This window comes from Geotrypetes seraphini, chromosome 1 (assembly GCF_902459505.1).
Source record: "Geotrypetes seraphini chromosome 1, aGeoSer1.1, whole genome shotgun sequence".
NCBI lineage: Eukaryota > Metazoa > Chordata > Amphibia > Gymnophiona > Dermophiidae > Geotrypetes > Geotrypetes seraphini.
The window spans coordinates 287,947,792-288,091,970 of NC_047084.1; the positions used below are offsets into that span (position 1 = coordinate 287,947,792).

The 144,179-nt window shown below is 41.5% G+C and overlaps 1 protein-coding gene across 3 annotated transcripts; it reads left to right on the top strand.

Annotated features, from left to right (window-relative positions):
* The first annotated feature begins 46,847 nt into the window (after positions 1–46,847).
* SPEF1 (sperm flagellar 1) lies at positions 46,848–109,286 on the top strand. 3 transcript variants are annotated; one of them, XM_033953225.1, is made up of 8 exons: positions 46,848–46,908; positions 47,060–47,223; positions 56,639–56,750; positions 64,879–65,035; positions 84,054–84,096; positions 100,175–100,247; positions 104,621–104,729; positions 108,022–109,286. In XM_033953225.1, the coding sequence occupies exons 2-8, from the start codon at positions 47,115–47,117 to the stop codon at positions 108,127–108,129; spliced, it is 711 nt and encodes a 236-aa protein (XP_033809116.1). In that variant the 5' UTR covers positions 46,848–46,908; positions 47,060–47,114; the 3' UTR covers positions 108,130–109,286. The 3 variants fall into 3 exon arrangements, with proteins under 3 accessions (XP_033809116.1, XP_033809128.1, XP_033809123.1); XM_033953237.1 differs by having other exon boundaries at positions 104,626–104,729; XM_033953232.1 differs by lacking the exon at positions 46,848–46,908 and having other exon boundaries at positions 46,915–47,223.
* Positions 109,287–144,179: the final 34,893 nt, after the last annotated feature.

Consider the following 144,179-nt stretch of genomic DNA (forward strand, 5'->3'; position numbering starts at 1 on the left):
ACAGCCGCAGCAGGATCGCGAAGTCAGCGTCAGCGATCCCTGCTGCTTCCTGCGCCACGGTCCCGCCCCTCCTCTGACGTCAGAGGAGGGGCGGGATCGCGTCGTAGGAAGCAGCGCAGGGATGCTGACGCTGACTTCGCGATCCTGCTGCGGCTGTTCATAGGTGGTGCGGGGAGGCCAGGGGGGCGAGCGGTCCTTCGGGGGTGGCGGGGGACTGAACGGCAAGGCCGGGAACACCCCCTTAGGGCTGGTACCCGGGGCGGCCCGCCCCCCCCCCCCCCCCCCCTAGGTACGCCACTGGCGAGCATAATTCATTCCAGAAGCATGCTCGTAATCCAAAGCGTTCGTATATCAAAGCAAATTTCCCCATAGGAAATAATGGAAACTCGGACGATTCGTTCCACATCCCAAAAACTTTAATAGAAAATACAGTATTGTATGTACTTGTATTGCAAGATCTCACTCATTTCGAACAGTTACTACCCTGCGGGTGAATTGGGTGTGATGTTTTTATTATGTTCAGCTGCACTCAGCATGAGATGTGCCTATGTTGTGCACGCTTGAACTGCGGGTGCATGAATTACATTCAGACGCGATCATTGATACGACGCGCATATATTGTGCATATTTGACGTGACACACGTCTATGTGCTCGTACTGCAAGATAACGCTCGTTTATCGTGTTAAAATTTAAGAAAATGTTTTGCTTGTCTTGCAAAACACTTGTAAACCACGTTATTCGCTATTCAAGGTTTGACTGTAGTTTGCCTTCATAGAATATGCCTCTGTGCCTTTCCTTTACTCTCCTCATTGACACACCTCTACCTCTACTGGCTCACCTTTATTTCAAGCTTATTCATACATTCTAAGTAATCTAATAAATTCATTAGACCTCCTTTTACTAAAACCCATGCTGGCTCTTTTCTATTCATCCTGAAGATTGTGCTTTCATTTTATCTACCTGGCCTTTGCTACAGGTTCAATAACCTCCTTCCTGTAATTCCTGTGATAAGAGCACGTTTATCTAGGCCAAGGAGGTTGGGTAATATTAACAAATAAATCCACAGTAGGATTCAAAATATACATTAGCAACTTTTTAAGTAGCTGCCTGATAGACTGGAAATCGTGCAAAAGGGATCTCTGTCTAAAATTATGTATGTTCTTTTTAATATTGAATAAAATAGTTTTAAATAAACTGATCCTATGAATATTATAGGTCACAGCTCTTCCTGGAGAAATAAATAGCTGAGCTGAGGTTATTAGCATGATTACCCCATCCCCCGTGTCTCAAAGTAACAGTCTGTGTGTGGTATTCCTTTCAGTCTGAATTTTTCTAGGTCACTGTGGGAAGGACTTCATTCTTTAACTTCAAGAAAGAAAAGGTCTAATCTATTTCCTTCATTCAGAAGAGAAAGCATGTCCTTTGGATAAATTAGGAGCTGCCTTGATAGTCATTTGCATTTTAAACCCTGGAGCTGTTGTGAAAAATAGCCAGGCAGATGGGATAAAGGCTACTGGGAAGATAAAGCTGGAGAAGTAGAGCAGTATTGTCGTCTGCTTGAAGTGAGAATAAAAAATTTAGTCTGTAGTTACATTGCCTTGCATTGAAGAAAAATATTATACACATACACATCACTTATTATACAGTAATTGTTATTGCTTCTAGGTAACATTGTTCTCTGCACTGGAAATGGAAGTCAAAATGGAAAAAGCAGGAAAAGAAAGGATAACAGAAGGAAAATGGAGGGGTAGAGAATGTGACTTAGAAAGATATGTTAAGTGCCAAGAAACAGATTATAGGCAGATGGACTTAAGTGGGAGAGATGGTAGATGTAAATGAAAGAGAAGGGAAGGGAAGAGACAGAAGAGGCTGTCGAGAAATAGAAGTAGATGGGATTAAAAGGACATAGAAAGGAGGAAGCATGCTGGCAAAGGGTCAGGGAGAAGAGAAGGAATGGAGTTTGTTGGCAAGAAAGGATAAAGGGAATTTTAAGACAAAGAAAAGATGAAAGAGATAAAACAGGCAATGAAGAAAAGATGAGAAGGAAGAAATAAGGGGCTCTTTTACTAAGCTGCATTAGATACTAATGTGTGCCTAATGCAGTTTAAAATGGCATACCAAAGGATGCACTCAGGTATCTTGAGGTACGTGCCAAATGCATGCCCTAAGGTGCCTGAGCCATTCAGGACCTTGAGCCCTTCCCAGTGCATCCCAGGATTCACCAGGAAAGGGAACGCCCATCATTTTGAAGAGATGGGCCTGCTGGCAAGACAGAGTGGGCATCCCTCCTGCTGGTCTTCATTAGAAGGTACAAGGGGAGTGTTAAGGGGGAGCGTTGGAGGGGATCCAGGCAACGGCGGCCAAGGCAGGAGGTCGTAGGCATCTCTCATGAAGATCTTGAAATTTTTTTTTACAGGGGCTTGGGAGTACAGGATCAGTGGAAGCTTGGTGGGAGGCATTGGGGGGAAGGCTCAGTGGTAGGGGGGATGGGGACACATAGCCGAGGGATTCATGGGAAGGAAGGTTTTTTTTTGTTTGTTTGTTTGTTTTTTAAAATCTTGACTAGATCCTTGTTGGTTAACTTAATTGTTTTAATTGACTTTAATTGGCATGGTAATTGACCGCATCATTTAAAACTGATTAAAAATTCGTTAAGAAAAGTAGGCACCGGAAGGCGTCTACATTACAGCAGGATGCATCAATCAATGCATAAATCTTTACCATCAAATCTTGACACTTTAGAAAAAGCTGTGTATGAGCAGCAGCTACAGTATGGTGGATGATGTGCTCTGGACATCCCATAAAATACACACATGCATTTTACTTTGACCCTGTCTCTTAATTGAATTATTCATACCCATCTTAATACTGGCATTGTCTACAGAAAACCCAACACAGTATTCTCATGGTATCTCATTTAATTTCATTCTTTCTTCAGCTTTAGAAAATATTTCCTTTGCAGTGTCTGAGTGAATGGCTGTAGTAAGACACATGTCAAGTAATATTGTTGTTACAAGTTGTCTCTGGATATCAAAGATCCTGACTGTAAGTGGATTCATTTTTCTAAGCCTGTGTCATTAGACCTATAAACAAAAAAAGAAAAAGCATCAGTCTTCATATGCTGTACAAGGCTGTCTCTGAAATAAGGAACACCATTCAGCAGATGAATAATATTGAGAAATCTGTCATTAAAAATATCTTTCAATAGAGGGCTTCCATGTCTCCGTTGCAGCATCTATAGTAAAAGTGCATGCAACAAGAAATCACCTGATGGAGGCACATGTTGAAATGAGACCACATCAGATAGTTCATCAACAAAGTGATTTTCACCATTCTGGTATACCTTTATGTTTTCTGCTTGGATCTGTCATCTTCAACTACTTCACTATAAGTGCCAATTGTGTAAATAAATTTATAGAAAATACTGCCATTCACACAGGTAAGTGTTCACTTACCCAAATAAAAGGCAGCATTGTACCTAATCACCGTTCTATAATTACACATTCAAATGGCATAGAAAGAAGGAGTGGCCTAGTGGTTAGAGCTACAGCCGCAGCACCCTAGGTTGTGGGTTCAAGTCCCCCGCTGCTCCTTGTAACCCTGGGCAAGTCACTCAGTCCTCCATTGTACATTGTGAGCCCAATGGGAAAGATAGGGACAAATGACTGAGGGCTGGATTCTCAAAAATTCACGTTAAAAACCGATGGGCTGCTGTCACAGCCATTATTGTAGTGATTTAAAAAAAGCAAGTCATTCTCCCAAAAAACGCTCATGCAAATCAGAATGGCAGAGAGAAGCGAAGATTTGCTAAATTCGTATGGGCTCATCACTGGTGATAATGATGGGCACATGCGCAGAATAAAGGCAAAAAAACAAAACAAACAAAACAACAACAACGAATTGAGCCATACACTGAACTTCAGTGTGAAGTCAAGCAATCACACAACCACCAGCCTCTCCTCCCAAGCAGCAGGAGTGATGCCCACTCTCTCCCTCCACCCAGCATCCCCACCCCAACAGCGGGAGATATGCTCATTCTCTCCCGGTGCCTAGCAATGCCCCACTTCCCCCTGGAGTGGGAGAGATGCCCACTCCCTCCCACCTCAAAGCAATGCCCCCTGACACCCCCCACCCAGCAGCAGGAGAGATGTCCACTCCTGCCACCCAGACACCCCCCCCCCAGTACCTTCAATGACTCACAGCCCCCTTTCCCTGCTTACGATGGCTGGCAGGAGGAATTCCTACTCCCTCTGGCCAGCAGGCCCGTGTCTCAAAAATTGCGGGCCTTGCACCTAAGACTCTGATTGACCCAAGTTGTTTAAGGCCTCTCCTATGACCTCTGCTACTGTATGTGTGTGTGTGTGTGTGGGGGGGAGTGTTGTTTGGTGGTGTGAAGGAGTGGACATCTCTCCTGCTGCGAGGGGGTGGGGGTAGCAGTGTCAGGTGATTTATGTGATGTGGCAGGAGAGAGTGCGCATCTCTTCTGCTGATCTTTGGGGTTGTTTTGGGTTTTTTTGTTTTTAATTTGCATGGGGGGGGGGGGGGGTCTGAGCTGTCAAACCTTACTTTCCTGTCTGTGCCTGAACCAATCGGAGCTCAGGAACTGATCAGAAAGTAAAGCAACGACAACTCAGATCTGTCGGTAAATTTTGACCGCAAATGTGGCACAATGAGGTTAGAGAACCACTCGCCAATTATAGAGAATTGCTCGGAGTGCTCATTTTAATACTAATGACCTCGTTGTACTACATTTGCATGGCAGTATCAGAAACTGCTAGAAAACTCGGAAAAGTCCTTGGGAAGCCGTTTTGATAATCTGCCGCTAAAATGCATTCACACTAAACCTGCTGGAACCAGTTTAGTGGGCATGTTAAAGGCAGATTTTAGTTTTGAGAATCTGCCCCTGAGTACCTGAATGTAAACAGCTTACATAATTAATAGGCAGTATATAAAAAACATAAATAAATAAATGTAATTGTTAGAGGGGTGTTCACAGGGGAGGAGCATAAGCAGGGCTGACATTTATGCAGGTAATTTATAGAATGCTGTAAGTTGTGTGCATTCCTGTTACATTTAAGCACAAACATTTACATGAGCCATAGACCCATCATAAATTTTGTGCATAGATTTAGGAATGCTGCTGCCAGGTGTACACTAGTCACTGGTATTCTGTAAGTACACTTGAGCATCCAAGTGTCCTTATTTTTATTTATTTAAAAATGTATTACTCATAACCATCCAACAATTCTGAGTGAGTTACAATCCAAAATACATAATTAAAACAATGTCACAAACTATGAAAAGACACAAAAACATATCATTTCATAAACTATAAAAACAATAATATTCTTCATAACTCAGTCATTTACTAAAACAAACATACACAGCACAATAAAAAAGGATAGACTCACAACTACATTATTTGGCCACCTAAATAAAGGCATTCTGCTACATAATTGCCTCTTTGGAGTTAATACAGAGGAAAGCAACCAAAATTGTAAGTGGTCTCCATCAAAAGACATATGAGAAGAGACTGGAGGTCTTAAATATGTCTACTCAAGAGGAGAAGAGGGATAGAGGAGATATGATTGAGGGCCAGATGCTCTAATATCACCAGTAAAATCTGATGGACTGCTGTTGCGGCCAAAATTTAATGATTTCAAAAAGCCGAGTCATTCTCAAAGAACCACGCATGCAAATGAGGTTCAAAGAGGGTCGCAAAATTTGCATGAGATGAGTTACTGGTGATAGCGATTGGCACATGTGCAGAATAGTCCACAGAAAGAGGTGTAAATGTGCAGTTAAAGCTATGCCATAGGCACACATATCTTGGGTGTGCCTTATTGGAGCACAATATATGCTCCAATAAGGCACACCCACATGCAGCTTCTGTGTCAATAATAGGCATGCCAGTGCTATTGGATAGAGGGGAAAGGAAGGGAGAGGAGGTGCAAACATCGGCTTTCAACAAGCGCACATATAACACGCCTTTAGTACACGTACCAAAGACGTGTGCTTTTGAGATTTTTTATCCCCGAAACTATTATACAACTGTACTACTATAATTTCTGTGAATGGTGGGTTTAAAATTTTTTTTTATCATGAGCCACAGCCAGAAACACACGCCTGAGATGCGCTTTTCACAGTACTGTCACCTCCAGACCAGCTGGTAATTTTTGGTCATCAATACCTGGCGCCACAGAGAATCACCTGGTGATGATGGAGAATCACTTGGCATGCTCATTTAAATATTAATGGGTCCATTTTACTACCATTTTAATATTTATGACCTCGTTGTAAAACATTTGCATGGCAGAATCAGAGTCTGCTAGGAATCTCTTAAAAGACCACCGTCAGCCGTTCTGATAATCACGCGGTAAAATACCGCCATGCTAAACCGGCTGCAGCCAGTTTAGTTACCATCATTACAGGCACGGTAAGTTTTGAGAATCCGGCCCCAAGTCTTTTAAATACTTGAATGTGTTAAAGAAAAAAAATGTTTTGCACAAATGAGGAGAAACTCTAGAACATGATACAAGGCTACAAAAAGGTAGAAAGCAACATCAGGAAACACTTCTTCATTGAAAGACGGGTGAATGACTGGAATGTCCTCTCAGAGGAGGTAGAGGCAAGAATGATGCTGGAATTCACCAAGGAGTCGGATAAACACAGCAAATTCCCAAAGGGCAAGAGAATGGAAACCAAGAATGATATGCCTCAACTCAAAACAATTTTGAAATGACTGTTGTGCTTACTGTAAGAAACCATGTGTGCCTAGGATTTGATAGGTGCTGCTAGCAGAGGGTCTAGAGGGGGGTTGGGGTGGGATTGGAGGGATGGGTGGGGAGGGGGATGGGTGGGTTAGGGGGGCAGATGGGTGGATTCAGGGATATGATGTTCTGCTTGGCTTTGGGATGGTTGTACTGGCTGTGTGCCTTTGGGTTATGGTGGTTGGGTTGGTATCAGAGCTGGGTCATCTTTGATTTGCTGTTAGTGCTGGGGCATTCTGTGAGGGGGTGGGGGAAGGGGTTGGTAGTTTCCAGGGCCTATCAGAGTCCAGATCTTTTCTTATTCTTTGTTTGGGGGGGGGGGGTTAATGGCTTGGGGAGTGGTTGATGATGTAAAACTGTTGATGATACATATATTGCCATGTTTGGATGTTCTTTGCTCTCTGAATCTTTTGCGGGGTTGGTGCATTTCATTCTTGTTTCGTTTGTATTTTGGAATTTCATCAATAAAAATAGTTTGTACATAACCAGTACTGTGCAGAAGGAACAGCCCATAAAAGACAAATGCGTGGGGAAAGTAACCTGAACTGTGTGGCAGGTACTGCCTTGGCAACCTACTAGGCAGAATGGATATACCATATTGGTTGCTTTTAACTCTTTAATCCCCACTCGCTTGTAAAGCACCCATGCCTAAGAAACTCCCTAACCCCCTAATTGTCCTGTTTGTATGTTTGATTAGAAAAATCAGGGATCTCAAAGTCCCTCCTTGAGGGCCGCAATCCAGTCGGGTTTTCAGGATTTCCCCAATGAATATGCATGAGATCTATGTGCATGCACTGCTTTCAATGAATATTCATTGGGGAAATCCTGAAAACCCGACTGGATTGCGGCCCTCAAGGAGGGACTTTGAGATACCTGGATTAGATTGTAAGCTCTACTGAGCAAGGACCATCTCTTGAATGTTTTAATGTACAGCCCTGCATACATCTAGCAGCCCGATAGAAATGATAAGTAATAGTAGTAGAAGTAATATTGATCTTAATTTTTTTCATCAGCCACTATGTTACTAAACAAGATGAGGGAAGGAGACAGAGGTAATTGAAGTTCAAACACAGAGCTCCAACACCTGGAGACCTGCGAGATCACATCTCCTCTCACGGTTCACACCACAGACTGAATCATGTCTCATTCCTGCTGAAACCTAGGTAGCCTATTTGAACAAGCAACTGATTTTTATTTTTGTAGGTAATATATAGAAATAAAACAAAAAAAAACAAAGGAAATAAGGTAATATCTTTAATTATGCAGGCTAATTTGAACCTGTATCTATTTTGACCTCTTTATATTTTTTGGTGTGAATCAGTTCATTAGTTATATGCTATATATGTGTTCCTTCAGTCAATTTTTCTTTTTAAAAAATTTACACCCCTCCCCCTTTTTTTACAAAACAGTAGCGCGGTTTTTAGTGCCGGCCATGGCAGTAACAGCTCCGATGCTCATAGAATTCCTATGAACACTGGAGCTGTTTCTGCTGTAGCCTATGCTAAAAACTGTGCTACAGTTTTGTAAAAGAGAGGGTTATTTATAGAAAATTAAATAATTAAACAATCAAGAAAATTCCTGTACAGAAAAGCTCAACCCATGCATATGTTACAATACAATTAATCAAGTCAAAGATAAATGAAACATTGTGGGCTCCTTTTATCAAGCTGCGGTAGGCGGTTAACGCGCGGAATACCGCGCGTTCAACCGCCTGCCGTGCTAGTCGCTAACGCCTCCATTGACGAGGCGTTAGTTTTTTGGGGGTTAGCGAGTGATGAAATGTCTGACGCGCTAACCCCCGTAGCGCACCTTGATAAAAGGAGCCCTGTGAGTTTAAGCTAAAATTCACTATGTAGAAGAGGGTGGATCAGAAAATTACATAAGAAAAATTATCTTAAATTAAACGGGCTAACCTACCCAATCAATGTCTCCACTAAAATCCTTGGCGTCATCCTGGATCGATGCTTGACTTTTGAAGAACATACCAATGCTCAGGTTAAAAAATGCTTCTGCACCCTCTGGAAACTCCGCACCATTAAACACCATTTCGACTTCCTCTCCTTCAGATTGCTGGTCCAGTCTCTAATCTTAAGTACCTTAGACTACTGCAATATCATATACCTAGGATCCTTCAAGAAAACCATCAAACGCCTGAGAATCATCCAGAATACTGCCGTCCGCCTCATTTACGGCCTCAAAAAATCAGAACATGTAAGTACTTTCTACAGAAAACTTTACTGGTTGCCAATGGAGGCAAGGATCATCTTCAAGTTCGCCTGCCTTTGCTTTAAAACCCTAACAGGTTCATCCCCGATCTACCTGTCGCACTAGTTTGAATTTCCAGGCACCACCTGCACACGTAGCGCCTACCTATTTGCCTTCCCCTCCTTGAAAGGCTGTGTCTATAAGAGATTCCTTGACAGAACACTGTCATTCCAAGCTGGCAAATGGAATAAATGTTTCATCATCCTCATTTCAAGTGCACCCTCCTACCAAGCCTTCAGGAAATCTATTAAAACCTACCTCTTTGATAAATTTCTCAACCCCCCCCCCCCCCCCCAAACCTTGCTTATCACTGATATTACCTGCTGTACCTCTGACATATTTCCGGACTTTTCCTAACCTCCCTTGGGTCACCAATTCAGTTTGAAATCTGTTACCAATGTACCTGATTATACTTTCTGTAACATCGCTGTATATGTACAGTCTCTTCCTCTGTAAACCGCTCTGAACTGCTTGTGGTATTGCGGTATCCAAAAATAAAGTTATTATTATTATTATTATTAATAATAATAATCAAAGGGATTATAATAAAAGGTCAGTGAAGTCCTTCTAATTAACCCCCTCCTTTGCAAAGCTGCACTAGCATTTATAGCGCCAGCCACCACGGTTACAGCTCTGATGCTCATAGAATTCCTTTGAGCGTCTGAGCTGTTACCTCAGTGGCTGGAGCTAAAAATGCTAGCACAGTTTTGTAAAGGAAGAGGGTAAATCTCATGTAGTACCTTCAACAACAGGAGACAAAGGAGGAGGAGGAATCAAAGACTTTATTGCCACCCAAAAATTAGGCCAGGATTCACTAACCTGCCAGATCAGGCCCGATCCAGGACCGATCCTGGCAGGTCCAACCAATTCAGAAACCAAAAATATGCAGATGGGGCGATTGGAGGAATGCCCCATCTGCCTGCATGGATCGCGATATGCGATCCGCATGCATGCGCAGACCGTAGGAGCAGCAATCTTTTTTTTTTTTATAAACTTTTTTGTATTTTGGGCGGCAGGACTTCGGGGAGACTGAACCAAATGCCGTCACCTCCACTGACCCCCAATCTGCTTGGCTCCCAGAAAGCTGGACCCGCTCTTGCCAGCTGCCGCCCTCACTAATAATAAAAAGATAAATGGAGCCCGTGGTTTTAACCCGCTTAGAGCCTGCGGGTTAAAACCACGGGCTTGCACTGTGGGGAAGGGTGGGAGAGTCCAGGCAGGCAGGAAATCAAGGCAGTTCGGGGCAGGCAGCAGTTTGGGCAGGCAGGAGAAGAGTATCGGAAAGACGAGCAGCAGGAGATAAGAAGCAGGGCAGCATTCGGGGCGAGCAGGCAGGAGAGATTGCAGGGCAGAAAGCAGGGCTTCCTGTCGGAAAGACGTTTTTGACTGGTCCCCAGCAGTCGCTTCTTCAGGTGATCGGCCAGCCCAGTCGGATCGGAAATTTGGTGTAGTGAATTGGGTCGCTGTCCAATTTGCATGCGTTTCACCTCATTTGCATGCACGGATTCAAAGCGGATCGCAGGAGAGGTAAGTGAATCAGGCTGGATGGAAATTTGATAGTAAAGGGGTCGCAAACCGATCGGTACACGATCGGTTTGCTTTGTGAATCTAACCCTTAGTTAGATATAAAGGATCAAAAAACATGTGACGTACAGATTTGTACTTCACAATACATTTACAAGGAAATAATAATTTTTTTTTTAAACCCCAATGCTCCTAACTGTAATACTCCAGGTTTTAACAAAATAAATTTTCTCCTCTTTTTTTGCATCTCTCTTGAGACATCAGGAAAAACGTTTATTTTTAAATCAAAAGCTTCTTATCACGATGATGAAAGAACATTCTCAACAACCACTCTGTTTCAGAGATTAAAGCAAAAGTTACCACCGTTGTAACTGGTGTTACATTTCTTTGATCTGAATGCTCCAATATATTAGAAACATCCTAAGCATCCATTTCTTTTTTTTTTTTTTTTTTTTTTTTTTAATTTTTATTTATCATTTTATATATAGATACATATACATTGCTTGTATAAGAAAATAAAGAGAGAACTTCCACATATTTTTTAAAGGAAAAATATATCTGGATACTGTCCATTTCATAATTAAACAAAATTTCGCTCTTAAATTAGTCCACATCCATTTCAACTAAAGTTTCCACTTGTGGCTCTTCCTCTTTTTTTATCCTTTTTTTTTTTATTAAGCTGGGATATAATAAGCCTTTACAATGGGTGGAACCTAGACATTACCAAAGAGACTCAAAAACGGAGAAAGCAGTTCTTGTTATTAAAACCAGGAGTAATTTCAGTGGGAGGAAAGTTTTTTCTTAGATTTCCCTGTAAATGTATTGTTCTTTATGGTTTAGATAAATATGTTTTCTTTGATCCAATGCACCTAACAAATTTTGTGGCTTTGAAACGTCTTGAGAAAGAAGGAACAACTGACTCATGATTAGAATACTCCCTCCGACTTCAGCCACTTTTGTCTTATTTGTTAATGGTTATTTTTTCCTTTTCTTAATTGGTAATGTCACTCTTTGAAAGTCTTGGATCCAATAATTGGGGACTAAAGATTGCTTAAGTGTAAGAGATTATGCCATATGTCTTCTTATTATTTATGTTCATGACTACAATCTTACTGTACAAGATATAATGTTTGATAATTTTTTTGTAAAATGATAAATAATAAATATTAAAAAAAAAAACAATGGGTGGAACAAGTTCAGGAGCAACCGCTAATATTTCCATTACATATTTTCTGAACATTTCTCGTGGTATAAACCATCACTTGTATAGGAAAATTCTCAGTCAATTTTCGTATCTGCTGAGAAAATTCCCACAAAGGAACTTATGAAATCTAGTGCAAAGTCCTTTGGCAGTCGCATGGAATGCAGCATTTGACAGCCTTTCCTCTCTGCTGACAAGAAGGTGGAGTGGAAGGGCTTGGGACGCCATAAGGAAGGTGGAGCGGGGAGGAGGGTGAACAATGACTTGTAAATGAAAGACAGGTTAACAAGGGCTCCGGGTTCACTTTAATGGTCACACTGGAAGACTTGCCATATAGATTAGTCTAATTAGTTAAAACAGCGTGTGAACCTGTGAAGGTTCACAAGAAACCCTTTGCAGACGGACTGGGAAGGAGGTGCTTTGTTATAGAGCTTTCCTTCACTTTAAAGAGCCTGTTCAAAAGGAAGATAATGAAAAACATTACAATAGCTATGTCATTTATGCAAAATCAAGTCAAGTCACCCCAGCAGATATGTCCTCCAAAAGGCGAATACCAACCAAATAGCAACTGTCCGAAAAGGGAATATTTGGTGATAATTTGGGCAATGTTGACCATGTAATACCACTTTTTACAGAACGACACTGGTTACTGATAGAAAACAGAATAAAATTCAAGCTATGCTGTGGAGCATTTAAAACAATATACAGTGATGTCCCTAATAGTTTCCCCAGATTTACTGAACTATTAGGTAGATCTGCAGACCAACGTAACTCTAACAACCTGAACCTATCATTTCCAACTCTGAAAGATATAAAATACAAGAAATCTCCCAGCAAATCATTCTTCTACCAAATAGCAAAAGTGTGGAACTCACTTCCCATCAAAATTCGTTTACTGTTTTGCAAACATCTAAAAACATGGCTTTTTAAGAAATCCCTACCAGGGGTCCAAAGAGACATGGAGGGGCATAATGAAAACAAACGTCTGTCCATTTTGGGTCTAAGGTGCTAGTCTCCCAAAGTCGGCAGTGGCCAAAGTCCATTCTTAAAAAATAAGTCCCAAAATTTTGAAAATCATATACTTCTACGTCAGCCGTTTGATCATCCAGACCGCTAGTACGTCTATCTTTATACTACATTTTTCTCCAAAAAATCGTCCAAGTCCCAAATGCCTAAAACAAGACCTTTTTGATATGGGATGGGCCACCCAGACATGGCAACAGAATAGTGGACCACCTTAAAGGGCACTGCTGTGAACTTCACAAAAAGGGTGCCACGTAAACATCTCACCACAACTCCCTTGAAGGTCATGGTGAGCCCCCCCCCCAAAAAAAAAACCTACTATACCCACCTGTCTGCAACCCCAATAGACCTTATGGTTGCAGGTGCCACCTATATGGCAGTACAGTAGGGTTTTGGTGGACTCACATTTTCCACCATGAATGCAATGGTTAGAGTGGCTTATAGGCCTGGGTCCTCCTCTGTATGGTTCACTAGCCCACCCCCTAGACTACTTAAGTCACCTCTGTGCAGCTGTACTAGGCTTTCCTATGCCAGGTTCTGATGTGCTAGAGGCATGTATGTTTTTTATTCCGATTTTTATGGTGGGGAGGTAGTAATCAATGGGGGAGTGTGTGGGGGTCTGTACTTTGTGTCTGCAGTGGTTATCTTGTCACTTTGGATACCTTCTGGGCACTTATACCTGCATTTAGATCACCTAAGTCACAACGTAAAAGTTCCATCCAGGCAGTATCGTCAAACTTTCGATTATCCCTGCAGTATGACTAAGTCTAGGTCGGCCTTCATCCCACCCACATCTCGCCCTAAAGACTCCTTCAAAAATGCCCCATTCAGCTCTGGGCACACAGCAGGATTCAGAAACCTAAAAAGTCTCTGGATACGTCTAAAACTCCATTTTGATTATTGGCACTTGGACCTGTCTTTTTGATCGTCCAAGTACCTATTTGGGCGGGCTGTTTCGATTATGAACCCCTTAGACCAGTGTTCTTCAACCACCGGTCCATGGACCAGTGCCGGTCCACAGAAATTCCCTGCCGGTCCACAGGGCCAGCATGTGCATCAGGCCCCAAACAGTGTTCTTCAACCGCCGGTCCACAGTGCGGTCAATGCGGCGTTATCTTCGAGCCAGCTCCCTCTTCCTAACTGAATCAGTGCACAAAGTCATGGGCAGTGGCTCCTACAGGCATCCTGCAACTGAAACGGAAGCCTTTTCTCTGACGTTGCAACGTCCAGGCTTCCAGATGAGGCACGGGACGTGCAAGGTGCAATTAATACTATTATGGGGTGGGGTCTGGGGTGGAGATTGGGTAGAGATGGGTGGGGTCTGGCCCATGACTTAGCCCAGTGTTCTTCAACCGCCGGTCCACAGAATAATTATTTTATTTTTGCCGGTCCATAGGTGTAAAAAGGTTGAAAAACACTGCCTTAGACTAATAACGCTATGTAACACAATTTTGTTCTTGGGCAGTAATAGGGGCGCAAATGCACTAATAATGATCATTAAGACCACGTGCGTCGTTGTGGGTTGATTTTTTTGTCCAATTTCCAAACGGTGATTGATGCTCACATGACTTCCCATGCAAATGAGTTGCTCAGAGGTCTGCTGTAATACTACCCCACCAGTCATTGGAAAACCAACTCTGACACATGCACAGAGCTGGTAGAGGAATCCCAAATAGCCGAGTTCCAAGGGAAGTCCCGAAGCATCCTCCTGCCGCTCAACTGTTCAGGGCAGGAAGCCCTTTTTAATTTTTTTTTTTTTTAATGGGCACAGATGTGCGTGTATTACCCACACAAAATGTCTGTCCCCATCAAAAAAAAGTTTTGCTAGCCCCCCATGATGGCAGCCACCCACCCGACGATGCTCACCTCCTGAGGATGGCCCCAAACTTTAAAAATAATCAGGAGGGAAGCCCACACCCAGTCACCCAGACTTCTCCCCCCCTCCCCACACAAACACTTTTAAATTACAGAATGGCTGGAGGGATTCCCATTTCCTCCTGCCACAGGGTGGCCCCCCTGCCAAACTGACCCCCGATGCTACGACCCCCACTTATGCCATGACCTTCATATGTCAGTACCCTACTCCCCAACCCCTGACCTGTCAATAACACACAGTTAATGACAGGTACAGAACTATCTTTTTTCGGGTCATTTAAACTAATCACTATTTTTGAGCATAGGGAAGCGATGTTAGGGCATCGATTGGTGGACTGTTTTTAATATTAATGACCTCATTTTGACTGGTTTAACAACGATCAAAAGATGGTCAGAGAGTTTTGTGCATCCGGGCCTAAGATATCCAAAAAAACAGCATAAATCAGCACTTGGATGTCCTAATCACCAGGACGTCCAAGTGCCAATTTTCAAAACCGTCTTTCTAGACATCTTGCAAGCTATCCTACCCACTGTATATCCAAGAGTAAAGGGAACATGTTAAGAGGCATGCTGTGGGTGAGCTTTGGGTGGGCTTAGACTTGGATGTCTTGTAGCAATAATCAAACCTTTCCCAGGACTTCCTGAAAGGAACTTAGACATTCTGAGCTAGAAGAGTGATGGCATCGTGGTAGGGGAGATGAGGCATCTCTCCTGCCGCGATGATTAGGTTGCCGGGCCGCTGAACTGATGGTGCCAATGGCCATCAGCTCAGCGGCCTGTTTTTCGGCACTTAGACCTGGTTTTATTTCGTCTAAGTGAAAAAGGTCTAAGTGCCGACTAAACTGTATTGGTTATACCTGTTGTTTAGGTCGGCCCACCTCCCGCCCACTGCCCGCCCTTTCCCCTCCTCTAAACACACCTCTTTTCTCTCTGTGCGTTTAGAGGCAGGGGAAAGGCCTAAGCTGTTTTTAGATATGTCAGGCTTTTTGATCGTCCAAGTAGCCACTTAGGACACTTTTTAGACGTTTTTTTTTTTTTTTATTATTACCCCCTTATTACCCAGGAACAAAAAAACAAAGCAAAAATTGTTACATAGTGTAATACAAGTCACCCGAAACAAAGATAATGTTAATGATCAGCTGCTATTTATGAAACCTCAGATTGTATGTCTAATTTGTTAAAATTTGATAACTTTATATTGCATGTATAATTCTTTGAAACATATTTAACTCTATACAAAATTCTATGTAACAATATGTTGCCTATAACCCACCTAGAACTCTAATTAATGAGGATTTGGCAGGATATAAGATTGCACATGACATAACATTCAGAGAGATATTTATCTGCACAAGAGGCAGCAGCTGCCTATGCGCACCATTCATGAACTTTGCACCATATGTTATCCTGCCCATACTTAGTGATTTCCCTCTCTTCCTACATATTTATCTTTTATGGGTCTGCCTAAAGCTTTGTGTCCTGCTCAGGACAGCACTAAGGGCTAGATTCACTAAAAGTCCACAAATCGCTCCGATTTGTGTCCTATCCATTTCCGAGTCATTCTGGCCGATCGATTCAGTAAAGTTTGTCCATGCAAATGATCAAATCGTAAACTCGCCCCAATTCGCACACACATCTCGCTGTAACATCGATCGATGCGCATGCGAACTGTATCCTTGTTGGTTTTGAAGTACATAACGCATGCGCTAGCTCTTTAGGACTTCACTGCGTAGAAATAGGGTGGGGCTTAATTGCGGGCTTCGAATGCACCTACTGCAAAGCATTGTTGTCATAAAAAATGCAATATAAGAACTGTAGTTTTTACCAATCTCTCCTCGGCATGCTCATGTTCCAAACGAAGCAAAAAGCGTAGCTGACGAGCGCCGTCCATTTCTCTCAGGAAAAGAACTGTTAAGTTGCTAAAAGGCACAATAGTTAACAGCAGTTGAATGCGCTGGGATCACGCGCTGTATATACAGCCTACAAATCCCAGGAGACTGTGCGGCTCTTTCTGCCATGAAGCACGAAGCAACCAAAGGCGACCCCGTGATGTCAGATGCACGCGACAATCTAGCTGGAAGGAAGGGGGGGAGGGATAGCTGGCCCTTGAAAGTTATTTTTGATTTTTGATTGTTTAAAAAATTTGGCATTGATATATGAAATGTACAATGCGCAAGGAGAGCACGGTATTAATTCGTGATTTTCTCACCATGCGCATTACAAATCCGAAATTCACTCCCGCGCTTGCTATGCGCATTCCAAAAAAATCAAAAAAATATTTCTAATGCTTATGAACATGAAAGTTTACATATATTTAAAGTTTAGATATATTTTGGATTTTTTGCGGGGTAGATATATATTTTAAATGGGGTTCGTAACATGCACGCAGCAGTTGCTAGGCAGGAATAGTCAGCGAGGATGTAAAGCGACTGGTCCTCAGCCGTCGAAACTTTTTGGATCGGAAAGGCAAGTCGGTTTAGACGAAATGGTTTCATGAATCAATGCCTTAAGAAATTTACATGCCTTTTTACTCATTTCCATGCGCAGATCAGATCGGGTGCGGATGGGGTCTGGAGGAAGGTTAGTGAATCGAGCCGGAAAGTGAGTCGGAAAGTGAGCGCAAACCAATTGGTACACGATCGGTTTGCTTAGCGAATCTAGCTCTATGTCCAGAACACCTTTGATTTATCCAAATAGCTCATTGCTCCCTGTGACCCTGGACAAGTCACTTAATTCCCTCATGAGCCCGCCAGGACATATAGGGAAATAAGATAAATTACCTGAATGCAAACCACTTAGGATATAAGTGGTATATAAATTATATCCAATATCACTCAAATCAATACCCTATATGGAACCAGACACCTACTCTGCAACACTAAAAGGCCTTAATCAAACACATCAGTCATTCACACAACATCACATAGAAAAGCAGGAAGAAGAAAAAGAAAAAAGAAGTGGAGAAAAAGCCTCAGTTCTGCTTCACCTGGCAAAAAACTCCACTTCTTAAAGATAACCACTCCTGCATGTGAACAAAAAATAGAAGAAAGCACTGTAATAGCCTGCAGAGTGATGTCAAACAGCACACCGGGGCACACAGCTCCAAATCGTGATATTGTGGGTAAGTGAGCTTTTTAGCACTACGGTCCTAGATATTGCATAGGAGGCAGACAAAAAAAAGATAAAACTAATGCCGTCCAGGTACTTCTCAGTCCCATGAAAGGAAACATTAGTTTGCTTCTCCTACATTTTTAGTTTTCCTATTATTTTATACTGTATTTACTTAAAAGATAAACTCTTGGAAAGGGAATAAACAGTGAAACCAATTACAAAGTAAATAGAGGAGGATAATTTGAATTGATCTTTTGCTGTGTATATAAAAAAAGAAGAAGTCACAATCTTTCTTTTTTTTATATGCACAGCAAAAGATCAATTCAAATTATTCTCTGTTTACTTTGGAATTGGTTTCAATGCTATTTCATCATTTCTCATATACATAAAAGGCCAGATTCTAGATATGGTGTGCAAAAATTCAGTGCGGAAAAAAAAACATACTGTAGGGTCCTTTTACTAAGGTGCGCTAATGATTTAGTGCGTGCTAACCGATTTAGCACACGCTAAATATTAGCATGCACTAAATGCTAAGGCGCCCATTATTTTCTATGGGCACCTTAGCATTTAGCGCGTGCTAAATCGGTTAACGCGCCTTACTAAAAGGACCCCTGAGCACTAGTCCATAAACCGGGGCCAACTAAAATTTATCCGTGACTATTTATAGTTTATAGCTTATTATTTGTAGTTTATTATTTATATTCTGCCATTAAACAAGGCGATTACAATCAAATATACACAATTAAAAAAATAACAATTATGCCAATTAAAACCTAGTATACATGCCCGGATCGGATATAGGAACCCTTATGGCTCACCCAAGCTCTTCCCATGGCCATACCTCCATTTCAGTTCAGCACATTAGAATTTATGCATACCACTTTATAGAATACGCTTTGTGGCCGGGCGCTAGGCGGGTTGTAAGCCCAGCCTAGGGTCAACTCGATACATGCATTAGACCGAACGGATAAAAAAGGTTGGTAGAGAGGAGAGTAAAGCACAGGCATGTGGGATCGCTTAGGGAGAGGAAGAGATAGAGAATGCTGCAGATGGGCAGACTAGATGGGCCATTTGGTCTTTATCTGCCATCATGTTTCTACGGTATGTTTCAACCCTTTTTTTAATGGTCTATAGGTGCATTTCTAGAAACTGTGAACCCTGGGTTATGTGAGGATCTCAGAGCCTCTAAACCACACTAGGGAGCAGAGGCAAACAGGAACCCAGTTGGTGGATGAGTGGTTGCCTGTCTTGAAGTACATAGGTGCAGACAGAGTCTGAGCAGCACTGGGACCAAGCCATGTAATCAGAAAGTCTATTTTCTGTAAAGCCTATACAATGACAATTATAAAATTGTCTACAATTCTTTTGTCAGTGAAGTCTTTTATTTTAGTGTATCTTGATTAAGACACCCCACCACGAGTGTTGGTGTCTTGATTCTTTATATCTATGTTTCTAGCTGTTGTGCTCAACATTCCTTCCTTTGTCTTAGATAAAGGGGACCACATGTCTATGTTGTTAAGCAATCTCGTTCAAGGGTATTGTTATTGTATCTAACAACATTATTTCTCCTGCATTGGTTACTCATTTGATGTGTTCTGGCCTCTTTTGTGTCTTCCAGTGCCTTTCTACTGATATTGAGGTTGGGCTGGGATGGTTTAGATAAGCTGGAGTGAGCTTTGATGGAGAATCCACTAGATGCACAGTACCGGGCAGAGCTCTGGGTTTCTGGCCCAGAAATATCTAAGAAAAAGAATAATTTAAATTAAATCATAGGGAGTGTATGTTTGGGCAGATTAGATGGACCATTCGGGTCTTTATCTGCTGTCATTTACTATGTTACTATTCAAGTTGCTAGAAATGCTAGAAATATCTAGTGTTCCTTTATCCTCTTTGAATTTTGGGATATTTCAACCTTATTTTTGTTATTATTTTGGATTGCTTTATTTTGAAATTGTTAGACAGATTGCATGCTGTAGTTAAGCTTGGCCTGGTATAAATGGTTGCACCTATAGTAAATTTAGGTGCACCAAAGCTAGTATTCTATAATAGAATCCAGGTGCCCAGATGCCTTTATAGAACAGGTTCTTCCTGCACAGCATTTGGGCAATTAAACAGAGGTACTTTATATATCTATATATATAATTGCCCTCTACATGATTATCTAACATGCTTATATGAGGGGGTGCTGAAAAGTTCTCAGCCACCCAACCAACTTCCTAAATTCTGAGCATTATTTTGCCACTGTACCTGAAAAGAGTGTTATCTTATTTCATTAAGGGCCAATATGCAGAAACGACAATCTGTATTTGACATTGTTTCAGATCATTGATTGACGAATTCAGAAAACAAAAAAAAACAACCCAACTTGTCCGCAGTGAAATGGTGCAAACAAGAAGCAAGGACTGCAGAGCTGACGTTCTTGATGCAGAATTTATTATATCACACAACAATGCAGCTGTTTATGCAATCAACAGTATCTACGGTGACTTGAAATGTACAGACCCAGCATGGACCATGTTTCAGCTTAACCATCTTCCTCATGGGTCCTAAGGATGGAGGTTGTACTAAGGCAAAATATGGATGTTAGCAGGGTTGAGGATAAAACTTTAGAAGAACGTATTTTGGAAGAGCATATTTGCCAAGATGAAGCTGCTCTGACAGTACGCAGCTCTGCAAATCATTGATTGAACCAAATCCACATCATTCTCTTTTTTATTAGGCTGAGCACTTTACAGCACCCCCTCACATACTATCTTATTCACAGGAACATTATTTTACATTGGTTAAATTATAATGCATTACTTTGGCTGCTGGTTTATCCAACTTGACAATCAAATCAAACTCCTAGGCGTTATTATTGATGAAGATCTTAACTTTCATCACCAAATCAGCAATGCCACTTAGAAATGCTTTTACAAACTAAGACTCACCCGTTCTATCCTTTCCTTACTAGATCCCTCCTCCATCAACACCCTGATTCACTCCTTTGTTATCTCCAACATTGACTACTGGAATACCTTGTATCAAGGTATTACATAAAAGGAAGTTCGCCAGCTTCAACTATTACAAAACACCGCAGTCAAACTCATCTACAAAGCTAAAAAATTTGACCATGTGACCTCCCTCTTGCTCAAAGATCACCGGCTACCCATTTTTCATCGCATCACTTACAAAACACTTCTGTTAACATTTAAAACCAAGCAGTCCAATTCACCCGCGTTTATCAACAAACTTCTCATCCCATATGCCCCTTCCCGGAATCTGCATTCCACTACTCAAAATCTATTTTCTGTCTCCTCTATTCTTGAACTATTTCTCGATTCTACCCGCAAAACCATTTTCTCAGTCGCCGCCCCCACATTATGGAACGCCCTCAAGTCAGATCTTAGACATGAAACATCTCTTGAAAAATTCAAATGTAAACTAAAAACATTCCTTTTTTTTTTTTTTTTTTGTAAAATCTTTATTAATTTTCAAAACTAATACAAAGTGCCATGAACTATACAAACATTAATAAACAACATAAGCACTTAAATTCCATCAATAACATTACAGAAGAAAAATATCCTTCCCCTTCCGTCCAACAAACAAAAAAACCCAAAAAGATATCCCCCCACCCACCCATCCCGTCCTGTATATGTATAAAAATAAACAGAAAATAAAAAAAAAAACAATTATGTCGAATTAACAAAGGATGTCAATGGGCCCCATACCAATTTAAATACTTTCCTTTTTAAAACATTCCTTTTTAAAGACTCCTACTCACTCTGATTTCATTCTCTTAGATCCCTAACAGCTTCTACACAGTCGGCAGTACCAACCTGAAATGCTTCTTTTGAAGCGACCCTACCCTCTGTTGCTTCCCTCCCTTTTAAGATTTTATTTTCTCATTGTATTTAAGCTCTTACCTTTTCCCATTTTCCCTTTTTGTTCCAGTAAGTCTATTTGTTCTGTCGTCCCCTCCACTTTTTACTTTTAAGTTTTTTGTTTCATTTTAACAATATTTTGATAATTGTAAACTGTTTAGGTATGCTTTTGATAAACGGTATATTAAAGATTAAATAAACTTGGAAACTTGGAGTTCTGCATAAAAATGACTGGACTCTTGCTGGGCCTCATGACCTCTGTTTTTGGTTAGGTTGTGGGGGTCCTTTCTTTCTCCCTCTCTTTCTTCAGCAAGTGAAGGCAAATGTAAGGTAAGACACACACCTTACCCTTCTCAAAAGTCTACCTGCTGTACATGATGTGCTGAAACTGTGCTACTTTTTTGTCTTCTAGAGTTTTGCTAGTACCTGCCAGTCTTACTGGTTCTGCATCAGACACCCAATGGCAATTGGAGATGCTAGTAAGTGATGTCATACTAGTGGTGTTCACGCTGCAGGCACATGCCAAAGATACACACAACAGGAACAAGTTGTGAGCTCCTTGGGGTGATTCCAGGGTGATGATTCTTTATATTTCCCCTGAAGTTTTTCTGATATTAGGTTTTTGCTCCTTTATTCCTCTTTGTCATGTCTTTATAATGTTTTTACTATGTCCACCCACTCCTTCTCCCTCTCAGCCCTGATCTAGAAGCTTAGTTACCTTACCCTGTCCCCTTCCCTTCAGCCCCTTCCTCCTTCACTCATCGATCCTCACCCATGAGCCTATTTGCCCTTGGTTAGCTTTCTTCATTAATTTTGAATTATAGATCTCTTCGTACTAAATTCCTATTCATGATATTATTTCTTACTTTGCCTCACAGAGACTTGACTCCAGGAGGGTAAAGACACCATGCTTTCTCAATGTTTTCTGTGTCACAACTCAGCATATTCTGTGCATAGACCCTTCAACAAATGGGGTGGTGGTATGGCCATTTTGGCTCTGTCCTCCATTCCAGTCTCCCCAGTTTCTTTGGACAACTCCCCATTTTTCCTGAAGCCTTCTTGCTCTCTGTAGGCTTACCCTTGTTCTACATGTTCTGTTACTCTATCTTTCCCGATCCTCTACTGTTTCTTTTCAGGATCTTTATTTTCACTATCTGATATCTTCATCCTTTGTCCCAACCTACATATTCTAGGGGATTTTAAAACATTCATTTCAACAATCTAATCCACTTATTTGAAAGATGCCTCTCCTCACCCTATCCTTAAGAAGCAATCTCTTGGACTTTTTCCTTGTCTAAATTATTGACCAGTCTCAAGCCTTCCCTTTTCATCTAAGTACTGGAAAGAATTGCTTTCAATCAACTGTCTCTACATTCTCCATCCCACACAATTAGGATTTTGATTAGGCCATTCCATAGACACTGTGATTAGAGAATGACATGGGGACCGTTTACCACGGTAAACCGTGGTCACTGCAGTAATGGGGACATTTGCAACTGGTTTACTGCAGGAATGGGGCAAGACCTTTCAACGCCCTGTGGAAGCAGTGAAAAGTCTTGCTCCTGTGGTAAAAAAATTGTGCCTGTGTCAGACTCGGCATCTCCTCCCCAGCTCCTCTTGTGTCTAGTTTACCTTCAGGAGCCAGCCATGCCACAATGAAGACAGAAGGAACACAAAACCAAAGCCTGAGACCAATGTGATTTGAAGAATAAAATTACCAGACAACAAAAGTAGAAAAAAAAAATTATTTTATATTTTGTGATTAGAATATTTCAGATTTGAAATATGTATCCTGCTAGAGCTGGTATTAGATATAACTGGGAACCGCAAAGGCCAGGCTGTGCTTCTTTAGCTTCCTGTTGGCTTAGGGCTCTCTCTCTGACCAGGGGGCAGTTGCTCTAGTTGCTCTCCCCTAACACTATTCCTGCCATGTGTGACTGAAGTATTCTGTTAGCTTGATTTTTCTATGTAGCATTCTGTAGTAATTTGGTTTGTTCAGTTTTTACAATAGTGGAGGGGATATTTGTGAAAGGGAAGGGAGACATGGGTTTTGTTGATCCTTGCTCTGTATTATTTGTGTTTATAAAATGACAATTGTACAGAATATTGTCTCTTTTTATACTTTAATAAAATAAGTTCAGTATAAAATCATAACTATTCGAGGCTTGTGTGGGTGGGATCTGACAGTTTGCAGGGCGGGGACGGGGACTGAGCTCACAGGGACGGGGCAGGGACGGGGACTGAGCTCGCAGGGACGGAGCAGGGATGGGGACGAGCTCACGGGGACGGGGCAGGAACGGTGATAAATTTTTTTCCCGTGTCATTCTCCATCTGTGATTGCCTTCCTGCTGAATGACTCCTGTTATGCTTTTTACTGTGGTGTTCACCTTCTGCTCATTTCTTTGGACCTCATCACAGCCTTCAGTCTGGTCAGTCACCCCCTACTTTATCCATGCATTATATTCCATATTCACTAGGATCACTCATCAGAAGAACTAATCCAATTGTTGTCAAAGCTCTACTTCACATCAACAAATCACAGATGATCCTCCCCTCATCCAAAGGCACCAAGTACAAATACATATTCAATACGTTATTTACTTATGCCACCATCAAAACATGGAACAACCTGCCACAAGACATTAGAAAAGAAACCTGCTACCTAAGGTTCAGGAGGAAATGAAAACCATTTCTGAATGAATTATGTTCAGACAGATCTAGTAGCAGCAGCTTCAGATCCTCATAACAAATTATGTAGAACTGTTTCCATTCATTAGCTTTAGCATTATCTCATAGCATTCTGCAAATGGTATTCTTTAAGCATGCTTTTTAACCAGCTCTGTAGAATCATCTGCGTTTTTATTTAATTGCTTAATTGAATGTCTATTGTCTTCTGATTACTTTTGTTCTTTGTAAGCTCCCTGTGATCTGCATGTGTTCTTAACTTAGTAAATTGCCTTTATCCTTTTCAGGCATAGAGCGATCCACAACTCTGTCCTTTTTCCTGTTGTGTTTTCCAGGGTTTGGTTCTCTCTCCTTTACTGTTTAACAGCTGTTTGCTCAGCTCTCTTGTATTTCTTATTAGAGAATCCATGATTAAATTCTGTATTTATGCAGATGACATTCTCCTTGTCTCTACACAGAATCTTTATTCCTCAAGTTTGGCTACCCTGAAATTATGTTTAGATTGAATTGATAATTGGCTTTCCTCTAATTGTCTCATTCCCAACCATAAAAAGATGATGGGTCTCTTGGTGATAGGTCATCCTCTGTTTCCCAATGCAACTCCCACCCTTCAGAGTTCAACTGTTTGTTTAGTGGAATCCTTAAAATATCTAGGAATCCATTTTGATACCCAACTCTCTTTTAGCACTCAGTTTTTCTCGGTTTCTATGCAGGTTTCCTATCTACTGTTCTAAAAAAGATTCAGACTGTTCATAGCCTTTCACAAGTTTAACATTATGATTGCATAACTCTGCTTTTGAAATACTTCCGCTGATTTCCAATTAAATACTACATCCAGCATAAGATACTTACCATGACCTATAAAATCTTGCATCAAAGGTCTCCCTCTCACCTTGCCTATCTCGACCTCCCATATACTCTGATCCTATGAGGAACACTGCCTCACTATTCCACCACTTTTTTGTTCTAGACTAGAATCTACAGGTCACTCGGCCTTATTCTATCTTGTCCCTTTCCTTTGGAACTCCCTGCCATGTGACATCATTATTCTACCCTAGCTTTAGAGTCCATGTTAAAGCCTATCTTTTTCCCCGAGCCTTTCCTGAAGGGACATAGGCATGATTCTGGTCGCTATTTCAGCAGCTCTTCCATCCCTGTCTTTCCTTGGGTCCCTTCTTTTCTATCATTCACTTTCTCTTCCACTTTGAAGTTCTTTGCCTTTTCTTCCATTGTTTTTGTATACTGCTTTGATTCTCACTCTGAAAGGTGGTATATTAAACCTACAATAAACATAAAGCATAGAATTTATGAATATTCAGTACACCATCCTCATATTGCACAAAATAAGACACATTCTCTTTCTATTAGAAATTAATGTTATGTTAATGAAAATGTTCTCACCTTGATAGGGAGATAGGCCGAAGGTGCTGAGTCATGCCAGGTCTCTGACTTGGGACCCCTTTTGAACTACATCACGTGAGATTATTGTTTGGGGAGGCCACTGCAAGCAATATTGTACGGTGTTGGCATGTCCTCTTTTGCCATCTCTGCGTTGGCCCTTTATCTTTCCTTAGCTTTAAATATGTAAAGGTCAGGCACATGCAGAATGAAAAAGGTAGGTCGTAGGGGCCATGAGATTTCTAGGGGGTGGTGATGGTGATGACTAGGGAGCTCACTAGTAACTGATTTTGAGTAACAGGAATTATTAGGGGCTCCTTATAGTCACCACTTGGAGGGAGTACTGAACTGTGTGAATATTGCTTGCCTAGCTTGACTCAGTGGACCTCATCCTGAAAACAGCATTGTGCAGTACATTGTAATTATCTTAATGAAACTGTGGTACTGTAACAGTGTTTGTGTGTACTGTGTGGTTGGTGGGTGGGAAAGGGAGCTCTACTGCTGCCAGGGTTACAGTTCTCTGTTCTAGAAGTGAACAAAAGAGAACAAAGAAGAACAGCTGCCCAACTGAGGCCAACAGCTGCTGTTACTCTTAATAATCAGGATTTTGTCTGCCTCTCACTGGCTTCTGTGCTTTGCTTTGACATAAACTAAGCTTATAGGCAACAGGTGGAAATCCTCAGAGACCACAAAGGCATTGCATCTGTCACCATGAAAATGGTTCTTCATTTGGAAATAGTATTCTCTTCTTGTCAAAAGTCATGGATATAAATGGCCTGATCTAGAAAGCTGTTAAAAAAAAAAAATTCTGCAAATTAGAAAATTCATTCATAAATCCAGCATAGAACTGGATATAAGGGTTAACTCCTTGGCTAGGATGCCAAGTTTACATTGCAAGTTCAAGAATCTTACTTCCTGAGCTGGCTGAGGCTGGGGTGCTATAGAGGTAGCCTTCTCAAGTTTGCTGGGTGAATATATGTGGTTCTGAGGGCAGGATTTTCAAAAACCCGCGTTAAAAAGCGACGGTCTGCTACCGCAGCCATTTTTATATCGAATCTAAAAACTCGAGACATTCTTAAAAAATCATGCATGCAAATAAGATCGGCGGACAGCATGTGCCCATTGCTGATGGGCATATACACAGAAAAACGCCGTAAAAATAACTACTCTCCTGCTACACTAATGGATGAATGTAAGGGAGAGGAGGGGAGAAGCAACGTCGACTTTTTTCAATCATGCATAAAACATGCCTTTCTCTCCAAAAATCTACTATAATTCAGGTAAATCTTGTAATTTGTTTATAATGTAAAATTTAATGAAGACCCACAACCAGAAACACACAAGACAATACATACACGTGTTCAAGAAGAAACGGATTTTAACATGCATGCATGAAACATGCATGTCTCTCCCAAAAACTCAAAAGAAGCGTGATTTTACTATACTCCACTAAAAATATGTAGATACACATTTTTTTTCATTAGCCACACTCAAAACACAAGTGCTGGCACTGTAACGGCACCCCCGGACCAGTTGCTGCATTTTGTTGCCAAAAGCCGACGCCGGTCTTTGAAAATGCCTCAGCAATTTTTAATAATTCACCGTAGGGCTCATTTCAATGTTAAAAAGCACATTTGCAAGCCATTGTCGGAGACTGCTAGAAACCTCGCTAAAGACAGAGATAATCCGTTTTGATAATCTGCCGCTAAAATGCATGCAGGCTAAACCGCAGGAAAAGAGTTTAGCGACGGTGTTAAAGTTTTGAGAATCTTGCCTTCAGAGGAATAAGGGGGAAACCTGCTGTTAAATTAAATAATATGATGGGCTGTGATTCCTGGTCATCCAAAGTAGGAAAGCTGCTGAACTGATGGCAGCCCACTGAATACTGGTATAGGCAGGTAGTCAGATGGCTTGGTTAGACACCTACTTTTTATAAATAAAATAGGTGCATTTTTGCCACCTTAAACTAGGTGCCCAGTTATTAAATTACCTTCCACAAGTTTCTGTCCTGGTGGCAGGACATAACATGCACTGTAAACCCCATATATCAGGGTCTGAAATAACAAAGGATCACATGTCATATACTAAGGGTTGGACCCAGGAGGAAGGGGAGTATTTATCCTTTTTCTATTTTCTATTATACTATTGATCATATATAACACAGATTCACTTATTTTGGACCAAATATCAGCATTATCCCCCTAATTCTATAAACACGCGTGTCCAAATTTATATTTACGCACACATTTGCACATGCAATTTATGGCATAGGGTCAGAGGTGTGTGCCACACTCTTAGATATAGTGTGGTAGAAGATAGCATGAATTATAATACATTACATAAGAACATAAGAATAGCCTTACTGGGTCAGACCAAAGGTCCATCAAGCCCAGTAGCCCGTTCTCACAGTAGCCATTCCAGGTCACTAGTACTTGGCCAACACAAAGAGTAGCAACATTCCATGCTACCAATCCAGGGCAAGCAGTGGCTTCCCCCATGTCTTTCTCAATAACAGACTATGGACTTTTCCTCCAGGAAATTGTCCAAACCCTTCTTGTCTGACAGAGATGGCAAAAACATAGTTACCAAAACATGGTAAAGCATAGCATGGTGAACATAGTACGGCAAACATAGTATTACAAAGCATGGTTAACATAGTATGGCACGACTTGGCAGAAATATGGTAAGGCAAGCGTGCATGTCACAAGATAACATGAAAGACGTGGAGTGGCAAACATTGTGTGGCCAACATGGTATGAAAGATTGTAGCATGGCAGACAAAGTAAGGCAAAACAAAGTATGGAAACAAAAACAAAAACTGTGGATAGAGATGTTCTGGAGATAATTTATTAAACACTGACATATAAAACCATGAAAATTCAATTAAAAAAGTACAATGCTGAAGTAGCAAAAAAATGCTAAGAAGCCTTCTTAGCATTTTTTTTGCTACTTCAGCTTGTCTGCGGTGTTCTTTGCTCACATATTTAAAGACAATAGACTGTTTTCAGTCCAATTCTTTATATGTGAGGTTGCTAACCATTGGATCCCTGAGGAACGCGTGTTCGCCGAAACACGGACCATGTAGGGTCCGGTTGGATTTTTATCACAGTATTTTTTATCATTGCACTTTTTAATTGAATTTTCATGGCTTTATATGTCAGTGTTTAATAAATTATCTCCAGAACATCTGTATCCACAGTTTTTGTTTTCATCAGTGGATTGTTTTCACTGTGGATCATTGGGTCTCCCATTTTTCTTTGTTGTGCAAAACAAAGTATGGTAAATATGGAATATAGTAGGACAAAGATGGTGAACAGTATGACACAGTGTGGAAAAACATTTTATGAGAAAACATGGCATGGTCATAGGACGAAGCACATGGCGTTTGAAACTTGGGTTTAGGGAATTTGGATTAGCGCACTATCATAGAGGATGAGGGGAAGAGGTGAGGTTTTATGGCCTTCCTGAAGATCAGTAGTATTGCATTGCAAACAAAGCATCAATAGCTGTATATTTAAAACTGCTGCCTTGAAGCACAGCAGAATTCTAACGTCTTAGAGATGTTGCCTTAGGCAAAAAGTCTATAGCTGTCATATCAAATAGGCAAATTAGCAGCATAAAATTATTAAAAAATTTTCTGTGTTCTGGACCTGATCATTCTCCAGCCTTCCTCACCGAAGTTCATTTAAAAACAGGTCGTATGTTCATAGTGAAAAGGAAACTGGAAAAGGGGAAGAAGAGCTTGGCCTTAGATAAAGAACTATTATGAATCAATGAGCAAGTTTATAGAAAGTGACTTGAAAAGAGATCACACACTTATTCACTGACGCTTGGTGTTGTGACAGTTGCTTTATTACCGGTGCTCTATAGACCTATTGTCAGTGGCAAGTATCTTTTCCCTCGCAGACTTATTTGGTCTGAATGCCAGCTGTCCCCCAGAGAATCATTAATTCTTTGTGTTAAACATCAAGAGCCATAGAAAAATTTTTAGAAAATGGTACACCCCAGCAACTGAACACCTATGAATTACTACCCTCCAGGAGACATATATACTTGGTTCACTATTGGGTCTCTTTGTGGTGAATGGGGTCATTTTCACTATCTTTTTTGCAAACTGACTTTTGGTTACAAGTGAAGAATGAAGGTAGCTTTGTATTAGTGCTATCACAGAATGAAAGCATGCTTAATGCTTAAAGCAGTACTACTATTACTACTACTATTAATTATTTCTGTAGTGCTACCAGACGTATGCAGCGCTGTAGAGTCACAAAGAAGACAGTCCCTGCTCAAAGGAGCTTACAATATAAACAGACAAGACAGGATGCCAGGAAGGGGATACAGTTAGGGGGAGTGGATAATCTGCTGGCTAGGTTGGTGGGCAGGAGGTTGAGAATCTTGTACACCAGGGTTCACAGTCCACTAATGCTCCTTGTGATTTTAATTAAGTTACCTACCCCTCTTTTGACTCAGGTAGAAACTTAGGGGCTGATGCGCAAAGCCACCTGTGCATCCATGGCTTCTACCATGAACTTAATGAAAAAATATTCTGCACTAGAGATCTCAATAGGGTGGAGCCAAGATGGTGATAACATCTTGGTAGTCTGCTTTCCTGTATTGGTTTCTCCATGGTAAAGATATGTAAAGTGAGGGTTTACCCCTCGGAGTCCCCACAGCTTTCTCCTTCATTTACTTCTGATCTGATGGCTACATTTGTGCTCCAGAGAAGTATTGCTTCTCCAGCCACTGAGACTTAGCTGGCTGTCTTGATGTTGACTCCAGGAGGTACCTTGCCAGACCTCTGCTCTGTGATCTCCTTGTATGAGGATCACTAATAAAGCTTGTTGGCTTTGACCTGCTGAAGTTGCAGGAAGTATCATTTGACAGAGAGGATGTGACCAGGGATAGAGGAGAAGTGACTCAGTCCTCTATAGGCCAACAAAGCATCACAATGGCTGCTGGAGGATTCATGGCAAGGGAAATTGATTCGGCTGTAGGGAAAGGTCAGCTAGAGTCAGCTACAGTTTTGACTACTGTAATTCTCCTTTCTCTTTTAAAATGGTATAGATTGCAGTCTCTGAAATGAGGAAAGTTACATCTTCACAATTGGCTGTGATAAGTTTAATTTTACCATTTTTCAACAATTGTGTCAGAGCAATTTAGCCTTGGGGGACCACACTTCACAAAATAATTTGCAGTTAGTTAACTGTATTCTTAAGAAAGATAATATTGATTTACAGTAAGAAGGAAAGTTGAAACCCTAGAAAATATGGTGAGGTTTTCTAATTTGCATCTCATAAACTTTTCCAAGGCACCATATATTAGTCCAGTAGACAGGTTTTATAAAATTTGATTGACACTTTGTAAGTTCACGAGGAATCTCTTCCACCAGTTTTTCAGGTATATTATTTACTGTCTGTTATTATTATTTTTTTTTTTTACCAAGACTCAGTTACGTTATTCATTAATTACATTAAATTCATTTTTATGCATTAGAAAAAATTGGGAAAAAAAGTTAAAATATGAGCAGATCAAATGATGATTTATGTGTGATGTACCTTGTGAAGCATAATTGAGAGCCCAGAATCTTGGGAGTGCTGATAGACAGATGCTGCACTATGCAGACCCAAATCAACAAAACTACCCAAAAAGCATTCTTCACAATGCGCAACTTAAGAAAAATAAGGAAATTCTTTGACAAAGAACACTACAGGATCATTGTACAATCCCTGGTACTAGGTCTCGTGGACTACTGCAATATCCTTTATCTACCATGCCCCACAAACATGATCAAAAAACTTCAAACTGTTCAGAACACAGCCCTTAGACTAATTTACTCACTCAGAAAATTTGACCACATCACCAATGCCTACCTAGACTCACACTGGCTACCGATTCGAGCCAGAATTCAATTCAAACTATACTGTCTACTCTTCAAAGTAATTAACGGTACTGCACCCACCTACCTAAATGACCGCCTAAACCGTAACCTTCCAACCAGAACAAGAAGAACACTGACATCATTCACATACCCACCACTCAAGGGTACTCATCGCAAAAAGCTTTATGATAGCCTCCTGGCAACACATGCTGCAAAACTCGAACCTTCCATCACCAGATTGTTAACCACAACATCAGACCTCAAGACATTCCGTAAAGAAATCAAAACACTGCTGTTCAAAAAGCATATACAATCTACCTAACCTCCCTCTCCCCATCCCCCAAGAAACCAAAACACTGCCGTCCAAAACATCTTCCGATGTTATTAAGTCTTTACTATCATTCTGTTATTAAGTCTCTATCCTCAATCTGTATTCTCTATTGTCATGTACCCTCCTGGAAATGTCCAGTTCTCTTCTTATGTAATCCGCTTTGAACCGCAAGGTACAAGCGGAATAAAAATCACTAATGTAATGTAATGTACTTCTGAAGATCTTGCAAAAATTTTAAAAATATTAACAGATACTGCAGGCTTTGATTAGAGAATAGGTCTATTGAATTGGCTACAGATTGATCAGCTTATCAATCATATTCCTTGCACACTTTCTGATGTTCTTGTTGTGGAACCATTCTTGTATCAGTCTCTCTGTTAGTCACCACTTGTTTGTGATAGTGTGGTCAAGTATCTTCTCCTTCATGATCTTCCAGCCTTTCTCGATAGGATTCATGTCTGCACTGTTTTCTGACCAATCCAGAAGTTTCACTTGTATTTAGGCCAAGAAGTTCTTAATTTTCTTAGTAGTATGGCAGGAGGCCTTGTTGTATTCAAAGATGACCTCTTTCTTCAAGGTTTTCACCATGCCAAGCTTCTATTTGGAGAAGTAGCCTTGTTTCGAGAACCTTCTGATATTAGTTCTTCCACATGGTCCCCTCAACAATATGCAACCAGCTTAGGCCATGTATGCTAATTGCTTCCCACACTATCAAAGAAAGTGGATGTTTGGCTGTGGAATTCCTCTCCAGAGGAATGCAGCAGTTGAATGCAGAAGACAAACAAGATCATCAAGGATTTGCATTGTGCTCTTATCTAAAAGGGCAACCTTTACAAATACAATAATGACACAGCATGATTCACTATGACTTGAGCAGCTGAAATGCATAATAAAAGTTTTCAAAATTAAGTATTTAGACCTGCAACAGGAATTTCATCTCAGCAAAAGGATATATTTGCCTACCACCAACTGCATCACTATTTGAGCTCCCTGCCGAAGGAACATCTGACCGAGAAGAAACAGGAGTGTTTATCATCTTTTATTCTTTTGGTTTATTAAGTAAAAAACCGCTTCAACGTCATCATACTGCCATCCAGCAGTGAGGACCTGCACTTTATTATTCCAAAGTCTCTCTTGAGATCCTAAGCTTCTTATTCTTGTCCTATACCGAATGGCTCCCTCATGTGGCTTCCTACAGATCTAGTGACTTCTGTCCCAAATGTCAAGTGGCTTGGATGACTTTGGGCCATATGTTCTGGCATTGCTCAGTGGTTTGGGCCTTTTGGTCTGCTATAATAGCTTTTATATGCCAGCACTGGAAATGTAGGCTGGTAGAGTCCCCTGCTCTCCCGTTTGGGTCTCTTGGTGGGCATAAGGATTGCAAGGGTTCCTTTATAAAGCTGTGACGGTAGGGAACCTGCTTGCCTGGCTGACTACTGAGGCATCTCTGTAGAGTGTATGGTACTGATAGCACTCTTGACACTGGAATGACAGGGTGTTTACTGCCTGTCCTCCTCTAAAGAACAACTGTTTCAACACATTTTGGAAACCTTTCAGGACTCCTTTCCATATGTTGCATGAAGCAGAGTTCTGAACTTTTTTAAATTTGGTCTGTAGTCATTATTTTATATCCATTAGGACTGTGCAAAGTGGTGGGAGGATGGGTATGGGTTGGGAAGATATTTGAAATTATGGAAATGTTGGTTTGGAACTTGGGGCTATACCAAACTGCTATTTCATGTTCTGTTAATAGATGTTGTGGTCAGCCCTCTTGTATATCATTATTGCTGTTCTCATTTCCAATAAATATGACTGAAACATAAAATTAAGTATTTATTCAAAAGGAAGTGGTTCTGAAGCTATGAAAAGATTTTAAAATTTATTTTTATAAAATTATTTTGGCGCAGTCTTCTGCAGCCCAGGATGAATATTTATTGACCTAGGATAATCTTTTCTTTTTCATGGCTTCTGTGAAAAAATAGCTTTCTCATGGGACAAATCTGCTCTAAAACGTTGACGACAAACAATTCTCACACTTGCTGCCACTGTATGTTCTCTCTACTTCTGCTTCAAGCTCTGCAGACTTGCTTTCCTGTTCTGCAGACACATGTTGACCAATATTTAGTCATCCCTGGTACTGGACAAGGGCTTAAGACAGAAAGCAGATATCTCTACATTCCGCGGATTTCCAAATAAAGGAAAACTAAAGGCAAAGGAGAATCGGCATGGCTTACTAGACAGGTGAAGGAATCCATAAAAGAAAAGAAGGGCTCTTTTAAAAAATGGAAACGCACAAAAACAACCGAAGCTTGGAACAAACATAAAGATGATCAGAAGAAATGTCACAATGTGGTGAGGGATGCCAAAAAGGACTATGAGGGGAAAATAGCACAAGAGGCCAAAAACTTTGAGCCCTTCTTTAGATACGTAAAAGGGAAAAAACCCACAAAAGAGGCGGTGGGACCGCTGGACGACCAGGGAAGAAAATGGTACATTAAGGAAGACAAACAAATTGCAGGCAGACTAAATTCCTTCTTTGCGTCTTTCTTTACGAAGGAGGACACTGCAACAATGCCAGAAGCAGTGGAAGTGTTCAAAGGAGTAACAGAAGACAGCCTCACCACAGTAAAAGTGGACTTGGACCAGATATGCTACCAGATTGACAAACTAAAAAGTGACAAATCCCCTGGACCGGATGGAATTCACCCGAGAGTCTTAAAAGAACTGAAGGTTGAAATCAGAAAACTACTGCAAAAATTTGCCAACCTATCAATTAGAACTGGACAGATACCGGACGACTGGAAGATAGCGAATGTCACACCAATTTTCAAAAAAGGATCAAGAGGAGAACCGGGCAACTACAGACCTGTGAGTCTTACGTCTGTCCCTGGAAAGATGGTTGAAGCACTGATTAAAGATAGCATAGTCTGGCACTTGGATACACACGACCTGATGAGAGCTAGACAACATGGTTTCAGGAAAGGGAAATCATGTTTGACGAATTTACTTCAATTTTTTGAGACCGTGAACAAACAAATTGATAGTGGAGAACCGGTGGACATAATATACTTGGACTTCCAGAAAGCGTTCGGCAAGGTTCCACATGAAATACTTCTCAGGAAGCTACAAAGCCATGGAATAGAGGGGGATATACAAAGATGGATAGGCAAATGGCTGGAGAACAGAAAGCAGAGAGTGGGCATAAATGGGAATTTCTCAGACTGGGAGAAAGTGACTAGCGGTGTGCCCTATGGCTTGGTACTTGGGCCAATCTTATTTAATATTTTCATCAATGACCTAGAGGATGGAACGTCCAGTGAGATCATCAAGTTTGCAGATGACATAAAGCTATGCCGAGCAATCAGATTGCAGAAGGATAGCGAGGAACTCCAGAGCGACTTGTGTCAGTTAGAGAAATGGGCAGAGAAATGGTAGATGAAGTTTAATGTGGAAAAGTGCAAAGTAATGCATTTAGGCAGAAAGAACAAGGAACACGAGTATAGAATGTCAGGAGCAACTCTGGGTAAGAGCGAACAAGAAAAGGACCTGAGTGATAGATTGGACCCTGAAACCGTCGGCACAATGCGCAGCAGCGGCAAAGAAAGCAAATAGAATGTTAGGCATGATAAAGAAAGGAATCATGAGCAGATCGGAGAAAGTTATAATGCCGCTTTATAGGGCAATGGTCAGACCACACTTGGAATACTGTGTCCAACATTGGTCTCCCAACCTAAAGAAGGATATAAAACTGCTGGAGAGGATGCAGAGACGAGCAACGAAGCTATAAAAGGTATGGAGAAACTGGAATACGGGGAACGACTTAAGATTGTTCTCCCTTGAGAAAAGGAGACTGTGAGGAGATATGATCGAGACCTTCAAAATACTGAAAGGAATCGACAAAATAGAGCAGGAAAAAAAATTATTTTCAATGTCCAATTTGACATGAATAAGAGGACACGGAATGAAGCTAGAGGGGGACAAGTCCAGGACAAATATCAGGAAGTTCTGCTTCACAGAAAGAGTGGTTGACACCTGGAATGCTCGCCCAGAGGAGGTTATAGCGGAAGCGACTGTCCTAGGATTTAAAAGCAAACTAGATGCACATCTCCTTACGAGAGGCATAGAAGGATATGGGTGACTAAAAATTATGCCAGGTGTACACCTGGCTGGGCCTCCACGTGTGCGGATCACCGGACTTGATAGACCGAAGGTCTGATCCGGAGATAGCGCTTCTTATGTTCTTCTTGGTGACAAAGTTTCACTTCTTGCCAACATTTTTCAACAGACACCCACAAACTGTGGTGAGATGTTCAGCTTTCAAGCAATTTTCTTCTGTGTTAAGGTTGTTTCCTCCAAAAGAACTTGAATCTGACCCTTCTTCTTTGGACTGATATCACAATTCTTACCCATTACTAGATTCCCATATTCAAGAATTAATATTAAACAACACAAACACTCGCTAATGACTAGAAAAGGTTTGAAAAATAAGAGTACCTTATATTTAATAAATACTAAGAATGCCCAAAAATGAGGTATTTTAGTCTGTAGTATTAATCATTCTACAGTATATATTAATTTGCTACAGTTTTTTGTCTGTGCTGAAATGTAATTGAGCTGGCCTGTACAGCCAGCGAAGTCTTCCATCTCAACTGTCATTCTGTAGCAGAACACCTGTTCCCAGCATAGACATTCCATGCTATAAACATCAGCTAAAAAGCAGCAGTTTAGTTTACACTGATTTTACTGTCAGCAAGCTCTCAGCATTGCCAAATCCATAATAAATTGACCAGTACTGTATACAGCATCACATTTAGATACCAAGTTATAGAATAGTGCAACACGTATACGACAGAATTCTGGTCATTTATGTGCGTTCTTGGCACCTAAATATTGTATTTTCTTTATAAAATTACCCCTTTAAGGTTCTTGTTAAACTGGATGAAAGAAAGGAAAGCAAAAAAACCAAGTCAAAACTGCAGGGAAATGTACAGGATGCAGGAATTTATTAGAAACAAAAAAATTATAAAAGCATATGACATATATAACATGTTAGGGAGAAGTTTTACTCTTTGATTACAGCCAGCAAGTGGAGGTTCTCTGAGGAAGCCACTGGAGAAACGTGTCAAGACCCGCTGGAGTGAAACAACTTCCTTACTCAGGTTAAGTCAAGTTAAAATTTTGTTACACGATAATTTATGTTTTATTTTTTTGGAGTTTGCTCTACACTACAATGAACACTTAAGATTTTGTTGAAGTTTATTTCATCACCTTTCTACCAAATGAAGATGTGCAATGATAGACGATTGACAACACTTACAGGGGAGCATTCCCCGACTCGTGATTTTCTTACCGCTATATGGTTCTGAGCTCCGCTTTGGTTACAAAGGCTGAAATAGGAATCACAGTTCCTATTTTTTGTTTTGTTGATCATATATATAACAAATACATAAGCTATAATCGTGGTGTCCAAAAAACTGGTCCCAATATGCGTGTGGACGGGACCCGATATGGTCCATGTTTCGAAGAAACACTTCTTCCTCAGGGGTCCCAAATGTTGGTACATGGAGTATCAGGAAACCAGATTAGATAAAATAAACAAAATCACAAATGAACAGGCATAAAAATCTCCTATCTGATGCGTTTCATGATGCCCATATCGGTTCTGGCGGGGGGGGGGGGGGAGGAGGGCATCTCTCCTGCCGTGATCCTCACCCCGAAGTGCCACGGTTTGCGGCAATTCAGGGATCGCTATCGCGGCAGGGGAGATGAGGCATCTCTCCTGCCATGATCATTGCAGTGGGGGGGGGGGGGGACAGGTTGCCGGGGCTGCTGAGCTGATCTCAGCAGCCACGATCAGCTCAGCGGCAAGGCAGATATTGGGTTCTATCAATAGAAGTTTCATCAGCCGAAAGCCTGAAGTCATAATGCCATTGTACAGGGCCATGGTGAGACCTCATCTGGAGTACTGTGTGCAATTCTGGAGGCCACATTACAGTAAAGATGTGCGCAGAATTGAATCGGTTCAGCGGACGGCCACCAGGATGATCTCGGGGCTCAAGGGTGTCTCGTATGAAGAGAGACTGAACAAATTGCAGCTCTACACTCTCGAGGAACGTAGGGAGAGGGGAGACATGATCGAAACATTTAAGTACCTCACGAGACGTGTCGAAGTGGAAGATGATATTTTCTTTCTCAAGGGACCTTCGGCCACAAGAGGGCACCCGCTCAAACTCAGGGGAGGAAAATTTCATGGCGACACCAGAAAGTATTTCTTCACAGAGAGAGTGGTTGATCATTGGAACAAGCTTCCAGTGCAGGTGATCGAGGCAGACAGCGTGCCAGACTTTAAGAATAAATGGGATACCCATGTGGGATCCCTATGAGGGTCAAGATAAGAAAATTGTGTCATTAGGGCATAGACAGGGGGTGGGTAAGCAGAGTGGGCAGACTTGATGGGCTGTAGCCCTTTTCTGCCATCAACTTCTATGTTTCTATGTTTCTATGTTTTCAGAACTTATACCTGTTTTGACTTGGTCTAAGTCAAAACGTATAAGTTTCAACTAGGTAACATGTTCATGGTTTTGATTATACTTGCTGTACAACTATGTCTAGGTCGGCCCACCTCCCGCCCTTTCCCCTCCTCTAAAAATGCCTCTTTTCGCTCTAGGCGTTTAGAGGTAGGGAAAAGGCCTAAGCTGGTTTTAGATACATCTAAACCCAGCTTTGATTATTGGTACTTGGATGATCTGGCTTTTTGATCGTCCAAGTACCGATTTAGGCCCCTTTTTGGACATTTATCTCTTTCAATTATGAGCCCCTTATTGTTTATTTAAAGCTTTTATACCGCTAACTAATGACTATGAAGTAAGTTCAGAGCGGTTTACATGAGCATCTTTGATGGGCATATGAACATTAACTTCAATAATGATGATACAATACATGAGTTACAATATATGAACTATTGACAAGGAGTAACACAGCACTGCTGGAGTTATCACAAAAGAGCTTAGTAATGGTGTTACAGACCGAATTAGATTGTTTCTGAGATGTCCATTATACATATACAAATCATTTACCTTAGTCTATCATATATATCCAAGCATTATACTTATTTATATCATTAACCTCTATAAATATACATACACACTTTTTAGTTGTCATTTAAATATATCATTTAATCTTCCTTTGTATATCCTCCTTAATCCTATCAAGTATGAACTATGAAATAGTGAGCTATATTCACCATATTATAAGATCCTTTAAATCTCTCCAAAACTTTATCCTCCCTTAGATAAACTGGCAAAGTGTTCCAGAGTTGGGGAGCTGTAATTGAAAAAATACTATTACATCATGTATTGATCGCTTTCAGTGATGAGATGGATAAATGATGTTGTTCATTTGATCGAAGTGTCTGGGTGAGGAGTAAGGAATGAGAAATTTATCTAGAAATGTGGGCGCTTTTGATGATCAAATTTTGAAGATTATTAGCGCTATTTTGTACATTATCCTATGGTTTATTGGGAGCCAATGAGCATTTGTAAGAAAAGGTGTAACATGTTCGTATTTTTTGTGTGTTTGTAATGATTTTAATAGTCATATGACCCCTGAGCCGTCTCTTCTCCAGACTGAAGGAACAAGCAAATGAGTCTTTATGATCATCTGGGGCTTCATTAAGCTCTGAAATTTTACAAGATGACTGGGTGTAACTGATTCAGAAATTGGCATAGTGGGGGTGAGGAGCCCTCTCAATTACTTTCAGACTTAAGTTTAAATCAGTCTGATGGAAGTTCCTCCTTGGAACATCTGTCTCCTCAACAGTTAAGAAGCCATTAGGGCTCATAGCTGCACAAAGAGAAATAAGTCCTTCCTTACTAGGGTTATATATCCCTGTTTGATATTTGGAGAAGTGCTACAGGAACAGTCTCTTGTTCAGAGATTGGTATCATAGCTGCCTATTCTTTCCAATGAGACGGTTGCCAATTTCAAAGATCAGGACAGGAGATCTGATAAGGCAGAGAATTGTATTTCTAAACCACCAGCATGGCCAGTATCAAAGTATGTTTATTTGCATACCACCAGTTTGAACTAGCTAATAATAAACCTGATAAAGAGAGGATAATTCTTGAAAGCATGTCACAATTAAATTAAGCAAATCTAATAAAAAAGGACTTACCTACAACCTGCTTGTTGATCCTTATTTCCATGTATCCAAGTAGACTAATACGACGGGATGCTGAAAAGTTCTCAGCCCAGCCAACTAACTTCCTAAATTCTGAGCGTTATTTTGCCGCTGTAGCTGAAAGAGTGTTATCTTATTTCATTAAGGGTTAGATTCACTAAGCAAACCGATCATGTACCGATCAGTTTGCGACCCCTTTGTGACCCGATTTTACTCCGGCCCGATTCACATACCTCTCTGCCAATCCAATTCTGATCCGCGCATGCAAATGAGGGGAATGGCATACAAAGTAGGCAGGGACGCGATTCACAACACAAATTTTGCGATCCGACTGGGCTGGCTAATCAACCCAAGAAGCGACTGCTGGGGACCAGTCGCAAATGTTCTTTCCAACTCTCCAGCTCCATTGTCGCCCTGCTCTCTGCTGCCCTGAATCTCTCCTGCCTGCCGCCCTGCTCTCCCTGAATCTCTCCTGCCATTTCCCGCATAGCAAGCCTGTGGTTTTAACCTGCGGGTTTAAAGCAGGTTAAAACCACGGGCTCTCTGGGCTGAAAGGTAAAGTAAAAAATATTTTAAAAAGTCACGGCTCGGACGGTTCTTAGACGCATGCGCAGACCATCTACAGATGGTCTGCACATGCATCAGGATCGCACACTAGCAATCTGTGCCGATAGATGGGGGTGTTCCTCTGATCGTCCCCATTTGAATATTACTGGTTGAAGAATCCATCAGATCTGCCCGGATTGGTCACGATTGGTCACGATTGGGCAGGTTGGTGAATCTAGCCCTAAGTGCCAATTTGCAGAAACAAAATTCTATGTTTTGACATTGTTTCAGATCATTGATTGAACAACATCTATGTCATTTTCTTCTTGGTTGGGCTGAGAACTTTACAGCACCCCCTCATACAGCAACCACAATTCTCTCCTATATAGAAGAAAAAAAAGAAGATATGACATAAACATTTAAATATCTAAAAAGGATTGAATAAAGTACCATAGAATAAAAACCAAAGAACAAGATTTTGTATGAAGGGTGCAAAACTCGAAAGGAATGTGCGAGCATACTTTTTCACTATGACGGTCATAGACATCCAAAACAAATGGCAAAATTCAAACAAGCATGGGGAAGATACCAAGGACTTTTAGTGGCTAAGGGAGAGAAAAGGACAACCACAGATTAAGACTTATAGACCACAGTAGACAGACACAAATGGGCAGATGTGGTAGTGATCTTTCTCTGTCATTTTCTGTGTTCAAAACTAGCCTTTTATCAAACACTAATAATATTCAGTGAACTGGATCACTTCTGACCAGCTTTAATCAGAGACAAATGATATCTCATTTATGCCAAATGTACGTACAATACAGGTGGAGTTCAGAATAGCAGCAAGTCTAGACATTAAAATGTAATGGGATTATACTACCAGTATATTCCTGAACTGAACTGCTTTTCATATCAATATTGAACCAAAATAAAAGATGTAAGAAAGGATATTACAATGCTTTATCTTTTTTCTTTTTTTTTTCCTTATAGCGGAAATAGGCAAAAAGATAGGGAGTCTGTGTTGTTCTAGTCTAGAGTCTAGAAATATAAATCTATTGGAAGAACTGATAGAGGCAGAGATTGAGAGAGCGTCATTTAGTGTCCTCTAGTGGTTCATTTGAAGAATGACTGGTAGAAAATGCTTCTTGTATATGAACCAAATAATAGGAGTGTTTGTATGTTTAGGAAAAACAGCTCTAGGGAGTATTTATATTGGTTGTCTAGAGCACCAGAAGATTCCTTTGTGTTTCATTCACATTTAATAAAATTAAACATTGAATTTTATTTTTTACTGCTGCAATTGCTTATGTTTTACTTATTCTTGTGTACACTGCCTGGAATGAATTCCTTCAAAAAGGTGGTAAATAAATCCTAATAAATTAGATCCCAGAGCACCCTGGTTCACACTCATGCTCCATTCCAGAACTATGTGCATAGTGTATAGGTGGCCCGTAAGGATATTCAAAGTCACTATGCTGATAATACCTCTGAATAATTGGTCAGCAGCACTTAGCCACATAGCAGGTGCTGTCATCTTGATAAGTGGTTTTCAGTATTGGCCCTTAAATAACCTTTCCTTTCCAAGCACACTACCAAAACCCTTATCCACGCCCTCATCACCTCTCGCTTAGAATACTGCAACTTGCTTCTCTTAGGTCTTCTGCTCAACTGTCTCTCTCCCTAGGGTTACCTTATAGCTCCAGAAAAATGAGGATGTATTTAGGCATCTGGGTTTTACGTCCACTGAAAGTAAAACCTGGATGTCTCAATCCATCCTCCTTTTTCTGGAGCCATATAGTAACCCTTTCTCTCCTCTTCAGTCTGTTCAAAATTCTGCTGCACAGCTCATATTCAGCAAGAGCCACCATACTCACATTACCCTTCTCCTCAAGTCATTCCATTGGCTCTCCATCCATTTCTGAATACAGTTCAAACTCCTCTTACTGACCTACAAGTGCATTCACTTTGCAGCCCTTTGGTATCTTTCCTCACTTATCTCCCCCTATGCTGCCCCCCCACTTTCATCGGGTAAGTCCTTCCTATCCATACTCTTCTCCTCCACTGCCAACTCCAGACTCCGTCCCTTCTATCTTACTGCACCTTATGCCTGGAACAGACTGCCTGAGTCATTACGCCAGGCTCCATCTCTAGCAGTATTCAAATTCAAGCTAAAAGCCCACTTTTTCAAGGCTGTTTTCAACATCTAACTCCCACTCACCATAAGACACCCATGTCAATCCTTTCATTCTCTCTCCCCAATCTCAATTTGCCCTTCTGTCTGTACATATTAGATTATAAGCTCTTCTTAGCAGGGACCATCTATTACATGTTAAATATACAGCGCTGTGTACACCTTTCAGCACTATAGGAATGATAAATAGACATAGCAATACTAGCATGATCATTGCTCAAACATTTGGCTTCTTTGGTTTCTCCTCTTGCCTACCTAAGAGGTGAGATGTTTCATTTTTTGCAGAGAAAAAAAAAGCACTGAGATTTCTTTGTTAGATAACCAAAATTTTGAAAAGTCAGCTTTAAACAGTGAAGTATGGGATGAGCACTCGAAAATCTGCAACATTTCTTTAGGAATGCTGATCAGTCTCAGAAGGAACTTAGAAAATGAATTTGATTACTTCTAAAACTTAAAATGGTTTGCTTTATATATTTTGAAATGTAGTTAAAAGCTTGGGCAAATAAAAAGAGAGAGAGGGAGAGAGAGAAACCCTACTTCCCTCATATGTGCAAAACACTATAATGTTTATTTATTTATTTGAACTTATGTCCTGTCCTTCAAGAAGAGCTCAGAAGAGGTTACAAGTTTACATACATAATAAAACATAACAGGATATACATAACAAGGTATAACAAGGTTTATATATTATAACAATATTAGAGCAGAAGAAAAATAAATGTGTATGTATTGTACACAGGTAATGCACACAGACAAAGATGAATTCATCCAAATTCCAGCATTCGTCTAATAGTGTCTCATTATGCCAATGCTTAACCTTAGCTACCGGAGTTAAGGCTGAAGTCTTGCTTAGTCCTGCTGCTCACCCTTTTGTAACTTGTGCTAGTTTGGCTTTTTGAATGAATATATAAAGCAGTCCAGAGTCCTTGTAACAGCATGATACCCAATAGAAATGCATCATATTTGCACAAAAAATGTTCATGAAAGAATTTAGCAAAGTCTTAGTAGGAGTTTCGTCCTAAGAATGAATGATGGCTTTAGTTTTATCATTGTGTGTTGTTCAGCTGGAGATCTGGGTGCATCTATTGGCTCAATGTCTGACTTTCTGTCTGACCTTGCACAGTGTATTTGCATAAGAGTAGTAACAATGGATACTGGTAAGAGTTAGAAACATAGAAATAGACGGCAGATAAGGGCCACGGCACATCTAGTCTGCCCACCCCAATGACCCTCCCCTACCTTTCTCTGTGAGTTCTACTTATTTAAGGATTGCAGAGACCTCTAGTGGCCTTACCTGAGTAATGGACTTTAAGTTTTTAAATAAACACCCACACAGAACAAGAGGCTGGTTGTACTGACCAGTGATTGACAATGATGGGATGAGACATCTCTTGGAGGGAAAGTGTGCTGGTATAAACACCCAGCCCCACTGTTTTCCATTCCTTTCTTGATAATTCCTAACATTCTATTTGCTTTCTTAGCAGCCGACGCACTTTGAGCTGAGGGTTTCAACGTATCCTCAACCCGACTCCCTTTCGATCGGCCGAGGGTGATGGAGGCCATCACCCGTCCCTTCTGAATTGCGCTCGTCTATCTCTTAGGACCGACTGACCCATGTTCAACAATGACACCTAGATCCTTTTCCTGGGCAATGACTCCTAACATAGAACCTTGCATCATGTAGCTATAATTTGGGTTCCTCTTTCCCATATGCATCACTTTGCACTTGCTCACATTAAACGTCATCTGCCATTTTGATGCCCAATCTCCAGTTTCACAAGGACCTCTTGTGATTTAACAACTTTGAACAACTTTGTATCATCAGCAAATTTAATTATCTCACAAGTTATTCCCATCTCTAGATCACTGATAAATATATTAAAAAGCAGTGGTCCCAACACAGACCCCTGGGAAACCCCTTATTTACCCTTCTGCATTGAAAATATTGACCATATAAACCTACTCTCTGTCTTTTAACCAGTCCTTAATCCATAATAGGACATGACCTCCTATCCCATGACTTTCTAATTTCCTCAAAAGTCTTTCATGAAGTACTTTGTCAAATGCCTTTTGAAAATCCAATTATACAATATCAACCAGCTCAACTTATCCACCCCATCAAAGAAAGGCAGTAGATTGGTGATGCAAGATTTCCCTTGACTACATGCATGATGGCTTTCTCTCATTAATTCATGCTTAAGTATATGTTCTGTCATTTTGTTCTTTATAATAGTCTCTACCATTTTGCCTGGCACTGACATCAGACTCACCGGTCTATAATTTCCTGGATCACTTCTGGAACCCTTTTAAAAAATTGGTGTCACACGCCTCCAGTCCTATTTGCTTTTGTTTTCTGCAGTTTCGCTCCCGGTGCTTCAGCTATAAACACAGAACATAAATATTTGTTAAGTAATTCAGCCTTATATTTATTAGCTTCTACATATTCCTCCCCTTCACCTTTGAGTCTCACAATGCTACTTTTGTACTTCGTCCTATCATTAATATATCTAAAAAATGTCCTTCACTTACCCCCCGTTTTAAAATGACGCTATTTTTTTCTTCTAATTGCATTTTTACTTTCCTGACTACTCAACCAGCCTCTCTTAACTATTCCAGATATTTTTGCCTGTCTTCTTTCTGCGATCTTTTCTAGTTTATGAAAGCTAATCTCTTTTTCCTTACCTTCTCAGCTTCTACTTTTGAGAACCAAAAGTGGCCTTCTTTTTCTCATACTTTTACTTATGTTCTTTACAAAATGGTTTGTTGCTCTTACAATAACTCCTTTCAGTTTTGCCCACTGCTTTCCTACTTCTTCCAGATGTTCCCATCCAGACATTTCCTTAACATAATCCCCTATCTGAACAAAGTTAGTTTATTTAAAGTTTAGAACCTTCACTTTTAAATGAGCCCTCTCTATACCTGTCTTAATATTAAACTTCTAACAAGAGTGAGGTGATGACGATATCAAATTTATCAATAAAACTTTAAATATATTTGTATTCTATACTGGCTTCTAACTTCTGTTTAAAGGAAGAAAAAAGACCTCAGACTCCCTTCAAACTCTCTCAAAGTAGGCAATGCAAGTCTGTTGAATAGGATACCTTTAATCATTGGTCTTAGAAAAAAATCCTCTTTATAAATATAGTGTTACTCTTTGTTATTGGTTTTTCTATTGAATTTTGTGGTGGTTGTTCGTCATTTTTCTTTTCTTAACATTAAACCACACCATGCGGTGATCATTGATGCCAAACATTTTCCCCTAACATGACACACAATACTTTTGAAAATACATGTAGTCCCCCACCTGATTCCACCTCTGGGTGTACCTTTGCTAACTATGGGTAAAAGTGTAGTTGAACTATATGCATTTTCTTACCTATACTTGTGATAGACAATTTCACAAAATCCATTTTCTCAAATATAACGTGTTTTTTCCCAGTAGAAATGGCTTTGAAATTTGTAGTCAAAGTGGTTAAGCTAAAAGGACAAAAAGAAAAGCACACTGTGTAAGATGATAGCTCTGTGACAGGAAAGCAGTATATATTATACATTTTTATAATTAAATAGGTAAGTAGAATAAAATTACAGGGTGTAGAAAGGATGATAACAAAGACAATTCTTCACTCTGGTAACATTAATGGAAAATGCTAAGGGCTCCTTTTAGAAGGCTATGGTATGAGCTTCAGAGCATTTACCTCACCAGCCTGCAGTAGAAACCTCTATCACGACTTTGTAAAAGGAGCCCCAAACTAGCTTCTGTATGAATTATTATTTGTGGATTTAAATACAACTACTGCTATCTCACTTCTGCATTTTAATAAAGCAAAATATATATTTCAAAAGTTATTCAGAGTCTTAGGAAATGACTGCTGTCATTTTATCATATTATCTATACACACAGTTCCTTAAAAAAAAAAAAAAGTTCAGTCAGGGAGGGACTACAAATCCCATGGGCCCTGTGTACTTCCTGGACACTGATTATGTGATTGTTGCCAGGGTTACTGAAAACAATATGGATTCTCACAGCAGTTTGCAGAAACTTTGAAGCATTGAAATGTGTTTATGTAAGTCTGGAAAGAGTAAAATAAAAGATTGCTACAAAGAAACTGGAACAATCTCTCTGTGAAAACAGGAAAAGTGCAGCAGAAGAAGGAAATACAGTACTTAAGAAATCATCTTTATATTTATGTGCATATTATGTTTTTATTTATTTAGAAATTGCACCATTCAATCCTAAGGGACCAAGGATACAATTTAAAGCTCCCAAAATATGGCAGTAATATTTGGCGAAGAAAATCTGCATGAACTTTATACCTGGGTGGACAACATCCCTCTGTCCAGACCAAAAAGGAACATTACCAGAGATTTCAGTGATGGAGGTCTGTATCATTAATCCTAATTAAACCATGTCTCAGATCTTATAGTCTTTATGCAAACTTTTCTTTTCTTTTCTGGTGTGCCTGTTTTCTGTAAATTCAAATACACTGACAAGCTGAAGGTTGGTCTTGGCATTGAAGGCTTAGAACAGATACTGTAATAGTTCTATTCCCATAGTGAGTACTGTCGTCTCTGTCCCTTTGTACTTCAGTGTAACATCAAAGCCTGCCACTGGCAGTTATATATACAGTAGATTATAATTAAGGTGTATTGTTTAGATTGTAAGCTCTTTCGAGCAGGGACTGTTTTCTTTTTTTCTGACTTTGTACAGCGCTGTGTATGTCTGGTAGTGCTATAGAAATAATTAGTAGTGGTAGTGTATTGTTTGATTGATGTTGTGTGCCTTTCGTAACTTTTGAAGAATGATTTTGATTTTTTTTTTCCATGAAGCCGTGGGTCTAGTTGGTAACAGTTCTGAACATTTTTGGGGGGAGAGAAAAGCTGTTATTTCCACTTGCTCGATTTAGGAATTATAACTGGTACAGTACATTGCAACCACTGTTCCCTCTAAACCAGTGGTCTCAAACTCAAACCCTTTGCAGGGCCATATTTTGGATTTGGAGGGCCGCAGAAAAAATATTTGAATGAGGTAAAATTCTTTATAGTTTATAAATCTCCCCCACCGAAGGCCTACATGTTCCCCCCTTTCTTTGCAGCATCCTCCAGCTTCCCCTCTGGCCTCCCAGTCTTAGTTTCAGTGAATTATCACAGCCTGTAGAAAGGATCGCCAGTGCTGTAGCGTTCATTGCAGGCTGCCATCGGCCTCCGCAGCATGTTCCCTCTGACGCGGTCCCGCCCCTCTTCTGACATCAGGGGTAGGATCGCGGAAGAGGGAACATGCTGCTGAGGACAATGGCAGCCTGCAAGGATCGCTACAGCACTGGCAATCCTCTCTGCAGGCTGTAGTAATTATCTGAAGGTAAGAGCAGGAGGCCAGGGTGGAAGCCGGAGGACACTGCAAAGAGCGGGCAGCACTAGTACAGACCGCGGGCTGCAAAATAGTACCTGGTGGGCCGCATGTGAGTTTGAGACCACTGCTCTAAACTGGGTGGGAGTCCTCCAACTATATTGTTGCCAGTAGGGGGTGGTGCTTCAATACTGTGTTAGCTCCCAAGTCCTTCAGAGCTTGCATGACCTTCACTATTGAAAATGTGTTAGTGAAACAGCACCCCCTTGAACTGAAAGTACTAACTTTATAATCTATCATATAAAAATGTTTTCAAAATTCTATGAAATTTCCAAATTGCCACGTAAGACTACAGAGAAGGATGAGCAGTTCAGATTAATAAGATTTTTTCTGGCTTATCACTCATGAAACTGCATTTAATAGCTGCTGCTTTATGTATTATGCTGCTTGTTATGTATTAGGTTGTTTTATCCCATGCTTTCATATTATTCTTGTTGGAGAAACAGTGTACTACTGAAGTTAGCAAATTTTAAGTGCTTGATCATAAAATTACTACCAAATAAAACAAGTTAGACAAATGCATTATAATCAGTTTATGACTGTGGTGACACATTCAAGGAAAACTGAACTCAAACAAGGAAATTAAAAAAAAAAAAAATCTCATTTGAAACAATTCTGTCCTTCTGAAGAATGTTTACCTGCCTTTCTGATGCTTATGCCAGGACATTCCTATATCCTAGCACCTGCTTGTATACCAACTCTGCCCATGGGCAGCACTGACAGAAAAAGATAAAATGCCTGTTTTCAGCATATATTCATGTAATGTGCTAGCATATGCAAGGAGGTGAGGAGTGGCCTAGTGGTAAAGCTGCTGCCTCTGGACCCTGAGGTTGTGGGATCACAATTTAGTGCTGCTACTTGTGATCCTGGGCACATTACTTAATCCTCCATTGTCCCAGTACCTGTATGTAAACAGCTTTGAATGTGTAACCACAGAAAATTTTGTCTCAAGTTTATTTAAAATTTCTTATACCGCCCAAACCAGCCTTCTAGGCCAGGGGTAGGCAATTCCGGTCCTCGAGAGCTGGAGCCAGGCCAGGTTTTCAGGATATCCACAATAAATATTCTTGAGATAGATTTGCATCTCAAGGAGGCAGTGCGTGCAAATCCATCTCGTACATATTCATGGTGGATATCCTGAAAACCTGACCTGGCTCTCGAGGACCGGAATTGCCTACCCCTGTTCTAGGTGGTGTACAAAAACACCAAAACAATGTGCCAAATAAAATATAATTTACGCAGAAACCGACGAGGGGAAATGACAATTTTTAAAGACATTGACGAACAGGAACAAAAGGAAAGAAGGGTTAGAACTACAATTGATAGAGAGAAAGAGAACAAACAAGGGAAAAAATGACAAAGGGAGGAGGAATAGAAGGTAAAACCTTTCTTGAATCTAAGTCGTCCTTAAAAGGACAGTTTAAGCTTAAAGGCTCCTTTTACTAAGCCACGCCAGCGGTGTTAACGCATGCAAATTTTCATCACGCTGGCCAAAAACTACCGCCTGCTTAAGAGGAGGCGGTAGCGGCTAGCACGTCCGGCGGTTTAGCACGTGCTATTATGAACGTTAAACCGCTAGTGCGGCTTAGTAAAAGGAGCCCTAAGTTTCCCTTTCCTCCTATCAAATGGTCAAGTATGATCAGTTTGAAAAAGAATATCATTCAGAATGAATTACACTACACTATATAACCAACATTTGAAGAATGAGGGCTTGAGAATCCATAAGGAACCACATTTATTTCTAGATGATCAAGATTTTCTTGATCGATGGTGTTCTATTTTGAACAAAATGTTCCTTAGAGAGTCAATCTTTATACAATAATAAATTCATCGATTTGAACGCCATAGACACAGTTTTTATGTTTCCTCCGCTGTTACTATTAACATCAGTGCTTTTACCATCGTGGCCAGTGATTAAAAAATCCCTAACGCAGTGTGATAAAAGGGGGATATAAAAATTTTTGCTCAAGAACAGCCAGAATAGTCCCCAGTGATATTCTCTGAGGCATATAGGTGTTGTAATACCATACTGTGATAACACTGTAAGCATGTGCATTGGGTGCACTGATTGATGGATCTGCCAGGAGTCAGATGAGTTCTTTTAAGAAATTTCACATGCTTAAATCTGTGGAAACTGATTACCCTGCCATCAGGGCAGGATTGATTCGTCGAGGGTCCCTAGGCACACAAGTACACTGGGCCCCCTGCCCCGCTCCACCCCACCATGCGCCCAGTTGGAAACAGGAAGCTGCATCAGAGGGAAGATTTGGGCAAGCAGCACCGCTTGCACAATTACAGTTCCCGTTGCCTTTCTTATCCGCGTTGCTTGCTTGTCTTAATTTCCATCGATGGGGGGCCACGTTGCCGATCGGGGTGGGACCTGCATTGCCGATTGGGGGGGGGGGGTCCACGTTGTCAATCGATGCTGGAGGGGCCCATCGCCGTTTGGAAAAAAACAATGTTGATGCCCTCCTTCATCGGGCCCCCCTGACCATTTTGGGCCCTAGGCACGTGCCTACTTGGCCTATTGGTTAATCCTGCCTTGCCTGCCATGGAGATTATACAGACCTAGGTAGATAGCTTTTTATTCATTCAACCCAATAAAATGCTAGAAAGAAATTATACAAAAAGAGAATGTCCATTTGCCTGTCTGCCCATCTGTCTGTCTATTGAGGGGCAAAATAGCCTCTGAAAATGTAATGAATGGTAAACCAGTGAAAATACGTCATGTTTGAAACAGGGTGAGATAGACCTAGGGGTTCCAATAAAAAAGCCCCCCTCCCCCCAAAAAAAGTGTCTGAGTACTTTTCTATGGGAGAAATAGTTCAAAATTCTGTAGTATAGAAATATATACATACAGGAAATAGAGCAGTTAAGGGATTGCTGCCTTCAAATCACCTCTCCTCTCTTCTATTCTCTGTTCCCCCAGTCAAGGACTCATCACATACATCTGCATGTAAAACATGCTACACACTCACGCAGACACAACTGTACAGGTATATAAATAAAACAAGCACACAAAAAAAACCAGACACCCCCCTCCCCCCACCAAGATACACACACATAACAAAATACATTTAAAAAATATACTGTACACACACAAAAAAGCCTTTGACAAGGTGCCTCACGAACGTCTACTCCGGAAACTGAAGAACCATGGAGTGGACGGAGACGTACATAGATGGATCAGAAACTGGTTGGCGGGTAGGAAACAGAGGGTAGGGGTGAAGGGCCACTACTCGGGCTGGATGGGGGTCACGAGTGGTGTTCCGCAGGGCTCAGTGCTCGGGCCGCTGCTATTTAATATATTCATAAATGATCTAGAAACAGGCACGAAGTGTGAGATAATAAAATTTGCGGACGATGCAAAACTATTTAGTGGAGCTGGGACTAAAGAGGAATGCGAAGAATTGCAAAGGGACTTGAACAAATTGGGGGAATGGGCGGCGAGATGGCAGATGAAGTTCAACGTTGAGAAATGTAAAGTATTGCATGTTGGAAACAGAAACCCGAGGTACAACTATACGATGGGAGGGATATTATTGAATGAGAGCAACCAAGAAAGGGACTTGGGGGTAATGGTGGACATGACAATGAAGCCGACGGCACAGTGCGCAACAGCCGCTAAGAAAGCAAATAGAATGCTAGGCATAATCAAGAAGGGTATTACAACAAGGACAAAAGAAGTTATCCTGCCATTGTATCGGGCGATGGTGCGCCCGCATCTGGAATACTGCGTCCAATATTGGTCTCCGTACCTTAGGAAGGATATGGCGTTACTCGAGAGGGTTCAGAGGAGAGCGACACGCTTGATAAAAGGGATGGAAAACCTCTCATACGCTGAGAGATTGGAGAAACTGGGTCTCTTTTCCCTGGAGAAGAGGAGACTTAGAGGGGATATGATAGAGACTTATAAGATCATGAAGGGCATAGAGAGAGTAGAGAAGGACAGATTCTTCAAACTTTCGAAAAATAAAAGAACAAGAGGACACTTGGAAAAGTTGAAAGGGGACAGATTTAAAACGAATGCTAGGAAGTTCTTCTTTACCCAACGAGTGGTGGACACCTGGAATGCGCTTCCAGAGGGCGTAATAGGGCAGAGTACAGTACAGGGGTTTAAGAAAGGATTGGACAATTTCCTGCTGGAAAAGGGGATAGAGGGGTATAAATAGAGGATTACTGCACAGGTCCTGGACCTGTTGGGCCGCCGCATGAGCGGACTGCTGGGCATGATGGACCTCAGGTCTGACCCAGCAGAGGCATTGCTTATGTTCTTATGTAAAATACAGACACATATTTATACATACACACTACTGACATACCCCTATCCTTGCTGGGTTTGCTATTAGAACCAGATGCACTAAACAGGGTCGGTAAGACCGTGTAGGTCCACTCCGATCCAATTTGTGGCTGATTACAAAAGAGCTATTGATGCACAAAAAGTTTGCATGCAAATGATTTCATCAGAGGTTCATCGTAATCTCTGTCTCTCCCGTCCCTTCAATTGTGCGAGAAAAAATTGGCAGGGGGCCTTAGGTGTCTTAGCAATCAAGGCCTAGACACCTCCCCGTGCATCACATGGTTCACCAGGGAGGGGAAGGCCTTCCATTTTGGACTGGTGGACCTCGGAGCAGGAGGGAGCATCTCTTCTCCTGCTCCCAATGTCTTAGAAAGGGGGGAAGAGTTTGTGGGGTGGGGTTCAGGGGAGTATCCAGTGGCAAGAGAGATCGGGCATCCCTCATGACTTTTTTAGGGGGGAAGGGGAAAGTTAGGGGCTGGTTTAGGGGGGTGCCTGGTGTTAGAAGGGGGCCTCCATTGGCAGGAGTAAGTGGGTATTCCTCCTGCCGATTTTCACTGGTGCAGGTGGGGGTGGGGTCGGTCTCCAGTGCCAGTTCATTGGGGGATATTGGGGAGGGCCATCATCGGCCGGGGGGGGGGGGGGGCTTTTTTCTTTCTTTTTTTTTTTTATGAGACAGATATTGTCTGTGTGTAACACATGCACAGCATCTCTGCCCAGTAAAAAAAGAAAAGGAAAAAAAAGGGTTTCCAGCCCTGAACAGCTTCCTGCGTCTCAGCTGTTCAGGCTTCCCCTGTCATAGGCTCTGCGCGCGTGTGAGAGTTGCTCTCACAGCGATCAAACAGACGGAAGAGACAGGGATTATGACGAACCTCCGATCAAATCATTTGCGTGCAAACTTTTTTGTGCATCAATATCTCTTTTGGAATCGGCCAAAAATCGGATCGGAGCGGACCCATCTGATCTTACCAACCCTGTTTAGTGCTTCTAGCTCTAAGTGCTTTAACTGTATATTTAATTGTTGCAAATTTTACTGTGAGAACTAGTGATTGAACCATGCAGCTTTTTTGACAGTTACTATAAATGGTGACCACTTGTGACTCAACCAAGTAGTTTGCTACTAGTTGCTATTATGTGTACTACCAGCTAATGGTTGAAAAGCACAGCAATACTTGTTGTCATGGACAGGCCCATTTTGTGGCTAAATTGTATCTTTAGGGGCATATAATGATTTAAATTAGCACACTTGGTTTCATTTTATTGTTCTTTTCAAGCCAATGAATTGTTTGCTATGTTCTGCCTGTTTGCTCCACTTGTATTCTTTCCAACGCAACACGCTGGAATGAAATTATACATAACAGTTCTGGGATGTCTGTCTGGGGGCAAAATAACTCCAAAAATTTAACAGAAGGGGACCAAATTAGTTGTGAAAAAGATGCATAAAGTTTAAAGTTGGGCCAGATTGAACTGGGGTTTTTAGAGTATAAATTCCACTCCAGAGTTAGTCAGTGCTTTTCTGTGGGGGAAAATAGTTCCAGCTTTTTTAGATAGATAATTTGATATGAAGAAACATAGGAGTTAGAGAATTGCTTCTTTCAAACTGCCTCTCTCCTCCTCTTTAGTGGTCACTGATATGCATAGAGTTGAACACATATACAGTACACATAAGAAAAAAAATACCTGTTCCAAACTCTCCCTCTTGGTACTGGGTAAAGCAGTTTACATATATTATGTACTGTCTCTGCACATACACTGCTGCCACCCCCCTAATCCTGCCTTGCTGGCTATTAATAATTCTGAATATCTATGTCCTTTTCTTTTTTGTAAATTCTACTATGAAAATTAGTATGAGAAGCATATTTCTTTCTTAATGGTTGCCATGTATGGTGACACCTAGTAACTGAATTGTGTAATTTGTTATTGTCATAAAAAAATGTATATACCTACTTTCTGTCTGGGGTGAAGCATGGACTATCTGTTGCTCTGCACAAAGGCACACTGGGCCAGATTCTCTAACCTCCGACACCACGGTAAAAAAAAAAAAAAAAATACCATGGTGGGAGTGATTTTTGTTTACTAGTGATTCTCAGCAGAATAGCATGCAAATCATATGCATGCTATATGTGTGGAAAATCATTGATAAAGAGAGAGGAGAAGTTGTGTTCAGAAGAAAAAAAACACTAGCACAGCTCTTCCTCCTGCCTGCTTGCCTGCCTGCCTACCTACCTCTAAAAAAAAAAAAAGGAGTTCCTGCTCTCCCTGCCTGAATCGGCAAGCAGGGAGAGCAGGAGCTATGCCTATAAAAAAAAGTCTCCCCCCCCCCCTCCTCTGACAGCCCCCAATCACACAATTCTGGTGGTCTAGTTGGCCATCCTCCCCATCTGATCCCCTGGTACCCAAGACAGCAAGCTTCTCCCCCCTCCGACAACCCCCCACTATACAAGTCTGTACCCTGGGATGCACTGGGAGGGAGGGGCACTGGGAAGGGGCTAGGGCCCTGATTGACTCAGGTGCCTAAGGCTCCTCCCATAGGAGGGGGGTCTTAGGCCCTTGGGCCAATCGGGGCCTTAAGCCCCTCCCCGGTATATCCCAGGATGCACTGGGAAGGGGAAGGCCTGCCATTTTGAAAAGGCAGGTCTGCCAGTGAAAGGGAGTGATCATCCCTCTTGTTAGTCTTCTAAAAAGGTATGGAGGGTGTCATGGGGAGTTTGGAGGGGGGATAGCCCAATAGACCACCAGGCTTGTATGGTAGGGGGGCTGTTAAGGGGGGGGAAGCTTGCTGCCAGTGGGCACAGCCCAGTCTTGTACCCTGTGGAAGTTAGACTTCTTCAAATAATACTGAAAATGTTTTCAATTTTAGCATGAGAGAAGTATTGTATATTACACATTATTTCCTAAGGCTCTAGATCAGGGGTGTCCAACCTTTTGGCTTCCCTGGGCCACATTGGCTGAAAAAAAAATGTTTCCGGGGCCGCACAAAAGCTGCAGCAAGACAGAGGAGGGAGCCGGCAAGATGGTAAACACCCGGGGGCAGCAGAGGAAAATATTGCATCGCCCTCGACCAGGGCCGCACAAAATACTTCACGGGGCCGCATGTTGGACACCCCTGCTCTAGATCTTCTGTCAGCATCAGCATCACAAGCCTATATAAAAAGATTATTTTCTTTGTGTGGCTTGATGATTGCCAAACAAAGAAATAGACTTGAAAGTATGTAGCTTGGAAATGAGAGTACTGTATTTTTAAAACTAAATGCTAAACTCAAATAGTTATAGTGGATATTGATATTCATTTGTCTGTGCTATTTGGTTTCTCGCTGAAAAAGGACTAAGCCATGTGAAGTTAAGGCTTGCATATATAGGTTTTAAGATTCCTGGAAATTAGAGTACTTCTGGAACAAAATGCTAAATTTGAACAGATTTATGTTTATGTGATAGTCTGAGGACTATTCTTGATATGTGTCTACCGTATTTCAGTGGAGGGGGATTGCAAGAAGGAAGGCATGGGATCCCCGGCGGCAGCGGCACTTCATCAGAGGGGGGCGGGCAGGAAGGAGGGCATGGGATACCTGGCAGCGGCGATTAAGGAAGAAGAGAGGTGGGAGACCTGCACAGTGCCATGTACTCCCAAGTAGCTCGTGTACCCTTGCATGTTGAGAAACAGTGACCTACATGATGGTATGATATGGTAGGTCCTTCAGCACACAAGTATCAAGCCACAAATAACTTATAGGGGTCATCTTAAGTGTAATGGCAGACCATGAGAAGGATGGGAGGCCAGCACCATTCCTACCTATCACAAGGCAATGAAAGATTAGTTGTCTTGCCCAAGGGCACAAGGAACTACCATTGGATTTGACCCGACTCTCCTGGTTCTCAGCCTGTTGCTGTAGCTGGTAGGTTACTCCTCTGCTCCAGTGAATCACATTTTGTTTGGAAAATATTCAGGGCCTTTGAGTCAAGTTTATTTAACAGGCTAAATTTGACAAATAATGTTAAGATAGTAGTCCCAAATTTGAATGAATTGAGTGAATTTGAGCCTTACGTATTATTTGACACTTTTCTTATTTTTATATTATTCTATTTTTTTCTCTAGTGTTGACAGCAGAAGTAGTAAAATATTATTTCCCCAGACTGGTCGAAATGCATAACTATGTTCCAGCAAATTCTATGCAACAGAAACTCAGCAACTGGACCACTCTTAACAGGTAAATCCAAAGAACCAGAAATGGATTTTTATTTAATATATGTGTTTAGTTCTAATAATGTTGCAAAGAAAACAAAAATATAGACCACTATTAAAGACAGGAAAATGTATTTTCCATTTCTGATTTGAAGAGTTCTGGAACATTTTGATCAATTGCATGAGTTATTTCTTAGCCACAATGTTGTTGAATATATTTTATGTAATATTTTCTCATTTCAGTCTGTAAGCAGACAAAATATTTAAGAGAAATGTATTGTATTAGAATCAAATTTAGTCTTTGGGTAAACTGCTGCAAAGTTGCAAATGTAAAATCTTCTGTGGACTTAAATGATTTGAAGTTTACTAATGTGCAGTGAATTGATGTAGCAAAGGTAACTTTTCTCCTACCTTTTCTTGATGCAAATCACTTTTAGCAGAGCTCTCCAAACTAACCATCCATTTTACAAAACCACGGTAGTGGCTGCTGCACAGCAAACGCTCATTAAATCCCTATGCGCGTCAGAGTGATTACCGCAGCAGCAGCAGCAGCTGCCACTGCGGCTTTGTAAAAGGAGCCCTAAGGCCGTTGGAGCAAGATTTACAGACCCTCCATGCTTTTCCTATTTTCTGATCAGATCTGGGTGCAGACCAAAGGTTTTTTTCACTTCTTTTTTTTTTTTTTGTCCATGTGCTCCATCTTGCCTATTTCTCTCCCTGACTTCTGCAGCTTGGGGTTTTCAGCCAGAAGAGTGTGAGGAGCCCGGCCTCAGTCTCAGTGGTCCTTCCCTTTCTATCCCTCCCTGCTGAACTTTCCTGCTCCTCAGATCCTTCTCCTTCTTCCTTCTGCCAGGAATGTGGCAACAACCCAGGAATAAGGTAAGAGAGCAACAGGACCAGGAAGAGCCACTGTCTCTGGAGGCTTGAGCTGCTGAATCTGCCCAAAGTGAATTCATTCAGCCACCTTCAGTCTCTCTGATGCTGCTTTGCCCCAGCTTTTCTCTGTCATGGTATTAGCACCATATCTATTGGAGGAAGAGATGCTCCCTCTCTTGGTGATGTAAGGCTAGGGATTTGTATTTGTTTCCTTCGTTCAGCGATGAAACATTGGGAGTTATGCAAGTGCTTTTGGTGCCTAGGCTGCAGAACTGGGGTGTGTTTATGTGCAGATGTATCAATTTTTTGGGGAACTGCAAAACTTGAAGTGTGTGTAAATTGGTGCTCCCAGCTCTCAGTAATACAAGATTGAGAGTACAGTGGTGCCTCGCATAAAGAACGCCTCGCACAGCGAACGCTGCACACAACGAACTTCATGTCATGATTCATACAACGAACTTCGTTTCACACAACGAAGTCGCCCGAGCTTCCACGATCGCTGCCGATGTATTGCATCCTTCCGCGCAGGCACTGCAGGCAGTCGTTAGTCACTGCGCTTAACGCGTTTCACATAACGAACTTTTCGCATAACAAACTTGCTCCTGGAACGAATTAAGTTCGTTGTGTGAGGCACCACTGTATATGTTCAACTGCACCCTTTTCTGAGAATGCAGGACTTGGAGAAGGGGATGGTGGTAAGAGAGACAAAAAGATGAGACAATGGAGAACAGGAGACAGGAAAGGGAAGGAGAGAGGATATGAAAGGGAAAGGGGTCGGAATTTGATATACCACCTCTCTGTGATTACAATTAAAAGAACTTATTTTGTACCTGGGGCAATGGAGGATTAAGTGACTTGCCCAGAGTTACAAGGAGTTGCAGTGGGAATTGAACCCAGTTTCCCTCTTCTCAGACCACTATACTAACTATTAGGCTACACCTAAGGAAGGTAAGAGGAGAGGAGTGAAAGGGAGTATGAGGAGAGGAGAAAAAGGAAAGAAGATTATATTAAGAGGTAAGTGAAAGAGAATGTAACATGTAACAATACCCCTCCTTACCATCCACTTATCTCCCACTGCCCTAGGAGATCGATGCTGGGGAAGGGGAGTATCGTCAAACACAGATCCTCGATGCGTATAATGTTATAATACGGTAAACATGTGAGCAAAACAGCCCATGACTATTTAACCACACTATTGAAAGGTCACTTGTGCAGACACAAAACCAGAGACCTGAAGAAAGTACAAAAGTATCTTTATTCAGCATATGCAGGACTCCTGTGCAGTAAAGGTTCTGCCTCAGAAGTGTAGAAATGAGGAAAAGCAAGTTCCTTTATACCATTCTCATATTGTGGCGCAGCCGATGCCCGTGGATAAGTTTGGCTCCGGCCAGCGCACAAGATAGCTCACCTCCGACGTGCTTCCATAAAGCTGGAAGTCCTGCTGGTCTCAAAGTTCAAATAAAGTGAAAACAGGATTCCAAAAGAGTTAATTCCCAAAATAATTCCAACCTTGGTTTATTGGTAAATGACTCTGAAACAGTCTTCTTTGCAATATTAAACAAAAAAAGAATAACCGGAACAAAAATATGAGCTGGGAATAGTATCTCACAGCTCCCCCCTTCATGCAGGTAAGTATAAGCACATTAACTTCCAAATTCTGCCTTTGCAAAAGAGGCAGCCAACACAACACCACTGCTTCTCCAGTCCCCAATCAGTGTGGTGTCCAAGCCTAGATTAAGGCAGGCTTGGCCCCAGCCAACTTGAAAGAAGCTGGTGGGGGAGGGGAGTAGCCGAATCCACCAATTACTTCTGTTAACACAGAATGCCACGAATGGCCCCGCAATCCCTACCAAGGATGACAAGTGGATTCTTCCCCAAACTACTTCCTCACTCCACACAGTGTTCAAACGAAAACACAAAATATAAACTTTAGCAGTGCAGTTCAAATCAGCTTAAAAAAAAAACGTTTTTCTTCCAGGCTTCACAGAAAGAAAAGTCCAGCACTACTCTCATTCAAAATGCACACAGCTGCTGAGAAGCAGTGCAAACAATTGCTATACTGAGCATGAAGAGCAAAAAACAACTTTCAGACCAGTAACTTAATTGTCTTCCATAGGCATACCTTCAGGAAAGTAAGCAGTTTCCTGGCAATCCATGGGTTCTACTTCTGCTGTCTGGTTAGCCACAGGGTCAGTGTCAAAACCCACCATCTCTATATCAGTAGAGCAGTGAGGGTCAGGAGCCCCGTCCTGAACACCTCCTTCCTGAGCTGGCTCAGGGCAGACTGCCTGCCTTCTCCTCAGAGCAGCCTCTAATACATTGAGCCGGGCACGCCCAGTTCTCTGCGGGGGCGGAGCAGCCTGCAACTTTTGCCTACCTTTCTTAGGAGCTGCAATCAGCTTCTGCAGCTGAGAGTCAGCAGGGAAGGTGGAAGAGATCTGAGGCTGTTCCAGGATATTCTCCTCACATTCCTCTCCTCCCTGGAAATCAGCTACCTGAGACTTAAAGGGGAATATATCAGTTTCCCTATCCTTTACCTCAGGCTTGTCACATTGGTTAGCCCTTCTGATGGCTGGGCTGGTTTTAGTCAAACCCCAGCCTGGCACAAACCGAGCTCTAAGGCTAGGGGTGTGACAATATACATATTGGATGCTACAAGGGGGTTTCTATAAGTTAACTATTGACAGTTTTACAACTCATGATTGGTCCTAATACAAAGCATACCATTGGTCATCTGGGTGTCCTTATGAGCCTATAGTAAATACACAACTTATCTATGCATTGCAGTTTCGATTGATACATGTCCAGGAGGGCGAGGTACATTATCACTTTCTTACAGCAGAAACAGGAATGCAATACGTGATTTCCCAGAAAAGGCATCCTACTAAGAAGATGAAAGTTATGCACAGCCAGTAAACAAAATACAGACTTAGTGATTGATAGTTCTAGCGATCGTTTATTGAGGACTAAGATTGTATAGGTTGGTTTCCTAAGTATTTTGAGGAACAACATCTATATCAATCCAGCTAGTTTCAGCATATACACATTTGGGTCAGATTTATAGATGACCTCAAATAATCACAGAATCTTTCACCATTAACTAATATGTATATACAGTATATAATCAGTAGAGCTGTAACTGTTTCAGTTACTGGGCTCACTTAGCTTATGACTAAGCACTGAGGGTACACTTACACTATTACAAAATTTGTTCAGATAGTGAAGGGGTCAGCGACTTCTTTTATTTTTTTTTTTAATTCTTTATTCATTTTTAAACTTTCATCAAGTGTACAAAAATTCATAATAAACACAATTAATCTGAGCACTTGAACATCTTATCATTATAATCTATAAGTAGAAATGTAATCCTCTCCCCACCATCCCTCAAAGCCCATTATTCATTATAAGATCATATACTTGAAACCCTCCCCCCACCCAATACTAAATGGTGTATAATTAATAGAAAAATGGCATCTAATCATGACAAAAAGCATTCTAAAATAATGATCAAATTAAAGAAATGAAACTTATCCTAAAATAATGAGCAAGGCCCACATTCCGTCAGGCAAAGTAATTCAGTTATAATGATAATAGAAGTCGCTGACCCCTTCACTATCTGAACAAATTTTGTAATAGTGTAAGTGTACCCTCAGTGCTTAATCATAAGCTAAGTGAGCCTAGTAACTGAAACAGTTACAGCTCTACTGATTATATACTGTATATACATATTAGTTAATGGTGAAAGATTCTGTGATTATTTGAGGTCATCTATAAATCTGACCCAAATGTGTATATGCTGAAACCAGATGGATTGATATAGATGTTGTTCCTCAAAATACTTAGGAAACCAACCTATACAATCTTAGTCTTCAATAAACGATCGCTAGAACTATCAATCACTAAGTCTGTACTTTGTTTATTCCATTCAATCTGTAACATTTCTAATCATTTGTAAACTGCATAGAACTTCACGGTCCTGCGGTATATAAACTGTTATTATTATCTAATATAATAAAACGTTAGGCCGCGCATGCGCAGTTCCATCGCGTGGGTCCGTTTTCCATGAGATGTACAGCATCTCAGATAGGAGTGGCATGCGCCCGAAACACTCTCTCTCCTCCCCCGAGATGGATGTCGGACACGCGGCTGTCGGCCCGTGCTGTTTTTTGATCTGCCCTGCTCCTTGCCTGAAGTCCTCTCTCCTCCCCCGAAGCTGATGTTGGACGCGACGTTTGTCTCCCCCGAGGCGGATGATCTTATGGGAATCACCTCCACCACCCTTCCATACAAGTATCCTGCTCCCTTCTCTCTCCCTCTATCCCAATACCATACAGCAAAGTCCCACGATGACTGCAGCTACCAGCTCAAGTAAGTGACGTTGGAAGGGGTGTGACTGCTGGTCCACCCCTCCAACATCACTTATTCGTTCCGGAGCAGAGCCAGCAACTGCAGTCATCACGGGACCTTGCTGCACCTCCTTGCGGTTGCCGGTCCACCTCCTCTGACGTCACTTACTTGTTCCGTAGCAGAGCTGGCAGCTGTAGTCATTGCGGGACCTTGCTGAACCTCCCCACGGCTGCCGATTCTGCTCCGGAACAAGTAAGTGATGTCAGAGGGGGTGGACTGGCAGCCATAGAGAGGTTCAGGAAGGTCCCACGGAAGAGTGAGGTGGGAGGTTCCATAACCAGTTTGCCAGCTGCATACCCCCTTAGGGTGTGCACCCGTGGTGGACCACCCCCTCTTCCCTGCCCTACCCTTGGTACTCCACTGCCTTGGTCACACACACAAAAAAAATGTCAAATACAAAATAACTCACCAAAAATTATAAACATAAATTAAACCAAAATCCAAAGAAGCCACACCTTTCATATAGTACAATACCAAAGAAATAAAAAGATTCATTTCCTCCTATAATGTGCAAAATATAAAGATAACACATGCCAGGGATAGTGTTAGGCCAAGGCGTGCAATTAGGGCAACTGCCCCCTGGTTAGAGAAAGCCCTAAGCCTGCTAGAAGCTGAAGATGGCACGGGCTAGTAGTGGGCTTTTTGGGTCCCCTCCCAAATTTCTACTCTGGGCCCTACCCATGTCTAACACCAGCACCAGCAGGATAAACATTTCAGTTGTCATATATTCTAATCACAAAATAGAAAATACAATTATTTTTCTACCTTTTGTTGTCTGTGCCCTTTCGTCCAACCTCAACCCTCTTCCTGGGCCAATTCCTCCATCTACTTTGCCTTACATTGCTCCCTCTCTTCACTGGGGCCAACGGCTCCAGCTTCCCTACTTTGCATCCATTATTGGGGATATGATTATTGATTGGTCTGGGAAACTTGCATGTGAATGAATAATTATACTCTATTGGATTGATACTTCTAAGGCAATTATGTTTTCTGTTGAATGTATAATTAGCCTCTGAAAATAGTTTTTAAAATATACAGAAAACATTAGGCCGTTTCAGTCATTAAATGGCCAGGTGTTATCCATGTAATTGTGGATCAGGTTAGGGGAGAATCAGAGTAGGCCAACAAATGACTTGGAAAGAGGGACTATTTAATTGTTATTTGAATAAATTATCCCCTGATATTTAGCCAATGGTGGTTAATGTTTTGCTGCCCACCACTGGCATTATTCCAGGATATTCAGTGCTGGAACCTGTCTGGGCCATGGCATTAAATATTGGGGGGGTGGGGGGGGTTTGAATCAGCAATATTAAGCCCTTGCCCGCATAAGCCAAACTGCTTAAAGATAGGACTACTTTTTATGTGGCCCAATTTAAGCATTTACTTATGCAGTGAGGGGCTGAATATCAGCATTTATCCCAACTCGGCCCCTGGAATACCAACAAGTTAATCGCTTTTATATTTGGACAGCCACAAACAAGTAATTTAACTGGTTGGCCACTGTTTCTGGCCAGTTAAATCATTTTGAATATTGGCCAGTGTGTGTGTTTAGTTTAGGCTTGCTGAATAGCAGGCCTAGACTAAACAAATAGTGTTGACATGGTTACCACATTATCCATAAATTTTGGCACTGCTGTTTGTATGGATAATTGTGCTGACTATGCAGATTAAGCTGAGCCAGTGGCCATGCTAGCTGAGAATTTACCCCTATCTGCACAGCTCATACTGTAGGTTTGGCCCAAAGATAGAGGTGAAGTTGGTTCAAGGTACCACAACCCCTAGAACCAGCCCTGCCCCCAGGCCATCAATGGTAATTTGCTGTCTTAATCATTGCAAGAAGTGTGCCACTTCACAGGAGGTAGGAACAGCAATTCCAGTCATTGTCAAACAAATTTGTTGTCAGTATGACAGTCTGGAAAGCTGTAATGCTCTTTCCTTTCTTCATTGGCAGCGTGCCAACTCTTTGAAAGATGTTGAGCCTTCCTTATTCTGTATTTATCATTGAAGGCAAAACAATTACCATATTCAGTGCCTCCATATGACACTCAAACGTCCTCTTCAAAAAACAGGAGTCAACATTATATAGTCCCAGATTAAATATCATTATATTCATTCATTGCTAGAACAAAAATCTTTTCTCAATAAACACTGCTCTCATAAAGAACTACCCGCCCCCCTTTTACAAAACCGTAGTGCGTTTTTTAGCGCCAGCTGCGGCAGTAACAGCTCCGATGCTCATAGGAATTCTATGAGCATTGGAGTTGTTACTACTGCGGCCGGTGCTAAAAAATCGCCCTATGATTTTGTAAAGGGGGGGAGGGAAATAGATAATACTAATATGTATTATTAATTTTTATATTTTTTTAAGTGCTTAGAAAACAGCTACTTCCTCAGTAGCCCATTCCCTATTTCCCAATATGTGTGAAAGGCACCCCTTTTCGATCATCAGACTTTTCTGACTTACTGTCAACAACAATCCATAAATACTGTTGTTCAAATGCAGGTTTCATTAACTGGTTAAAAAAACTGTACTTATCTTATTGATCAATAGATCTTCAAACAAATCCAGTCTTCATGACCTGACAATTCGTAAAGATGTTCTGGATATTTCATGGACCACACCCACTGTCAAAAAAAAAAAATGGTCAGATTATTCAGCAACCTGAAACTAAAAGAAAAAGCTTTGTATTTAAAATGTTTCCTTCAAACTGAGCATGTCTCCCTGTAGGCAGGTGTAAGTGAGTGGGAAGATTTTCATAGAAACAAGGCAATCTTGCAAAAGACACAAACGGCTGTTCTCAGGCACAGGAACGCAGTGCTTCTGCGGTTGCTGGTATTTTAAGTGCTCTGCTGTATTTTATCCTTTGCAGGAAGGTGCTAAATAAACTGAACTTCTCCGTTCCAGAGGATGTGATACGTAAAATTGTTCAGTGCTCTCCTGGTGTGGTGGAACTCGTGCTGAACACCTTGCGACAGAAAATTGAGGAGAAACAGAAACCTAGCAAGATGACAACTGAATCATCTCAGGTCAGGCCCTCTTTTTTTATTTATTTATATTTTCAAGGTCAGGCCCTCCTTTAATTGCCTGATACAATTGCAATAGTGAAAATTGCTAAACTAAGAAATGCACATTTGTGGAACTGCCACAGAAGGAAATCATCATATAATATACATATAATTGGAAAAATTGGAATAGATTAAATTATAATTTTTGGTGGAACTCCTTATGTCATATTTATAAAATGGAGAGAGTTATTGCAATACAACAGGGTTGTTTCAGGAAATTTCAAGATATTTGGGAGCCATTAACAAAGTATTGTAATGATTAGAAAAATCTTGTTTCCCTTAAATTTACAAGTTCAATTATGGGGTGGGAGGGAGGGTATTTTTATTGTTACATGTTGTATAAGTATTGATTTTATGATAGAGAAGGGTGGGGAGGGGGGGAGATAAGAGAATATTATTGATTATTATTGTTGATTATTAAGTGATATATTTATGGTTATTTGTATGGATATGTTATCACACTTATTATAAGTTTAAAAATGAATAAAGATTTAAAAAAAAAAAGAGAAGGAAATCATCATAAGTACTAGAGCTGTACCGAATAGCATATTTTGCCGAATACAAATAATGAAAAATATTATTCTGCTAAATATGAATGCTGAATACGAATAATGGGCATTGAACTTATAACATAACAAATAATAAAAGAAACAATGTGAAATCAGAGATCAAGTGCTTTAGCAAGATTTAGCACAATAGAGCCCCAGATTATTTGTGTTTGAATTTAATTCTCTATTAAGCTCTGGAGTGCATTGCCAGAGGATGTAGTAAGAGCAGTTAACATAGCTGGTGTAAAAAAAGGTTTGGACAAGCTCCTGGAGGAAAAGTACATAGTCTGCTATTGAGACAGACATGGGGGAAGCCATTGCTTGCCCTGGATTGGTAGCATGAAATGTTGCTACTATTTGGGTTTTTGCCAGGTACTTGTGACCTGGATTGGCTACCGTGAAGACGGGATGCTGGGCTAGATGGACCATTGGTCTTATGTTCTTATTTGGCCAAATATTATTTGGGTCATCATTCAGGGCTCAATCAAATCAAATATGAATATTCAGTACAGCCCTAAAGTATCAACATAAATTATAAATGAAAGGAATGGATTTAGGTCATATCTTTCTGTAGAAGCTCAATTCAATTTACATTCAGGTTCAGTATTTATTTCCCTGTCTCTGTCTATTTTGGGGCAATGGAGGATCACAAGGCATACTGTGAATAAACTGTTCTATTAACCAAAAACAAAACCAATAAAACCTGCCTAAAATGTGCACGCATACATATGATCATAAATCACAAGGCATGACAGTATGATTTAAACTCTGATTTCCCTGGTTCTTAGCTTGTTGCACTAACCATTATGAACTCCTCCACTTCTTGCCTCTAAAGTCGTATATAATAGAGACCTAACAATATAGTACATACATTATGTTAATGTTTTGCATTCTGCACTGAAAGAATGCTGCATTCTTCTTTTTCACTAATCCTTGTACATTTACAGGGGATATTTTTTAAAGATTGTAATATGAACAATAAAATATAAAGAACCAGTGTAATCATGATGGGCATCATAATACCACCATCATACTATAGAACAATCTGTTTATAACCATGTTTTCAGGTTCTTAGGAAAATCTAAAATATCTAATATCAAGCTGTGGTAATGTGACTAAGAATGTGGTTTGGATCTCTCACAAACACAGTCATATACACATGGCTTGCAAGCAAAAGGAAAATATTATTATGACTCAGCATGTGCACTTCACAGGCTTTAGTTCAGTACTAGTAAAGTCTCTATTTCCCTCTGGTTCTTCACATATCACTGTCAGCACTCTCTTCCTAGGACTGGCTTGCACCTAGCTCAGGGGTAGGGAACTCCGGTCCTCGAGAGCCGTATTCCAGTCGGGTTTTCAGGATTTCCCCAATGAATATGCATTGAAAGCAGTGCATGTAAATAGATCTCATGCATATTCATTGAGGAAATTCTGAAAATCCGACTGGAATACGGCTCTCGAGTTCCCTACCCCTGACCTAGCCCAATGCAGTACCTATTAATACCTTCTTGGATCCTCTCTGGACATACACCAAAAATAAGTACTTTCTGAATACAGTTCAAGGTTGCCTTCTACCTTGGCAGTCTTCCCACAAAGACCCTTGAGCAACATTACTTCCCTAATCCTACTATTACTGCTACTACAATTTATTATTTCTAAAGCACTACCAGATGCACACAGTGCTGTACATTAAACATACAAGAGACAGTCCCTGCTCGACAGCGCTTCCAATCTAATTATGACACACACAGGATGTAGGGTGGATCAATCTTTGCTGCTCATGAAGGGAAATACAAAGGGATGAAGTGGAAGAAAGGGTAGGGGCTACAGAGGGAATGAGAAACAGATATAGGGCTCCTTTTACTAAGCTGCGCTAGTGTTTTTAGCACGCGCTAACCCACGTACTATGCATAAAAACTAACACCAGCCCAATGGTGGTGTTGGCGTCTAGCGCGCACTAAAACCACTAGCACAGCTTAGTAGAAGGAGCCCATAGTGTATTACAAGTTGGAAGCACTAAGACCTGAACACAGCTTCAAAAAAGTGGGCTTTGAGCCTGGATTTGAATACCGCTAGAGATAGAGCCTGGCGTACTAATTCAGGCAGGTTGTTCCAGGCATACGGCACAGCAAGACAAAAAGGGCGGAGTCAAGAGTTGGCAGTAGAGGAGAAAGGCACAGAAAGGAGAGACTTACCTGAAGAACGGAGTTCCCAGGATGGGGTGTAGGGAGAGATAAATGAGGAGAGATATTGAGGACAAACGCAGAACAAAGGAAAAGGAACAGAAACCCCACATAAATATCCTTATCCCAGGACAAGCAGGCAGCATATTCTCACACATGGGTGATGTCACCGACAGAGCCCCCGCCACTTTAAGACTTTAGAAAGTTTGTGATAGCTCGCACCGCGCATGCATGATTGCCTTCCCACCCGAAGCAGGGTGCACGTCTCCTCAGTTTTTTCGTGTCCGCAGAGCTAAGAAGACACGGTTTAACGGTCGTTAAACTTTTTCTTGCCTTCCCGCTCTCGCGGCTTTCTGACTTTTTAGTCAGTTCCTTTTTTTCTTTAGTGTTGCTTTCTTGTCTTTAAAAAAAGAAAAAAAGGAATGCAATGTTAGATTAGTTAGTTGGTTCGTCTTCAGGTTTGACTCTGCGGGGCCTATTTGTTCTCCTCAGCCTCCGACTTCAGTTTCGCAGGGGTGCTGTTCCCGTCCATGTCAGGCTGCTGACTGAGTTTCTTCAAGCGACGCTGTGTTCAAGCTTCTTCGGATTTTTTTTTTCCTAAGCCTCATTCTTATGTAGGAAAAACAGCTCTTTGCTTTCTGGTCTATAAGTGTGCTTTGACTTTTTACATCACTAAGTTAAAGACTCATAGGACTTCTCCAAAACTCTTCATCTCTTTTGATCCTAACAAGTTGGGGCATTCTGTTTCCAAGAGAACAGTTTCTAACTGTTTGGTTACCTTTATTTTGTTCTGCTTTGCTCAACCTGGCCTACACCTGGTGAGTCAGGTCACAGGCTATAGCATTTGAGCTATGACAGTTTCTGTAGTTTTCCTTAGATCTACTCCTATTGCGGAATTCTATAAAGCTGCCACCTGGTCCTCAGTTCACACATTCACTTCACATTATTGTCTGGAGTCTTTCTCCAGATGGGATGGGTCCTGCCTGTTTGTATTATAAAATGTATTTCCTTGAAGGCCAACTCTCCCACCATCCCATTCTAGTTAGCTTGGAGGTCACCCATGTGTGAGAATATGCTGCCTGTCTATTGGTCTGAAAAGAATACACTTTACTAGGTGTCACTCCAGTGCTAGGAATACAAACTTTTAAACTATTTCTGAGATATTGATGAGACACAGAGTGAGTAGATGAATAAGAGGAGTTTGAACTATATGCGGAAGTGGCAGGGAGCCAATGAAGCAACTTGAGGAAAGGGTAACATGAGCATAATGACCTTGGTGGAATATGAGGAGTGCAGCAGAATTCTGAACAGATTGAAGAGGGGAGAGATGTATCAATGTCAGACAGGCAAAGACTCGGGCCTGGATTGCCATAGAAATTTTGGATATAGAGAGGTAGATTTGCCAGTCGTCAGCATAGAGATGGTACTGGAAGCCATGGAAGGAGATTAGAGCTCCAAGGGAAGAAGTGTAAATAGAGAAAAGAAGAGGTCCCAGGACAGAGCTCTGAGGTATGCCAACTGATGGCGGAATGGCAGCAGAGGAGGATTCTCCATAGCACAACCTATAAGTGCAACGTGAAAGGTAGGAAGAAAATCACGAGATAACAGAGTCCTGAAATCCAAGCGAGGACAGCATAGCAATGAATAGATGGTGGTCTATAGTGTCAAACGCCGCAGATAGATCAAGAAGGATAAGGATGGAGTAGTGGCCTTTGGATTTGGCCAGGAGTAGGTCATTGGAGATTCTAGCAAGGGCAGTTTCTGTAGAATGGAGAGGGTGAAAGCCCAATTGAAGGGAGTCAAGAATAGCTTGAGATGAAAGAAAGCCAAGACAATGGTGGTGAACAGTATGTTCAAGTAGCTTGGATAAGAAGGGGAGGAGGGAGACAGGGCAATAATTGGAGGGGCAAGTAGGGTCCAGCAAAGGTTTTTTGAGGAGCAGCATAACTATGGCATGTTTGAAGGTGTCAGGTACAGTCACAGTAGAGAGGGATAGGTTGAGGGTATGGCAGATAGGAGAGATGGTGATCAGTAGATGAGAGGGGTTGGGATCAGAGGAACAGGTGGTGAGTTTGCATGAGGAAAGAAAATGTGCTGTTTCCTTCTCCATGATTTCAGAGAAGGAAGAAAAGGCGGCATGGGTTGTGGAGGGTAGGCGGGGCAGATGGAAAGAGGTCGAAGCGGAAATGATTTGGTTGAGAACTCAAGATTAATCTTGTTAACCTTGTTGTGGAAGTACTCAGCCATGGTCTGGGGAGAAAGTGAAGGAGTCCTCTTCCCTCAGGACCTCCCTGCTAGAATCCCCTCTAGCGACCTCTTGCCTTGGGGGCCTCTCTTTCTCCATATTGAGGGCAGGATGCACAAAGCTCTGGCAACCCAGCAAAAAAACACCGGGTTGGGAACAATTTTGCTTTTCAGGGGCATACTCAGCACAAATAGCATGTAAATCATATGCATGCTATTTGTTCTGAGTATCCCGGAGAAAGAGGGAGAAACTGTGCCTGAACACAAAAAATGAGAGGTAGGCACAGCTCATGTTCAGCCCCAGTACAGTTTCTGATCTCCGGAGCTCTCAAGTAAGTTTATTTTTGTTGTTTTGTTTCACACATGATATGAATGCAGCTGTTGTGCTTGTTTTGTGTGAGTGTGTGTTCCAGCCTATGTAACAGCTGCATTCTGAACATAGGCACAGGACACACACTCACACAAAACACACACAAACAGCCACTGACAGCTCCAACCTGTCGGAAAATTTTGCACTGTAAGAGGTGGGCATTCCCCTCTGTGCTTTACAAGGAGTGCTCATTTTAATTCTAATGAGCTCATTGTAATGCATGTGCATAGGGTTCTTGGTGGCTGTTACCGTGATTGGTAAAAGCCCCTGAAAATCCTTTTGTGCCTCAGAGGCTGAACTGCCTTACAAGTAAGACTGGCTACAACCAGTCGTACTTCCATGGAAACTTTTGAGCATCTTCCCCTGAATCAGAGCACTTAACTCTAGCCTGGTCTGAGCTCTACCCCTCTGACTTGGCTGGTTTGTCCCACCCACCCTAAGGTGGTTTACTCCTAGAATCCTTGAGCTAGTGCCCCCTGCTATAAGGTGGCTTAATTGCAATATTAGTGAGGGAGTGGTGTTCTCTATACCACTCACTTCCTCACAGAAGCGCAAGTCCATAAATAACAGATTCTACAACTATGACCTACAAGTGTGTGCATGAGTGCATTGAAATCCCTAACTTCGAGAGATAGAGCTCTCAAGGGGTGGTATTACTTAAATGGAACTAATGGCAGAGGTGTAAAGAGTTATAAAACCTTACAATTTAATAGTGGTATGCTGTTTTGATTTTTTGTTTTGTTTTGTTTAGTAAATATCTTGATATATTGGACACTATCTGAAATTTGCTTTTCTTCCAGTATATTCAAACAGCAGAGCTCCAGTGTGGCATAGTGATTAGAGCTACAGCCTCATGAACCCTGAGGTTGTGGGTTCAAATCCAGCACTGCTCCTTGTGACCCTGGGCAAGTCACTTTGGTCCCCTTTTATTAAGCTGCATTAGTTTTTTTTATCGCCGACCACTACAGTAAAAGCTTCAACACTCATAGAATTCCTATGCATGTCGGAACTTTTATTGCAGCAGCTGGCGATAAAAAACACTGGCGCAGCTTGATAAAAGGGGACCTTAATTCTCCACTTTCCGAGGTACATTACATAGATTATGAGCCCACCAGGACAGATAGGGAAAATGCTTGAAATACCTGTATGTAAACTGCTTTGAGCAGTGGCATACTTAGCATATGTGACACCCAGGGCCCATCATTTTTTGACACCCCTCATCTATATGAAAAATATGATTTTTAGTAACAATCCATATATCGCACAACAAGAGCGTACCTATGAAAAGGCAGCATCTTAAACACTGCAGTGAGTACTAGAACACTAACACAAACTAAACTAAACAAGCCAGATCCCGCACAGTCAATTGATCCTGCAGTCAATGCCAACTGAAAACTATGTTCTTTTCATACACACAGAACAGAGATACACCCTTACCCAATATGGAATAATCACAAATTAAAAATAGAAATATGTAGACAAAAATTAAACTGAACCGCCATGAAACCAGACTCTGCACACAATGCAACACCACAACACCACAAAAACAGTAACACATGTCCTCTAATACTGTGCAAAATATAAAGACAGTAGATGTAAATTTGAAAAAACTGATACAAACTGATACATAACAAATTACAAATTAACAAATAAAAATAAAACAAATAATGAGAAATAAGAAAATACTATTTTATTGGACTAATCTATTTTTCAATTAGCTTTCAGAGGCTAAATCTTTCTTCAGATCAGTACTGTTATGGTATCCTGACCTGACCTGAAGAAAAGGGTTTAGTCAAACAAATTGCCTTATTTCTATTTCCTATTTATACAGTTACAATACTACTTGATTCTAAGTAAAGCAACAAAAAAATCTTTCTACCTTTTGTTGTTTCTGCTTTAATCATCTTCTCTTTGCTTTCTTCTTTCTATACAGCGTTTGTCCTCTCTCTCTTCCATGCAACATCTGCCCTTTCTTTGCCCCTTCCACCCATCTTGTGCCCTCTCTCTCTCTCTCTCTCTACCCCTTCCATCTACTGTCCACTCTATCTCTGCCCCTTGCATCCACTGTCCATCCTCTTTTTGCCCCTTGCATCCAATGTCCACCCTCTCTCTGTTCCATATGGCATCTTCCCTCTTTCTATATCACTACAATAAACTGTATATCCTGTGCCGTTTCTCTCCTTTGTACATGATTCATTTTGGCTTCACCCCCTCCCCTATGCTCTGGAATCTCTGTCTTCTCCTTTCCTTCCTTCCTTCCCACTCCACCCCATGGTCTGACATCTCTATCTCCTTCCTTTTTCTCCCCCATGCCCTGGCATCTCCCTCCTATCTCTCCCTCTGGCACCTCCTCTCCTTTCTTTCCCTCTGGTCTGGCATTTTGTCTCCTTTAGTTTCCCTTCCTTCCCCCCATGCCCTGGCATCTCTCTCCTCTCCTTCTGTCTCCCCTTCCCATTCCATTATCTAGCATCTCTTCTTCCTTTCTCTCCTTCCTTCCACTTGGTCTGGCATCTGCCTCCTCCCCCTCCCCCTGACATCTCCCCCCTTCCATGGTCTGGTAGCTCCTTTCCTTTTCTTTCCTTCCATGGTCTTGGCATCTCTTTCTTCTCCCTTCCCTGGTGTTCCTTCTCCCCTCTCTCTCCCCAATTGGGTGCAGCAGCAGCATTTCTCTCTTGCCCCCTCCCCAATTGGGTGCAGCAGCAGCAGCATCTCTCTTCCCCCCCTTGGGTGCAGCAGCAGCAGCATTTCTCTTCCCATTGGCGGAGTCGCAAACTTCCCTCCATCGCTGACCTCTTGCTGCTCTTCCTTGCTTTGGGCCTTACTCGTTGCCAGGTCCTGCGTTCGCGGAAACAGAAAGTAGGCAGGACCTGGCAGCCAGGAAGGCCTGAAGCAAGGAAGAGCAGCAAGACAAGTTTTAACTTTCCTCTGTTGCTGACCTGTCTCCCTTAGCTTCCCTCCTTCGCTGACCTTAGCCCTAGCGAACTCATGCTCTGGGGCTCGAACGTGTGTGTGCCAACTTCTCTTCTCCTCCCCCCCCCCCAGAATGTAACTTCCGGTTTCAGAGGGAAGATAAGGGAAGCTGGCACGCACGCTAAGGTGGGAAATCGCCAAACCGGTGAGAGGCGGAGGTTTTTTTTTTTTTTAAATGTTGAGAAGCGGCAGGATTCGTGATAGATGGCAGCCGGGCAATTATCTAAATTAGCCAGGCGCAGCACCCGTCTAAACTCATTAGTCAAAAGAGCCAAAATCAGCAGTACAACGATTAAGATTTTTTTTGAGAGCCATACCCCATGCCTGCTTGCGCTACAACAGCTAAGTCAACCCGACTGACACCCCGCAAGTCCGCACGTAGTTGGACCCATGTGCCTCAGTCCCCGCCCCCAGGAGGGACCTAAGGCTCCCGGGCCTATTCTGATTAGCCCAGGCGCCTTAGGCCCCACCAGTAGGCAGAGCTTTGGGACGGATGGGCAAATCCGGCCTCATTCCGTCGTTGGCTGCCTGCCGGACAGGCGGGTTTGGCTCCCGTCTGTCCGGCCAACTACACAGAGGTACGGGGAAGGGGGGTGGGGGTGTCATGGGGGTTGCCAGGGGGGTCGCAGGTCGGATGGGGGGGGCGGTTGGAGGTTTTGGGGGGGGCGGTCGTTGGGGGGAGGGGGGTTTGCATCGAGGGCAGGAGGGCCTGGGATCCCTCCTGCCCGTAATGTAGTGTGGGGTGGGGGTAGGGGGTCGCCGTAGCCAGGAGGGTTTGGGCTCCCTTCTGGCCCGAACAACTAGCGGGGGGGGGGGGGGTCGCCAGGGCCAGGAGGACTTGGGCTCCCTCCTGGCCTGAACAACTAGCGGGGGGGGGGGTCGCCAGAGCCAAGAGGGCTTGGGCTCCCTCCTGGCCCGATATTGTCGGGGAGTTGGGGAATCGGCGGGGCAAGAGGGCTTGGGCTCCCTTTTGCCCCGATCGTGTCGGGGAGTCGGGGGGGCAAGAGGGCTTGACGTCAGAGAAAGGGCGGGACTGCCAAGAGGAAGCAGCAGGACACCGGTAGGAGCTTCTACATGATGGGGGGGGGGGGTCGGGAGGCTGTGGGGGTGCGAGCGGTCCTGCGGGGGGGGGGGAAATGGACGTCGGGGGAGGCATCAGGCTTTCAGGGTGGGGACAGGACTTCAAGGGGGAGAGGAGAGTCGGGGCAGGTGAAAGGAGAATCGGGGTGGCCAGAGGAGAGTCAGGGCGGGCGAAAGGAGAGTCGGGCAGTGACGGGAGAGTCGGGCAGCATGCGCGGTATATGGGTGTGCACGGTATATAAAAATTTCTGTACATTAATTTGTGTTTTCTGCGCGCTATACCCGTGTGCGCGTTTTACACGGGTGCGCGTTATCTATGTGAAAATACGGTACATAGAAGAGACCTAAAGCGACATTGTAGAAAAGTCCCACCTCCAATCTGGCAGCCTCTGTGCTACCTCGGAGGAAGGAGGTCTTCATAAAGGAGAGTATCATCCTGAAGAAGGAGGCAATCCTGTAGCCAGGACCTGCTTACCAGGGGATGCAATGTCCTCTTGCACCGAAGATGTGTCTTGAGGGACTTCTTCCCAGGAGGGAAGGGTTAGGATGGCCATTATAGTAGGAGATTTGATCATTAGGCTTGTAGATAGCTGGGTATCTCGTGGTCATTTGCCTGCCTGGTGCAAAGGTGGCACCTCACGTGTCATCTGCATAAGATTTTAGGCAGTGCTGGGGAGGAACCTGCTGTCTTGGTACATGTGGGTACCAATAGGGAAATGCAGTAGGTAGGTTCTGGAAGCCAAATTTAGGCTCTTAGGTAGGAAGTTTAAATCCAAAACCTCCAGGATAACATTTTCAGAAGTGCTCCCTGTTCCATGCGCAGGACCCAAGAGACAGGCAGAGCTCCGGAGTCTCAATGCGTGGATGAGGCAATGGTGCAGGGAGGAGGGTTTTAGATTTGTTAGGCACTGGGCAAAATACTGGGGAAGGGGGAACCTATTTTGCAAAGATGGGCTCCACCTTAACCAGGGTGGAACCAGGCTACTGGCATCAACATTTAAAAAGGAGACAAAGCAACTTTTAAACCAGAAAATGGGGGAAGGCTGACAGTTGCTCAAAAGAACATGGTTTAGAACAAGGTATCTTTAAAAAGATATCATCATAAAAGGGAAGATAGAGTATCCCGATAGTGAGAGAGCAATACAGGCCACAGTAGACCAGGTTTCCTTAAATACAGACAAGAAAAGCAAGCGAGATGTCCAAGTTCAACCAACGAAACTGTTTATTTATTGAGACACAGCATAAAAGTCACAAGCTGAAGATTAAAGTCCAAACTAGGCATTCAAGGATGCCGAAACTGAGTTCCTAGTTGGGATTTTAATCTTCAGCTTGTGACTTTTCTGTTGTCTCTCTCAATATATAAACAGTTCAGTTGGTTGAACTTGGACATCTCGCTTGCCTTTCTTCTTGCTTGTTACATATTGAGGCAAGTTTACTTCCTCTATTTGCTTTACTTTACATATTCCTTAAATACAGAGCAGGGCGATTTTAAAGATTGCAAATTATTCATGACAACTGCTGAGTAGATTGTAAATAGATATTACAAACACTGTTTGAAATGTTTGTATGCAAATTCTAGAAGCCTAAGAAACAAAATGGTAGAGTTAGAATACATTGCACTATCTCCTGCCATTGAATACGGATGCTGCCTCCCCATCTCCGCCCCCTCCCCCTCCCTTTGAAGGATGGGAGCAGGAGGGGTGCTCAGTCCATCCTCCTCCGGAGGCCTCCAGCGATGAACTGTGGGCTTTAGACCCCGCCCCAGTGCATCATGTGATGCATGGGGAAGGGCCTAAGGCCCTGATTGGCTCAGACGCCTTGGGCTCTTCCTTTGGCAGGGGCCTGAACCAATCAGGGACTTCCTTAGGGAGTAGCCTAAGGAAGTCCCTGATTGGCTATTGATTTGGCAAGGGAGAAGCCCGAGGTGCCTGAGCCTTAGGCTCCTCCCCATGCATCACATGATGCACCAGGGTGGGGCCTAAGGCCCACAGTTCGTTGTTGGAAGCCTCTGCAGCAGGAAGGACTGAGCGCCCCTCCTGCTCCCAACCTTTAAAGGTAGGGGGAGGGGGACAGGGTGGCGGCATTTGCATCCAATGGCAGGAGGGAGTGGGCATACCTCCTGCCATTTGTTTTTTTTTGGGGGGAAGAAAGGAGTCGGCCTGATGGCAGGAGAGTGTCTGCATCTTTCCTGCCATTATTTTGGGTTTGGAGTGGGGGGAAGGGAGGGAGCACTTTGTTGGGGCTGAGGCCTTTTTTTTATTATTGGCCAGATATTTTGCGTGTGTAATACACGCAAAATATCTGGCCCATTAAAAAAAGAAAGAAAAAAAGCCAGCAGAAGCACTGACAGCAGTGACAGGAGGCTGCATCTCCTGTCACTTTTGTCAGGGCTCTTCCCCGACTCAATCGCTCAATGAGCAATTGAGTCGGGGAGTTTGCATGCAAATGATTTATACCTCCGTGCAAATCACTTGCATGCAAAAAGATAGTGAATCAATCGCTGTTTAAAAATCGGCCAGAGAATTGGCCAACAGCAAATGAGTCGCTATCTTTAGTGAATCTGGGCCTAAGAATGTTATAATGCCTCTGTATTGTTCCATAGTGTGATCTCACTTGGAGTATTGCATTCAATTCTGGTCACCTTACCTCAAGAAAGATGTAGCAGAACTAGAAAAGGTTCAAAAAAGAGCAACCAAGATGATAAAAAGGATAGAATTCTTTTTGTATGAGGGAAGACTAAAAAGGTTAGGGCTCTTCAGCTTGGAATAGAGACAGCTGAGGGGAGATATGATTGAAGTCTACAAAATTCAGAGTGGTATTGAAAGGGTACAAGTGGATCAATTTTTTACTCCATCAAAAATTACAAATACTGGAGATTCAAGATGGCCGCGAGAAGCTGAGTGTGGGAGAGATGCTCACAGAATTCGTCAGTTACCTTTCCTTCTTGACAAACCTGATGCCGAAGCGGAAGGGGAAAAGCACATCTGGAGCCTCGATGCACTTGGAGACCCCCCCACAAGTGACTTTGGATTAATTCCTAAGGCGTTTTCAGGAGCCGACACAGTCAGGGAATCGCCCGCTGGAGCCGCGGGCCAGGAATGAGGCAGCTACGAGTCTCCTTGGGCTGGAATCGACACCCCCTCAATCACAGAGTGCAAGCTCGCTGCGGGATAGCAGTCAAACCGAAGAGGCAGACTCTATATCCCGGGAGGCTGAATCGAGCGTAGCACTGGAGAACATTCCCTTGGTTAAGACAACGAGGGATCATGAAAGACAAGACCTACATGGGGAAAAGACGTCGGGAACAGTACAAGCTGGATTAATGACTGCAAGTATATTTTCATTGCCTAAACCTACCAATGTTACCCTAGACTCTTTATGGGATTTAGTAATCGCGCTTGGACAGACTTTGTCATTGCAAATAAAAGATTTAGAAAATAAACTGTGTGAACAAAGGGAGGAATTAAATAGATTTAAACAGGACATAACGGTGGTAAAAACTAACGTAGAAAAAGTTGAGAAAGAGATATTGGATGTAAAGGAAGTGCAAATGACTCTTATTAGAGATAATCTCAACTTAAGAAGAAAAATGGAAATATTGGAAAATAACAATCGAATAAATAATCTTAGAATATTGAACTTTCCAAAGGTACCCTTACTTTCGGCTAAAGCAGTCTTAAAGAAATATTTCATGGTAGTACTCAATGTTCCAGAAGATCATTTTCCTCCCTTTTGAAAAATTTACTATCTTCTTACAAAAACCTTAGAGGGACAACCTCAGGAACAAATGGACTTAACCACGATCCTGGAGACTTCAATGAAAGAGGTAGCTAGGCCAGCTACCTGATAAGAATTGGATTCTACTTTAAAAATAGACACAAAGAATTTTTGGGACAGAGTCCAAATATTTCCTGATGTGACAAAAGAAACCCAGAAGCGCAGAAAACAGTTCTTGCTTCTTAAACCTGGGGTTACTGCAATAGGTGCTTTATTCTTATTACGATACCCATGTAAATGCATAGTAAAGTATAAATCTTCTAATTATGTATTCTTTGAACCTGTACAGTTAATGGGGTTTCTCTCCATGAAACGTCTTGAAGGAGAGATAGTAACCACTTAAGTTAATTGCCCCTGTGAACCACTTTCAGCTAGCCGCCTTATTGATAAAATTGATACACTTATTTTTTTACTTTCACTCAGATTACCATCTTGGATCCTCTATATGGGACTTTAAAATTGATTAAGCAGAAGAATTATTTTCATATTATTATTTTAGTTTCTTCATTGTGTATTAGTTGGTTGTCTTGAACATACACTGTACAAGAAGTTATTTCTTGATAATTTGTTTAATAAAATGATTTTAAAAAAAAATTACAAATACTAGGGGACACTTGATGAAGTTACAAGGAAATACTTTTAAAACCAATAGGAGGAAATATTTTTTCACTCAGAGAATAGTTAAGCTCTGAAACGTATTGCTAGAGGTTGTGGTAAGAGCAGTTAACGTAGCTGGTTTTAAGGAAGGTTTGGACTATTTCCTGGAGGAAAAGTCAATAGTCTGTTATTGAGACAGACAGGTGGGAAGCCACTGCTTGCCCTGGATCGGTAGCATGGAATGTTGCTACTATTTGGGTTTTTAAAAACAAAAAACGTATCTTTTTTCAGAAATCCCTACCCAAACTTTAGAATAACTGTAAACAAATAGGGTTATGGGAAATTACTGAATTGTATTTTCATGTATTTATAATAGTCACATATGTTCTTTGTACCATTCACTTCACTTTTTATAAACAAATTCATCATCCCATTTTTATCAATTTAATGAAACACTTAAATTAATTAACAACCCTTCAATGAACTAGGAGGATGGTATATCATACATGATAAACAGATATCAGTGCATAGGACCTCCCATAACATACGTTATCCCAGGTCCGTATTCTGTTAGATTTCAATAATCATTTATACCAAACCTCCTTCCCTTCCCTTAATTAATAAATTTATTTTATGTTGTATTTCATTAAAATAATTCTATCTCTATAATGAACAATTCATGATGTTTCTTCCTGATTAATAGATATAACATTATTCAATCAATTCATCATTATAACTGTATCCATTGATTAAAAATCTATTTGTAAACTTTTAATATAGGTCAGCAACACTTATCTCTTCACAGCGAACTGCTAGTCTAACGTTGGCTTTATTAAATCATAACTGCCCGACGCTCAATTTGTACATGAGCGATTCAGTCAAAGACCTTCATCAGGGGAACAAATGTATGGTTGCAGCAATTCATGTGGTCAAAGAAACCTCTTTCCTCAATCGTGCACAACGCCATTTGGGTTATTGCCAGGTACTAGTGACCTAGATTGGCCACCATGAGGATGGGCTGCTGGGCTAGATAGACCATTGGTCTGACCCAGTAAGGCTATTCTTATGTTCTTATGGCAGCTTCCTGCACCAGCCTTTCTGTCATGAAGGGTATCTTCCTCCTTACCACCCTTCCCAGACAACAGCATGCTTCCTTCATTAGTATACCACTCCTCCATCCATACCAAAGCTTTTATTGTTATTGTGCATTCAATTTATCTTGACTACACTGTAAAATCTAAGAAGTAGGAGCTATCCCTTAGGTCTTGCAGGCATCTTGGTATACACTAAATTCATGATAATAATATTGGAGTTGATATTCAGCCTGCAACAGTAAGCGGCTTGTTAGCCACTCACAGCCATGGACCGAATTAACCCTGGATATTCAATGCTGAGACATTTGTGGGTTCATGGCATTGAATATCTGAGTATGTGTGTTGACCCAGAAGTTAACCAGGCACTGGATGAAATTCATACTAGTGTCTGTTAACTTGCTGTGCAAAGTTAGTACTTTTTTGCTGTCCTAACTTTATGCACTTTCTTAGCTGGTTAGTGGACTGAATGTCACCACCAAGCAGTTAAATTGTGTTTTGCTCAAATTCCATCCTAGACCACCCATAACCAAGTCAACTAAGGAATGACCAGTTAGCAGATAGATTTAGCGGCACTATCCGGTTCAGTACCATGGAATATCAGCAGTTTGCCTGCCTAGTTAAACCCTTTAAAATATTGGGCCCATTAATCTAATATAATATTTATGAGATACTCTATACCTAACTAGGTTCAAGGTGACATACAAATCAATGAAAATACATGAACACAAAGGTTAAGTGGACAGTAATTAAGAGGGAGAGAAATAGAATAAAGAGAGGATGTAAAGGGAGATTTGGGGTGGCATTAGAGGTACGGATAACACTGAGTGGAGTTATAATGTTCATTGAAGATATTGAGCTTTCTATCAATTGTTAATGGAATATATTGGCCCGAAGTCATTGTCTGGTTAACTTTTTCTAGGTATTCAGCCTATATTCAACAGTCTGAATATACCCAAATAAAATCAGGTCAACCAAGTTTTCCAGGTAACTTTGTCACAGGTGTTTATGGCCTTAAAGTGACTTGGCTAATTTTATTCATCCACTGATGAATGTTGGACTGGGTAAACAAAGTGAACCATTCATCCGGAATATACCTGATGTTGCCTTTTTTTTGGTCCAGCAAAATTTGAGCTTGGTGTGACTTACCCACAAAAAAAAATTTAGCGATCAGCAGTGCGTAAATTTTAATGAAGATTTGTCTGGCTAGATGCCAAAGGTATCTCGACAGGCCTTTTAAATATCAACCTCATAGGTATAATCTAATGTCCGTCTATGTTAATCTATGCTATTTGCATGCCATTATTATGCAAACTTTATACTATCATTCATTTTATTTATTTATTTAAAACATTTATATTTCGCTTTTAACGAAAGTTGTTCACAAATTAACATACACAGTCTTTAAACATACACAAAGTCTAAAAATCTACAAAGCCAATAAGAGCAAATGAAGGCAGAGATCTCAATGTAAACATTATATCATACTCATTCCAGTAGTACCTTATTTAACATATTCAATGTTAAATAAGGTACTACTAGAGGACAAATGCTTGTGCAAAAAAATAAATTTTCAACAGTTTTCTAAAATGTAACAGGTTTCCACAAAATCTCAGTGTGCTTGTTAAAGCGCTCCAGAGAACAGGCTCAGCGTTGAAAACCAAGATTTTTGTGTTCGCACATAACGTACCATGGCCTTGATTCTATAAATAGTGCCTACTGATAGGCACCTAGATCGGGGCATCTACCAATGTAGGCGATTAACTTCATTATTTTATTGGTAAATTGATGCTAATTGAAAGCACCATTAAAAACCAATTATAAAACAATCTAAATCAGTGTTCTTCAACCTTTTTACGCCCGTGGACCGGCAAACTACTAGGACTAAAATTAAAAAACCCCGTTTACGCCCCATCTCCGTGAGCTCGGTCCCCGCAAACCATCTGATCCCATCTGCACAAGCCGTAATTATGATTTTATATTGAATGTATTTTATTAAAGTATAAAAAGAAACAATATTCTGAACAATTGTGATTTTATAAATACAAATATACAGAGCACGGACCAATAAAACCCCTGTCTCCCCTCCCCTTCACATATATCCCCTCTACTATCAAGAAAACTTAACAAGCCAAGTTACTATAGAATGCTACATAGAAATATCATGCTAACAGAATACTGCAGTCCCCAGTTATGTCTCTAGCAGGATATATAATTCAAATCTGATATATTCTAATGACAAAATAGAAATAAAATTATTTTTTTCTACCTTTTGTTGTCTCTGGTTTCTGCTTTCATCTTCTTTTCACTCTTTTCCTTCCAGCATCTGCCCGTTCCATCCAATGTCTGCCCTCTCCCCCTTCCATATGTATCCGACTTTTTTCTATGCCCCTCTTCCTTGTCCATCATCCTCTCTCCTTTTTACATCATTCATTCCAGCTTCACTGCCTTCTTCATTTTTATCTCTCCTACACCAGATCTAGCATCTTTATCCCTCTCTCATTTCTCTGATGACCCCCTTTCCAGCATCAATGTCTCTCTACTTTCTCATTCCTCTCTCTCCCCTTTCTCTCATCTGATCTCTCCATTCCACCCTGACCCCCTTCCCCTCCTGTAATCTCCCTGCCAGCTGTTTCCTTCCTTTTTTCTTTCTCCCTACCCTCCTTCCTTTTTTTCCTTCTCCCTTCCCTCCTCCCTCTATCCAATATTAACTCTCTTCCCATCCCTTTCCCTCCTCCCTCCCAGCAGCATCTCTCCTTCTTCTCCCTTCCCTCCTCCCTCTATCCAACAGTAACTCTCTTCCCATCCCTTTCCCTCCTCCCAGCAGCATCTCTCCTTCTAACTCCCTTCAAGTCCAGTAACAGCTCTCCCTTTTCCAGCACCTTCCCAGCCTCCTACAGTGGCTTCCTCCCCTTCCAGCAGCTCTCTTCCTCTTCCTGCAGGAAGTTGCCGGTAAATCACTTCCCTGGCAAATTGGAGAGCTGATGGGAGGGGAGACAGCCACTGTGAAGACTCCCCAGGATCTTGTTCGCACATGTTGACCATCTCCTTCCACCTGCACCTGAATCTGCAGCTCTCTCCGGTCTAATCGCAACTTCCCCGCGGCCCTCTTCAGCAACTCGGCAGATCAAGACACGCTGCCGACGTCGGGACCTTCACTCTCTGAGTCCCGCCTATTTTGTTTCAACTTCCTGCTTCCGAACAGGCAAGACTCAGAGAGGGAAGGCCCCGACTTTGGCAGCCTATCTCGATCGCCTGAGGCTGGGAGGAATATTAATCAGCAGGAACCGCAGTCGGCAGGAAATTTAACTGCCGACTTGATCTCGCCGGCCCTGCGCGGACCGGCAGAAATTTTCTGCGGACCGGCACCGGTCCGCGGACCGGCGGTTGAAGAACTGTGATCTAAATAATAAATTAGCCTATAGGCGCCTACAACTTCAATGTAGGTGTCTACAATGAGGCGCCTAGCAGCACCTATGTGGAAAGTAGGCAGAGTTGGGGCAGAGTTTGGAATGGTGGCTAGCCTAATACACCAGTGTCTAAGTTGTAAACATATACCGGTGCTTAATATGATTGAGGTGCCACTAGGCGTGATTCTACAAACAGCGTCTAACTTTGAATGACATGCAGTACGTGCTGTTTTCTTAGGCACCTACCGAGTTAGGCACCATTTATAAAATCAAGCCCCTTGTGGATGCTGATTTAGATTTTAGAAACTTGCTAAAAGGCACAACTATTCAACAGGCTGGTATCTTAACGTTCTTTGCTTTTTTAATATATCTTTCCAATTTTATTCACATGTTTATTTTATCTTGATGTATTTATTAGAATTGTATGTATTGCTTTCCTGTTGTTAGCCGCTTAGAACCTTCCTGGTATGGTGGCATATAAATAAATTATTATTATTATTATGTAGCAAATAGATTTTTAGAAACAATGTACTTGTGTTTTCAGGAATTGACTGGATTTGTGCCGGCAGGCTTCAAATAAGTATTTTTGCTGTTAGGCATCCTTTATAACATTTTACATTTTTTTAAAGCACAGCCACAGGAATGTGAGATGTACATGCTTTAAATTTTGTTGCAGCATTTAATTTGTTTTTACTGCTTTACAATCTAGGAGTTGAGTCACCCTGTGGAAGAGAACAATTACATAGATGCAGGTAAGGCATAAATGGGTCTCCTGGGTACTACCTGGAAAGATAGCTACAAACTGCACTGAATAAAAATAGATAAATGTGTTCTGGAGTGATTCTGAGTTTTTATCTTGACTGATAAATGCACAGGAATATGTGAGGCTACACCACTGCATGCAGATCCCAAAGGTTAGTGGCCTCTTTGCGGAAAAATTAGCTCTGTAACAAAATTCTATGTAAGAAGCAGCCAGAAAAAAAAGAATATGGGTTTCACACAGATTTTCCTGGCACCTAACTTTTGGCACCAAGAAATCCAGTCCTACAGCATAGTCTATATAGTCTATGCCAGTGTTTTTCAACCGCTGTTCCGCGGCACACTAGTGTGCCGCGAGATGTTGCCTGGTGTGCCGTACGGTCAGGGCCGCCATCAGGGCAGTACCACCAGTCTAGGAAGAGGGGCGGTCCGCCCCACGTGGACAGGAGAGAGCTGGACGAGGGACCCGCGGAGTTCAATACATCTCGAGCCGCGAGGCTCGTCTTCTGTTCCTGCCTGCCCTGCAGCTAACATATAGCCGATCGCAAGCGTTCCCCGATGTCAGCGCTGACGTCGGAGGGAGGGCTTAAGCAAAGCCTGCCCTCCGACGTCAGCGCTGACGTCGGAGAATACTTCCGTTCGGCTATTTGTGCGCGGCAGGGCAGGCAGGAAGCAGAAGACAAGCCTCGCGGCTTGAGCTTCGTTTTGCTGAGAAAGTTGCAAAGATGGGCTGGTAGGCAAACACGGAACACAAAAGGGGGGAGGGAGTGCGTTTTGGACACAAGGCATGAACTTGGGAGAGAGGAAGGGAGGGAAAGAAATGCTGAGGTGGGGGAGGGAATGGGTTTTTGGACACAGAAGGCATGGACTTGGGAGAGAGGAAGGGAGGGAAAGAGATGCTGAGGTGGGGGAGGGAATGAGTGTTTGGACACAGAAGGCATGGACTTTGGAGAGAGGAAGGGAGGGAAAGAGATGGTTGTGTACACGGGGAATAGAAGAAAGGAGAATTTTTGGTCATAGGGAGGGAGTGAGGTACAGATAGTGGCATACCAGGGTGGGGGGGGGGCAGTCTGCCCCACCCCGGGTTTACGTCCCAAGGGGGTGCACAGCTGGCCACCCTCCAGTGTTGTCCCTAGGCCGGCAAACTGCGGCTCTTTAGCCACTTGAGTGCCACCGCCGCCAACGGTGATGTTGGCGGTGGCAGCATTATAAAATACTTTCTTTGTGTTTATTTGATTCCTATTCAAGAGAATTACTTTATATATAGTCAATATAGGCACAGAGTTAAATTTTTTAACATTTTCTAATGGTGGTGTGCCTCGTGATTTTTTTCATGAAACAAGTGTGCCTTTGCCCAAAAAAGGTTGAAAAACACTGGTCTATGCGAAGGGGCGCTGAAATGTTCTCAGCCCAACTTTCTAAATTCTGAGCATTATTTTGCCACTGTAGCTGAAGAGTGTTATCTTATTTCGTTAAGTGCCAATGTGCAGAAGCGAAATTCTCTGTTTTGATATTGTTTCAGATCACTGATTGAACAATATCCTTGTCATTCTCTTCTTGGCTGGGTTGAGAACTTTTCAGCACCCCATACAGTAATCTATAGCTATAGCCCTATAGCATCATCTTCAAGTCCAGGCTGAAAGCCCAATTTCTGAAGCTGCGTTTAAATTCTACCCTACCAACTTGTAAAAGCACCCATATCTATTGTCATTCCCTCTTCTCCTAGGACAAGCAGGATGAGTCAGCCACATATGGGTGTTGTCCCAACAGCTCCCAATTTGCGGATAAGCTCTCCAATAGCTCAGAGAGATTTTTTTTTTTTTCTCTGAGCACATGCAGTGCCCGGGCCCTACTGGGCATGCCCGAGCACTACCCATTTCCCCCTTCTTCCCCCTAATCCTCAGTCTTTAGTTTCCGCCCGTTTCCATCGGTCGGATTTTTCCACAGCTCTCCATCACCATTTTTTCTACAATCAAGACTTTTTCTACTTACCATCTTGAAGATGCCAGAAACATCTAAGAAATGTCCGGGTTGCAGGAAAAGGATGAGTATGATCTGTGCATTCGCTGCTTGGGTCCAGCGCACGAGGAACAGTGAAGCATTAGCAGGGCGTGAAATGAGAGATCACTTTATGGACCAAGTCATCCACTTTCATAAGATAAAATCTGCATTTGGGAGGGTTTCTGATCTTCTGGGTACTTGATTTACTAATTGCAAGTACCTGGTGTGGATCCTGAGTTGTCCTCATGTCCCTAAATACAGACGTTGGATATAATGGATTATTTTAAAGTCTTTCTAAAATTCATGCAGGAATGCACTTGTATGTACTAGCTACAAATAGAGGGTGCAATCATTTTACATTTGTCAATGGAGGTAACATGACAGCATATATGTCTAAGTGCTGGCACTTACATGTGTAACTGGTATTTCAGAACCTAGACATGTATGTGAACATAAGAATAGCCTTACAGGGTCAGACCAATGGTCCATCAAGCCCAGTAGCCCGTTCTTACGGTGGCCAATCCAGGTCACTAGTACCTGGCCAAAACCCAAGGAGTAGCAATATTCCATGCTACCAATTCAGGGCAAACTATGTGCCCATAACCTTTTATATATATAAATGTCCAGAATGATGTACGTTAGTATAAGTTTCCATGCACAAATACCGTGCTATGGGAATTGTGCTGCTATCTGGACTACACTTACTTTTTCCACTATTCTTTAAAGGAAGCCTCAGCCCCACCACTCCACCGCAAAATTGTTATTTTGTTGCGAGATTTGTGTGGCTCTTCATCATTGGCCGTCCTTGTTATATAGTATTCTAAGGTGTTTTGTTTATATTTCCCATTCACAAAAGTGCTTCAATAAATAATTCAATAAATAGTGCTAAATGTTTCTATTTTGTAATGGTACTTAGCTTGCGTTATCCAAAATTACAATTCTATTACAAAATAGAAACATTTAGCACTATTTATTGAATTATTTATTGAAGCACTTTTGTGAATGGGAAATATAAACAAAACACCTTAGAATACTATATAACAAGGACGGCCAATGATGAAGAGCCACACAAATCTCGCAACAAAATAACAATTTTGCGGTGGAGTGGTGGGGCTGAGGCTTCCTTTAAAGAATAGTGGAAAAAGTAAGTGTAGTCCAGATAGCAGCACAATTCCCATAGCACGGTATTTGTGCATGGAAACTTATACCAATTCAGGGCAAGCAGAGGCTTCCCCCCTGTCTTAATAACAGACTATGGACTTTTCCTCCAGGAATTTCTCCAAACCTTTCTTAAAACCAGCTACACTATCCGCTTTTACCACAACCTCTGGCAATGCGTTCCAGAGCTTAACTATTCTCTGAGTGAAAAAATATTTCCTCCTATTAGTTTTAAAAGTATTTCCCTGTAACTTCATCGAGTGTCCCCTAGTTTTTGTAATTTTTGACGGAGTGAAAAATCGATCCACTTGTACCGCGGCGGCGTTCTAACTTGCCTGTTTTTTCTACTTACAGGATCGGGAGGCAGAAGGGAGATAGCCAGGGCTGAGAGGAGACACAAGGGCAGCAAGGCAGAGGACAGGATCCAGCCAGGAGGGGTGGAAGACTGATCGGGGTAGCGGCGAGAGTAGGCTCCGCCCACCCCCACCGCGTCAGAGGTCGCTTCAGTGCCCAGGCTCCCCCTTAAAAGGCAGGAAGCCTGAGCACGAGGCAGACCGCGGCGGCGTTCTAACTTGCCTGTTTTTTCTACTTACAGGATCGGGAGGCAGAAGGGAGATAGCCAGGGCTGAGAGGAGACACAAGGGCAGCAAGGCAGAGGACAGGATCCAGCCAGGAGGGGTGGAAGACTGATCGGGGTAGCGGCGAGAGTAGGCTCCGCCCACCCCCACCGCGTCAGAGGTCGCTTCAGTGCCCAGGCTCCCCCTTAAAAGGCAGGAAGCCTGAGCACGAGGCAGACCGCGGCGGCGTTCTAACTTGCCTGTTTTTTCTACTTACAGGATCGGGAGGCAGAAGGGAGATAGCCAGGGCTGAGAGGAGACACAAGGGCAGCAAGGCAGAGGACAGGATCCAGCCAGGAGGGGTGGAAGACTGATCGGGGTAGCGGCGAGAGTAGGCTCCGCCCACCCCCACCGCGTCAGAGGTCGCTTCAGTGCCCAGGCTCCCCCTTAAAAGGCAGGAAGCCTGAGCACGAGGCAGACCGCGGCGGCGTTCTAACTTGCCTGTTTTTTCTACTTACAGGATCGGGAGGCAGAAGGGAGATAGCCAGGGCTGAGAGGAGACACAAGGGCAGCAAGGCAGAGGACAGGATCCAGCCAGGAGGGGTGGAAGACTGATCGGGGTAGCGGCGAGAGTAGGCTCCGCCCACCCCCACCGCGTCAGAGGTCGCTTCAGTGCCCAGGCTCCCCCTTAAAAGGGGGCGAGCCAACGGCGCCCGGCCGTTCGGCGCGCGGCGAAGGCGAGCGGCAAAGGCGCTCGCCTTAGCGAGTGCGCCTTTGCGTAGGAGCCGAGAGAAGGAGCCGAGGGTCCAGGCTGCTCAGGAGCAAATTCAATCTTCAATCTTCTTTAATAACTTCTTATTAAAAAAAAAAAAAAAAAAAAAAATTTTCTTTCTTCTATTCTCATTTTTTTCTCTCTCTATTTCTATACCTAGCTACACATCAGACAAACTCCAGCGCACCGAGGGACTTAAATCACAAGGAAGGAACAATGGAGGCAGCAGAAGGACAGCGAAGCTTCCCAGTATACTGCATTGATTGTCACATGTATGACTACCTCCCTTCCGGGAGGCAGGCCTACATATGCAGTCGATGTCAGGAACTGGCTAGCCTGAAGAAGGAGGTCGGGAGACTGCAGATCAAAGTACAGGAGCTAGAAGGACTCCGCTCCATAGAGGAACCAAGGAAGCTTGAACCAACTGAGGACACCACCAGAGAGAACCACTTCAACGAACAGGTCAGGGAGCTCGAAAGATTCATCGAGGAGGCCTGCAAGATGGTAGAAACACAGGAACACACGCTCTTCAGAAGGGAACAAACTGATGGAGGACAGGACCCGCCAGGAGCCACCGGGACCCACCAGGACCCACCAGGAGCCGAGGGAGAGGAACCTAGCGGAGAAACAAATCAGGAGAAGGAAGGACTGGAGGACCCAATCATCGACACAGACCTGAGACCCAGGAGGAAGCTGAGGAGAGGAAAATCTGCTATCGTGGTGGGAGACTCAATCCTGAGAGAGGTGGACAGTCACATAGCAGGAGGCAGAGCGGATCGCCTAGTGACATGTCTTCCAGGGGCGAGGACAAAGGACATCTCCGACAAAATTGAGAAAATCATAGAGGGAGCTGAGACAGAGGAAACAGCAGTGATAATCCACGTCGGAACAAATGACGTCAGCAGAAGAAATTTCAACATGACCACACTGACCGAGCAGTTTAAGATCCTGGGGAGGAAGCTGAAGCTGAGGACAGGGAAGATAGCCTTTTCAGAGATCCTGCCAGTGCCAAGGGCAGATGCGAGGAGGCAGAACGAACTGCAAGCAACAAATGGATGGCTGAGGCGATGGTGTGATGAGGAAGGTTTCCTCTTTGTACGAAACTGGTCAACCTTCCTGGGGAAAAACAAGCTCTACAGGAGAGACGGACTGCATTTGAGCACGGCTGGGACGAGGATGCTGGCACGTAACATCCAGACCTGCATAGACATGACTTTAAACTGATAACAAGGGGAAAGCCGAGAGTCGATCTGACCTCGACACATCGGACCACAGTATCGAGCAAGGATACTGAAACAGGAAAGGAAGATAGTGGACTAGAGGCAAAATGGACACTTTATGGACATAAACCCAAGGATACAGTACAGGGACCCGAGAGGCAGGTAGAGCTAAAGAGCAAGACATGGAGGACAAAGCCGGAACCAGAGGGCTATCAAAGATCAAAGAAGCGGGAGGAGGACGGGATAGACACACCACAGGAGGCAGCCCGTGAGGACACCAGCAGGAGCATCAAATCAAGAGTAGACCCAAAAGAAAAGGTAACTAACCAGGACTTAAATTGCCTATATACAAACGCTAGGAGCCTAAGGACCAAAATGGGGGAGCTAGAAGTTATAGCCAGAAATAAGGACCTAGACATAATAGGAATCACAGAGACATGGTGGTCAGAGGACAACAAATGGGATGTGGCCCTGCCAGGGTACAAACTCTACAGAAAGGACAGGGAGCACAAGAAGGGGGGTGGAATAGCACTGTATATAAAGGACTACATTCCTTCATCCAGATCAGAAACAACAATAAGGGCAGACAGTCTGGAGTCACTATGGGTTAAGCTAACAGGAGGGGAAGGAGCTGACATCAAATTGGGACTTTACTATCGCCCACCAGGACAGCCAGAAGCAAACGACCTGGACCTGGAGGCCGAACTGAGGCAGGTGTGCAAAAGTGGAAGGGTGGTGGTTATGGGGGATTTCAACTATCCGGGAATAGATTGGGACATTGGGCACTCAAATTGCACAAAAGAAACTAAATTTATAGAGGTGATAAGAGACTGTTTCATGGAGCAGCTGGTCACGGAACCAACGCGAGGGGATGCCACTCTAGACCTAATCCTCAACGGGCTAGAAGGACCCGCAAAGGAAGTGGTGGTACTAGCACCGTTAGGGAACAGCGATCACAACATGATCCAGTACAAATTAAACATGGGAACATCAAAGGTGAAAAGAACCACAACGACAGCACTCAACTTCAGAAAAGGAAACTACAAAGACATGAGGAAAATGGTAGGAAAAAAGCTCAGCAACAGCTCAGGGAAGATGAAGACCGTAAAGGAAGCCTGGACACTGCTTAAAGGCACAGTGCTCGAGGCACAAGACCTGTGCGTCCCAAGGTTCAGGAAAGGGTGCAAAAAAAATCGAACTAGAAACCCAGCATGGATAACAACTGCAGTTAATAAGGCGATAAGAGACAAGAAATCATCCTTCAAGAAATGGAAAAAGGAACCAACAAGGGAGAACCAGGAAGAGCACAAAAGGCACCAGAAAGAGTGCCATCGAGAGGTCAGGAAAGCAAAGAGAGAATATGAGGAAAGACTGGCAGGAGAAGCAAGAAACTTCAAACCCTTCTTCAGGTATGTGAAAGGGAAACAACCAGCCAGAGAGGAAGTGGGACCACTGGACGACGGAGACAGGAAAGGAGCGATAAAGGAGGAAAAAGAGATAGCTGACAGGTTAAACAAATTCTTCTCGTCAGTCTTCACCAGAGAGGACACATCCAATATCCCAGAACCTGAGGTGATTATAAACGGGGAACACGACGAAAAGCTGGTACAACTAGAGGTAAGCAAAGAGGATGTCCTCAGACAGATAGATAGACTGAAGAGCGACAAATCACCAGGCCCAGACGGCATCCACCCAAGGGTACTAAAAGAACTGAGAAACGAAATAGCAGAGACACTTCGCCAAATATGTAACCTCTCCCTAAAAACTGGAGAGATCCCAGAGGACTGGAAAATGGCAAATGTCACGCCCATCTTTAAGAAGGGATCAAGGGGTGACCCGGGAAACTACAGGCCTGTGAGCTTGACCTCGGTTCCGGGAAAGATGATGGAAGCAATGGTAAAGGACACAATCTGCGAACACATAGAAAAAAATGGGCAACTGAAGGCGAGCCAGCATGGCTTCTGCAAGGGAAGGTCGTGCCTCACAAACTTGCTGTACTTCTTCGAGGGAATAAACAGCCAGATGGATAAGGGGGAATCCATAGACATCATTTACCTTGACTTCCAAAAAGCCTTCGACAAGGTACCTCACGAACGGCTACTAAAAAAGCTGTGGAACCACGGGGTGCAAGGGGATATCTACCGATGGATCAAACACTGGTTGGCAGGCAGGAAACAGAGGGTTGGAGTAAAGGGACAATACTCAGACTGGCAATGGGTCACGAGCGGAGTTCCACAGGGGTCGGTGCTAGGACCTCTATTGTTCAATATATTTATTGACGATCTGGAGACGGGGACAAAATGTGAGGTTATCAAATTTGCTGATGACACCAAACTCTGCAGCAGGGTTAGGAACAAGGAAGACTGTGAAAACCTGCAAAGGGACCTAACGAGACTGGAAGACTGGGCAAATAAGTGGCAAATGAGTTTTAACGTAGAAAAATGCAAAGTCATGCACGTAGGGAAAAAGAACCCGATCTTCAGCTACAAAATGGGGGGAACACCGCTAGGGGTGAGTAACCTTGAAAGGGATCTGGGGGTGATGGTTGACACATCACTGAAACCATCGGCGCAATGTGCGACAGCCTCAAAGAAAGCAAACAGAATGCTGGGCATCATCAAAAAGGGTATCACAACCAGGACGAAGGAAGTCATCATGCCGCTGTATCGCGCAATGGTGCGCCCGCACCTGGAGTACTGTGTTCAATACTGGTCGCCGTACCTCAGAAAGGACATGGCGGTACTCGAAGGAGTGCAGAGGAGGGCGACTAAACTGATAAAAGGTATGGGAAATTTCTCTTACGCTGACAGGTTAAAAACGCTGGGGCTGTTCTCTCTGGAGAAGAGGAGACTTAGAGGGGACATGATAGAAACCTTCAAAATCCTAAAGGGCATAGAGAAAGTGAATAAGAACAGATTCTTCAAACTGTGGGGAGCCACAAGCACTAGGGGTCACTCGGAGAAATTGAAAGGGGACAGGTTTAGAACAAATGCTAGGAAGTTCTTTTTTACCCAGAGGGTGGTGGACACATGGAACAAGCTTCCGGAGGAGGTGATAAGCCAGAACTCTGTACAGGGGTTCAAGGAAGGTTTGGATAGGTTCCTGGAGGATAAGGGGATAGAGGGGTACAGATAGAACTTGAGGTAGGTTATAGAAGTGGTCAGTAACCACTTCACAGGTCGCGGACCTGATGGGCCGCCGCGGGAGCGGACCGCTGGGCGGGATGGACCTCTGGTCTGACCCAGTGGAGGCAACTTCTTATGTTCTTATGTACCCATTCTATTCAACTCAGAATTTTATAGACCTCTATGTTTGCTATTTGGAGACCTCTACATTTGCTATTTGGAAACCTACATATCTAAATTCTGCCAATTAAGTAATTCACCACTATTGGGGTTTTTTTTAGTGGGGATAAAGGAATACTGGGGATTAAGAGGTAATGTCCCCTAATCCCTTATGTACAGCACTATTCAAAAGAAGCACTTTTACCAGACTTGTACATACCCAGAAGGAGTAAATCCCAATGTTGATCTCAGAGGTCATAATCATGCATTCCCCTTCTGAAATGGGGAATACATGTGTATTTTATGGCTCTGCCCTAGTTCTATCCAAAATGCTGTATTCCAGTGTTTCTCAACTCGGTCCTGGAGTACCCATTTTCCAGTCAGGTTTTCAGGATATCCACAATGAATATTTATGAAATAAATTTGAATACAATGGAGGCATTGTATGTAAATCAAGTTTATGCATATTCATTGCGGATATGCTGAAAACCTGACTGGCAAGGGGGTACTCCAGGACTGAGTTGAGAAACACTGCGTGTAGTCTGAGCATGTTCACTGTGTTTGATATCATGAAGAATTAATGAGGGTTATGAGACTCATCTTTTATCTACAAATGCATGCATACCCATTTCCCCTTGCCATGGATTTTGCAGTTTTTTTTTCTTTGAGAGTTATATTAGATTGCTTGCTCAGTTCCCATGATCTTTATGCTCTAAACTGAATATCTGCTGCATCTATTTGTACAGTAGCTGCATGAGACAGAGAACATTGATTATTCTCATTACTAAGCAACTAAGTTTTCTGAAATTCAATTAAAAAAAAATCCACTTAATGCAGGTTTTAATGCCTACATCACTTATATCTATAATCTGTCCAGCAGTACTTAACTCACATCTATCTGATTTGATCTGAAATTAGAAATTACAGTAGCAGACACAAATACATCAGCAACATCTTTATTTTTCTGTTTGTTTTACTTGGCTTTATAAAGGAAACCACAAATAAGGTGCATATCACCTTCAGTATGTCGTTGTACAAGTCAGATCACTCATAGCACAATTACAGCACTCTCTCTAAAGAAGGATATAAAACTGCTGGAGAGGGTGCAGAGACGAGCAACAAAGCTAATAAAAGGTATGGAGAACTTGGAATGCGAGCAACGACTTAAGAGACTGGGATTGTTCTCCTTTAAGAAAAGGAGACTGCGAGGGGATATGATCAAGGCTTTCAAAATACTGAAAGGAATCGACAAAATAGAGCAGGAAAAAAAATTATTTACAATGTCCAATGTGATACGGACAAGAGGACATGGACTGAAGCTAAGGGGGGACAAGTCCAGGACAAATATCAGGAAGTTCTGCTTCACGCAACGAGTGGTGGACACCTGGAATGCTCTCCCAGAGGAGGTTATTGCGGAATCCACCGTTTTAGGATTTAAAAGCAAACTAGATACACATCTCCTTACGAGAGGAATAGAGGGATATGGGTGACTAAAATTACGCCAGGTGTACACCTGGCTGGGCCTCCACGTGTGCGGATCGCCAGACTTGATGGACCGAAGGTCTGATCCAGAGATGGCAGTTCTTATGTTCTTATAAATTATGCATTAGTAGAATGAGAGAAAATTACACAATGTACCATTTAATTTATTCTTAATCTGATGAAACTGAATAAAGATAGGAAGAGTTCAGTAAAATAGGTCTTTGATAGCTTTGTCAGGTTTTATTATCCTTTCATTTCTGCCTTACCAACAGATCATGAATGTATCAGGACACCCATAATCTTGGGGGAAATTCTGTGGTGGAAAAAAAACAATGTATTCTGCACACAGTGTTTTTTTTAATTCAGGAAAATTCTGTATTTTTGTATTTGTAATGTACTTTTATTTTCAGTGATTGTGAGGTGCTATGGAATAGCTTAGCCACTGTAGTTTCTCAAGCCGTATTGATTTTGTATATAGATTTTGGCATCTATATAGTCCCTGATGCAGGAATACTTTGCAAATAACCCCCTCCCGCACATATACAGCTGTGGCTGTCCTGCCCTTTTCATTATCCTTGTGTTTTTGTACCATATTGGATTTCAGAATCCATGTTCCCTTACTGGGTCATCACCACTCATTGTGGTTGGTTATTTGTCTATATAGACTGGTCCTCTTTTTTGTTTTGTGAAGAATTTATCCATCATAGAGGCTTGGCTGTCCATATTCCAGACCTGATACTCCCAAGGTTTCTGTCTGCTCAGGTGCTCAAACTCTGCCTCTTGCATCCTCACTTCCCAGCTAGCTTGAATCTCCTCCCTAGGCTTGATCTTACTTCCCTGACTCCTGGCTGGATCAGTCCACAGTATTCTCCACTGTAGACATCTCCTAGCTTTTTTTCCCCTTTTTCCTGTCCCCAGCAAGACCTTCCGGTTCTCCCTACAACCTTCTTTTCCTCAATCTCCTCTCTCTAAACACATACATATCCATAGTTCTCTTTCTCATATCTCCCCTCAACACATACGCACACACACACACTCTTTCTAAAATTCCTTTCTTCACCAGCATACAGACATCCATAGATCTCTTCTCCCCCAAGCATCCTTCCACCACAAAGGTCTCTTCTGAAACAATTCTCTCTCAATCCCTCCCCCATCAGGGACATACATCATCTTGTTCTCAATCCCCCAGCCCATACACAACCCACAATAGCTCTATTTCAGTCCCCCCCTTAGCCAGCACTTCCACACCACCACAGCTCTCTCTTAACCTACCTCCCCATATAGTCCTATATACCATTTTCCTGGAATCCAGGCATCAAACCAAATAACATAAAAACCAATACAGACATGCAATATACATAATTGAACCTGGGCTCCTATCCAACCTCCACACTTGTTCCCTTACTAACCCCCTCTTTTACAAAAACAAGCAATATGGGCTGGTGCAATAAATGCTCTGACGCCCATAGGAATTGAATGGGCGTTGGAGCATTTGTTTTGTAAAAGGGAGCCTAAATATGAAAGAACAAAAAAGCCTTAAGCTGTTTCTTAACTCTTCTATACCATCTGGGTGAATTTTTCATAAGGATGGTTAATGATTTTCAATAAATAAATTAATCTCTGCCCCTGACACATCCCCTAAAAAACCCCCAAACATATTTAGTACACAATTAGGTATGCAAATGGCAAAACTGACGTGAAATGCTTTAGTGCATCCTGCATTAGGCCATTTTTGCTGCATTAGGTACACATTCGCACCTAACACAGCTTAGTAAAAATGCCCATGAAGCTATTTACATGTATATTTATGTTGTGGGGTGAAATACACTGGCTAAACCTTGTCTATGTCCTCTACATTTTACTATCCTGAACCATCAGGTGTACAGTCTGGGCTTCCTCAGAATTTACCATTCATGATACTGAAACATGAAAGTAGGATCTTCTGGACTGTTAAATAGACTTCTGGGTTTAACCTTATACCTTGCCAATATATTTGCTTCAATACATGCTTTGCTAGTACCTGAGTTTCATGGACAACCAGGCATCAGTTGTTTCTTGATTAACACAGCTCATGGTTCTCGTTCTTGTCCTGCTCATGGCTGCCTGAGAATTTTCCTACTGTTATTCGCTCTCTCTTTGTTGTTTATTCATAGGGGAGTGTATTGAAAGAGTAACCACATAAATAATTTCTTGACTGCACTGTTAAGAAAAGGACTAATCTTGTTTCAGCATCTAATACTGAACACATGAATAAAGAAACAACAGAAGGCTAACTCTATTATTTTCCACAATTGTGTAAAGGATTTAATGGCTGAGGTAAAGAAGGAGAGAGGCTAGGGTCTGGAAATATTTCTTTTTACATTGGGACTTGGGAACAGGGCTTATTAAGAGGGGAATTTGCTAGAAGATACACTTGTGTAAGAGTGTTAATGGGAGTGGGATCATATACATGTGTATTCTGAAAAACCAGCCATATACATGTATGTGCCAACTTATACAAGTCGTAAATATATAGCTTCTTCCCCAAATCAATTTTTCTTGCAGACCTCAGTGACACCATTCAGCCGCTCACCAAAACATCATAGTGATAAGCTTTATGTGTCCACTCATTGCTGGTCCCTAATATTCATTTAATTGTCTTATTAAACTCATATATTTTTTAAATCTTTATTTTAAGCATTTAAACAGTTAACTTATCTTAAAGGATTCTGTCCATGGTATGATCTTGGAGGGTTAGATCCAACATGTTTCACCCAAAACATTTTCAAGGATCCTCCCCTATGATCAAAAATATATAACAGTAACTTATTCCCCTTTCACCTTTAAATATATAATATATCACAAATTTAAGATTTATAAAACTTAGAAAACTCTTACCAGAGCTGTCCTGTGTCATCCGACTCACTGTGTTTCTTGAATCAAAATGGCAGCAGCGTTTTTCGTCTACTTTTTTATACTAATTAAAAACAGCTGACTTCTCACTACCCAATCAGACATCTCGATCAGATCAGAGACAACCACTCTAACTCGGCATTTAAACCCCCATGCTCTACAGTATTTAACTTATAAATCTATCTCTGCTCTTTCATATTTAACAATTTTTCAACATTACCACCCTCCCTCCCCTGCTCAATTTGATCAACAATATGCCAGTATAAGTCCTCCGCTTGATGTTTCTTTTGAACCCAATGCTGAACCATAGGGGCTTGTATATTTTCTGTCACTATCTGTGATTTATGCTCATTAAGATGTAATTTTATTGGTCTATTAGTATGTGCTATGTAGATTAGATTACAAGGACAGAGTATTGCATATATTACTAATCTACTATTATAATCAATGCAATATCTAGATTTGAGCAAAAAAATCTTTTCCCGGTATTTGCCATTCATTCCCTTCAATTGTCTTAGAGCACCAAGTATTGAGTAAAGTATTGGGGGTCTAAGCAGAATTGTCTCCTCCATCACTTATCATACCTTTGCTGAACAAATACTCTGCTGAAACTTGTGCATGCCTTGGAGAAGGAACAAAAAAGTTTAAAATTATTTATGCATTTCCAGTGATATAGTGGGGGTAAGGTACCCAGGGTAGTAGTGCCCCCACCCTCCTGTCTGCCCCCCTGCTGCGCGTACATATTTGGCACTAGAGAATGGCATAGGGACAAAGTTTATCACAATCCCTGCTGTCCCCATAGGTTCTTTACCTGTCCCCACGAGCTCTGTCCCTGCCCCATCCCCATGCAGCTGCACAAACCTCGAACGCTTATGATTTTATATTTAAAACTTTTTATTAAAGTATAAAAAGGGACAATACACTGTACAACTGTTTATAAATCACAAATAGAGCCTTCCATTTCAATCTGTTTTTGGTACAACTTTCCCAAAGATTCAATTGTCTGTGTTTCTACATCATCTAGGAAGATAATTGGGTTGTCTTTCAGACACTTGTGTACGAGAGAACCAACACTGTGTAGTGGATGAACAGGAAAATAAGTTTTTATTAAATGTTGGAAATATTCCTTGAAGCTAGCAATGATGGATGAATCTATTGCAGTAATAGTAAGATGCTTGAGCAACTGGACATGTGATGGAAGGACGTTGGACGGAGGTGGTAGGAGTCTGATCAGCAGATAAGAATCTTATTGCCACATCAAAGGCAGATAAGACACAAATAATGTCATTTAACAATAGTTCATTTAAATCCCAAAACAGCTTCTGCAGTTTTTTCAATCATTGAATTCAGTTGCTAGTTGTCTAAAATGTGTTAAGTTTTTATGTTTTGATACTAGCATTTTATAGATGCTGTTCCATCTAAAGTAGTTGGAACAGCCTGATTAAGGCTAGTCTCAAGTTTTTAAAGAATGACACATGGACAAAGATTGTCCTCGTCTCCACTCCATCTCCATGGGCTCTGTCCCTTTCCCTGTCCCCGCCCTGTGCTTAACCGCAGGTCCCCATTCCCATGTCATTCTCTAGCTGGCACAAAAAAAATGGTCTCACTGTAGACGCTGAATATTGACATGCTACAATAATCGACTGAAATATTATTAAAATATTTTTAATAGTTTTAGTTTCTTTCTCATTTTCTAACAGCTTTTATTTTTATTGTTGTGTTTTTTGTTTGTTTTTGTTTTTTTTGCAAATTCTGTTAATGGGACAAATTTAAAATAGCAAAGTATGCACTTTATTTCACTGAGACAGGGAGGGTCGGGTGAAGGGATTCATATGTTCTTTCTGTTCTCCTTCTTTTCCTTCACTTTCTCTTCATCACTTATGCACTGTTTCTATTTCTGTAATCTTATTCCCTTCTACGATATATCTCTTCTCACGCCTCTTTCTCATATTTAAAAGATTTAGCTCTCTCTTACTAGAGTGGCAGATGAGATAGGTTTCACTGTCCAATGAAGTCTGTTACCTGCTTTAACTGTCCCCTACCATGGTGAAGAATTTCTTCAGTTCTCAAAAATCTCCTTGCACTGTAAAAATGAAACCATTATCCAAAATTGTTCGTTGTGAGGAACGAGGATTTCCAAAATGTTTTAAATCAAAAATATCAACCTTTTAAAAGTGCTAATTTATTTTTTAAAAGGTGCAATAATGTAACAAATGATTGTGACAAGATTGTGCAAAGCTTTTGGCTAATATATAATTACTTGTACAATATTTAGCTGAAGGCAATTTTTAAAGGTGTATATGTTTGTTCAAATTGTAGTGGATTTTCAAGGTAAAAGTATGCCCATACTTTTGCTTTGAAAATTATCCCGTGAAATCTACATGCTTAGGTAGGCCGTTACATTCTACAGGATAGGTTCCTACTGATACTCTGTTAATTCTAGGAGTTCTGGTTTAGTGCATAAATACAAACCCTCACTCCATCCTTAGGAAACCCTCTTCAAACAACAGGTAAACTTACACTCATATAGGCTGCAAGCATTTATGTTTGCCCACTTATTGAGTGATCTGTTTTATAACAGGCCATATCTGTGGGTAAAGCACTGTTTTACTGTGGAAATATCTGAAAACTATCCTCTGATAACTACAGAAGTATAACTGCTGTTTTATCTACTGTTCTGACACTCAGTTTTTCATATTACATAGGCTATTCTACAAAACAAAAAAATAATCCAACAAGCAACAATGTAGATCATCCTTCAAAAGCTCATCATGTCAGGTAAGATCTTTTCTGGGATCAAATTTCTGTTGATGAAAGGGTCAATTGTTCCTCAAAGAAGTTGATGAATTGGAATTTGGTGTCAAACTCTGGTCATCAGAATCTACCATCAATAAATATTCATGAGTATTATCCTAGGACAAGCAGGTAGCATATTCTCACATGTGGGTGACGTTATCCACAGAGCCTGGTACAGAAAGTGCTAAAGTATACTGTCACTTTAAGCTTTTGCGAAGCTTCAAGACTGCCCATACCGCGTACGCGCAAGTGCCTTTCCGTCCAACATTGGCTCGCAGTTTCTCAGTTCTTCATTTTCCATGGAGCGAAGAAGTTGTGTTTTGACTCCATCCATATGAGTTGCCTTCCTGTCAACTATACTTTTGGCTTTTTGTCTCATTTTCTTTTTTCTTTTATTACCTAGAATTTTACTTTCTTTTTTTTATTTTGCTTTGTTTTTTTCATCAAATTTTCGACATTCAACCTTCCCTCAGTTGGGTCTTTGGTCCATTTAGCCTTCGGGTTTTCAACTTATTTTCAGTCTCTGTTTTGCAACCATTGCGTTTTTTGACCTTGCTGCTGAGATTTTTCCTCTCATGTCAAGGCCTAGCTAGTGGGTTTAAGAAGTGCTCTCATTGCCAATGGCCCATATCAATCACTGATCTGCACAACTGGCCAGAGCATTGGGTGGATTCTTGTACCTTCTATCTTATGTTGAAAAAACAGTCTCTTAAGGCTCGACACATCTAGCAAGAGAAGCTTTTTGAACTCGCCATGGCCTCTGAGGACAAATCAGTAACGGTACCAACGGTACTGGCATCAACACCTCCCTCGTGTCCATTTGAGCTCACTGATCCCTATCAAATCAATTTTGTTTTTTTCCATTTGATCTTTAACAATTTCTAGTTTTCATGCTTCGTACGTTCCATGTTCAGAATATCTTTACAAGTCTCCCCTGACCTGAGAACAGGGTGAAGGGCAGCGGCAGCTAATTATTTACTGATATTTATTTTACTTTTCACTTTTAGCACACTTGTGCACTAGTTTAAACACATGGGCAGCCCAGGGATGTTTCACAGATAATATCCTCTTGGGTATATGACTGTGACAGCTGGTGCATTAGGGATGTGTTCCCACTGCAAGCTGTGAGACTGAGGGCTTCCCATTCACACCTAATAATTTGTGGTAGGTTGTTTTGGTTCAGCTGCCTCTGCCCTTCACCCTGTTCTCGGGTCAGGGGAGACTTGTTGTTTTTGCTATTTTGCAGTACTCCCCTTTTGGGTTTTTGTATTGTTCACCAGAATATCTTTACAGCATCTGATCTCCCTTTTCTGTCCAGCAACATCAGCATCAGGATGTCCTGGTGGCTATGATCTATCAGCTTCATAAACACTGGGTATACTCTGGGAGATCGTCAGCTCTTCCCTAGTAGTATGGTGAGTGCCTTCTGACCTAGGGGACCATCTTCCACCACAATACTCGTATGTCGATTCTTTATGCCTCATCATCATCAAATTTTCATGGCAGAATACAGAAATAGATTGCCGTGCCTTTCTTCTGTGCAGTATAAATTCGATGTTGTCGCCACTGTCACGTCAAACGCAATCCTCTGCCTCCAACACTGCCCATCTGCTGCTGGTACATTGTTAGTCTGACATCTCAACTGAAACCTGTAATGCCTTGGGAGGCCCTGCTAGAAGTGAAACTACTGGTGGCATAGCTTTCAGCTTCTCAGATGTGCACAAGCCCCACTGATACGTCAAGCCCATGTACCATGACTAGAACTTTCTAAACTAGGCTACACATATAAAATTACCCTCAAAATACAGAAATCAAGAGCTTCCCATAAATAAATATATACTGAAAAATATGAATTTGGTTAACAATAAGGAAAAACAATATGGAAAAGCAAGATATAAGAGTACCTGAGTGCTTTACCACAGTACCAGCGCAGTTCAGTGGCAGACAAAACATTTTTACTTTGGCAAACACTGGGCTTCTATGCAGATTGAGTAATTGACAACTAAGAAACCAACTATGTTACTTTTGGGGCAATTCTATCTATATATTGTAGATGCCAAGATGCAGGTGCCACAATGGGGTGCACTTAGCACCAGTTCTGTAACAGCTTTCAGACATGCTTAAGCCAAATAGCAACACAAAGCAACTGTGGCACGCCAAACGATTGACACACCAACTCATATCATGTCAATGGCTGCTATAAATTTGTGTGCCTGTATGTGTGATATAGAACATGTTCAGCTGACAGCATTCTATATAGGCCTTCCTCCCAGCAGTTGCATGCTAAGTGATCCACATGTATCAGTTATAGAATAGCACCTAGCTCTTAGATGCACATAAATTTCAATTATTGTTGGCAGTGTATGAAGGGGTACCCTTAAATAGGGTTACCATATTTTTCTCCGGGGCAACCCCAGACACATGACCCTGCCCAATTCCGCCTCCAGCACTGTTCCATTCCACCCAAGCCCCGCCCCCACAAAGACTCTTGAATGAGCTCCAGCTGTGCCTGGAGGGCATGGAGCATGCGCGGATGTGTGTGTCATCCAGATGTGGCCGGAGCTAGTCGGGGCTTTCCTAAACCCGGACAAATGCTGGGTTTTGGAAAGTCCATCCGGGAGTCCGGACAGTTCTCTAAAAAGAGGACATGTCCGGTTTTCCCAGATGTCTGCTAACCCTACCCTTAAATAACATTCACCCAGACTGGGGGGGTCTCAACAGTTACTGCAGACTGCTTACATTGGCGAGTGCACTTTTTTGTCAGTTTATTAATAGGGAGACAGCAGTCCAGTATATAAAGCAAATGCAATTACTGAGTCTCTTTTTCAAATCACAGTTCTCTTTTATAATCACCAAAGAAAATCTCTTCTCTTTATTTACCTTCTGATATCCGGTGCAATTACTTCTCTAAGCTCACAACATGAATGCTGCTCCACAAACAGGAAATTTGCTTCTCTGTATCTCGTTGCACACATCTGAATATTACTGACACTCTGTCAGGTGTCAGCTCTTGAAGGATGGATTCTATCCTTGAATCTAGGTTTTCATCACAGACCAAATCTTTCTCTCCTATTTCTTTTTTTGGGCTCATGTAGAAAGCTATCATGGGCAAAAGCAAGCAGTTAATGAGAAGTTTATGCACTCATTTCTAGGTGCATGATGCAGTAAAGTATTCAGCAGAGAGGTTAACTTGAACAGTAGACATCGGTGCACAACATATTAAAACAACCTTATCTGACTCTCTGATCCCTTCTAAACCCCCTTCCCCCCATAAAAATATGGAATAAATAATACCTGGTGTCTACTAGCATCCCTAAACCCTTCAGTTCCCACCCAGCCCCCAGTACTCCAGATCCTCCATGCCCCTGCCTGAGATGAGCCCCTGATTTTCTTCTACTACTACTTATCATATAGCACTGAAAAGCGTACGCAGCGCTGTACATTTGACGGTCTCTGCTTGGAAGAGCTTACAATCTAACTTGGACAGGGTTGGGGGATACAGAACCCAAGGTGAGAGGATTTAGGAGTCAAAAGCGCTCTCGAAGAGGTGGGCTTTTAACTGGGCCATGAACACTGCCAGAGACTGAGCCCGCCGTAGGGATTTGGGCTGCTTGTTCCAAGCATATGGCACAGCAAGGTAGAAGGGACGGAGTCTGGGGTTGGCAGTTGAAGAGAAGGGCACAGATAGGAGGGACTTATCAGCTGAGTGGAGCTCATGGGGGGAACACAGGGGGAGATAAGCGAAGAGAGATAGTGAGGGGCAGCTGAGTGGGTGCATTTGTAGGTCAGTAAGAGGAGTTTGAATTTATTCGGAAATGGATGGGAAGCCAATGAAGTGACTTTAGGAGAGGGTGACTCCCACCCCCACCCATGACCCCCTCAAAATATGTTCCTCAGACCTCCTCCAGCATATCTTGTAAAAGAAGCAGGAGCTATGCCTACTCACTCCTGTTTCTACACATATATCTAAGACTACTGAAGTGCACCAAGAGCAGGAAAACTGAATGTTTTGATCTGACAACCTTCCTAGAATCTTCACATGATATTTCCACTTATTCCCTCTTCTTGTTTCATTGGTATCCGATATTGATATGGTCACGATACTCAAATGTTACTCTCAAAAAATATTTGCTTTTGTGGTAAGAAATTGCAGATATTCCCAAATGTGGCTAGAAGCACATCAATTTTCAAGTGGTTGTATTGGAAGCAATATTTTTCTTAAGTTCCAGCAGAACAAATTCATTCCTTGGATTCTATTCATTTGGAAAAAAATTTTAATAGAGAAGAATGTGACTGGATTAAATGTCTCCTAATCTATCATCTACTTTTTTTTTAATGTTTTTTTCCTATATAAGCAAAGGTCAGCATCCAGGATACACACATACAGTCCATGGTGGCACATGTTATCGTGTCCAGTTAGCCGAAAAAGAACATGCTTTGCATGAGACACAGGAGGCTGTTCAGGTAAAGAAAACTCTTTTGTTTTCATATAGTTTTGTACAATTAACGCCATACAAAACACAGCGATAACTGAACCACATAAGAACTATTTACAAATGGTGTTTTCTTTTGTTGAATTCAAGTAATCATGAGCAAATAGTAAATAGGGGTTTGTGTTCTTTAACTTGTATATCACAAAGCAAGATTAATAAAAGAAGAACTTGCAATTTCCCAGTGATGTGCAGTGACATTAGTAGCAAGGAATTCGGTAGTAGAGCTAAATCAGGGGTAACCAACCTCAGCCCTCGCCAAATCAGGTTTTCAAGAATTCCACAATGAATATGCATGAGATCTATTTGCATACAATGAAGGCAGTGCATGCAAATAATCTCATGCATATTTATTGGCGATATCCTGAAAATCCAACTAGATTGAGGCTTTCAAGGAATGAGGCTGGAAACTCCTGTGCCTGTCTTCCATAACTTTTCCCTGCATGGGGATGTTGAACCCTAGCACTGACAATACGATGTACTTGATGGAACATTTGTGAAGAATTTCATAATAAACTTTGACATCAAGTACCTCATATCCACAGTTTTGCTTTTGATGTGTTTTGACTTTTCCTCGATCTCCTGTGGAATTCCTTGGTGTTCATCTTGTAAACTCTAGCACTGAGCCATCAGGCAGGGCCTAGTCATCTACCTATAATCAATATTTGCATCCATTCTTTCTCACAACAAAATGACCTGCAGAGGTTAAACAATAACAACCTCACAACGAACATAAATTAAAATGTCAGCTTCTAAAATACTAAAAATTGCTTGGTTATTTGTTTCAGAGGCCATAGCTAGATCATATAACATCAAAAAATAGTGCCTCAGTTGTAACTTCAATATAATCAAAAACTGTAGTGGTTGTCTCAGTTTTTTTGCATATAGACTCGCTATATATATTTATTTTCCAAATGTATGGACCTTCAGACCACCATAAGGGTACAAACCCCTGGTCGTACTACTCTTCGTCGGTCCACCTTTTATTAACACATTTATTAGTTTTTTCTTTTCTTTTTCTTTTTTGTTCATTGTCAATCTTATTTATAGTAATTTAAAACCAATATAACATCACTTAGCTCTGGCTTATAGTGATGCTATCCATTCTTCACCTCTCCCGACATGCATGTTTCACACTGAAAGGTCACTTGGACACACAAAGTCAGAGGCGTGAAGAAAGTACAAGAAATTTATTACGGTATACCGGACTCTAGTGCAGTTAATAGCCTGCCTACTAGAGTGTCAGAAACAGAAAATACACGGACTTTTATGCCCTTTTTGCAAACTAATATATGCAAAAACTACAATTTTCATTTGTTACTTCTATAAGTTTTCTACAATTATTATTGGTCCTAAGCTCACACTAGCAGGTCACTTATCTAACTCTTACAGTTCTAAATGTTAAATGTACAGAAGGGCAGGGTACATCATGGCTCAAACTCTTATCTATTTAGCTTACAATGTGGTAAGGTAGGGACATACATTTCAGGCAGATGAAGTCAATAGATTGTACACTTTCTTCAGCTATGTAGGCCAGAGCAATATTTTAAACAACAGTTAACCATTTCATGACCCTACAACACAAAGAAACTTTCTTCAGGGTTGAGGGGAGCAACAACAGGAGCTGGTTCACGATGTAAAGAACCAGCTCCTGTTGTTGCTCCCCTCGACCCTGAAGAAAGTTTCCTTGTGTGAAACTTGCATGTCGGGAGAGGTGAAGAATGGATAGCATCACTATAAGCCAGAGCTAAATGATGTTATATTGGTTTTAAATTACTATAAATAAGATTGACAATGAACAAAAAAGAAAAAGAAAAGAAAAAACTAATAAATGTGTTAATAAAAGGTGGACCGACGAAGAGTAGTACGGCCAGGGATTTGTACCCTTATGGTGGTCTGAAGGTCCATACATTTGGAAAATAAATATATATAGCGAGTCTATATGCAAAAAAACCGAGACAACCACTACAGCTTTTGATTATATTGAAGCTTCAAAAATACAACACAAATTCAGAAGAAAATAATCCTGGCCTTTATTTAGTTAACCGTATATAACACCGTACACCTAAGATTCCTTATCCCTATTTCACCTCTGCGTTCACTGTAGACTAAATCAATAAAACAGAATTCAAACTAGCAACCAAAATAAAGCATCTGTAGCCTAAAATTTAAGCCAACACACTCTCCACCAAACATACTTGCCCTAGTAACTTGTTCTACAGATTTGGGATGACTTGGGGAAAATTTCACTCTCTTCAAGAAACTGCGCCATATAACAAAATCAAGATACTTTCTTCTCTGTGCTAAAAGATAAATTGTGCCTCTACGGAAAACAGTTCTGATGTAAAGGCAGTCAAGGCTTTAATGTGCAGTATGCACAAACAGCAGCATTAATGAGGAAAATGTTTGTTTGCTTTATGTGTTGCTTCTCTCACAGTTTCTCGACCTTTATATACATTTATTTGACTCCCTGCAGAATCTGCTTTCACACATGTCGTACATTAGGGTTGGGTGCTTGGGTGCGAAACGGAGATCTTCCGTAGAAGAAATATAGGAAGTTGAAAAATAGCAGGAGAAAGAATAAAGAAAAAAGAAAAAAGCTAAGTAATCTTGAAGTAGATGAAATAGCAAAACACCGATTTATATATTTTATAAACTATTTATAAGGAAGAAACTGAATGATAAAAAGCCAAGCGTTCCTGATTAAGAGGGAATGGCAAATTACTAAAGAGAAAAAAATATATAGTTTTATAAAGAATACATCAAGAATAAATAAATATGCACGAATCATAGGTATAGAGAATAAAAACGGGACCGATGATAGCTCATGATATTGGCCATTGTTTTTGAAAAATATCTCAGATCTTTGGCTGTGAGCACTTGAGACCCCTGTTAATCTCTAAGGATCCTGTGAGAGTGCAACAGAGATTTGTGCGACAGTGCTTTTGTTTAGGTGGATAGTGTATTTCACAAGTTTAAGTAAGTGGTAAATAGTACATTAGGGTTTAACAACCTTTAGTAAAACAAAAAAAAGCCTCTAAAAGTCATATTAAACAGCTGTTGCAACCCAATAGGCCCCTTGCTGTCTTAAAGATCATGTGAGTCAAAGTCATACTTATTCTATTGGCAATAATGCAAAACATTTCAGAATAGTTTTGGTGCAGGATTGACAGAAACAGTGCTGCCTGAAAATTGATATATATCCTAATGTAGTAACCACTTTTTTAAATGGCATAATTTAGATTTTTAGCGTTACTTTTTTGCAGGTTTTGCAGCTGAAAGTGCGTAGACTGGAGCAACTACTCCAAATGAAGAACATCAGGATTGATGATCTGACCAGGAGGCTACAACAGGCGGAACAGAAATCAAAATGAGGCACTGTTAGTTTATGCATTCACTTGCTTCAAATAAGGTTTTTCTTAAATGTGTGTTTTAAAATGTAAACACAGTATATTACCATCTCTGATCTAATGATTCCTGAGTCAGTGTTAATTAAAGCAAATGCATAGACTAAGAGGAATGGGAAAAAAAGAGTGTTACAATATGCCATTTTCTGCAAAAGATGCACCTGTTTGGCAGTGATCACAGTTTCCACTTCAGCATTTTATAACCTTAGAACTGTCGTCTTTTCATTTATTGATCATTTTTGCTACAGATATTAAAATTTAATCTATCCAGGGTTTATGCTCCAAAGCCATATATAATTTTCTCCAAAAAATGATTTGTTGTGTTTTCATATAAAAAAAAATATTTTTTTAATATCCATTAATATCCATTTAATCAATTTTTGTGGTCGAAGAAACAGTTATAGATGCTCATAACATGTTAACTGTAAGCCATCACATGAATGGGACTTTGCAGTACATTGATGGACTTGTCATAAATCCTTATATCACTCTTTGTTTATGATACTGTTCAAAAAATTATATTTTTGTATTTACAGAAGATTCAACCTCTTACAAGGGTTTAGTTAGGAGCCAGAGAGGTTACCTGGATGGAATGGCTAAATAGGCCTGAGTAGATTTTCAGTCAGTTAAAAGTTGATGTGGAATTTCACATTGTGTTTGCTCTCAGCTGCCACAAAAAGAGGCATTCTGGGAGCAATTTTATAACCATGCTTCTAGATATAGGCACTCAGAGGGCACCTGATAGAGATGTGATTCTATAAAGGAATATTTTCCATTATAGTATACAGTACAAGTTGAAAAGGTTATTTACCTGAAGATGCACTTTAGATGTAAGCTCCATGCACAATCTGCCCAGATGTCACCCATATGTATGCCTGCCCACCTGTGAACTATCAGAGATATATTCAAGTTACAGAACAGCACTTAGGTGGCTTATTGGCATCCTTTATAGAACAGTGCAGTGAACTGCAAACTGTGTGATGCAGTGAAATTGCAGGTGTGCCTCCAGGGATTGAGTCACTTCCGGCATTGCTGCCTCTCTTCCTCTCCGCCCCCATATGAACTTCGTCTCGTTTTCACTGAGCTCGAGGCCATGTCTGGAGGACCTCTGAGCATACGCGGACGTCGACATGATGATGTCATGCACATGCGTGTGACATCATTGTGTCAACATCTGCGCATGCTCAGAGGCACTCCAGACATGGCCCTGAGCTCAGGGAAAATGAGACAAGGTTTGTGTAGGGTGGGGCTGGTGGGTGGAGCAGGGAGTGGCTGGGGGCAGAGCGAGATGAGGCTGGGGGGGTGGAGTGGGGTGGGGTTGTGGGTGTGCCACAGAAAAATATTTGCTGAATTAATGTGCCAGAGCAAAAAAAAGTTTGAGGGACATTGGAATAGTGCCTAGTGGGGATTCACTAGCCCAACTATGAGTATGAGGACTTAAAAACCTGGTGTAAATCCTGGCACGTGACCTGGACATGGATCCCTGGAATTCTGTATGTGGATGACCCTGACCCACCCATGTCCCGTTTTGGGTTGCACACGAGAGGATTTGCGCATAGATCTTTATAGAATCGCATGCAGCCATTTTCACATGTAAATCCAAAGTAGTGCCAGTTAGCATTGCTAACTGATTGTTAATAGCCAATTATTGTAAACAACTGGTTATCTAATTTATTTGCATATCAATCTCAGGATCACACCCAAATTCGGGTGCCATTTATTGAACCCAGGGAAAATGCATGCATCCTTTCTCTCTTTCTATCTGAAAATGTATCCAGTAACGTGTAGTCCACCTGATGTGGAGTCATTTTGTTAGCCATTTCATCAATAGCATGCAATTTTTAATCGCCCAATTGAAAAGACTCTTGAGTGATTTTTTTTCAACCAAATTAAAATCATTTAAAATAAATATCAGTATCCTCGTGCAAAGACAATTCTCACTGCAGCTGATACTACTCTTTCCAGTTCAAAAAAATCAACAGCTATTCTTTTATTTTTTGCTCAGATTGTTTCATCAAATTGTAAATATGTCTCAGACACATATTTTGTATTATAATGACAATAAAAAGTTTGTAAAATGCTCTTATTTCAGTGAACTCATAGGGAGAGGGCAATCTTTTAAAGCAAGGGTGTCCAACCTTTTGGCTTCCCTGGCCGCATTGGCCGAAAAAAATGTTTCTGGGGCTGTGCAAACGCTGCAGCAAGACAGAGGAGGTTGCTGGCAAGACGATAAGTACCCTGGGGCAGCAGAGGAAAGCTCTGCATCTCCCTCGACCGGGGCCACACAAAATACTTCACAGGGCCACATGCGGCCCTTGGGCCGAAGGTTGGACACCCCTGTTTAAAGCTTTCCCCTTGTAAAGTAAATTTTACAAATGGGAAATTCAGCAAGGGTATATACACATATAAAGTAGATGCACTGTGAGATTGCACCTTCTTTTACATTATCAGCATGTAGGTGTTTCTCAGACTGTAATTTGAATAGAGCAAGGTCAAGTACATGTGTAGAGAGCATACACATACATACACCAGGGTGTAAAGGTGTGCATTTGTATATTGTTGGGAATGGCTCTGGAGGCCTGTTCTATAAAGACACGTGGAGGGCCATTTTTGATAGGATGTCTAAGTCTGACTTTGGATGTTTCCCATAAGACATTCAAAGTTGGAGGCGGAAAAACGGCCATTTTTTTAAACCAGCAATACTGCAAGATGTCCTTTTTTTTTTAATTGCCTACTTAGACATCCAACCCTTAGGATGCCCAACTTTATTCTCCATTTTTGACCACAAAACTATCCAAGTTCAATGGCTGGCCACATAGACATATCCAAAGAGCAGTGGGACACCTTAGAGGGCACTGCTGTGAACTTCACATAAAGGATGCCAGAAATGCATCTCACCATAACTCCCTTATAATTTATGGTGAGCTCTCCAAAGCCCCCCCAAAACCTGTCTACCACCCTGAGCCTATAAGGCACCCATATGGCAGTATAGTAGGGTTTCAGTGGATCAGTGACCACTAGGGGAGTGGGGGGGCATCATAATTCCTCCAGTGGTCATCTGGTCAGTTTTGGTAACGTTTTAGCACTTTTAAAATGGGTCTAGCTCAGAACGTCTAAGTTCCGTCCATGACATCTTGGGAAATGTTTGATTATCGCCACAAGATATCTAAGTCTAAGCATGCCCAAAGCCTGCCTAGAAAATGCTTCTAACACCCTCTCCCCCCCCCCCCTTTAATTCTGGTTGCACAGCAGCTTGGATGCCACACAAGACATCCAGAAATATGGTTTTGAAAATTAGCACTTGGAAGTCCTGGCGATTAGGATGTCCAAGCTCTGATTTATGTCATTTTTTGGATGTCTTAGGATTTTGAAAATGCCCCTAACACTATAGGTATGTATATATATATATATATATATATATATATACATACACACACACATATATATATATATATCTTAAATAATAAAATGCTAGCCCGCGCATGCGCAGTAGCGAATCGTGTTCCCTGATCCCTCTTCTGTAGTGGTGTGGCCACACGACTGCGCATGCGCGCTTAGTACGTCACTGCCAGAAGACGAACCGTCACAGAGCGAGTGAATGCCGAGTCCTGTGGCACATCCGGATTGTGAGCAGTCCTGCCTTCGGTCCTGTCCCTGTTAAACCGGCTGGCAATAACAAAGTCAGATGCCATGCGTTCTTCTCTTTTGCCAAATTACTAAAGGCTCTGCCGGTCTCAATCCTGAGGGGCGGGATCGAGACAGGCAGAGCCTATAGCGATTTAGCAAGAGGGAAAGCCCCCGTGATGTCTGGCTTCGTTATTGCCAGCCGGTTTTGTGGGACCGAGACAGGACCGAAGGCAGGGCTGCTCAAAATCCAAATGCACCGCTGGCTCATCACTCCCCCCTCCTTCCAGCGGCCGCAAAACAATGCCTTCCTCCCTGCCATGATCCTCAAGGCCTGAACTGCAAGTTTGAAGGTAGGGCACGGACGGTTTGAGAATGAGGGAGAGAACAACGCACCCAGACGGACCGCTGGAAGGGAAAGGGGGGTGAGCGTTTCGAGGGAGCCGGCTGGCTGCATAAATTATTTTCATTTCAAATCTGCCGCTGCCGCCGCGGCTCCTCTCTCATCTTCCGACATAATATAAGTGCAGCTCATGAGAGGAGCCGCGGTGGCGGCTTTGAAAACGGCTCCCTTAGTTCTTCACTGCATTTTTTTTTTAAGTTTAAAACTGCCGCCGTGGCTCCTCTCATGATCCCGGCCTGTGTCAGAGAAGGCTTCCGACGCAGGTCGGATCGTGAGAGGAGCCGCGTAGGCATCTTTAAACTAAAAAAAAAAACAGCAAAGAACTAAGGGAGCCATTTTATCTCCATGCTGCTATGAAGGAACAGGTGAGGGGGAGGGAAATACTGATGCTGATGCACAGGGAGCAGGCAGGCATGGCAGGCAAGCAGGGGGAGAGGGAAAGGGGCTGCTTTGGGGGCAGGGGTGTGCTGGGGGCACACAGCAGTCATGGGCAGGGGATCACAGAACAGGCAGCCATGGCTCAACAAGGGGAGAGGAAAAGGGGGCTGCTTTGGGGTGAGGGGTTTGCTGGGCCAGACAGCAATCATAGGGGGGAAACAGAAGGGGCCACGGAGCAGGCAGGCATGGCACAAAAGGAGGCAGGGGCATTGGGAAACAGGGCTTTTTTGGGGGGAAGGGTGTTCTGGGGGCACACACCAATCATGCCGGGGAAGAGAAGGGGGCCACAGAGAGATAGGCAGGCATGGCGCAATGGAGAAATACAGGCAGGGCGCAAGACAGACACAGACAGAAAGAATGACAGACAGACAGACAGCATCCAAGCACAGAGAGAGAAAGGGAAAAAAAAACAGTCGTCTACTCTCACACCTGTTGGACAGGGGGAGAACGAAAGAGATGCTGGACAGGGGGTTGAAGAAAAGGAACGGAGGACTAATGTTGGACAGGGGGAGAAGGAAAGAGGTGCTGCTGGACAGGGGGGGAGGTAAAACAAAGGGAGAAGGGCTGCTACTGCATAAGGAGAGCAGTGAAGGGGTGCTGGTGGACACAGGGGAGGTAAAAGGAAGGGAAAATGGACAGGGGGAGCAGGTGATGGACAGCCAAGGAAAAAGAAAGGCAGAAAGAAAAAAAGCGGCTAAGGAGAGAGAGAGAGAAAGAAATAAAGACAGACACACACACATATGTTCTAGCACCCGTTAATGTAATGAGCTTAAAGACTAGTATATATATATGCCTTTCTAAATGAGGCTATACATATAAAATTTCCTTCAAAATATAGAAATCAAGAGCTTCCCATCCTATATAATAATACCCTTAGCACGCATGCGCACTTCAATCTTCGTGGCTTCGTGTGTCTGTAGCTCCGTGGCCAGCAGGGAAATTGTAAAGCGTGCGGTGTATGCACATTTGACGCGTGCGCACGTTCAACATATATGCGCATAATGATTTGCTTCGAGTGGCGGTTTAACCTAATCCAGCAGTGTGATAAAAAAGGTAGGATGGAGCACGATAATTGACAGGGAGAGAGATTGAAAGAAAAAAAAAACCATACAGTGGCAAAGGAGAGAGACAGCAAAAAAAGAAACACACACACACACACACACACATCTATTCTAGCATCCGTTAGGCTTATAGACTAGTGTAACGGGCTTATAGACTAGTAAATAAATAAATATATACTGGAAAATATGAATTTGGTTAACAATAAGGAAAAATATGGAAAAGCAAGATATATGGATGCCTGAGTGCTTTACCACAGTAGCAGTGCAGTTAGTGGCAGACAAAACTTTTTTACTTTGGCAAACACTGGGCTGTTGTTGCTTCTATGCAGATTAAGTAATTGACAAGAAACCAATTATGTTACTTTTGGGGCAATTCTATCTATTCTGTATACTGTAGATGCCAAGATGCAGGTGCCACAATGGGGTGCACTTAGCACCAGTTCTGTGACTGCTTTCAGACATGTCTAAGCCAAATAGCAACACAAAGCAGCTGTGGCACGCCAAACGATTGACACACCAACTCATATCATGTCAATGGCTGCTATACGTTTGTGTGCCTGTGTGTGACATAGAACATGCTCAGCTGATAGCATTCTATATAGGTCTCTCCCCCCGCCCCCAAGCAGTTGCATGCTAAGTGATTTACTTTTAAACTTTTATACGTTTTTTTAAATTTTGTACAAAGTAATTGCTACTTAGCTTTAAAAAGTTTCCAAATGGTAATATTCCATAGGCCAGGGGTACTATATGTCGCTGAGGTCTTTGGCTTTTAAACAGTTGGAGTAACCCTTGTGGAGTATGCCAGGGGGTCTCCTCTGTCTCCATTGCTTTTTAATATTTATTAGGCCTCTTTAGGCAACAGATTATCCCAGTTCAAAATTAAATTATTTAGCCAGGCAGATGATATCACTATTTTAATTCCTGTACATACTTCTTTCTCCCAAATCAATCATACTGTGGTTGAGATTCTACAGATAATTGAATTTTAGATGTCAGAATTTAAATTGAAAATTAACACAGAAAAAACCAAATTTTTCTTTGCATCACCAAATTTAAATGAAGATGTTACATCTATTGTTTTAAATTTTAAAATCTATAGTATCCAGTCAACCATAAAGATACTTGATGTGATTCTAGATCGTACCTTTACTATGAAAAATCAGGTTGACTCGTTGGTTCGAAAGGGTTTCTATACTTTATAGAAACTAAGAACTATAAGAGCATGTTTTGATATTAACTCCTTTCGATTGTTGGTTCAATCATTGGTCCTTAGTCAGTTGGACTATTGTAACATTGTTCATCTTGTTGGTACCCAGAAAAATCTTCATAGACTGCGCATAACTCAGAATGCAGCAGTCAGATTGATTTTTAATTTAAAGAAGTATGATCATGTCACTGATTTTTATCGCTGATTGCATTAGCTTCCAGTTGAGGCATGGGTTAAATTTAAGCTTGGCTGTATTTGCTTTAAGGCTCTAACAGGTTCAATCCCTGAGTATCTTATAGAATCTTTTATCATTACAAATTCTAAACATTCTAGAAAATCTCATCCATTATTTTCATTCCCTTCTGTAAAGGGATGTAAATATAAGAAATTTCAGGAACAATTGTTATCGTTTCAGGCAACCTTAAGCACTAGGGATTTAACTCACATATTCATATTCTCAAATTCATATCAACAATTTTGACGTGCCTTAAAGACGTATCTTTTTAGGGAATCTTTTGGAAGTTAGATATTGGATGTTCATTCATTCATATTACTAGTCTTTGTGAACCGCATAGAATTTAATGGTATTTGCGGTATACCAGTGAGTTTTATGTTATGTTATGTTGACGGAAAATTTGTATAAGTGATATTAAAAAAAGAATTATTTTAGTAGCCTTTAATGTATATATTCTTTTTACATTTAAAAACTAGGCATAAAGGCATCTTTTTGGACTTACATAGGCATCCTATTGTAAATCCATATTCAGTACATACACATCTACACCTTTGAGCAGGTAGAAATTTCTGCACTACTGGACTTTGTATGAGACTATTTTACAAAGGCATGTAAGCAGCTAGGTTGCTTTACTAAACAGATACCTTTTCAAACATGTTACACAGGTCCTTTCATATAAAATGAACACCATATTGATTACATTAATAATAATAATAATAATAACAGTTTATATACCGCAATACCGTTAAGTTCTATGTGGTTTACAGAAGATTAGAGGGGTACAAGTTGAGTTGACGTACAAGTTGAGTTAACTTAAGGGATGTGGGAACAATGGGGAGAAAGGGCAAGAGAGGGGAAGCAGGGAAGTGGGTCAGCTGTCTAGGTATTTCAGGAATAGGTGAGTTTTGAGGCGTTTCCTGAATACCTCATAAGTGGTGGGCAATAGGAGTTGTTCTAGGTCTTTACCCCATAGAGCAGCCTGATGTGAGAGAAGATGCTCATGGTGTTTTTTTAGTTTGCATCCTCTAACCGGGGGAGAAACGAAGTGCGAGTTATTATTATTATTAAGCTTTCTCTCATGTTATCTGGATTCTTTTCTTAATTGCAATTTTATGTTTTAATTCCCTTATGCATAACACAAAATAACAACAATCAAGAAAGAAAATTTTACAGTTAGGCCTCAAAACCCATCAGAATGCAAGGATCAGCTGCATCATTAGGAGAGAAATAAGCAAACAAACAAAATAAAAAAAGAAATCAATAGGATATACAAAGACTGCATCTGCAATCTAGTTACCGATAACCCCCTAAATATATCTCTCCAGTCCTTTTACCGTCAAGTTATTTTTTTCTCTAACAAAAATCTTTCCAAGTGCCCAGCACTGACGTGCATAGCTGCTACTCCGACAGGTAATAAGGCATGTGCACAGAAAAACTTATAAATTATAGCTCCCGCAGCGCAAACTGGCTCCTTAAACTCCGTAATTGGGTAGCTCTAGCAACAGCAGAAAATACCTGGACATGTTATCCATGAAAACAGAGTAAAAACAATAAGCTTATAACGTATTTATTTTTCTAAGATGCAGCAGGGGTTGGACCTTGGAGTGGCAACCTGCCTCTGTCCCTGAGAGCATCTGAGTATGATCTTGTTGGCCTTAGAGTGGACATTCACTCCAGGGACCAACGGACAGCTGCTGCTTCCTCTCCCCCATGGTAACTGGATTCTGTAGTAAATAGTGCTCCAAATATCATGAAAAACATTATTTTTTTCAGTTTGTTTCCATAGTTATATTTTTCTGTTGACAAGCAGGAGTGAGCAAAAATCATTGGTACTGCCACATGTTGAATAAGTCGCTTTCTTAACAAATTATTACGGTCTCATTACTTATCTGTCTAGAATCATTTTGCAGTACTTATACCATCAATTAGGACTCCAAAAATCCTGCATCAGAATGGCTCTCACTGTTTTTCTTGCTCTGGTTGAGAGGATTCCATCTTTATAGGTCAACCATTTGATATACAGGCACTGCTTTTCTATGATACAACCAACGAAGTTTACATATATTATGGTATATCCAGGAACTTTGTCCCTAGTGGGCTCACAATCTCTGTTGTGTGCATGGGACAATGGAGGGTTAAGTGAACCCTGTTCCCCAAGTTCTCAGCCCACTGCACTAACCATTAGGCTACTTTTCCAGTCATTATTGTGCTAATTTTCCTTCTGAAGTTACCATTTCAGCAAATGGAATCGGCTTCATTCAGCTATTACATCAGCTGGAAAGAAAAATGAACTTGAAGCCTTGTTAACCTATGAACTAAATAGTTTCACCATTACAAAGTAGTTCTCAGATCTCATCCCAAGTTTCTTATCCAAGGTCTTAGCACATTTCCATACCAATGAGGAAGCAGGGCTTCCTACATTTTGTCCAAAACTTCTTAAGAATCCGAGTGAGAAAGCCCTACAAACTGGCCCTTGCATACTATCTTAGAAGAACTGAATTCATTAAAAAAAAAAAAATAAAAATCTACAGAGCACAAAAGGATTGGCATTCCAGCTACCAAATGAATTTTAGAAAACTGGCTAGCATCCAGCATCCAATTTTGTTTTGAGGAAGTGGGTACTCCTCTACCTTCTAAACTGAAATCTCATAAGATCAGAGCTACTAGGGCTCTCTTGAGGTCTGCTGGATAATATTTGCACAACAGCGACCTAGTCCTTACTTTGTACCTTTTACCTTGCAACCAAATCCATAATAGACAATGCATATGATCACACTGTACAGGCCAATCTGACTGTAAGATGCTGCAAGTCTCACACTGCGTTTATGTGCAGACTGCTCCTGCAGGAGGACAATCTCATATGCCTCCCCCCCTTTTATTAAACCGCTATAGCAATTATTAGCGCAGGGAGCCGCGTTGAATGCTCCGCGCTGCTCCCGACACTCATAGGAATCGAAAGAAAAAAGGAGAAACTATTGGGCCAAAAGACACAAGGGTGTACTTCATTGCTTTGTAGCAACTTATGATTATTCTGAGCAATGCAGGGGAGTATTTCGTCAAAATCATTTCTAAGCAGCTAAGCTGAACCGTGGCTTTTAACACCTGATGGTTTTTGTTAAAACCTTTATGCTTTCTCTCTCTTTTTGGATTTGCGAAATCTCAGATTTCAAAATGTGTAGCACAATTCTTGAAAATCTCACCATAGGAAAGGCTCGCTATGTTATTTTTAAGGTGTGTTAGTACATGTAGAACTCCACTGCTGCTACTGGACTGCAAAATGAAGTCAACTCAATTGTATCTGAAAAGGTCTCCAAGTTTTGTAAATATAGGGCTCCTTTTACAAAGGTGTGTTAGGGCCTTAAAGCACGCGCTAAAATGTCACGTGCGCAAGCCGCTACCGCCTCCTTCTAAGTAGGTGGTAGTTTTTTGGCTAGCGCACGCTAATCTTGTGCAGCCGCTAAAAACGTTAGCGCACCTTCTTAAAGGAGCCGATAGCGTTTGAGCAAAACTTTTTTATTTTATCATTCTCAATAGTGGATTAATGCTGCTTTGCTTTTTTTTTTTTTTTTTTTTTACTATTGAAAGCGTGAAAATAGAAACATTTTTTTTAAATTCAAGAGACAGTTTAATAATGTCATTATGTTGACTATTGCCTGCTGTGTAAACCCTTGACTAGTTTATTTTATTGTAATGATTGGCCAGTAGTAAATTTTAAATTGAGTCACATGACCTTGGCTGAACCAGTGAGCAATGGGAAGTGCCTTTGTAAATGATTATAAATAGAAATCTTTTTCCTCTTATGTATGAAACCACCCCTGAATGCACAAGGGCTAGATATTCTCACTGCTTTATCCTCCAATATTTTGTAAAATACAAATAGGTGGCAGATTTAGTCATTTTAAGATATAACAGCATGAGCAGGATGGAGTTTGGGCCAGACACAAGCACAGAAGGTAAAGGAAAATTCTTTATTAACTCCAAAGGAGAATCTTGTACCCTGTTATTTCACAGGGCCAGGCATACAATGAACAATCTTTAGGTTCAAAAGTCCTGAGGTGGGCCTGTGGCTGACAGGACCCAAGACATGGACCATGGTTTGTAACTGTCACGCCCCAAACACAGTTTTCCTTCAGTCAGAAAACAAGTCAGGTTCCCAAGTATTCAGCAAGAGAAGATTTGGCTTACTTCAGCCAAACAGAATGTCCATTGGTAGTAGTTAAGGAGTATGTTGGGGGTCACTTCTTCATCTTTCTCCCTCTGGGCTTCTCTAACCTAACCCTAGGCTTGTCACTTATACTTCCTGGTAGCTTCTTCCCTGACTCCTCCTTCCTGTGTCACCTCCTTCTAAGAAGGAGCTACCTATGCTAAGGTGATTCTGACATTATGAGGGAGTATCTAGCAGAAGGACTGGTAGTATTTGATAACTAGAGAATGACACAGTGACAGAATTTGTCACTGTCCCTGCGGATAACCACAGGAAACAATCCCTTGTCATTCTTTAGTGCCTTTGCCATCTAGGCACAAGCATTTACATACAGTTATGCACCTAGATTATACAATCTTAAGAATATAAGAATTGCCATACTGGGATAGACCAAAGGTCCATCATGCCTAATATCCTGTATCCAACAATGGCCAATCCAGATCACAGGTACCTGGCAAGATCCCAAGGAGTAAAATAGATTTTATGCTGCTTATCCTAGGAATAAGTAGTGAATTTCCCCAAGCCATCTCAATAATGACCTATTGACTTTTATTTTAGGAAATTATCCAAACCTTTTTTAAACCCTGCTAAGTTAACTTTCACCACATTCTCCAGCAACAAATTTGAGAGTTTAATTATATGTCGTGTAAAAAAATATTTACTTTGGTTTGTTTTAAATCTACTACTTAGTAGGTTCATCGCATGCCCCCTAGTCCTAATATTTTTGGAAACAGTAAACAAGGCACAGACATTTCCACCAGCACTGTGGTTGATGTAAATATCTATGCCTGCAAAGTAGGTGTACATAAGATAGCTGACACTAGAATTTGAGAAAGAAAAGTAGGTGCCTATTTTTCTTTATAAAACTGGCTTCATGTAAGCGCTAAATCCAGGCACATCATTATAGAGCTATCCTCCAAATTTGATATTTTTCTGAACTGGCAATCAGTGGGGCCTTTTTTCTCTCAGTGAAGAAATTTACTTCACAAATTAAGAATGATTGACCTGCAAGAATAAGAGAGACTACCAGTTGACTTTTCTGGGAGTCTTCGACATATATATGCAATCACTGTTGGACAAGATCAGAAATCTAATTTTGAATAGGTTGTCACGGCTGGGGAGAGGATATGGGAGGGTTGGGAGAGAATTTAGGAATCTTCAGAGAGCTGACTCTTTGGAGTGGTGTATAAATGGGAGTATGGACCTGTGGGACCAATCTTTCTTATGTGGGGGGGGGGGGGAGGGTAGAGGTGGTTATGGGAGTGGATAATGTTGGTAGAAGTAGTGGTGAGAAAAAGAAGAAAAGAACTGGGCTTTCTGTATTGATTTACTCATTATTTGTTGATAAATATTGAATGTACACTGGTTTTATGACCCAGCAGGAGATTTTGTGGGTGAGCTGTGTTTGTATTATTAATAAAGAGATTTACACAGAAAACCACCACAGGTATCTGAGGACTGGAAGGTGTCCAATGTCATGCCAGTTTTTAAAAGGGCCTTTGGGCTAATCCAGGAAACTATATTCTTATGAGCTTCAAGTCAGTGCCAGGACAAATAATAGAAGCTATTTAAAAAACAAAATTAATGATCGTAGAGATATATACAACTTAATGAAAATGAATAAACCTAGGGCTTATGAAAAGCAAGCCTTGCCTCAGTAATTTATTAGATTTTTAAAGGTGTAAACATGCAAAAGATAAGCTGGTTGATATATAAAAGGTGAATGTAAAAGATTTACATGTGTAAAAAAACTAATTTAGATGTGTAAATTGGAATGCATTTATAAGTGATGATTTTTGAAAAGGTGCTAGTACATATATGCATACAGAGTGCACATATTTGAAGGGAGCATGTTCTATGAGTGGACCTTAAACTTATACTGTACCTGTACAGTATTTCTAATTTTGCAACGTAAACATAAGTATACTTCAAAACTTTTCCTCTTGCCATTTACACATGCTCCAAGGCATGCATAAACTACCTCACTTCTTATTTGGATTTTAAGTTTGAAAGAGTGACTGAGGTGGGAGTAATGCTTTCTTCTTAGGGGTTTAAAACCACCTCAAACAATTAAAAAATGCAGTTTTGCAAAATCTAGTACTTTCATATGTAACAGCCATTAGCACATCACATGTACATAGCAGCATTTTGGTCAAACATACCTGGAGTCCACAGTTGGTATCTACAGTGGCATACCTAGCATATGTAGAATATACACTTTCAATTGAAGACTGTTATGGTACAATGATGTTACAGTTGTGCAGAAATAATGAAAAGCCAGTAAAGCTCGATGTTCGCTCAAAAAAGAAGGAAAAAGCCTCAGAACAGGCCCTCCCACCACCACAAAGGTGGATATAATAGGTGGTTGAGCGGTAACCTCACAGGCAAAACCTTCATTCAAAAATGAGCACTAAAACACTTGAGCATGAACTGTGCTTCACATAAAAAGATTTTCAGACAGAGGAACAAATTTCACTTATCTTAATGCTGATCGGCACACCAACGGAGGCCAGCGTTTCACCGACAGGCTACCCTCCGCTGGCCTCCGTTGGTGTGCCGATCAGCATTAAGATAAGTGGAATTTGTTCCTCTGTCTGAAAATCTTTTTATGTGAAGCACAGTTCATGCTCAAGTGTTTTAGTGCTCATTTTTGAATGAAGGTTTTGCCTGTGAAGTTACCGCTCAACCATCTATTATATCCACCTTTGTGGTGGTGGGAGGGCCTGTTCTGAGGTTTTTTCCTTCTTTTTTGAGCGAATATCGAGCTTTACTGGCTTTTCATTATTTCTGCACAACTGTAACATCATTGTACCATAACAGTCTTCAATTGAAAGTGTATATTCTACATACATTGGTTTTCAATATATCTGTGTTGGTTACTGCTAATACCTAGCATATGTGACACCCAGGGCCCATCATTTTTTGACACCCCCCCATCTATATGAAAAATATGATTTTTAGTAACAATCCACATATCGCACAAGAGTGTACCTAGGAAAAGGCAGCATCTTAAACACTGCAGTGAACACCAACACATACATTGTAAAACTAAACAAGCCAGATCCCGCACAGTCAATTGATCCTGCAGTCAATGCCAACTGAAAACTATGTTCTTTTCATACACACAGAACAGAGATACACCCTCGCCCAATATGGAATAATTATAAACTAAAAATAGAAATATGTAGACAAAAGTTAAACTGAACCGCCAAGAAACCAGACTCTGCATACAATGCAACACCACAACACCACAAAAACAGTAACACATGTCCTCTAATACAGTGCAAAATATAAAGACAGTAGATGTAAATTTGAAAAAACTAATACATAACAATCACCACTTTACAAATTAACAAATAAAAATAAAACAAATAATGAGAAATAAGAAAATACCATTTTATTGGACTAATCCCCATAAGCTCGGTCTGCATCCCCGCAAACCACCTGATTCCATTCACACAACCCTTGAATTGTTTTATATTGAACTTATTATATTAAAGTATAACAAGAAACAATATTCTGTACAATTGTCAATTTATAAATCAGCGTCTTCGCCCCACTCTCTCTTCCCCATTTCCCTTCAGTGTCCTCAGCCCACTCTCTCTCCACTTTCCTTCAGCACACGCACATAAAAACAAACAGGTAATTTTATATTGTTTTCATTCTATTCATTCATAGAAATTAAAGTCTAAGTAATGCCAGTCACATAACAAAACATGATTTTACAAAATTAATTCCCTGCACAGTCAAGCCTGCAAGGATTACTAGATGTCTTTCAGCAGCTTCCCTTCCTCCCTCCCCCTTAACTTTGTAGCCAAGTCAAAATGACCAACTATAAAATTTTAAAAACACAAAGCACACTGTACACAGAGAAAATGTTAATTATCATTTATATTCTGCGGGTTTACAAAGAGGTCAGGGCAGATGACTTTATGCAATGTCACATCAGTAACGACTATATAAAAATAGACAAATATACCCCCTTCCTTTTTACTAAACCACGATAGTGGTTTTTAGCACAGGGAGCTGTGCTGAATGCCCCACACTGCTGTCGACGCTCATAGGCTCCCTGCGCTAAAAACCGCTATTGCGGTTTAGTAAAAGGGGGCCATAGTACAAAATATAGACAGCATATATAAATTCTCAAAACAGACACATTTTGATCACTAAATTGAAAATAAAATCATTTTTCCTACCTTTGGTAATTTCATCAGTCTCTGGTTGCACTTTATTCTTCTGACTGTGCATCCAATATTTCTTCCCTTCTTTCAGCCTCCTGTATGCTTCCTCTCCTCCAGACCTCATTCCCTCCCCAAACTTTTTCTTTGTTTCATCCTGCCCCCTTCTTTCTTTCTCTCTCCTTGCCCCCTTTCTTTCTGTATGTCTGTCTTTCTCTCTCTCTCGCTGTGCCCCATTTCTTTCTTTCTTTCACCCTTCCCCCTTCTTTCTGTCTCTATGTCTGTCTTTCTCTCTCTCTCCGTGCCCCATTTCTTTCTTTCTTTCTTTCACCCTGCTCCCTTCTTTTTTTCTCTCTCCATGCCCCCTTTCTTTCTGTATGTCTTTCTCTCTCTCTCTCTCTGCCCCATTTCTTTCTTTCACCCTGCCCCCTTTCTTTCTCCCTGCCCTCAATGCCACCGCCATTGGGAAACATGCTGCTTCCACCGCCGCCGGGGAAAGGCTGCCTCTGCCGCCATCGGGAACAAGCCAACGCCGAGTTCTTCCTGCATTTCTTCCCCGCTGGGCCGACCAACTCTTGCCGCCCGACGTCAATTCTAATGTCGGAGAGGACGTTCCGGGCCAGCCAGGCAGCGATTGGCTGGCACAGAATGTCCTCTCCAACGTCAGAATTGACGTCAGGTGGCGAGAGTTGGCTGGCCCTGGGGGAAAGAAAAGCAGGGAGAACTCGGCGCCGGCTTGTTCCAGATGGCGGCAGTGGCAGCCTATTCCCCGGTGGGTGGCCAGCTGTGCACCCCCTTAGAGCGTGCACCCGGGGTGGACCGCCCCTCCTTGGTACGCCACTGGGTATCTATTTTTCTTTGTAAAATATTAGGGCTCTTTTTACTAAGCTGTTGTAAGCATTAGTGCACACTTAACACTACTTAAAATGGCTTACACTAGGAAGTACTCGGGCATCATGTAGTAAGTTTGAGATTTCCTTGCACAAACCATGTGCTAAAATTATTATTTTCTCTGCAGATGAGATGTGTCAGGGGTGGAGAGGAGGCATTTCTGTGCTGATCTGTTAGTACATTACTGTTTGCTGATTAGTGCAAGATTCACATGTGAGGCCTAGATTCTCAAAACAAAATCGGCATTTAACGCAGTTACTAAACTGGTTCCAGACGGTTTAGCCTGTATCTTTTTAGCAGCGGATTATCAAAATAGCTTATGGCGGTCTTTTGCGAACTTTCTAGCAGTCTCTGACACTACCATGCAAATAGACTTTTCAGTATTCAAACAAGCACTCCAGAGGATTCTTAAACATCGCCAAGCCATTCTCCAAGAGCGTCGTCGTTTTTTAGCGTCAAAAATCAGCGACTAGTCCAGGGGTGCCAGTACAGAGCCAGCACTGTTAAAAGTGTGTATTTTGACTCTGACTAATGATAAAAAATAAAAATTACAGGTTTTATAGGGGATTTTTTTAGTGGGAATAGTAAAAGCACACATTCTGGGATGCACTGGGAGTGGCCTAAGACTCCGATTGGCCAGATATCTAAGACCACTCCCATGCACTGGGAAGGAGGCCTAAAACTCCAGTTGGCCCAGGAGCCTAAAGCCCCTCCTATGGATGCACCAGGAAGGGGAATGCCCACCATTCTGACAAGGCAGGCCTGCCGGCTGGAGGGAGTAGACATCCCTCTGGTCAGTCTTCCTGTTAAAGGTACAGGGGGCAGGATCCGGGTGGACTTTGAGGGATGGGTGTGGAGTTCAAGGGGGTGCTGGCAGGAGGGAGTGGGCATTCCTCCTGTTGGGGATGTTGAGGAGTGCTGTCAGGACAGAGTGGGCATCCCTCCTGCCGGGGATGTTATGTGTGTATGGGGGATGCCGATAGGAGAGAGTGGGAATCCCTCCTGCTAGGGATTGTTTCATGGTTTGAGGCAGGAGGGAATGGGTATCCCTCCTGCCAGGGATTGTTTCACGGTTTGCGGAAGGAGGGAGTGGGCATCCCTCCTGCCACGGACAGTGTGTGGGAGGGGGGAGGGGGAGGGGTTTGGGGGTGGCAACAGGAGAGAGTGGGCATCCCTCCTGCTAGCTGACTTGTGGTGGGGTTTGGGGGTTCCCTGCAGCAGCCGCTTAGCTGATCACAGCAGGGAGATTGCCTTGCCGTGATCAATTTAGCAGCCGCATCTAATTGAAATGTAGGCCTATTGTGGCCCTAGGGAGACACCTAGGGCCACCTAAGCTCTCCTTAGGCCACTTCTGGGCAAAACCATGCCCACGCCCAGCCTTGGGCGAACTTAAGCGTCCCTTCGTGTCTCCCTCAACCATGACAGACGCCTACAGCATAGGCGGCCTGCCTTGGGTTGTTTTTTTAAGAAAACATGCATCCCGATTGGCTGGTTAGACAGTGGTAGGCCACCTACCGCTGCCTACAAATGGGATGCCATTTATAGAATATGGCCCTAAGAGGATACTTTCCTATGTGTTTCGACCGTTGTTTCTCAAGACTAACAGCCTCTTTTACAAAGCTGCACTAGCAGCGCCCTGCGCTAACAGCCCCGAAGCCCATAGAGATTTAAAGGGCTTCGGGGCTGTTGCTGCGCAGCTTTGTAAAAGAGGCAGTAAATGATACTATCCTTTTTGCATGAAATCGATAGTAGTATGACTGCATAAATTAAAACAACTGCATGAGTTTTAGAACTACATGGCATAATTAAACAAACTCAAATTATTTAAAGAAGAAGATAAGTTTTTAGATTATTATTTGTGTGAAATTTGAAGGCGATTTCATGCAACAATTAATTCTTTAAAGAGGTGGGAGTTTTTTTGCCAGACTTGAATAGGAGCTTTGTGATTTATCACACTCTGACACTAGATGGTGCTAAACTCCATATCTGAGGCATTTTCCACCCTAATAAATAATAGATTAATCAAAAAATAAAGAATAAAAAATAAATAAAATACTTAAATAAGTTGGATATCATAGGTTATTTTGAAGTAGGGTTTGTCTAATAGTGACTATCTGGTTATTGGTCCAATTCATTCAGTGGTGTTGCAGTATCAAAACACTTTCTTAAATTAGTGCCTATGGGATGTCAGATTAACCCCATGAGCATATTAGCTCATTAAGGGTTTATATTCCTCATTCGTCCCAATTTGGCAAACATATTTCAATATTTATCTGTACTTATATTATTTCATCAAATCAATCTTTATAGATAATTCATAAATAGTTTAAATAACTTAGCTTTTGGCAATTACTGCTTTCTTTATTCTACTTTTCCAGCATTTCAGCAGTTTTCCCCTTTACCAATGCGTTTCGTATTGCTTTTAAATATCTCCATGGCGTTAATGTAAAGGAGATGAATTTTTTTCAAATAAAGAAAAACTCTGCAAGGAGAAGTCATAGGATGAAGTTAAGAGATTATAGTCTCAGGAGTAATCTTCTAAAGAAATACTTCTTTACAGAAAGGGTGATAGATGCATGGAATAGTCTCCTGGCAGAGGTGGTGAAGACAAAGACTAAGGCCCAGATTCACTAAAGATAGTGACTCAGTCGTTGTTGGCCGATTCTCTGGCCAATTTTTAAACAGCGATTGATTCATTATCTTTTTACGTTCAAACAATTTTTATTGATAATACAAAACACAGAGCAATAACAACCATCAAAAGAAATGACTTTGTAAGAGATGCAGCAAGCTCTACCATGACTTTTACACCCTACGTTCAAAACCAACTTTGGGGTACTTAATTGACTTCTTTTTTCCCCTTTTTTGCTTTCTCTTTATTGCTTTGTTACCGCTGCTGCCAGGGTGGGTGGGAGGGTGGGAGGGGGGTTGGCTGGTTGGGTGGGTGGGGATTGGCTTTGTGTGCTATTTGAAAATTGTGCCATGCTTTGTTCTTTGCTATGTTTGTGCTTTAATAAAAATGATTTAAACATACAAAAGGTAAATGAACAAAGATTAATAGAATGATTTGGTCCCCCTCCCTCCATCCAACCCAACCAATCCATCACAAGAGTACTGGAACAGTCTCTTTTTTGCATGCAAATAATTTGCACGGAGATGCAAATCATTTGCATGCAAAGTCCCTGACTCAATCACTCAGTGAGCAATTGAGTCAGGGCAGAGCCCTGACAGTAGTGACAGGAGAAGCATCCTCCTGTCACTGCTGTCAAGGCTTATGCAGGCTTTTTTTCTTTTTTTTTTAATGGGCCAGATATTTTGCATGTATTACACATGCAAACTATCTAGCCAATAAAAAAAAAAGTGTCTCCCCCCCCCACCTGGACAAAGCACTCCCTCCCTTCCCCCTTCCCGAACCCAAGAAAATGGCAGGAGGGATGCCCACTCCCTCCTGCCATCGGCGCTCCCCCCACCATGCTCAAAAATATGGCAGGAGGGATGCTGACTTGGCTATTTTGCCTGGGGTTTTACTCAGTTGCATGGGTGGATCGGATCGGATAGGAGATTCATCGGACAGCATTTTAGTGAATCGGGTCAGGGAACACGAACGATCGCAAAACCAGTAAAACTGGTTTTGTGACCATTGTTACAGGATCGTTAAGTTTAGTGAATCTAGCCCTAAGTCTGAGTTCAAGAAAGTGTGTGACAGGCACATGGGATTTCATAGGGAGAGGAGGAAAAAGTAGATGCTTTGGATTTTTAAACAGGAATTAAGAAAACTGGAAAGGATTTGGTTGAAATCAAATAGGGAGGAGGACAAGGTAAATTGGAGACTTAAAGAACTATAAACTCCTGATTAAAGAAAAACATTCAAAACATTATGCACAGAAAATAGGGTCAGCCAAGATAAATAGTAGAGAATTATTTAAACTGGTTAATAACTTAACTGATACTACATTGGTTTTAAAAGCAGATAATAAATGTTCGCTGTCTCCTGATACTCTTGAAGAGTTCTTCAATAATAAAATTTTAGATTTGAGAGCAACATTACAATTTCCTACTTGCAACTATGATGCTTCACAACTTAGTTACTTGGAAGATGGCTCAAGGGCTGATATGTCCTGGGATTATTTCCAAGCCCTTCCAAGTCCTTATTGTCGTTTTGATTATTTCCAAGCCCCAGACTGGCAACAGTTTTTAAAGTTGTTCAATAAATATGTCAAATCGAACTGTTTGCTGGACAATTGTCCCCCAAACGTAATGAAAAATGCTTCATCTACTTTTAAAGCGGATTTATTTAAATGGGCTCCTTTTTCTTTGATTAAGGGACTGTTTCCTACCACCTCTAACTCAGGTGTACTACCTTCCTGTTAAGGGTGTTAAAGAATTTAATCAAGAGCCCTTGGATGTTACAGCTTTATTGGAATCCTCAGATAGGGAAGTAGCTACACCGGCAACATTGCTTCTTTCAGTAGCTCTCACAATGGACAAGATATGGTTATTGAAATTATACTTCAAAAATAAATATAAAGAATTTTTGGGACTAAAAGTTCAAATGTTTCCTGATTTGGCCAGAGACACACAGAAGCGGAGAAAAGAATTTCTTCTGATGAGACCAGCAGTAATAGCCCTGGGAGCTACTTTTTTCCTTCGATATCCTTGTAAATGTATAGTCCATTATAAATTGCATAAATTTGTTTTCTTTGAACCATCTCAACTGACAACATTCCTATCACTGTCAAGACTGGAGAAAGAGCCAGCTCAGGATGGATAAGAAAGATAGACGACTGTTAGCACAGTATTAACTATAACTGTTTTTCTTCTTTAATTGATTACTTAAATTCCGTTTATTTTGAATCTTAGATCCTAAATAGAGAACTTGAGTGAGATTTAAGATACAATTATTTCTTGTTTTGTATTATGTTGTATTTTTTGCTTCTTCAATTTTGCTTTTCTGTACAAGTTTATACTTGATTGTTATATTGAAAATTTATAAATAAATAAATAAAAAAAAAAAAAAAAAAAGGGACTGTTTCCTGATGAATTGGGTCAAATTTTGGTTATCTCTATTCTTAAAGATTAGAAGGTATCAATTGCCACGAAATCCAATTATAGACCCATAGCAAGCATTCCTTTGTTTACCAAATTACTGGAAGGTTTAGTTAATTTAGAATTAGTAAGTTATTTGGATAAATTTAATATCCTTAATGACCATCAGTCGGGATTTAGAAGAGAATATAGTACAGAGACCGTCTTAACTTCAATGCTTGATTATCTTCATGGTCTATTTAGCAAAGTCACTAGTGCCTTAATTCTTCAGCTAGATTTTAGTAGTGCCTTTGATCTAGTAAACATAGAAACATATAAATAGACGGCAGATAAGGGCCACGGCCCATCAAGTCTGCCCACTCCAATGACCCTCCCTATCTATCTTTGCGGATAGATCCTACATGTTTGTCCCATTTGGCCTTAAAATCTGGCACGCTTCTGGCCTCAATAACCTTAAGTGGAAGACTATTCCAGCGATCAACCACCCTTTCGGTGAAGAAGAACTTCCTAGTGTCACCATGCAGTTTCCCGCCCCTGATTTTCCACTGATGCCCCCTTGTTGCCGCGGGACCCTTGAAAAGGAAGATATCCTCTTCCACCTCGATGCGACCTGTGAGGTACTTGAATGTCTCGATCATATCTCCCCTCTCTCTACATTCCTCGAGTGAGTAGAGCTGCAACTTCCCTAACTGCTCCTCGTATGGGAGCTCCTTGAGTCCCGAGACCATCCTGGTAGCCATTCTCTGGACCGATTCCAATCTCAGCACATCCTTGCGGTAATGTGGCTTCCAAAATTGCACACAGTACTCCAGGTGCGGTCTCACCATGGATCTATATAGTGGCATAATGACTTCAGGTTTACGGCTGACGAAACTCCTGCGTATGCAACCTATGATTTGCCTTGCTTTGGATGAAGCTTGCTCAACTTGATTTGCAGACTTCATGTCTTCCCTGACAATCACCCCTAAGTCTCTTTCTGCATCAGTTTTTGTCAAGATCTCGCCATTTAGGGTTTAAATCTTGCATGGATTTCGGCTTCCCAGGTGCATGACTTTGCATTTTTTGGCATTGAAACTGAGTTGCCAGGACCTAGACCAGTGCTCCAGTAGAAGTAGGTCATGCATCATATCATCTGCCATTGAATTATTGTCTGTTGTGCTCTTGTTCACTACATTGCTTAGCTTGGCATCATTGGCGAATAATGTTATTCTTCCTCGGAGCCCTTCTGTCAAGTCTCTTATGTAGATGTTGAACAAGATCGGGCCCAGGACAGAGCCCTGTGGCACTCCACTTATCACCTCTGACATTTCGGAGGGGGTGCCATTCACCACTACCCTCTGAAGCCTACCTCCAAGCCAGTTCCCAACCCAATTTGTCAATGTGTCACCCAAACCTAAAGAACTCATCTTGCTTAGCAACCTGCGGTGTGGTACGCTATCAAATGCTTTGCTGAAATCCAGGTAGACGATGTCCAGGGACTCACCAGTATCCAGCTTCCTCGTCACCCAGTCAAAGAAGCTGATCAGGTTGGATTGGCAGGATCTCCCCTTAGTAAATCCATGTTGGCGGGGATCCCGTAGTTTCTCCTCGTCCATGATTCTATCCAATTGGTGTTTGATTAGGGTTTCCATTAGTTTGCTCACTATTGATGTGAGACTCACTGGTCTGTAATTTGCCATCTCCATCTTGGAGCCTTTCTTGTGGAGTGGAATGACGTTAGCTGTCTTCCAGTCCATCGGGACGTTACCTGTACTAAGGGAGAGATTGAAGAGCGCGGATAGCGGTTCCACTAGGACATCACCCAACTCCCTGAGCACCCTAGGGTGTAGGTTGTCAGGCCCCATTGCCTTGTTGACCTTGATTTTTGACAGCTCACAATAGACGCTGCTGGGTGTAAACTTGAAATTACTAAACGGGTCAACTGATTTAACCCTTGTCTGTGGCTGAGGGCCGATTCCCGGCGCCTCGCGGGTGAAGACTGAGCAGAAGTATTTATTTAACAGTTGGGCTTTTTCCGAGTCCATTTCTACATAGTCTCCGTCTGTTTTTCTGAGACGTACTATCCCGCCCGAGTTCTTATTTCTGTCACTGATATACCTGAAGAAAGATTTATCTCCTTTCTGGATGTTCTTTGCTAGAGACTCCTCCGTGCGGAATTTGGCCTCCCTAACTGCTGCTTTGACGGCCCTTGACTTGGCCAGATATTTTACTCTAGAGTCCTGTGTCCCTGATTGTTTGTAAGAGATGAATGCTTTTTTCTTCTCTTTGATGATGTCCGAGATCTCCGTAGAGAACCACTGTGGCTTGTTGTTCCTACTCCGTTTGCTTACTGATTTAACAAAGCGGTTTGTTGCTTCCTGTATGGTGGCTTTCAGAGTTGACCACATTTCTTCCACGCTGTCGGTGTCTGCTTGGCTTTGTAGCGCCTGGTGAACGAAGTCTCCCATGTCTTGGAAGTTTGTGTCTTTGAATTTGAGAACCTTGGTCATTGTGGTAGATTTCGTGAAACCTTTCCTGAGATTGAACCATATCATATTGTGGTCACTGGAGGCCAAAGTTTCACCCACCGAGACCTCTGTGATACTTTCCCCATTGGTAAGTACTAGGTCCAGTATTGTCTGATCCCTTGTTGGTTCAGATACCAGTTGCCTGAGTCTTGCTCCATTCAAAGAGTTTAGTAGATCATGAAATATTGTTGAGTTGTTTAGACACAATAGGACTTTCAGGAAGGGTCTGGAACTGGTTTCAAGGTTTTTTGAAGAAAAGATCTTATCAAGTGATTTGTGACGGTAACTATTTTCATTCATGCTGCAACCCATCTGGTGTGCCCCAAGGTTCTCCGCTATCGCTTACCTTATTCAACATCTACATTTCCCCATTAGGACATATATTACAGAGTTTAAATGTAAAATTTTATATATACACAGATGACATTTCTATTTTAATCCCTCTAAATAATTTTACCACTGAAATTTTAAACCAGATATCTTCTATTCTGACTCAAATAGAACAGTGGATAATTAATTTCAAACTGAAACTTAATACGGAAAAGACCAAACTTTTCTGGGCTAGTCTCGACAAAATAACAAAATCCATTAATGGTCATGACTACCCGATTATTAAATCTATCAAAATTCTGGTAGTCACACTAGACCAACATTTAATACTAGCAGAACACACGAACTTAGGGTTCCTTTTACTATGCCGCGTTAGGGCTTTAACGCATGGAATAGTGTATGCTACATTGCCGCGTGCATTAGACCTTAATGCCAACATTGAGCTGGCATTAGTTCTAGAAGCGTAGCGTGCGGTAATTTCCTGTGTGCACTAAAAACGCTAGCGCACCTTAATAAAAGGAGCCCCTAGTGGTACAAAAATGCTTTTTTACATTGTGGAAATTAAGAACCATAAAAAAATATTTTGATCCTTTATCATTCAGACTATTGGTGCAGGCATTAGTTTTATCTATTTTAGACTATGGTAACATCATCTATTTAGGAGCACCCAACAAAATTGTAAGGAAATTAAGGATAATTCAGAATATAGCTGTTCGATTGATTTTTGGTTTAAAAAATCCCGACCATATTAGTCCATATTATCGTTTACTTCATTGGCTGTCTTTGGAGGCAAGAGTATTATTCAAATTTTCCTGTATCTGCTTTAAACTGATATCGGGATTCTCTCCAGCTTACCTTTTTCTCATTTTGTGTTGCATAGACCAGTGGTCCCCAACCCTGTCCTGGAGGACCACCAGGCCAATCAGGTTTTCAGGATAGCCCTAATGAATATGCATGGAGCAGATTTGGATGCCTGTCACTTCCATTATATGCAAATCTCTCTCATGCATATTCATTAGGGCTAGCCTGAAAACCCGATTGGCCTGGTGGTCCTCCAGGATAGGGTTGGGTGACCACTGGCATAGACCTTCAAAAGAAACTAGAAACTTCTATTTATTTGCTTATCCAAAAATTAATGGGTGTAGATATAAGACCTTCTTAGATAGGACCCTAGCATTTCAAGCTGGTAGGCAACAATCTTGGTTAGGTAAATGTATTCAGCAAGCTATATTATCCTATTGCAGTTTTCAGAAATTAATTAAGACCACTTTGTTTGATAAGTTTATTACTTAGTGAGTTTTATTACTGAAATTCTATTTTACAAATATTTGTATTTTTTACTGTATTATTGTATTTTGCTGATTGTCCAGCTCTTTTTAGTGTAAACTGCCTAGAACGTTTGGTTATGGCGGTATAAAAGAATAAAATTATTATTATTATTTATCTGCCATCATGTTTCTATGTTTCTATTCCCAGTAGGGAATATTCATTAACTCACAGTCTAAACTTAATTCAATGCCAATTGGTGTCCAAATCAAATGCTTAAGATGTCATTCGTTGTTCCTTTCATAGCTGGTATTTCATCAGGTAATTACACATATAGACAATGGATAGTCCAAGCAACCAAATAGCGTATTGGATTTTAGTATTAACTGTGCTGTCTACTTCTCAAATGCACTAAAGTTTCACTAACTTTTCTTGCACTTATATATTAGTGACCTCTGGTGTCCAACTGACAAAAAGTACAATGTCAAGATCATGAAGATCATAAAGGGCATAGAGAGAGTGGAGAGGGACAGATTCTTCAAACTTTCCAAAAAATAAAAGAACAAGAGGGCATTCGGAAAAGTTGAAAGGGGACAGATTCAAAATGAATGCCAGGAAGTTCTTCTTTACCAATGTGTGGTGGACACCAGGAATGTGCTTCCAGAGAGAGTAATAGGGCAGAGTACGGTACTGGGGTTCAAGAAAGGATTGGACAATTTCCTGCTGGAAAAGGGGATAGAGGGGTATAGATAGGTATAGAGGATTACTGCACAGGTCCTGGACCTGTTGGGCTGCTGCGTGAATGGACTGCTGGGCACGATGGACCTCAGGTCTGACCCAGCGGAGGCATTGTTTATGTTCTTAGGAATAAGCAAGAAATATCAAATTCAGTATTCAAATATTTTCCATTGCTCTGGTCTTCCTTATAGTGAGTCTTCCTCCAATCTATAACTTAGATGGTAAATTGAGTCTCTTCACCATCACCCAGCATTAAGAAGTTGCACCTTAAGTAGCTAACACTTCCTCATAATCAAATGGTTTTCCTGCACTTGTATGTCATTTGTTTCCAGAATGTGATGAATCCATATTAAAGACATTGTTTCAAGTTTAATAGGGTTTGATATACTGCCCTTAATACAGCTTTCAGAGTGGTTTACAATGAATGATACATTGTTTTTTAAGAAAGGAAAATGAATAACATATCTTATAAGGAAAGACGAGAGAAAGAGGTTTAGAGTTGGAGCATTGTCTCTTCAACCTGCATATCATGGACAATATGTGTTGGTAAATAGTAAGGTTTTGAGGTCTTCTTTGAATCTGGCATATGAACTTTCAACACAAAGGGTTACAGGGAGAGCATTCCAAAGGGTGGGCCCAACTACATTGAATGATTGATATCGGAGCATATAGTACGGAGAGAAGAAATGACAAGTAAGTTCAAAGTTATTGATCAGAGTAGTCTGATTAGTGAGTATGAAATTAAGATCCAAGAAAGATATAGGGGAATGGCAGAGGTGTGGACTTTATAGACAAACATGAGAAGTTTAAAAGTAATTCTGTGGGAAACTGGTAACCGATGTTCTCTCTTAAGAAGAGGAGTAATGTGATCAAATTTTTTGAGCCAGTGATGAGTTTTACAGCTGCATTGTGAATGAGTTGAAGACGACAAATATCTTCTTGTCTATTGCCAAGAATTAGGGAATTGTAGTAGTCAGTCCGGGTAATTATGAAAGAATGAACGAGGGTGCAGAGGGCACTTTGGTCAAGTAGGTGACATATTGAATAATCTGCTTGAGTTTATAGTGTTTGCAAGCTGGGGTCTGAAAGTTGTGGCTTTATTGAGTAGAACCCCAAGAACTCTACTGATTTGACAAAACTTATGCTTGATCATACAAAGGTGACTGGTGTTACAGAGTGGGACATCATGATTGGCACTTCCTATTACCTATCTCACATCTCTGTTCATGTATTAGAAAGTACTCTTCTAAATACAGAGAAAAATCATTTCATTAAATGGATCACTTCATTAAACCAACAGATTCAAAAGCTTTAAGATGATACATAAATCTATTTCCATTCAAGTTGTAACAATTGACAAGCTGTTACCTGCTCTCTTCTTCTCTCAGACTGAAGTCATGCTGATCAATAATGAACTTCCCCACCCCTTCAACAGACAGAATGGGACTGAAATAAGGCAGAATAATTAGGCAGCAAACATTCCATAAGAATAGCGTCTTCATCGTTGTGAAACCAAATTTCAGTCAGAGCAAGTATAGACGGAGTAAAAGTTTGCAACAGGTCCAGGTTAGCAAAAGTTTTAGATTGCAGTGATCTCACAATTACCCAAATGGAAAGACATGCAGGTGAAATCATTTACTGCTGTGGAATGGAGCAACTTTACTCAGGAATGATAAAGGAGACAATGTGTAAGAAAAAGGTGAAATGTGTGGGAAAATGGATGAATGTAGAGGTATAGCAAATACTTAATAAACAAACAAACACATTATGGGCAGTGCCTGCTCTAACATGCTATATTCCTAATTAGTGCCAGTGACTGCTAGCCATCCTGATTATTTCAACCATAAGAGCAGGAGAAATGGGGGATCTCTTCTGCTATGACCCCCACTAGACACCAGGGATTGTGTCAGGTAGGTCTAGGGGGATATGGGAGATGGGACTTTTAGAGGGTGTCTGGAAGTCTGGAATTGGTGGGATCATTGGGATGTTTGGAATCTGGGGGCCATCATGGGAGAAAGGGAAAGGGGAAGTTCTAAATAGTATGTTCTAATCCCTTTAAGAAATGTTCAGGATCCTCAGGCTGTGGTTAAAAAAAACCCTCAAACAATTTAAACAAAACTAAATGAAAAATATGCTTATGAAATACTGACATCAGCAATTTGAAAGAAGGAAAATTTAAAGAGGAAAAATTGAGAAATGGCCTCATAAAAAATACAGTAGATCACAAAACTATTTCTCAAATTTCTGAAGAACTAAAGCAAAGGGTGACTGCAATATCAGAAAAAAAATATGATGCCCAAATTGAACAATATAGACAAACTCATCGAATTCTATTAAATCAACATAAATTTTACAGTAACGTTCATCAAAATTATAAGGATGCTTCTATAGAATTGAGCCCTGTCAAAATGGTCTTAATCATGGGAGAGGCCTTAGGCACCTGGGCCAATCAGAGCTTTAGGTCTCTCTCTGGTGCATTCCAATATCGGAGAGGCCTTAGGCATATGGGCCAATCAGAGCTTTAGGCCTCTCTCTGACAAGGCAGGTGGAGGTGTGGTTTGTGCCAGAAGTTGACTTACACGTGCTTACCCATCGCTATGTGCTTCTGGATGCGCATGGTAGGCGTGTGAAATGTAGGCTTGCAAAATTCCGGCCTACATTTCACACGCCTATACAAAACTGTAGGCACGATTCTACAATGTGTGCCTAGTAATAATAATAATAATAATAACAGTTTATATGCCTCAGGACCGTGAAGTTCTATGCGGTTTACAATGATTAAAAGATACTACAGATTGAGTAGAATTAACAAGGTTAAGAGCTAATGATAAACAGCTCTAGAGATCAGATATTGTGGACTAAGATTGTACAGGTCAGTTACCTAAATACTTCAGGAACAGATATGTTTTTAGGTTTTTCCTAAATTCCCCATAAGTAGTAGGAATAAGCAGTTGTTCCAGGTCTTTACCCTATAATGCTGCCTGATGTGCGCGAAGATGTTGATGATGTTTTTTTTAATTTACATCCTCTAACCGGTGGGGAAACAAAATTCAAGTGTGAGCTTCTCTTATGTCTATTGGCTGTGAAAGAGAAAAGGTCAGTTATATATTTAGGGGCTAATCCGAATAGTACCTTAAAGCAAAAACATCCAAACTTGAACCTCAAACGTGCCTCCATCGGCAGCCAATGCAGAAGTCGGTAGGAAGGCATTACATGATCAAACTTCTTCAACCCATAAATTAGCCTGACCGCCGCATTTTGTACCAGTTGTAATCACCGCATATTCTTCTGGGAAATTGCCAAATAGGCGATATTACAGTAATCAAGTTGACTTAGTATAAGGGACTGTACCAGAATTCTAAATGATGAAACATCAAAATATGCTTTAATGTATCGAAGCTTCCAGAGAGTGAAAAAAACCCTTTCTAACCAAGGAGTCCACCTGATCTTTCATGGTTAGGTTCTGGTCCAATGTCACGCCCAATACCTTCATAGTAGATTGAATAGGATAACTGAGTTTATTGATGCACAGTGATGATTTAGTGTCAAGCAGGTGTGACGAAGCTACATAGAATTTTGCTTTTTCCGAATTAAGCTTTAATCTGAATTCACTCATCCATTGCTCTATCAAGTTTAGTGCTTCTGTTGCCTTAGGGTTAACTTCCGAGAGAGAGGTGGTAAATGGGATAATGCTTGTAAAGCTAGCAGCTGATTGACAACCACGCGCCTGCAAGCCTACAATGCAGGTGCACTAAGGCGTGCTTTAGACAATCAGGCCCAAATTGCACACTATTCTAAGCAAACGCCAAATCACAAAAAGTCATATTTTTTCTGCTTGTTTTACTTTGCTAATGACATGCAAAGACATAGGAAATGTCAATCTCATATCCTATGTTGTCCCTATAAAACAATCTGGGACAGATTCTGTATAGGGCACCTACATTAGGAGCTGCTAGGCGCTCTATTCCAGGAAACCTAGCAAAGTCTAACTTTGGAATCTATGCTCAACTTTTTTTAAATAGGCGTAGTAATTGACTGTGCCAGTTTTCAGCCAATAAAAAATAAATTAAAATAACCAATTAAGAGTTCAGAGCTGAACTCTTAGGACGCCTAGTGATGCCTAAGTAGAGGTGGCCTCTGATGCCTACCTGAAAAGTAGACATGGTTAGGGATGGAGAATAGATGTGGTTCACTTAAGTGTTTCTAGGTGTCCAACTAAGATGTCAGTAAATTAGACCAAGTAAAACTGGGCCTAATATACTGGTGCATATCTCTAGGATAACTAGCCTTGCCTAAGCATGCCAAGGCACTACTAGATGAGATTCTATAAGCGGCACCTAGAAGTTGATTGACAACCACGCCGAATAGCACCTAAAATGTAGGCGTGCTTAGGTGTTGTTTATAGAATCTGGATCTCTCACTAAATCAGTGGAGTCTACTCAAATCCTTATTTTAGAAACATCCACAAGTGTAAATATTTGCTTCTAAACATATAGTCTACCTACACATCCAGATTGCAAAGTGTATACCCCATTTTACAAAGGGAATACATATTGATATCGAAAATTCTTTTTTAATTTAAGTATTTTTATTGATTTCAATATAATATCAAGTACACTTGTACAGAAAGCAAATTTAACCAAGCATATTACAATCATATAAATTCATACTTAACAAATTAAGCAGTAACAAGAAAAACTATTATGGTAAAATTAGCTCAAGTCCTCTTTAGATCCAAGAATTTAATTGTGAGAAAAACAAGAAAAACAACCAAAAGAAGTAATGGTAGACCTATAGATCGGGAAGGGAGTTACTATTTTCTTTTAAAGCTCAAGCTTGAATTTTCTCCTTGTCCAGATGGGACATAACCAGAAAATTTGTCAAATGTTGGGGCTCAAAGAATACATATTTAATTGAATGATAACGGACAATGCACTTACAAGGATGGCTTAAGTAAAAAGTAGTCCCTAATGAGATGACCCCCGGTTTCAAAAGAAGAAAGTCACGTCTACATTTTTGAGTTTCCCTTGAAACATCAGGGAACATTTGAATTTTACAACCAAGAAATTCCTTCTGTTTGTTCTTTAGAAATAGTCTCAATAACAAAGATTTATCGCTAGAAAGAGCCAATGTAGCTACTAATGTTGCAGGTGTTACCACTTCCTTGTCTGACTTCTCCAAAATCTCAGTAATATTCAATGCTTGTCTTTCAGTAGGGTCAGGTTGCTGTTGATGCGGAGTTTTACTAGGGAGATAATAGACTTGAGAAAAAGGTGGAAGATTACCTTCCGGAATTTCTAAAATTTCTAATAAATATCTCCTGAGCATATCTCTAAGTGTAACCATAGTTGTTCTTGAAAAGTTTATCAATCTTAAGTTATTTTTATGCGCCTGATTCTCTAATGACTCCACTTTTCTTCTAAGATTCAAATTATCTTTAATTATAGTTTCCTGGAGTTGTTTTACTGAAACCATATCCTGCTGGGTCTTTTGAAGTAAGTTATTAGAAGAAGTCATGTCCAATTTTAATTTTTCTAATTCTTCTGAATGACAAATAAGTTTATTTTCAATCTGTTGGAAATTAGGATTAATTACCTTCCCAAAATTTGCTACCAGTCCCAAAGGGCTTCTAAGGTCACCTCAGCAGGCCTGTCCCAAAAGGAAACTTGTATTGAAGTGCAAAGTCCCTCACCTTCCTTAGGATGTTCTGGTTTCTGTTCCTTCTGATTCAATCCTCTTCCAGCTGTTATAGTTCCCACAGAATCTTCCCCGGAGGTTACCCGAACCAGGATCTCCGTTTCCAGGCTCCCCGATGTTAAGTCATCTGCCTCTGGGGAAAGTATCGCCTCTTCTTCCAGGGTTTCCTGACCCCTGGGAGAGCTGGCCAACTGTGATGGAGGAGGCGGTGCTCTGACATCTGGGCTAAGGGTGGTATCTGCCCAAGAGGAATCCCATCGGTCTCGCTCACACCCGGGATCCTCAGCGGGCTGGCAACCGGACTCACTGACACAGCTCCCTGCATCCTCCAAAGCAGTTCCTCAATGTTGCTGAGGGACGGCCCCTCGGAGTGCCGCGAGGCACCAGCAGCGCTCCTGCCTCTCCTCTTCAGCATCACGCCATGAAAGCAAATACAACCAGGCTGGAAACAACAGCCACCGGTGAAAAATCAGGTAACTAGGAGCGCTTCGGTCGTCGGCGTGTAACCGATCACTAAGGCAGCAGCCATCTTGGATCAACCTGATATCAAAAATTCTTGATGTCAACACTCACCTGCCCCAAGGTAAGCATAACTGCTTGTATGAAAGCGGAGGTGCAAAGGCCAAGGCTAGCCCACTGATCACACCTTCGATATCCAATACTGCCTCCTGATACCTCCAAGAACATAAATTACCCCAATAAACCCTACCCCAACATGCAAATCCCCTCATGATAGCTTCCTCTTCTTGAAATCCATATCCTCCAGTTCTTACCAGGGTCCCTGGTAGTCTTGGGGGAACAGGACAATTCCAGATTACTCTTGCTCTTGCAAGTTTGGGTTCAAATGGTGCTTTACTCCAACCATCTAGACTTACCAAAAAATTTAAACATTGTGGGGCAGATTCTTTAAAGGATGTCTAACTTCCAAGGCATGCCAACCCTAGCCTTATACAAGCTTAGGTGGGCTTGCACACCTCCCTAGGCTCCTGGAGGCACCTACAATGTAGGCGGCCTGCCTTGGGAGGTTTTAAAAAACAAACAAACATGTGTCCCGATTGGCAGGTTAGGCAGCAGTTGGCCGCCTACAATTGGAATGCTATTTATAGAATTTGGCCCAAAATATCCAGACAACAAAGGTAGAAAAAAGTGTTTTATTTTGAATTTATTAACTGGATTGTTAGCTTTTGGATATGTGTACCACAGCTGTTTTTATATTGTTATTTGAAATAACAATATAAAAATTCAAGTTTAACTTTGACTTATATTATACTTGTCTGTTAATGATGGCATGTTTTTCCCAGTACTTTGTTGTATTTTCTTCAAAAAAATTCAATGAAATATTTTAACTAAAAAAAAAAGTTTTGTCATCAGGGGGTGAGTTAAATGAGGCAGGGGCGGGACTTGGTGGGGGCCCCCACTGAACTGATCTATACAGGGCCAAGCAGTTGCTAAGACTAACCCTGGAGAGGGGAAAATGGTATTCAACTTTTATACCAAGCACCCTTCTCCTCTATGTTCTATCCCCTCCCTCTATCTCATTTCCTCTTATATTATGTAACTTTTCCCTTCCTCCCCTTTTTTCCCTCACAATCAAGTTTGTTCTGTATATGTCCAATATGTTTTCACTAACTTCTCTAACCACCAATAACTAATTCTCACTCTTCTATTTTGAGCAAATTGTTTTTAAATTGTTAACCGGTCAGATATTTGTTTTATGATCGGTATATCAAAAATCAATAAACTTGGAAACTTGGAAACTTAAATGGTAGATGGGATGTTTCAGGGATAGTTGGGAAGGACAGGGAGATTCACCTTAGAAAGTGGAAACCTAGAATGTGAATGGGTTGAATGAACCATTTAAACAAATTATTGTGTTTCATGAGCTGAAAACAATTGCAATCAGATGTGATACTCTTGCAAGAGGCTCATTTACATACTAGAGATCAACGCCTCTTGCAACATAGAGATTATGATATGTGGTTTGCACATTGGCAACAGGGCAGTGGGAAAACAGGGAGTTTGGCTATTATATCCCTTCCCAAATGCTTTTTTACACAAAGGGAAGTTTACAAGGACATTGCTTGGCAGTGACTGGGTTACTTAAGAGTATAGAAGTTACCATCATTAATATGTATGCATCCAATCACAAGCAAAGCTACTGTTTTGTGATTTGGGAGGTGAGGAGTGGCCTAGTGGTAGTACCCAGATCAAATCCCAGTGCTGCTCCTTGTGACCCTGGGAGTCACTTAATCCTCCATTGCCACTAGTACAAAATAAGCACCTGTATATATGTAAACCACTTTGAATGTGTAACCACTAAGAAGCAATATACAAAAGTCCCATTCCCTTTCCCCTTATTAAGAGTTTAAAACAAACACTTGTTTCATTTGTGCAAGGAGCTATTATATTAGAGGGAGATTTTAATATTGTGCCAAAACCGGTTTTAGATCAGTGTAAAGGAGGTGGCAATTATTGCAAATCTCTTTTAGACCTGATGAAGGCTCTGGAGGCGTTGGATGTGTGGCACTTGCACTACCCTATTTTATTCTTATTCTAGAGATACTTATACTATGAGTGAATTGATTTTATTTGGTGTCACTGTAATTTGTTTGGCTATGTATAAGATGCTAATATTGGCTGCATTGATATCTGGCTGTGCTCTGGTATGAATGAATTTGGGTATGGTAGGGTTCAGGATGAAACTGAAAAAGGCTTCTGGAGGCTTCATGAGTATTTAATATGAGATCAGCTGGTTTGCAATGATATTAAAAAAAGTGAGACAGCATTATTTATTAAATAATGATAATGGGGCAGACACCTCCTTACTTTTACAGATATTCAACTATCAATAAACATTTCAAAAGTGGAAAAGTTCTTAGGGGATTTATTGCTCAGATAATCCCATGCCCTCTAGTATATCTGAGGTGGGAATTTCAGCTTTATTGAAACAGGTAAGGATCCTGCTTTATGCAGTTCTTACAGACCTATATCCTTACTTAATCTTGATATTAAATTGATAGGGGAAATTTTGGCAGAACATCTATCCAGGGTGTTGCCAGATTTAATTCATACAGGCCAATCTGGTTTTTAACCTGAATGGCAACTGGATGATAGCATCAGGCACACCCTGAATATCATTTGGATTGCTCAGTGGACCCAGTCAAAATTAGCCCTCCTTGCAGTCGATGTGGACAAGGCATTTGATAGGGTCTGCTGGGACTTTGTATGAGAGGCTTTATGAAAAGTTGGGTTAGGGCCTAATTATTGTTCATGGATCAATAAATTATATGAGCATCCTATTACCCAAATCTATGTTAACTGGGGCTATACTAACTCTCTCTCAGTTCAGTGGGATACACTCCATAATATCTTCAGGTTCATAATATCACTTGTTGCTTACAGAAATTTCATACTCATTTTTTTCATTCATAATGAAACCATTCCAAACTTCTTATATAATCTACTAGTCTTTAAGCCAGTGTGTCTTTCTTTCTTTCTCTTTCTCTCCTTGGCAGCTGTCTGTCTGTCTTTTTTTCTTTGTTTCTCTCTCCTTAGACGCTGTCTGTCTGTCTGTCTTTTTTTCTGTATCTATCTCTCCTTGGCCGCTGTCTATCTGTCTTTCTTTCTGTATGTCTCTCTGGCCCTCTGTTTGTCTATCATTCTTTCTTTCTCTCTCTCTCCTTTGCCGTTGTCTGTCTGTTGTTGGGGTTTTTTTTTCTTTCTTTCTCTCTCTTTCCTTGGCCGCTGTCTGTCTGCTGGTCTTTTTTTTCTTTCTCTTTCTCTCCTTGGACACTGTCTCTCTGTCTGTATTTCTTTCTGTCTGTCATTCTTTCTTTCTCTCTCCTTGGCTGGTGTCTGTCTGTCTGGTTTTTTTCTTTGTCTCTTTCTCCTTGGCCGCTATCTGTCTGTCTGTATTTTTTTTTTTCTTTCTCTCTCTCTCTTTGGACGCTGTCTTTCTTTCTGTCTGTCTCTCTGGCCCCTGTCTGTCTGTCATTCTTTCTTTCTCTCTCTCTCTCATTGGCTGCTGTCTGTCTGTTTTTTTTTTCCTTTCTCTCTCTCTCCTTGGATGCTGGCTGTCTATCTGTCTGTCTGTCTCTCTGACCCCCTGTCTGTCTGTCTTTTTTTCTTTGCCTCTCTCTCCTTGGCTGCTGTCTGTCTGTTAGTCTTTCTGTCTGTCTCTCTCCCTGGCCCC

Coding starts and splice junctions, on each gene's coding strand:
- SPEF1 (XM_033953225.1), top strand. CDS start 47,115: ATGGCAGTAATATTTGGCGAAGAAAATCTGCATGAACTTTATACCTGG. Junction 84,097..100,174: donor GAACAATTACATAGATGCAG/GTAAGGCATAAA, acceptor CATATTACATAG/GCTATTCTACAAAACAAAAA. Junction 104,730..108,021: donor AGACACAGGAGGCTGTTCAG/GTAAAGAAAACT, acceptor ACTTTTTTGCAG/GTTTTGCAGCTGAAAGTGCG.